Genomic DNA, 112,629 nt, shown 5'->3' on the forward strand with positions numbered 1-112,629 from the left:
CGCAGTCAGAACCGGTGCGGGGCCTCTAGGGGATCTGAAGCCTTCAGCGCAGGGGGCCCGGCCTCGAGGGGCTTAGCATGCTGTCAAGGGCAGGGGCGTGCGCCTGGAAGGCTTAGAGTGCTGTCAGAGCGGGCGCGCGGCCTGGAAGGGTTCAGTGTGCTGGCAGGCAAGGGCAGGGGCGTGCGCCTGGAAGGCTTAGAGTGCTGTCAGAGCGGGCGCGCGGCCTGGAAGGGTTCAGTGTGCTGGCAGGCAAGGGCAGGGGCGTGCGCCTGGAAGGCTTAGAGTGCTGTCAGAGCGGGCGCGCGGCCTGCAAGGGTTCAGTGTGCTGGCAGGCAAGGGCAGGGGCGTGCGGGGGTGGGGGTGGGCGGCGAAGGTGAGGGTTTCCTTGAGGTTTTCTGGAGCAAAGAAAGTTGTGGCATGGCTGAGACAGCTTTTGGATGTGGAGAGATCCAGAGCCTGGACCTCCGAGGGGCGATGAGCTGCATGCACCAAGCCTCAGACCTGGCAGCGCTGCAGATCCTTATTCTAAAGCGTGGTTCACTGTTGTCTTAAAGATGTGTTCAGAGTCCTCTTCCCCATAGATGTACATTGACACTGGTGCCAGCTCGCTGTGAAGTGGCCCAGAGGAGGTTAGTAGCACACTTTTGTGCTGCAGGTCAACTGAAGTAAACAGCAGGACAGAGGCAAGGTTCCTTTAAAAAAAACATATATATATATATATATATATATATATATATATATATATATATATATATGTGTGTGTGTGTGTGTGTGTGTGTGTGTGTGTGTGTGTGTGTGTGTGTGTATTTTTTAAAGTACATTTTTCCATATGCATAGTTGCAGGAACATCATGCACCATCATACGTAAAAAAAAAAAAAAAAAATCCAGACTGGATTGGTATGACCCAGGTGATGGAATTGTTCCCGATGGAAAAGGGATGAAATAGTGATGAACTTTTCTGACAAGCTGGTTTCCTTACCAGTAACCTCTTATTTTCGAAAAATAAAGTTGTTTTTGAAGGCATTCTCTAACTCTGTCTGAATTTAAAATTCAGGACAAACAGCCACAGCTGTGTTAAAGATTCTACAAAGTTGATATTGACTAATTACAACTGTATGATCATGGAGAGTTGTAAATATTGCAGACACAGAGTCAAATGATCTTGGGCTCTCTAGCCCCTTAATAGCTATCCATTGCCCACCTCTGTATCTGCCCTAAAGTCCTTGTAACTATCACATGACATTTTTTTAACATATTAACTACTAGCCTCCACCAACCCAAAAGCTAAGAAGGTCATCAGATCGCATCTGAGACCTGTAGCAGAGACTTCCCTGCTTTGCTGTGTATCTGAAAGGGGCCTTGATTTATTACTTTTATTTTGGAACTACGAAAACTTCACATGCCCATTTCCATGTTAGAACACAGTATTTGGGGCGATCTTCCCAGGCAAAGATCACTCAGATTTGGCTCCAGAATAAACAGTTGTTTATACACTGTGAAATAAAAGCTGTGTTTTGCTTGGACATCCCTATAGCAACAGTAACATTGCCTTGCTATGTGCTCCTCTAACACAAGTTCATTTCACTGGCTCATCTGTCTTCCTATTTAAATGTAAACTTCCAGAGGCAGAGACTTTGTTATTTCCCAGTGCCTAGAAGAAATCACTAAACTACTTTTTCAAAGGATAGAATAGTTTTAGAAATGAAACTTAGAAGCATCTGAAATCACTTATTAATTTAATAATGTCTGAGAGGTTTAAAAACAAAGATTGTAAAGTTCCCTGGTCATTCATATTTAAGATATAGTTTTATTCATGTTAAGTGAGAATAGTATCTCATGAGTTATCTTGAGGACCAAACCTGGTACACCTATACATTCTCTAATATCCATTGCCAGAGTCTGAGTGTGAACTGTCCCCTTCAGGCATTGTGTTTGAACACTTATTTCCTAACGGGTGGCACTGTTTGTGAAGGTTTGTGGAATCTTCAGGAGACAGCGCACTGATGGAGGAAGTGGTTAGGGGTGGGCCTTGAGGTTTTGTAACCCAGTCCCACTTCCTGTTCATCATTTGCTTCTTGATTGTGGGTGCAATGTGACCAGCTGCTTCCCTTCCTGCTGCTAGGCCTCCCCAACCCTGCTGAACTTTCAGCCAGAATAAACCCTCCCTGCCTGAATGCTTGTCAGGCAATTTATCATAGCAGTGAGAAAAATAACACCTCCATCACAGAGAGTTCTTGGAAAGCATCAGTGAAAAGACAGACTGACAGAAAAAGTTGGGAGCTGTTGGAAGGCATTTTACTTATCAATTAATAAAATGGGTTTTTAACTATTTCTTATAGAAACTGTCATCTTTGCCACCTTAAACAGTTACATGTACAACCCATTTATTCCAATGAATACTTTGTCTTTAAAAAAATTATTATTATTATTATTATTATTATTATTATTATTATTATTATTATTATTTTGAAACAGAGTCTCACTATGTAGCTCTGGCTGGCCTGGAACTCACTATGTAGACTAGGCTGGCTTTGAACTCATAAAGATCTGCCTGCCTCTATCTCCTTAGTGCTGTGATTAAAGGTATGTACCACCATACTCAGCCCCATTTTTAACTATGTGTACGTGTGTATGTCTGCATGTGGGTATGTATACATGAGGGTGGGTACCCACAGAGGCCAGAGGTATCTGACCTCCTGGGACTGGAATTACAGATGGTTGTGAGCCACCTGTGGGTTCCAGGAACCAAGCATGGGTCCTCTGAAGAATAGCAAGTACTCTTAACAGCCAAGCCATGGCTCCAGCCTGGGATACTTCATTTTTAAACTGTCTCATCCTGTCAAAACTGATGTGCAGACAATAGTGCAGGGTGACTTGCCATCAGGTAAGAATGTTTTGTAGTGACCTAGAATCCAAGTTATCAATAAAATTTGGCTACTTAAGCTCCAAGCAGAAGTATCTCCACAGAAGCATTGTGTCTTTAATATAAATTATATTTTTCCTCTACATACCTTATTAAACTCTTGTTCTTTAAGACAAAGCCTCATTCTGTATTCCGGGATGGCCTCAAACTTCCTATGTAACCCAGCTGGCCTGCTTAAGTTTCCCTGGAGCTGGGATTACAGGCATGAGTCATTCTGCCCTGTGATAAAACTTCCCTTTGCCTTTTCTTTTGGCAAACTCTTGTGTTCAGATTGAAAGCTAATTCAGCACGTTCAGGTTTACTGTGACTCCTACGCAGATGGAGACAGATTTAATAATCAATTATAGCAACTGTTCTGTGTGTATGTGTGTGTGTGTGTTTGAAATTTCTTCCTTGGCTTCAATATAAGATTCTTTCCCCCATGTTTTAATGATTTCTTTACCCCATTTTAACCAGTACCTACCTTTCTTTATTAAAGCTACTTCAAACATTTCAAAAGCACAATAAAGCCTGTATGGTGGTACATATCTGTAATCACAATACTGGGAAGATAGCAAGAGGAGGTAAGACCTCGTCTGAAGAGGAGAGAAATGAGAGCAAAACTTGAAAATAATTTTAATTACATTATTTATTTTTGAGTTAGTGTGTGCTCATGTATGCACGCACTTGCCATGGCACACATGTGGAAATCAGAGAGAACTCTCCAGAGTCATTCCTCTCCCTCCACTGTGTGGGGCCCAGACTTAAATTCAGGTTGTCAGACATGACAGCAAGTGTCTTTATCTGCTCTCTGGCCAAGAACAAAATTTAAAAGCTCTCACCTCACTCTCTTCTGTGCCATGTTCATTTTGATGACTTCTGAAGATCACTCAGGCTTTTAAATTTTCTCAAATACCCACTATGTGCCAGGTGTCTCACAGAATAAATACTGAGGATTCAAAACTAAAGATCCAGTCCCCCTACTTCTTTTTTAAATCTTTTTTTTTTTTTTTTTTTTTTTTTTTTTTTTTTTGGTTTTTTTGAGACAGGGTTTCTCTGTGTAGCTTTGCGCCTTTCCTGGAACTCGCTTTGGAGACCAGGCTGGCCTCGAACTCACAGAGATCCGCCTGCCTCTGCCTCCCAAGTGCTGGGATTAAAGGCGTGTGCCACCCCCTACTTCTTCAGGAGCTACAAGATTAGGGGCCAACTAACTGGGGAACTAGACCGGTGACAGCCAGTTATCCCCACGAAGAAAAGAGGAGAACGTTTTCCCTCCCGGGCCTGGGTTTGCTGGTAGAGTTGCTGAGGATCAGGGAGGATGGTGCTGAGGACCAGAAATGGTGATGACTGAAAGACAGAAATCTAAGAGAGGGGGGCTGGCGGGGGGTAGAGATACATTTCAAACATGTATTAGTGGCCTGTTGCCGCACCAAATGTCCATTAATGTTCTGGTCAGAGCAGTACAAGCAGACACTCTTACAGATCTCAGGTGTGTAAGTACACCAAGTGTCTTGGAGGATGAGACCAAGGTGTTGGGGGAGGCTGGCTCCTATAGGCAGCTTTGTGGTGGGGATCCCTTTCCAGATCTCAGAAGCTGCTGACATTCCTGGTTCACAGGCCTGTATCACATCACCTTTTCTTGCTTTCTGATATGTCCCTGTGACCCTCTCATAGGAGGGTCATTGGGACTCCATTGGATCCATTGGATCCCCCACGATAGTCTCTCATCTGATGATTCTTACCTTGACCACATCTACAAAGCCTCTTTTGCCATATAAAGTAACTCAGGTTCCAGGGATTAGGACTTAGACATGGATGGTGGCATTCCTTGGCCTTAACACAGAAGTCACTTAAAAAACCATGAAAGAAGATGGAATTACTCTGGAGTCAGAATGCTGTCTGAAGTTAAGAGAAGAGAACATGTCTTGGACAGAGAGATTTAACAGGAAAGTTAGTCAAGACAAGGACTAAAACTTGTCACTACTTTGCCAAGTAAGCTGTTGCAAACACGTTATCCAATGAACTGGTGGGACAGAATCTACACTGGTTAAGGAATAAATGGAAAATAAACCAATGAGGGTGGTAACTATGGGGTTGGCAAGATGGTTAAGTAAGGGCACTTGCCACCAAGCCTGATGACCTGAGTTAGATCCTGGAACCCACATGGCAGGAAAGAACTGATTCCCACAAGTCATCTGATGATCTCCACACACACATACACACAAATAAATAAATGTATGAAAATGAAACAACTTTGAAAAGACTATAGACAAGTCTCATGTGTTGTACTTCTTCCTGGGACAGGCCTTACTTCGGAACTGCCTGGCCTCAAACTTGAGATCCTCTTCCCTCCTACTGTTAGGATTGTACAGATGTCCACCACCACAGTGACTACTGGAAAGTCTTTTTTGAAAGCTTAATTCCAGTAGGAAGACTAGAAAAGGAGTAATGTGAAAGTCACGAGACAATGGCAAGAGAGCCAAGGACACTTAGACGTGGAGGGGCAGGGATGGAGTGGGATGGGTTTGAAGACATGCTCTCTGAGTGCCCTGAGAGCAAGCTAGGGTAGGAAGATGAATCTGGAGGCAGGGGAAGAACCTGGGTAGAAAATGCCTCTGCCACCAAGAGGACAGAATGGGGATGAAGGATGCTATACATCAGAAAGAGAAGGAGCTAAATGCCTCGAGACTGCTGCTACTTCTCCCTGGGAGACCTTAGAGCAAAGAGGTTGACAGAACCATGAAATGACTTTGAGAGGACTGGGAAGGACACACCTGACCCAGGAGCAAGGACAACAGCAGGACAGCGACAGGACAGCGGCAGGCCTGGTGCCATCCAAGTGTTATTACAGTGAGAATGAAACCGGAGAGACCAGGTGTGACAACACTGAGGAAGACAGGGTCAGCAATGCCAGGCTGAAGGCTCTACAACAACAGGAAAACCTTGCTGTAGTCCGAACAAGAACAAGCAGAGGGTCTGGCCATTTTGTCTTTAAACACATCTGGCTATGAAGTTTGCTAAAATTGCACAAATCCACCATGGTTTAAATCATACTGAAAAAATCTGAAGAAACATTTTTAAAATGTGCGACTCCATCAAAGGAAATAATTAATGGAGGAAGATAAAGGCTACAGAAAGGGAAAATTCTTTGCTAGCCATACTTATGGAAGACAATATCTAGAATATACAAAGATAAAATTTAGGATACAAAAAGCTAAATAGGAACTCGTAACAACCCAGTCAATAAATGGGCCAAAGAAATGAAATCTTCTCAAGAGATGAGGTACAAATGGCCCATGAACGTTTCAAAAAGTGTTCAATCTATCAAAGAAATGCAAATGAAAACTACACTGAGAAGACTATACTTTCAGGGATCATTTCCATAGTTCCTTGCCAGGGAAATTTCTCTGACTGTATAGAGGACCCAGGTACAACAAGGAAGTTGTGCTGGCTATTCCAGGTTGTCCCTTTAACATCTGGAATGCACTACAAGGCAGAAATGGAGGGCACACCTGTGAGAGATTCTTTCTGCTTGAGTGAATCCACTTCTAGTCCAGACCTTTTAAGTAGGAAGGCACACACCTTTGATCTGAATCCTGAGGTGGGAAGACACACACCTTTAATCTGGGCCACTCCTTCTGCTGGAAATCTATAGAAAGACATGGAAGAAGGAAGCTTTGGCTCTCTGCCCATTTTCCCTCATCTTGCTAGCACATCCATTCCTTCACTGGCATTGGAGCCTTCTTTGGAATTCCAGCGTGTACTGAAGACCAGCTGAGACATTAGGCTTGTGGACTGAGCAACCACTGGATTCTTGGACTTTTCATTCACAGCCAGCCAATGTTGGATTAGCTGAACTGCAGCCTGTAAGTCATTCTAATAAGTCCCCTTTAATAATATATTACATATTAATATATTGATATCTTAATAATTGTATATATGGAGAGAGAGAAAGAGAGAGGTTCATTCTATAAGTTTTGTTACTCTAGAGAACCCTGACTAGTATAGAGGTGTACTTCATTGAGAGAATGCCCTCACTAGATAAAGACAGGCACAGCCCTGTCTGAAGTGTGAGAAATGTGGGAACCTCAGGTATGTTCAGGCCCAACTGGGCCTGGTGGAGCTGAAAGCCACACTTTCAAGTAGTCTCAGGTTGTGGAAACCCTCCCTATTTGCTTAGGCACATGCTAGGCCTTACCCCTAGACACTAGGGGCTCTCAGTAATCCTTCATGCCCTTAATAAACTTGAATCTTTGGGGGGAAAATAAACTACATTGAGATATCATCTTACCCCAGTCTGAGTAAAATCAGGGTTCACACCTTTAGTTCCAGCACTCCTGAGGTAGAAGGCAAGGGGACTTCCGTAAGTCTGAAGTACTATACAAGGCCAGTCAGCACTACACAGTGAGACCATCTTTTTTGAAAAAAAAAAAAGGAAGAAAAGAAAAAAATGCTGGCAGGGATGAAGGATGAGTACAAAAAGGAACTCTTATACACTGTTGGTGGTAATGCCAACTATGGAAGTTGGTGTGGAGGTTCCTCAAAAAGTTTAAAGTAGCTTCGGAATGACCGAGCTAACTAAAGGCCTCTAAGTCAGTACATCACAGAGACCCTCGCACATCACTGTTTATTGCAGCACTGTTCATAGCAGCTGAGTCATCAAACCAGCCTAGGTGTCTAACTACAGAGGAATGGGTAAAGAGAATGTGGCATATACACAGAATACAATATTTTTTTAGCCATGGAGAACAATGTCATTTGCAAGAAAATGAATATAACTAGAGATATTCATATTAAGAGAATTAAGTCAGTCTAGGTAAATATCAGATATTTCCCCTCATTTATAGGTTCTAGATTTTTATATCAATACATAAAACCGCGTGTGTGTGTGTGTGTGTGTGTGTGTGTCTGTGTGTGTGTGTGTGTGTGTGTGTAAAACATCTGTCTAAGGGAATACAGGAACTAAAGGGAGAGGGAAGGAAGATATGGGAAGGTGATAGGGTACAGGGAGGTAATATACTCAACGAACCTTATATACTTGCATTAAAATATCCTTATGAAACTCAGTACCATATAAAATGAACATAGATCAATTAAAATACAGTTTAAAAGCCATATATATTCTAAAATATACAACCCACTTAAGAGTCATGGACATTTTCATTATGTAGTTTTTATTTTAGATGAACATTATTGTAAAAAAAAAAGTTCACCTGGAATAAAATCCATTTTTTAAAAAAACACAGCATCAGTATCAGTACAGTTAATGAACTGGCTTCAACAGACCAACCACATGACAGGTCCATATTATCCACAGGAGCTTGCCACAGTAAGCCACTGAAGCAAAGTAAAATATGTGTAAGCACACAAGTAGAAGTCTATGAAAACACTCCCTAGTTCCCATGGGGGCATGATTTGAATCAGACAGTTCATGGCATTTTGCATTAAGGGAGCAGCAGCAGCTGCTGCACACAGTCAAGACAAACCCATCTGTAAGGCCATTAGAATGAACAATCATAAGTTCACTTTTAAAAAAAGGTACAAAGATGAAATACGAAGTTTTGTTAGTTCCTGGCATATGGCACACATTTCAAGATACAAAGTTAAAATCTGGAAAATCCTTAAAACAAATGCTTGCTGGTTTTCATTTCTGTACTCAGTCATTTAGTTTCTTTTTAATGAACATGACATTCATAAATTTTATGAATCTATCCTGACCTGCTATGTCCTTCTGATTCAAGGGATTTCAGACAGCCCTCTCTGCCACTGGGTGTGATGAGAAAGATAAAGGAAGGTCTTTTTGTTTTACTTTATTTTTTAAGTCTAAAAAATTGAACTGAAGAAATTTTGAAATCAGTAAACCAACGTAATGAAATGTGGTTTTAAAATTCTAGGCTTAGAATCTCATCTTTAAAGATTAAGATATATTTATAAAAGCATCTAAGTCATAAGCCTGAAAAGAAAGTCTGCTTAGTTTGTTATTTTACTGCTCACAGGAAGACACTTCATAAGCCCTAACAGAGATTCTCAGCATTTGGAGCCTGTAAAATGCAGTAGTAATTTCTTACTCATAAACCTCGGAACAATCCATGTATATTGCACAACTAAGCTCATTAATGAACAGGGCAGTAACATTTTTTTGTATGCTACTGGATATTGACATGCATGCTTTATTTGAAACTAAGGTATCACATTTCTCTTTTCCAAGGATGCCTTCAGTTCAAGTAAGACAAAACAAAACATGCTGTCTAAATTTTGTTGAATGCTTAGAGGCTGGCTCACTGTTTTTCTACCAGGTATTAGAATATTATTAGTTAGCTAAATGAGGTATAATTAAAAAAAAATAGTCCTTCAGAGTAAAGAGTATAGTCCTCAGGAAATTTATAACAAAGACTGCATAAGCTGTCCACATGAACAATAATTCAGGAAATTTATAACAAAGACTGCATAAGATGTCCACATGAACATAAGAAGCCCTGCGGCACCTACTGACCGATGTGCTGGGAGATCGCTTCATTAGCATCTGAAGAAAAAGGCTAGAACAGGTTCCCAATGAAACATTTGACAATCAACTGATTCACATGCTACTTAGTTACAACACACTCCACTGTCTGGTACCCTCAGACTCTATTTGAAAATTCTGAGTTCAACTGTTGTCAAAAAATTAGTTCAATAATAATAAAGTGCAGCCACTGAATCACTAATACTGCTGCAAAAATCTCTATGTACCCTATCTGTAAGACCACAACAATGTTCACACACACACATAAAAAAAAGTCTAGATTTCTTCAGTTTCAGCAGGGAACAGACAATTATCTGTCACTAAATTCATCTACAAATAGAAAAAAAATAATGCACCATATGTACACTATTAAGCAAAGTAGACTATTTGTTGGGTTGTTTTTACCATGCAGAAAGTGAATTTCCTATGGTCTGAGCTCAAATTATATACAATTTAGCAAAGCTAAATGTAAGAAAATAGCAAGAACAATTTATTTCTATATAACAGAGAATATACTCCCAGTTTGCTGCTACTTCAAAGAGCACTTTTAGACTCACCTAACATTTACAGGCTCATTCAAAGAGAAGTTCATGGAGACTAGTTATTAACCACAAAAGACGCAAGAAGAGTGAAGAAATCAAAAGCATTAAACAAAAACAAAAAAAAAAAAAAAAAAAAAGCTGACCACAGAACATGTCAGTTTTGGTTTGCAGACAGCCCCTGAGATAGAAACCAAAGTGTTAAGACCCCAACAGTCAGAGGTAAATACTAAGAGAATTACATTCGTATATGGTGTCACAGCTCCTGCTTTTTGGAAAGTACTTTGTTACCACTGTAACTGCCTGAACTTTTTTTCCCCTAGAAAAGTAGTGATATTTCTAAGAAAATACCGTTTCTTTTCAAAAATGTATTTAATTTGAAGATGTCAGACTTACAATCAATTCTCACTGAAAGAACTACTTACACCTGGACAGTAATGTGTGACTTTAAGCCAATAGGTAAGGAGGGAAAACGAAGGAAAGGCTTTAGTTTGTCAACAGTAAAGTCAGAGAATCCACCAAAAATAACTCTGGTATACTTGCAGCCACTGGAATGCTTTTGAGTTTTCCAATGGACGGGAAGGCCTGACTGGTCCAAGCACTGAAGCAGAATTCTCTGCATAACCAACTATCCATGTCCATTTCCACTTCCGGTTCTTTGTGGACAGCACAAGAACAGGGGGAGTGATCGCTACCAGGTCATTTCCCCGTCACCTGTTTGCGCGCCCTCTGTGTTAGGACACTGAAGACTAGAACAACAGCAGTGACATTATGATCTGGATTTGGCACATAAGTTAACACTCAATACCTCCTACCCCCTCTAGTGTGGTGGTTTATCCACAAAAGAAACATCAGAACCAGCATTTGGTGAGAAAGGCAGCAAAGCTTGTGGCTGCCTCTGGCCTGGATAGCCACCCCACTTCTCTAACCACAAACCTAAACGCAAAGGGCTGGGTCCTACACATTCAGCAATGGCTGTTGAAAAGCCCAAACCTGGATCGTATGTGCTCTAATGAAAAGACAAGATTTCTGGAGGATGTGCTAGGTCTAATTGCTTTTTTATATTTTTTAAACCCCAAATAGAACCAAAAGTCACTATTTTCAACATTACTAACAGCTATCTTACACCAACATGTTTAATTTCTCTCCATACAGGTATGTTTTCTACAAACTGAAATCTAAATCTAACCTGTTAACTCTCACTGACAGGGATTATGGTTCAGTGGTGGCTAATACAAACTAATGGGTAAAACTGAGAAAGAATATATTACATATTCTGGTGTGACAAGACCATAGCCGGATGTGAAAATGAAGCCCTGATGACCATTTCTCTCCCTCTGTGAAATCTCAGCTCATGAAGTTCACAGGCAGACACAGCAGTGCTTGCAGATATTGGTGGTTTAGATAAGTAAATAATGACAAGAAGTAGGCAGGGGGAGGAACAGCAAATATGACCCTCAGAAGCAGCGAGACTGGAGTGCTTTCTACTTGCTGTTTCCAGGGAGGAGGCAGTGGCAGCCAACCTAAAAAGGGATACAGCTACTCAGGGATGAGCAAAGCTGATAACCACCTGAAAAGATGAAGATGATGTGGTCTCTTTTACAAGTTTATCAGTAGAACACTGCAAAGCCCTCTGATAAATGCTACCAATAGAACCTTTGGCCATATGACCCAGGCCAACCATCCTTGAATTTTAGTACATCAACCTCTGTTTAATGTTCTGCTGTCTTTAAACATCCCCAGATATGTAAGTCTAGAACTTCCTGCCACTAAAGTGCTCAGTTAGGAGTCTAAGATTATGCTGGACCAGAGAAAGGCTGACATTCATGTGCAAAGAAAGAAAGCAGCTTCCAGGACAGGCAGTAAAACAAGGAAAAACCAGTTAGGTACTGCATGTGTCTCCACGTCTTTGCTTCCATGTCTGAAGAAAGGAGCCTGCTCTTTTGCTAGGCCACGAGGCTGGAATCCACTTGGCGTTCTGTGTTGAGAGGTCTAGAGTTCCGTGGTGCTCTCCGCAGCAGCCGGGTGAGGTGACTCTGAGGCTGGGTAACCTGTGCTTTCAGAGAAGCAGGGAAGGGCCCTCTAGGTATACTGCAGTCTCTCAGAAGTGAAGAGTTCATCAAAGCAATGAACAGCGGAAGAAACTGGTCTTCTTGGACCTGTTTTCTGTTATTTTCACTGGCCCGCCTGCTCCTGATGAATTGCTGTCATTCTGAAAAACAGGATATGAAATTGCTAAGGAAACCAAGATTTCATGGTTTGACCCCAATTACCTACAGAGTAAAAGCACACCACGTGGGGAACACACTCTAGTACACTCTCTCACCTGTGCTCACTGCCAAAATCTATCAGAGAAGGAATTAGTTAAGTCTTAGCACTGTCTTCTTTGCAAGCGGTGGATTAAAAAGAGACAAAATATTCTTAGACTGGCTAGCATTTTGTTTTAACCATGTGTTAGGTAGGACGCACCTATATCTAGTTTAAGGCAATATCAGCCAAGGCCTGTGGAGTGTCAAGGATAATGATGGGAACAGGGCTAAGGCAGTAGACAATCAAGTTAGAGGTAAGGAGAGTTGGTAATAGAAGGCAGATAGTTTCTGAGGATCCACATTAAACTTTCGGGTGTCCTAAAGATTCATCACTGATGGTTCAAACTGAAGCCATCTTGAGCAACTCCAAGATCATCATTAGATAGATATAAATATGTGTTATATGAAAATTGAACTAGATAATTTTATGAAAAAAGCAATTTCTGCCATTATTATTTTCATTATTCTGATACAAATTCAATTAACTACCACTTAAGAGCCAGAGGAAAGAGCTGAGACAGCTGTGATGCAGAAACAACCCTGAAGCAATAGAAATTATAAGCCTGGTGCAATCATCTGAAAGCATCAGGAACAAATAAGTTTAATGTGAGCATATTATAATGCTGTCTAGCCTGTTGAGTGCCAAACTAAAAGGCTGTATCATAAAAATAAAAACTCTAAGTGATACAAACCATTTTTCTGTTGAGTTTTGTCATTATATCCCGTGCAAGTGTAAAAAATGCCTAAAGATAAAATAAACAAAATTATTGTTAAATGTTGTATTTCAAAACAGAAATACAGAATTTTTATTATTTATTTGTGAATATACCACTTCAGAGTTTCTAACTGAAAAGAGTAATATAATTAAAATCTTAGCATGTACATGTTATTGGCTTTTTCAGTTACATCATATTGTCCAATGTTGTCACATTGTCATTCATTCATCAAATATTTTATGCATGTAATATCTGCCACAAGTCCCTAATATGGCACACACAGTTATGAGTAGCTTCCTCAATACACTAAGAACAGGAGAATTAGGCTCTGTTTAAACCACCCTATTCCTGCAGGGAAAGGCTTCAACCTCTGGCCCAGATGATGCTTATTTTAGGGTTACTATTGCTGTGATGAAACACCATGACCAAAGCAACTTGAGGTTATTCAGGTCATTAAGCTTCCACATTACAGTTCATCATCAAAGGAAGTCAGGACAGGAATTTAAGCACAGCAGGAACTTGGAGACAGGAGCTGATACATAGGCCATGGAAGGTGCTGCTTACTGGCTTGCTCCTCATGGCTTGCTCAGCCTGCTTTCTTATAGAACCCAGAACCACCAACCCAGGGACGACACCACCCACAATGAGCTCAGCCCTTCTCCATCAATCACTAAGAATTAAGAAAATGCCCTACAGGCTTGCCTACAACCTTATGTTACAGAGACATTTTCTTAACTGAGGTCCCTTCCTCTTAGATGACTTTAACTTGACATAAAACTATCCAGTATACACTAAAATCTGTGTAAGAAGTGATTTAAGGACAATTATGGATTAAACTATAGTTCTAAAAGTCTGTCTTCACAAAAACCAATACTTTTCTTTCTGACCTCTTTCTTCTGAGGGCATATAAGTATGCAGAATCTTCCATGCCTTAATACTTCAAAACTGCCGGTTCCTGGAACTCAGTTAAACCACACACACACACACACACACACACACACACACACACACACACACACACACACACACAGAGTGTGGAAATCAATTTAAAAGGAAGCTGAGATAACCCACTTCGCTCACTGACTCTTTAAAAAAAAAAGCCAGGCAGTAGTGGCACATGCCTTTAATCCCAGCACTTGGGAGGCAGAGCCAGGTGGATCTCTGTGAGTTCGAGGCCAGCCTGGTCTACAGAGTGAGATCCAGGACAGGCACCAAAACTACACAGAGAAACCCTGTCTGGAAAATCAACAACAACAACAACAAAAAACCCAAAAAACAAACAACAACAAATCTGTCATCACTTTTACTTTGTTTCCACAGAGGTATGAAATTCATTCTGTGGCCAAGATTAAGGGGTGCCCCACAGGAGCTGGCATAAGAGCCACTACCCCACCTCACTCCCTGTTGGTAGAAGGAATCTTTCATGGAAGACGGGAGCTTGCTTTTCTTTTTTTGTTTCCTTTTTATCTATGCTTATGAAAATGAATCAGTGGCAATTTCCTGTTTTTCAACACTCAGGAGCCAACCTGAAAAATGAGTTCTGATTATTTTGAAGAAAGAAGAAGTTCTGACAAGTATTCATTGACTACTAAGGCCATGTAAGTCTTGATATTTTAGCCACTGTGTAAGGAAGGAGTGACGAATCCCAGCTACCGAAGCTTAGTTGGAACTGTCAGGATCATTAAGCACAGGTACTAACTCTATTACACAGCAGGTAAAGAAACAGATTATAATCTTTCTAGATTATGGATCAGCCTATAGAAAATGTCTGCCGTAAATCAAACAGTGAAGGAGAAGATGAATGGGATTCTCCCTAACACCACTTAAGTAAAACATAGCTTTCTGAACAGATGAAGATAGGGTTCTTCTGTATCCCAGAATCTAATCAATATTTATATGTATAATTCAGCTATTATTTGGTTTAAAAGGGCTTATTGGGAAATGTTATCATTTTTACTATTTTCTAAAGAGAAAATGTTTTCCAGTTTCAAATAACCCTGAACTTTTGAATTATAACCTGTTTTTATGTTAAAAAAAAAAAAAGTTGCTCTGGTCATAGTGTCTCTTCACAACACTAAAACCCTAACTAAGAACCCCACCCCCCAAAAAAAAGTTAATAAAATAAAATAAAATGTTTTGTTAACTTAAGATTTTTCATGACAGTGAGATACATCTGCTCCTGGCAGTACCAATTTACATCAGAGAAGATGATGGGCATTGAAGAAACTCCTTATGGAGCTTGCTTTTTCATTGTGGCAAGGTTAGCCACTGGGCAAAGAAACGTTTCTTGCTTTTGACTGCTGACAATGTGCTGTGTAGACTGGACATTCAGGACACACTGGAAAAAGACTGTTGAACTTTGCCAAAACAAGAAAAGACAGTCCTTCAAATCTGCTTCACTGAAATGTTTGCTAGATATTCTGGACCTATAGGCTGAAGATGGATGCCCCAATGTGGCAGAAGAACTCTGGGTGACTGTCTAGGCAGCCAAATGTCTCTGTTGTTAGATAGTATTACATCCTTCTGGGTCTTTGATGGAGTTGAAGACTAGATAGTTATAAGTACAGTTTTCCTTAGTTATGATAGAAAGTAAATTATGTGTAAAGCTTTGGAGTCACTAAGATAGATGGATGGTGGAATGCTTTCTCTGAATTTGCTAAATGTAAATGGACTGAATATTGTAAATTAATTCTTACTTGATAACTGTTTTTGTTGTGTATAGTTTTACTATGTTAAAGTTAAAACCTTTCTTTTTATTTAGACAAAAAGGGGGAAATGTTGTAGAATATTATTTTAAGGTTTAGGTTGCATTTGTTTAACTCTGTGAAGTTGTGTTACTGTGCCTGTCTAAAACACCTGATAGTCTAATAAAGAACTGAACAGCCAAAAGAAAAAAGAAAGAAACAGATCATCTAGAGTTTTCTAGAGCAGGTTTTCTTCACAAAGGGTACAAATACTGGTTATATGTGTTAATTTTTTAAACCAATCATAAAATTATGATTTCCATCTGCTCTTTAGATGACCTTTTTAAAAAATTTTTTATTACATTTTATTTGCTTATTGTGTTTGTGTGTAGGGGTATGGCAGTCAGAGGACATGGATCCCTGAGCTCAAACTCAGGTTCCCTGGCAAGCTCCTTCACCCTGTGAGCCATCTTGCCAGCCCCCAGATAATCTTGTTGTAACGGCTAACTTAATGGAAATGTATTAAGACTAATCTATGAAAAACACTTTCTTCTATGTACTAAATGCCATAGCATTATGTGTCATGCTTAATCTACTTCAAATGCATACACAAGGGAGCCCGTTCAAGAGACAGCACTTTAACTCAAGTGACTCAGCTTGTCTGCTGCAGGCTAGCAGAGGTTGATGACAAATGAGCAGAGGACACTGAGTCTGCGATTGCTAACATCCCAAACAAACGGCTGCACTGAACTTAGAATGAACTTGTATCTTCCGAGAATCTTAATTGAGCAATCTTAATATAACCCATGTGGAGGCTGCATGCTAGAAATCCAGCGAGCAGAGTCTATGTAAAAGTCCAAGACGTAAAAGCTTTTACCGGGTTGAGCTGCTACCCAGTGAGTCACCATACAGTTCTTACCTCTTCTACATTTGTACTGGATTTTGCACTCGTCTCCAAAAATTTAATCCCATAGTCAATTGCTAACTGAAAGACAAACCGGAAATCAAGTTTAGTAAAGTGGCTGAGACATACAGAGCCCTTAGTAGATTGCACATTTCTCAAAGTCTCCGAGTCTATGCCAGAACTCCTATGGTTCTCTATTTTGTGTTGTTTTCTTGTACTGTGCTTTAAATTTTATAATTTAACTTAGTCTAAAAATGACACAGCTTCTACTTAAAATGTTATGTTAGAAATTTGTTCTGCTGTAATTGTGGGTCTCTAATAAACACACAAGAAAAACTACTAGATGGAGTCTCAGCTTACCACCCGCCTGGGATTCATTTACTCCTTTATCTTGTCTCCAGGAGCACAATTCTCCAGGTGTAACTAGCCTGACTTTCCTTTTGGAATGAACTATTCCACAACAGAATGGCAAATTTGAACTCTTTTCACATTTCCATCTATTTTCAGGGTCCTAACCCATGTAACACTACTCAAATTAAGTGAAGGTTTCCAAGGGCAAGTTGGTACTCAGACTGAAAAACCAAGTGTGTTTGCACCTATCACTGGAGAAAGTCTCTAAGAACCAAGCAAATACCGTAAGTAAATGTGCACAAAAAGTAACCATTTGCTCTACAGATGCAAGACAGACAGGCACCTGTAAATGTCACCTCCGTAGCTGCTCAGTTACAAGGAGCTTACCGCTCATGAGCTGAAGCTAACTTGTGCTAAATGCTTAGGGAAAACAGTGAACTAGAAAGTGATTATGGTTGAAATTTCACTTACCCTAGTATAGTTTTTCAGAAACTGAGTTATTGTAACTTCAAAGCTGAGGTTTTCACACAAATCTGAAAGAGCCTGAACAAGAGCTGCTGGATCTTAAGAAAGGCCAGTCTGTATCTCCCAGCATTCTCTAGGGCTGAGTCATGACCAGATGGTATAAACAGGGTTGGATTTGAATACTAATTCCTACTATCCAAGTACAGACTACATCTTACTGTTGTTTGATAGCAAGTTCTTAAAGGACCAAAACAGACATTTTAACAATGTAAATCAATACCAAGAAAATGAATGCTGGCTGGGAGCAGATTCCACCTCTATTCATCTGGTTCAAGCTTACCTTCTCCCCTCTTTCCTTTGACACTTGTCTTCTGTCATTCATATCACACTTGTTACCCAGGATCATTCTCTCAACATCGGAAGAGGCATGCTGCAGGGGAAACAGTGCACTGTAAAAACGGCCTGAGACAGACACAGAGCTTTGATGGGAAAACCCCAAACTGTCAGAAACATGGCAGCTTGTTCAGCAACAAAAACATCTTTCATGCATCACAAGCCGAAGTCAGAGAACCATTTAAAGGGAGAAGGGAGAATTACTTCAGCTGAGAGCCCTCACAGGGCCTATGCAAACATTTCCCCCAAAAGGCTCACGGACTCATTCTCATAACTCATATACAATAGCCAAACCTTCAATTATTCTAGTCTAAAACAGAAAAAAAAAATTAAGTCCTGAGTCACTGGAGAAAGTAACCTGGGTTCTGAACTATTTAAAAAGATCAACTATGTGGGTTCATTTTAATGAGCTAAATTATTTCCTAGTCAGTTTCTTTCTGAAATACCACAGAGATTTCAAAGAAAACTTAGTACCAACTATCCTGGAACTAACCCAAATTTCAAATATCTACAGAGGAAAAAATGTTAGAAAGGCAAAAAAAGTTACAGAAATATACAAGAGCCGGGCACCAGGCATCTTAGCTGTGGCTCTGTCTTCAAGTCTCTATGGACACTGGCAGGTCACTCCTTCCTCACCTGTTTCCTTAGGTAGATTAGGTTGTGTCTAAGCTCTGGCCTGAGTTTAAATATGAAAATGCTCCTCTGTCTACTATCTATACACAGCTGTTGTCCTGGAACCATTGGGGATCTAGCTTTTTTCCAGTGGGCAGGGTGGGCCTGTCCTGCCTATTCTGCTCCTCAGCAGCAGCCACCTCCAGGAGAAAGCAATAGCCTACCACATGTTCCTAGCGGCTTCTGTCCAGCATTGGCACTCTCCTTCCATACATACCTCTTCAATGTTTCTTATCCAATTTTTAATATTGTCAAAGGACTTTTCATTGGTAATGTCATAGACCAGCATAATTCCCTATGGGAGGAAACAAAAAGCTTTATGTCATACTTCATATACTTACAGCTCACAATGCAGGACATGCCTACCTGCCTCTCTCTTGTCTCTGTTGGTCTTTAAAGAGGGATTCATAATAAATTTGAAAAATACAGAGGCAAGAACTAATGAATTATGCTACTGTCTCACAGTCGAAATGAACTGTTAACATCGTCACTGTTAACTTTAATGAATTAGAGATTGTGGGAAATGTGAGCTGCTCTTTCTACCTGACCTCAGGTGATAATGATCGGCACCAACTAGAGCTTCAGGCCAGGCTAAGTAAGACAGGGCCAGTGAATGCTCAGAGGAAGAGGGCATGTTTCCAGGGCATGCTTGCTTATTACAAACGGAGATGATTGTTCTTCTCACTCCTCTACTGAGACCAAGACCATACTGTTCTAAATTTGTTCTTTCAATACAGACTTACCTGTATTGAATACAGGCTTTCAGTACAGGCTCACAATGTTACCATTTGTCTTAACACTAATAACTCATATGAAAACGTAATGCAATTATTACATGGGTTAGCTAAAGCACTATCATCATATTTTTCAAGATTCCCCTGCTAGGTAAAAATCTAAAAGATTTACCTTCCAAATCATTCAAATAACACCTCTACCCTAAGTGCCTAGACCACTCTTCAGTATTGTGAATACTATGTGAGCTGGTCACATGTGCCCTTACATTCAGTACTGTGAGTACTATGGAAGCTGGTCATGTGTGCCCTGTAGCTGGAGTTTTTCTCCAGTCCTGCCCGGCCCACAGCCGCTCAGACCCAAATATACACACAGACGCTTATATTAATTAAAACTGTTTGGCCTAATGGCTCAGGCTTCTTGCTAGCTAGATCTTACATCTTAAATTAACCCATTTCTATAAATCTATACCTTGCCACGTGGCTTGTGGCTTACCAGTATCTTTACATCTTGCTTCCTCTGTGTCTGCCTGGTGACTCCTGACTCAGCCTTCCTGTTCCCAGCATTCTCCTCTCTCTTTGTCCTGCCTATACTTCCTGCCTGGCTACTGGCCAACCAGCACTTTATTTATTAACCAATCAGAGCAACACATTCACAGCATACAGAGTGATATCCACAGTGGTGCCCTTACAGAAAAGAGACTGGAATAGATTAAGCATGGAAGCAGGAGACAGTAAAAGACCAGGACAACAGCTCCAGGAAAGCTAACTGAGGAGAATCTAATAAGCTAATACATGAGAAGAGGAGGTCAGGCTCTGAAAATATGGAGTCATGGGATCTCCAGGACCATTCTTCAGTACTGTGAGTACTAGGTACCATATGCACTTAAGTATCAATCCATTCAACAATATAGAATGGGCTGGTAGTTCAGTGGTAGAGTGCTTGCCTTGCATGGGTAAGCACTCCAGGCTTGATGTCCAGCACTTAAGAGAGTAGATAGAGAGACAGAGATACTGATTCTATGGCTGACCCTGACATGTTTGAAATCCTAACACTCAGGAGGCAGAGAAAAACTTCAGACCTGCCTAGGCTACATAGTAAAACATCTACAATATTCACACACACACACACACACACACACACACCACCACCACCACCACCACCACCACCACCACCACCACCACCACCACTAAAAAACCCTCCCAATTCCCCAGAATAATAAGTACCTACTATGTGCCAAATACTCTACTTATACTAGGTACTCTGAGCAGTGAACGGGATAACCAAGGTCCCTTCTTCTCATGAATGGCTAGCAAAGGAAACAGACCAATATACAATGAACTAGAATTCTGACACTTGCTACAAGGAAGCATGGGGAGCTTTGAACTAAAACAGCAGGGACGTAATCTTATCTGGAGAAGTGGCTCAAGAGGCGAGGACAGTTTATCTGAGAAAATGAGTAAAGCCAAGGCATGAAGCCCGATTACAGTTCAGTTGTTAACTTGACGAAAGGACTGGGACTGATGAAGAAGGAAGTCCATGGTACCTGCCACATAGCCAAAAAAAAAAAAAAAGCAATAGCATTCTGTCACTGAAGGTCAAAGAAAGCTTAGCAAGATGCATAGATCTATTGGGAAGAGGGACAAGACAGACAAGGCAAGATGTCCTTTAGGGAACACTGCATAGACACCAGCTGTTAGGTATCTCCTATAGTCACCACACATTCTTGTAAGCAAAATAGAAGATTGTGAGTCCCTCCCAAGTCTTCTGCTCTCTCTGTACTATCACATGGTGAAGGGCAATAAAACCTCAGCAGCTGTGGAAACACCTGGTATTTCCCTCATAGCTAGTCCCTAGGTCCTGGAGATCCTATGATTCCATATCTTCAGAGCCTGACCGTCTCTACTCATGTACTGGATTCTTAGATTCTCCTCAGTCAGTCTTTCCTGGAACTGCAACCCAGTCTTCAGCTGTCTCCTGCTCTCACTCTGACCTCTTCTAGTCTTTTCTGAAAGGACATCCGTGATCAACTCAATGCTCAAACATTCACAGCACCCTCCAATTGTTCTCAGAATTAAGTTCCACAGCATGGCAGGCAAAGTCCTGCACAGGCTGGATTCCAACTCTGTCAGTAAATATAAATGTAAGCAGAGACAAATCACATTAGACAAAAAAGACAGAAAACAAAAAATATTAAGAGTTTTCTCTCATGGAGGTAGGATTTGGGATGATTTCTTGAAATTCTTAAAGCTTTTTTATACCACTTAGGTAGATCCACTTTTAACAGCAAGAGAAAAAGTATTGTGTTTGTTTGTTTGAGACAGAGTTTTACTATGTAGCCCTGGCTGACCTAGAACTTGCTATATAAACCAGGCTGGCCTTGAACTCATAGAGATCTGCCTGCCTGAGTGCTGGGAGAAAAGGCGTGTAATTATTTATATGATAAGCAATATTCTCCTCTACCCCACCCCTCCTTACCTCAAATGCACATTTTACTTCATCTATACACTTTGTAAAAGTTTTAAAAAATAAAAGTGAAAAAGTGCACTTTTAAAATTAAAAAGTACTGAAGTTTTATGCTACATATAGCTCACCACAATAAGAAAAAACAAAAAAACAGTAATTACTGATGCAGAATATTTAGCTATCTACAGTTAAAATTAACCAAGTAACTACTATAGTGCTATTATCCTTTGGGCTAAATGATGAAGCAATATCATTTATGTGCCCTGTCTACCTCAAATACCCCTTCCTTTGGTGAGCACAGAAATTGAACAGCGTGGTGTGAGGGGTAGAGGCTTTCAAGCTAGATGCTTCTAGCTTAGGTGCCATCATGTATTTAACAGGGAGACCCTGGAAGACAGTATTTTAGCTTTCTCGGTCGCCAACATGAGATTCTTCTGAGGATCTCCTAAGATATTATTTGTAAACTACTTAACCCAGAATTCAGGACATAACTTGACCTCAACAAACTGCAGATATTTACTAACTTACTTCTTTAATTTCAACAGCAAAAGTCATTACACTATTTCCTATGGTTGTATGGTAACTGATATTAATATGGACCTGCTAGAACTATAAATTAATAAGTATGCCAGGTAAACTTTCTAGACCTAATAGAGTCTACAATGAGCATTGCTGCCTAAGAATTCAGAAGAAGTTGCTGGTCTATGAGAAGTAACAATGATGTAATGATATGGCCCTTCTTCCCCTTACAGCCTAATTGTCCAATCAAGGTTTACTGTAAAGCCTGTCAAGTCGCTGACATGTTTAAAACAAAACTAAGAAATCCCCATAGTGGCAGACTCCAGAAGAATGCTGCATGCCTGGTCCGACCAACCAAAGCTTGCCATGACTACCAACAGCCCTACAGCTCACGGGACCAACCAAAGCTTGCCATGACTACCAACAGCCCTACAGCTCATGGGAACAAGCAAAGCTTGCCATGACTACCAACAGCCCTACAGCTCACGGGGAACAACCAAAGCTTGCCATGACTACCAACAGCCCTACAGCTCACGGGAACAACCAAAGCTTGCCATGACTACCAACAGCCCTACAGCTCACAGGAACAAGCAGCCTGAGAGACCCAAGACTTCAACAGAAGAGCATTTTCTGCAGTCTTCCACTGATTCACATTGTCAGCAAGTATTTACTGAGCAACTACTGTGTCAGGAACCAGCACTGTACACAGCAAAACAAAAGAGAAAAGTAAGGTAAGATACTTACCTTCACAATGGAAAAGCTAGTATTAATCAGAATAGCAATGATCTGTAATTATGTGAAGTAACAGGAAGAAAGATGAGGCAGTAGAAACATGAGAAATCCAGATACTCCTTGAGTCTAAATTAACTAATACATCCCACTGGCCTCTTTCTTCACATCATGTACTAGAGCTAAATATCCAAGTGAGACATCCACTCCACAAGGTAGTGTTCCTGCCTACTCTCAAGGGAAAGGGAACATAGAACTGGTGGGACCACCTAGCCCCAGAATGTAAAACACTGGCCAACACAAACACTAGTGTGTCTAAGATGTTCTAATCAAGTTACCTGTGAACTATACCAAACCTTCCCTGTTAAAATGTTCTTTTTTATCTTCCCCGGAGAAACAAATACCAGCAAATGTATCCCTGGCACACAGAGGAAGTCCCTTCCCTCTGACTCCAATCTAAGCAAAATAAAAGAACAGCAATCACTCTCTTTATGATAATAAAACTCCTTACAATCTTAAAGTATCTGTTTTGGCTAGGTTTTTTTTTTTTTTTTGTCAATTTAACATATGCTAGAGTCATCTGAGATGAGGGAATCTTCACTGAGAAAATGCCTCCATAAGATCAGCCTATAGGGAAAGCATATGGAGCATTTTCTTATTGATGACTGATGTGAGAAGATTCAGCCCACTGAGGAGTCCTGAGCTATATAAGAAAGCAAACTGAGCATGCCATGAGGAACAAGCCAGGAACCAACACTTATTCATGGCCTTAGCATCAGTTCCTGCCTTTAGGTTCCTGCCCCAGCTTTCCTGGATGATAGGACTACAAGTTATAAGATGAAATAAACCCTTTCTTCCCAGTTGACTTTGGTTACAGTGTTTTATCATAACAACAGAAACCCTAACTAAGACAGTAGCACAGAACCAAGTGTGGAGAACACATTAAATGGCTAGTGGGATGCTACAGCGTGAAAAGGACCCTCAAACTTGTGGTAGAGATGAGTTACTAATACTCAAATAATGGTGGACAAGGGGAAGTAGAGGAAGAAGGGGTGACAGTACTGTAGTGGAAGGACCTGTGGATCCAGGTCATATCCTCCTGGATGCAAAGGATAGCTATCACCCCTGCAGCTGTTACTCTCTGTCATTCCCAGGAGTACAGGAGTCTCGGTAGCTGTACCTACAACCTATCAGGTGGGCTCCATGAGGTTTAACTTTCAAAGACTGTCTGTGCATATCATCAAAATTCAAGGCTCAAACTTGGGCTTGGCTTACACCTTCTTAATTTATTTGGTTTTTGGTGCTAGAGAGTTAACATCAGGCATGTTAAACTCATGTTCGACCACTGAGCCACAGCCCCTAACTCAGGCCTAAAGCGAGTGATGAAGCTCTATCCTGGGCCTGACATCCCAGGCCCAGCCCACACACTTCTGATTCCAAGTAGCTTATCCACCATTGAATTTCCAGCACCACACAGGACCGGCCCAGAGACAACGGACACTCTAAATGCATTAAACAGAGATGCATGTGAGGGCAGAAAAACAACCAGATGATGGAACTATGACAATAAGGACATGCCCGGGAGTAGCCAAGAAGGTCCTGGCAGCCAAGGTCCTCTAGAGCTATGAATCATTCAGCCAGGCAAGAAGTCATAAGCAAGGCCAGGTTACAGGGGTGGATGGAGAGAGATACAGGGTGATATGGCCATAGGGCTGAGGGACAAAAGAGTACAAGAAAGGAACACTTAGTCACAGGGTTTGTGGTTTGCCAAGACTGCCATCAAGTACTAACAAAAAGAAAAAAGATAACAAAAATGTAAAACTACTTCAGCAGAATGTAGAGGAGTTCTAGAACATCTAAGCTAATGGCTTGATTGCTTATTATAAAGACTAATAGCAAAATACAGCTATTAAAAATCAAATACAATTTTTAAAACCCTTAAAATCTTGTTTTCGCATTTAAAAATTTGTTTTCCTTCACTTTACTGTGTAGGGAGGCGAGGAAACTCTTAGTGAATTTGTGAGGAGAACAGAGTCCTGACTGATAAGCACTCATGGGAATGAGCAAAGGCCACCGTGGGTCAGGCTCAGGAACTGGCAAAGCCTTCCTCTGCTCTATGTGTACATGCTGACAGTGTACAGTCTCCATGGAGACTGCAGTTTCCTCCTCCTGATGTCTAATGCCCGAACTGCCCCTCACTGAGACCTCCTATGGAGACAGAGTGGCCCCTCTTCCTCTTCTGTACGTAATCAATGCTCTGAGATGTTGTGTGTACGTGCTGCTCCATCAGAGCAAGCGCAGGCCACCCAATCCCAGCTCTTCTGTGTTTGTGTCTATGTGTCTGCTCTTTCCTCATTCCCTCGTTTGCTCCAGTCAGGACCAAGCTGGTGCTGCTGAATGAGGCAGTTCTAGACTCTAGCTTCGTAACTATCTATATAGGCATGAATACCCCTATTTGATTTTCACCTGAAGGGTTAGAAACCCCAAAACTCACTCACCATGGCTCCTCTATAGTATGCTGTTGTAATTGTTCGAAATCTTTCCTGGCCCGCTGTGTCCCTAAAATTGGAAACAAAGAAAGGGAAGAGTGACTTTAAGTTACCAGCAACACAGGCAAGGGCCCCAAGTTATAGATTCTGATCTGCTCTCAGTGCAGTGGAGGCGGGAAAAGGAGAATGAGGCACAGAGACAGCACACTGTGCCTTGAGAGGGGGTGCAGTGGTGTCCACAGGTACTGCTAGAACCCACAGTGACTTGGATGAAAAACTGGGACTTGTTGGTAAAAGCAGCAACAGGGAAATAGACAGACAGGTCCCACCGGAACTGGCATGAGGGAGGCGACAGAACAGTTCTAGATTCTTGGCTCCCGGAGGCAGCGATGGCCCTTTCTCTGAGCACTACATGACTAAGGTACTGTGCTTTCTTGACTGCATGTGTGATTTTGTACAAAGCAAACTACTGAACTGGACTTACTACTGTGTACATTCTGCTCAGCAGAGCAGAACAAAACACGTCTCCTCCAGAATACCTTCAGAGCACAGTCTGCAGTTAATTCCACAGGAACCTGGAGTTCAACATCATGCTCCAAGTTCCCAAAGACTAAACATAAACATCTCAAAATTACATAATCTTTCACCTATTCTTCCTTTTGAGTTGATCACATACCACTAAAATATATATTACAGGATGGGAGTGTAGCCTACCAAGGTCTCAAGTTCCATCTCTAGCAGCAAACCAGGGCTGTGTGAGCAGGAGCATATACCACACCACACCACACCCACACACATACGCACACACGCACATGTGTACACACACACACACACACACACACAAAAAACCCACACACACTCTTTCTCACTCTCCAAGAAATGTTGACATTTCTAATTAAATTTATAGGCTAAATCCTACAAAGGAAGCCAAATTTTCTTAATATTTAGGGGAAAATCACTATTTTAAAATTTGCCATTTATAGTCAGAATTAATTCACTTCCTGTTGTACTAAAACAAACTAAATTATACAATTTAATTGCAAAGAAAAGAGAGAGGTATTTGTAGAAATATATTGAAAACCTAATACATACTAAACCCTACCAAGGAATGAAGGTTCAAAAGAAATACAGTCAATTAAAGCAGTAAATACCTTAATATTTATATCTACTTTACAAAATACTTTACCACACATGATGCCCACTGCAACCCAGCATGAAGTGGGGTGATGTTATCATCTTAATTCTGCAAGATACAATAGGCTCAGGAGAGTTATGGTCCCGTTTCTGCCACTAAACAGCTCACAGCCTTGAATGAGACTCCAGTATTGCAAGTCTCAGTGGCTGAACACCGGGATGGGACACACACCAAACATGTATCTTGGTATTCTCTTCCCCACCAGCACTAGGAAAGTGAGGAACTTATTCTGTGTTTAGCAAACAAGGAGGAACACAGACGCCAAGTGCCTTTGAGTGGATTAATCACATTTCCTTGACACAAATATACTACTAATTTGGACCTAGCGCGCGCACACGCGCGCGCGCACACACACACACACACACACACACACACACACACACACACACAGAAAAAATTTTAAGGGTGAATGTGTTTCTCTGAGTTCTGTGATGGAACAAGGGGTGTATGTGTATGGAAATAATAGCTGACAACTTACTGCTTACGAGTGGCATCGGCAGTATAAGGCAGACTGTGGGATTGTGCCCTCAAACTATGGTATCTGATGCTATCTCTAGGTGGATAGTGACAGAATTAAGTTAAAGAACACTCATGTGGCATCCTTTGGAGAACTGCTTGTGGGTGTGTGTGGAGGGGAACCCCATATACATTTGGTATCAAAAGTGTTTAAAATTTTTAATTTGTTTTTTAAATTCACAGTAACCTGAAATAAGACAAGGAGTTACTTATATTCTTCCTTATTTCTCAGTTAAATAGGCTCTACTTAATAAATTATAAAACATCAGGGCTATAGGGGACCTCTACTCTTATCAATCCAACTTATTTACAGGTGAGAAGAAGCAGGGCCTGAGAAGGCGCAATGGTTTGGAGAAGTTTCTCCCAACGACATTTTAAAGGCTTGGGGTGGTGATACTAGGAGATGGTGACATCTTTAGGGGACTGGGCTTAGGGAGAAGTCCTTAGATCACCAGGAGCACTTTCAAGTGGACTGGAGGGCCCTGGACCCTTCCTTCCTTCCTAGCCCACAAAGCAAGCAGTTGCTTGCTCTGCCACGCATTCCCTGCCACTGCTATTCGACCTCATCAGAGACCCAAACCAATGGTCCTACAGTGGTTCCGCCTAACCGAGGACTAACTGGACCAGAGAACCAGTGGCTCAAGGTTTTTTTTGTTTTGTTTGGTTTTTTGTTTTTTTGAGACTGGGTTTCTATGTGTAGCTCTGGCTGTCCTAGAACTCACTCTGTAGATCAGACTGGCCTCGAACTCAAGACCTCCACCTGCCTCTGCCTCTTGAGTGCTGGGATTAAAGGTGTGCGCCACTACTGCCCTCCAAGTATTCTTAGTGATGGACAGAAAGCAAGAGCTTTCCCTGAAGTCCTCAATTTAGAATACTGTGACTGGAAGTCCATGGTCTGGGACACTCAGCCATTTTACTGCCTCTTGAGTCACAGCTGTAACTGTAATGGAGAAGTAGTTTCTGCTTTTCAGCCTTTGGAAGAATGGGCTCTGGACCTCTTCTGGCTCAGTCTCTGCTCCTCGCCTCCCGACTCTGCCACAGAAGGATGTGCAGCACTTACTCCCCTGGGTGTTTGCGAAGGGAAGGTCTGAGGGATTGCACGATGTCTTTAACACCCCGATTCACATTTTAACCCCACTTTCAATTTCCAATTCAAATAGAAACTCCATGTGCCTTCATTTTTTTACTTACCATATCTGAAGTTTAATTTTCTTTCCATCGAGTTCTATCGTTCTGATTTTAAAATCAATTCCTGCCAGAAAACAAAGAAGGATATGCTAAGTTCCTCAAATTCAATCCAAGTCTTATTAGGGAGGGAACAAAGATTTCTATTGGAAAAAAAAAAGCTCTCCAACGCACTGGAAAATGTGAGCACACAGAGGGTGTGAATGGCATGTTTCCTCTGAATACAGGCTGGAGAAAGGAATGCTAATCACTCTGCAAAGCATTCCCACACATGTGAAATGCAGGATTACAGGCCTCATTATTTGGGCACAAATGGACCACATCCTGCAAAGTTATACAATTCAGAAGGACTGAGAACATAACATATTTTCTCCTTCCTGAAATACATATACACAATGCTTTCAGTCTTCATGCCCCGACCTTTCCCTACAGAAGGCCATGGGGCCTCTTTAAAACAATTGTCTTCCCCTCTCTTCATTTTAGTCAGAACCTGCAAACTTAAGAAAAAAAAAATGAGACTCTGCCCAGCTGCTGGCAAGGGAGGGAAGGCTTATTCTATTTATACAATTAGCAGGGACTTCATATACTTCTTAATAAATGTCCTGATGGTTACTGTCTGCAACTGAATAGCAGCATGGTTTTTAGCCCTGGCCACACTTCAGAATTCCAGAGAGAAACACAAGGACAACAAAGAACTCGCCTGACTAGGCCTGCCTCCTCCAACATCTGACACGCATTTAACCAGTCACAAGCTGTTCTCCAAACTACCAGTGTAATGTGAACCCGAGGCCAAAGCGCACCAGGCCTGAAGGGTGACACAGGAAAGTCCTTTGGGACTCTGTCACTTCAGAAGTTCAACATCTCCTCCCCTATCCGCACCCCATGACAGCTTGAAACTTCACAACTTACTGAGGACTTATTCTACAAAGGAGCACAAAACCCTTGCCTTATCAGCATGCTTTAACATTTGTTAGGAATAAAGCTGCTTTCTAAAAAATAGGCCTCATTAGCTCAGGCTGGCCTCAAATCACTCTGTAGCTGAGGATGACCCTGAATTGATCTTCCTGCTTCTCTACTTTCCAGGTGGTAGAACTGCCCATATGCACACCACTCCACCCCGCCCCACCAGCTTACGAAGTGCTGGATAATCTAGGGCTTTTGACATGCTGGGTAAGCACTCTCCCAACTGAGCTACAGCTCCAACCCCAGGAATAAGGGCTCTGTGGGGATCAGAGACTAATACAGCTGGACAGCAATTTGCTAATCCTCCTCATCTGGCCACTCAGCTGTATTTAGTTTTCCCATTCTTTCACCTTTTAAAACACTGAACTCAGTCTCCCATCCTCTTCAAGAACACATATAAACTGTGTATCCTATAAATAGTCTTCAACAGTATCCGTAGCATTTGGAGCGTGGAGGGGTATCATGCAGCCATGTATAATACCTCTTCATAGGGAGGTGGAAAGCACCCAAAAAGCCTGCTTCCCAGCTCCAGCTTTCAGTAATGCATATGCATAAACCAACTGGATCTCACCCTCTCCTCCGGGTGGTACTTTTCCATGGGAGCCTTTGGAGCTTTCCGAGTGTGGAAACAGACAAAAATGCCACCCAGGCTGATGTATCAAACTAGCCTCTTCATCATTCTCCTCTCTCACTAAGGCCCTGGACTGTGAGCAAATACAATCTGATCCCAGTGTTCCCAGGTTACACGGCTCACATTTCTTCTACAGCGGTTGGCATTGCAGGGGCAGCTGGTAATGTAAGCAAAACTTAGCACCGAAGCATGACTATCAGTGTCTGCCCTCACTTGTTTCAGATGTAGACACTAGTTTTTAATGTGACCTGAGTTTTCAAAATACCTCCAAATCCGGTGTAACAATGACCCTGTAGAAATCCTCTTTTGAACAGGCAAGGTAGCTAATGGGTAAGAGAACTTGTCAATCCAAGCTCAATGCTGGATCACACAGTGGAAGGAGAGAACTAAGTTGTCCTTTAAGTTGTCCTTGGACTTCCATCCATGGGAGTGGCAGGTTGTGGGGCCACCCTCCACAGCAGACACACACAAAACTCAAGTGCAAAACAAATTGACAACATAAACTTTCTTCTACTCTGTATCTCTTTTTGGCCTCCACATCAAGAACAAGCCTAACACCCAGTAGGCATTCAATAAATGTCTCTTGAAATTAACATTCAAAAATTTTAATTATTTCTAATTATGTGCATATATTTGTGTGTGTGTGTGTGTGTGTGTGTGTGTGTGTGTGTGTGTGTGTGTGTAGAGGCCAAGGATGTTGATCCCCTGGAGCTGGACTTACAGGTGGTTGTGAGTCACCTTATATGGATACAGGGACTTGAACCTGGTGGTGCACGCCTTTAGTCCCAGCACTCGGGAAGCAGAGGCAGGTGGAGCTCTGTGAGTTGGAGGCCAGCCTGGTTTACAGAGTGAGTTCCAGGAGAGCTAGGGCCATGTAGAGCCTGTCTCAAAAAACAAAATAAACAAAAGCCCCAACAGCCTGGGTCCTCTGGAAGAGTATGTGAACTAAACTGATGAGCCACCTCTCCAACCCAGAAATTAACATTAGAAAACTCAAGCCTTTCCAGATCAGAGAAATAAAGCCAGGAGAAGGGGTAAAGGGGACTAGAGGGTAAGAAGTGGGGCTTCAGATCTGCAAGTTCTGAAGAGTGCCTCACACAGTCAGAAAGACAGTACCCACCACGGAGCTGTACACTTCAAAACGGGAAGGCATTGGATTTGTGCAGCGTATCACATGAACTCAAGCCAAAGTTGGCTTGAGAAAGCCTCCATTCTCAAGTGCTCTAATAGATGGAAAAAACACAGCCTAACTCGGTACTAAGCTAACTCAGCAGTTTGCTTTATAAGGAATAATGGTCTCAGGTAATCCCATCAGCCCAGCTTTAGTCAAACTAGGTTCAAAATGAGGCAAATGCCAAGTTCTAGTCAACGAGCTGTCTCTGCACCCCACTTCCTTTTCTGTAGCTGTTGCCCAGCCATGTGGCAGGCAGCCCTAGAGTATCACTGGACCTGCCCTGTTCTAGGGGCCAACTGATTTATGAATCCTTCTGGGCTCATGAAATGTAATTTGTTTAAACTTGCTTTTCTTTCTTTCCTCATTGTCATCATATGTGTGAGAAAGAACTCTAGTGTGCACCACAGCAGAGTGTGGAGGTCAGAGAAGTGGAGGTCAGAGAAGGACTTCCTTGTGAATGGTGGTATTTGGCATTGGTTCAGCTGCAGAGTACGGAGGATTAGCCAATCAGGACCTTTCACTAGCCATGGAGGGTATCAGAACTGAACTGGGAAGTGAAAGACCTAGACAGGAGGCCTAACTGCTCTGGACTGCTGTATCCTCAACACCAAAAAACCACGCCAAACAAAGCTGGGGAGCAGGATGCTGGGGAGCTGGCCCACAGCTGGAGAGCTTGTACTGCTCTTGCAGGACTCTTGTTCAGTCTCCAGCACTCACATTGGGTGGTTCAGAGTTGTCTGAAACTCCAGCTCTAGGGAATCTGACACCCGCTTCAAGACTGTGGACACCTGTACTCATGTACACGTACACACACACACACACACACACACACACACACACACACACACACACACATCATTTTTAAAAAGAAATAAAAATATGGTTTGGTTTTGGTTTTTTTGGAAGTGCTGGGAGGGAGGGCACGTGAGTCTGCTCAGTGGGTCAATTGCTTGTCTTGGGAGCATGAGGACTGACTTCCAGCCAGGCTGGGTGGCTTGTGCTTGTGTTTCTAGTGCTGGGGGTGGAGACAGCCAGGCAGGTCCCTAGGCTCACTGCAGCCATCCTAGCCTTACCTGATGAGTCCAGGCCAGTGAGACATCCTGTCTCCAAAAACTATATGGATGACACCTGATGAACAACATCCACAGTTGACCTCTGGCCTCCACATTCAAGTGCACACACATGCGTATGCCCCCCAAACACACACACACATGAATGCATGTACTCATAATAGTTACAATTATGAGAAATCACTCTCCCTTAAAAATAAAGATATTTATAATTAGTTTGACAATAATATCAATAGAAATGTAGTGGATCAACATTCTCTTTAACATTTAAAGAAAAGATACATTTCTGAGACTACTCCAGGGGTTAAAAGAATAATTACCAATAAAATTGGATCAGTTAGGATATTTTCAATGGAAGGTAACAGACTTCAAGTCAAGCTAGTTTAATGTAATCTGTTAACTCACACAGTAAGCCCAGTGGTGGCTGAGGTTCAGGGAAGGCTAGGTCTAGAGGTTCCAGCTCATTTCTCTGTACCTCCCTCCGCTCAGTCCTTCTGAGGATCAGGTTTATCCTCGGACTGTTGTCAGCTCCTGACAACAAAGCAAGAAGAAAACAGACCACTTCCTATCCTCTCTTCCAACACACATGCCTTCACGACTCATTTTCCTCTTCTTCTCCTTCCATCTTCTCTCACTCTTCGCTTTTTTTGAGCATGTGTATTCGTGTGTGTGTGTGTGTGTGTGTGTGTGTGTGTGTGTGTGTGTGTGTGTATGTGAAAAGATCAGATACCCCTGGCACAGTCCATGTATCTATTTCCTGGAGGTAGGGTGTGTCCCAGTGGGGGTCTGAAAACAACTTGTGGGAATCTGGTCTCTCTGTGAGTCCCGGAGGCTGAACTCAGGGTGAGAGGCTTTGCAGTGTTCGACCCATCTCACCCCTCACCATCTTCTCCCCCGCCCCTTTCTCTCTGTCTCTCTCTCTCTCTTTCACCCCCCCCCCCCATCTCTCCCGAGACCAGGTCTCTTACTGGCCTGGAACTTGTGATGAAAGGCAAGGCTGGCTGGCCAGGGAGCCCCAAAGTTTCACTTTTGAGCATCAGGAGCTCAAAACACAGGGTTTGTTTGTTTGTTTTAAACATACGATTGAACTCTGGTCCTTCAGGTCCTTGTGTTGTGCTTGGAAACTTCCCAACTAAGCTCCCTCTCCAGCCCCTCATGTCTCATTTCTCAAGGGCTTGTCATAGGGATGTCATGTTCTGGTGGGCTAAGGCCAGATTTCTGCAGTAATCACTGCCCTGGGACTTACCAAGACTGAACTAATCTAAATTCATCCCAAGATTTAGATCAAGGCCCATCCTTGAGTTTACTGACACTGAGTACTTCCCCAGTACACAGGGCTACTAAAGACAGAAGGCCTGCTTGGCATGAGTCATATCTTTTTATGATATTCAAATATATCTCATTAATGAAATGTCATGTTTGTGTCTGTGTGAAATGGGCAAATCATAGCCTGTGTCACCACCCCCTGTCAAGACCATGCCTCCATTACTATCAGCTGCTGCAGTTCTCTGAGGGTAACCTCACCTAGTGCTCAATCACCGACCAGAAGTCAAAAAGGCAAGATGGTGAGCAATCCTCCAAGAATCCGACACATCCTCTGCTAACTTGAGGGTCACAGCCAGGACCGTCCTCCAGCCCTCCTGGCTTGTTCCAATTCCCCAGTGACTAGAAGCTGAAAGGGGAGGAGTAGCACAAAGCCAGCACCAACAGTCACAGTGCAGGCCTCTGCGGGTGCTTGAACATACAGCCAGGCAAAAGGCCCTTACACACAGATAAAATGAAAATCTTTTAAATAATAAAATTGAAGAGAACAATACATCTCTAAAAACAGCTTTCTGAAGCACTATATTTAGGGTCAAAAGCCTCTTCCTGTTTCAATAGACTTTTAAAGAGCATCAGATTTTGGCAGCAAAAAATACAATAATTTGTGTTCAAAATGACAGCTGTGTATCACCCTGACTCATGAGCACTCCATGACCCACCCACAGGCTATGTGAGTGTGCCTCACTCAGCTGGCATCTACCTCAGGAGACCAGATTCCAGAGTTGAGCCTACGGTGCTCAAATGCACCCAACAGGATTTTTTTTTTTTTGATGGTTTTAAAAGACTTAGCTTCCCCATTAATATTTATCTATTCAAATAACACAGGAAACATATTGTAAGAAAATATTCTCAAGGGATTCAAGGTCATTTTCATTTTGACAATTTTTTTCTGAATGGACTCTTTATGCTAAATGGCTGCTTACAACTGATCATGTTATTCACTATAAGGAGGCAGAAGAGGGGAGAGAGGACCACAGAATCACGGGCCTGGAAAGAATCTTGGAAATTAACAGCATAGGTTTGCTTTTATGGCTAAAAAAATGAACCCAGACAGATGCAGGAATTTAATCAGTCATAAAGACCAATACAAATGGTGGATTACAAATTAAATTTCATGTGCTCGCTTCAGCAGCACACACACTAAAATTGGAACGACACAAAGAAGATCAGCATGGCCCCTGAGCAAGAATGACATCCAAATTTGTGAAGTGGTCCATATTTTATCCATTTGGCACTTCATCTTGAAGTACTACTGCCTTCCAAGGGAATTATTAGAGATGCCAGCTAATGTAACAACGAGATTTATTTTTTTTTTTTTCGAGACAGGGTTTCTCTGTAGTTTTGCGCCTTTCCTGGAACTCACTTTGTAGACCAGGCTGGCCTCGAACTCACAGAGATCCGCCTGCCTCTGCCTCCCGAGTGCTGGGATTAAAGGTGTGCGTCACCACCACCACCCGGCTGAGATTTATTTTTTAAAAAACATTTCTGGGGTGTGTGTGTGTGTGTGTGTGTGTGTGTGTGTGATATGATTATGGGCTTTTAGGCCATGATAGATATGTGGAGACTGGAAGACAACTTTGTGGGCTCCACTTCTGTCCATCTTTATATGGTGATCAAGGTCAGGTTGCCAGCCTTGCACACCACAGACACTTCCACCGAGCCATCTCACTGATGCTCATATAAGATTAGTTGATACATTACACCAATAAACTACTGTTTCCTTCTCAGATTGTAGACATACTGTCATCTAACAGTGGAGGAAAACAAGACAATATGTTAGGAAAGCATTCTGTGTGGGTGGGGGAACTGGATTAGATTAGAGTCCTGATTTTCCATTCAATGAGAGAAGGAAGGAGACCCCCATTCCTTCCCTCATGGAGTAAGACAACAGGACTCGGCTAGCATCCCTAAGAAGAAAGCATTTTCTGGGGATACCCACAGGACACAGGGCTTCAAGGGACTAGGGAGGTGTGACGTGGAGTGCATGCTCATTCACAGTACTGCTTATAATACAATTCTCAGAAACCAGTGAGGCAGCTGAAGCCAGCTGGAAAGATGAGTTTCACCAGAACCGGGGAGGAAACATGGAGCCTAGCCCAACCCACAGCAGACAGACTTGACAAGGAAAGGAATTTGGGTGAACAAGAATGGGCCACCTTTCAACCTGCAAGTTAGAAATCGTTTAACACTGAGAAGGAACAGACTATTCCAAACTATGTTACACTGAAGTCAGACTAGTTGACAGATGAGCATAAACTAACCACCTCCCCCAGAGTAGAGAGGCTGCCCTGGATTAATGGCTGGGGAAAGGATGCCTGCCACTGGCTGAGTGTGGGAAGGACTGCTTTCAGGCTGGCCTTGGGAACTCTCCTGGGGAGTAGCAGGCCAGCCCTCCTGACCTTCAGCATGAGCTATGACTTGATGCATTCTGTCCTGTGGGTGCTACAGTTCAGAACTACACTCAGTCCTCTCCAGTCTGGAGACTCCTGGAACACTTGGGGATAGAGGGGAGGGGACCTGCTGCCTGAATCGTTAAAATGGGGTGTGCAGAAAGGTGAGAGGTCTTCAACTCGATTTTCCCTACCTGTTCCTACTGAAGTTTAGGGTTTTGTTTGGTTTAGGATCTGAGCTTTTGGCTGCAGGCACTAGAATGGTGGGAAAGAACATTATCTGGATCACTCAGCCTTTCCATAAATGATAGCAAAGCACAAATTCAAGGCTAGGTTTACTAAAAGCATTGAACATATTTCTACATGGATTGTCCATTCCCTTTTATGTACTTTAAAAGGCAGAAATTTAACATCATGTTTTTCAAATTAAAAAGGGAAAGATTTACTTTGGTTTAAAAGCACACTTGAAAACAGCTGGAACCCCAGGCTGTCTGCAAACGAGTTATGTGGTTTGTCTATTTACATTTCTGAGCTATTTCAGAAATGAGGAGGGGAGGCTTCCCAAATATTGAAGTCTACTTTAGAGAAATCTACATATACTCTCTTAATTTAAAATGTTGGTTAATTTTTTTATTTTACATAAATGGGTACCCTCAGAGGCAGGTCAGATCCCCTGAAATTGTAGGTACAGATGGCTGTGAGCTACCACATGAGTACTGGGAATCACACCCAGGTCCTCTGGAAGAGCAGCAAGCACTCTTTACTGATGAAACATCTCTCCAATCCCCTTGTTCTTGGTTTATGAGTCAAGAGTCTTGCTATTTGGCCTAGGCTGGCCTCAAACTCAGAATCTTCCAACCCAGCCTCCCAAGTGGTGGTGGTTACAAAGATATTTATTATTAGCAATTTGGACAAAGCACAGGCAGTTCATGCCAGCCACATTTGGCCTGTGCTTATGTGTACTTCCAAACATGGAGAATAATGGAATTTTAGAACTGGCTTCTAGGTGATTATTTAAAATCTAATTAGTGAGCTAGGAAAAAGTGAGCCACAGACTGCAGTTTTAAAATACTTTTTACAAGGAAAAGGGAAAAACCTGGAGAAAATGTATAAAAGTATATAAATGTATAAAAGAATTACAATTAAGAATGCTACTTGGATTTTAAACATTCTGTGAGTTTTTAATCTATTGTCACCGTATAGTCAGAGCTACTTACTTTTCTATCCTTATATTAAAATTTACTATTTGTCTTCCAGCTTGAAAATTTTAAAGTCTAATATTTAAGAGGCAAACATTTAGATAAGACTTTAGATGACCACTGAAAGCCATGCATATTTATATTAGCTCAGTTAAATCCACCCAAAGAGTAGATTTTTTAAGGTGAACTAACAAGTAGTCAGAAAACACAACTTATCATTTACAAAGACACCTGACATCATAAAAAATGCAGTAGAACTTTTCATATTTCTTCAGTTCTTCTACTCTATGAATAGGAAGTGGCAAACTAAGTCTCATTTGTGGTAGAAACTAACCATGACACAAATCACCACTTCCTGCTTGAAAAAGCTGCACAGTGTTATACTGTTTTAGAATTTTCTACTTATATCTAAATTAAATTAATTCAACGTGGCCTTCTTCATACGACAGTTGTACCCATTAGATCTGATCAGACTAACATGAGATGACAAATCAGGAAGATTTGTCTTTTACAAATTGGGGAAGAATCCTCAATTTTTCTTTAGGCCACAAATGTATATGACAGAATAAAAACACGACGGTTAAGCACAGATGAATTTGTTTGGCAGTGCTGGGGAGAGAACCCCAAGCTTTGGAAATACTAAGCAAGTTCTGGCCCACTGAACTAGGTCCTGAACCCGCATGTGTACTTTTATCTAAGAATTCGTGTGTATGTGCTTGTGTCTTAATTTCTGTGACCGCCCTGACTGTCGTGGGTTTTTGGAGGACTATGGAAGACTAGAAAGGCAAGTGAACGCTGTGTGTGCGGTTAAGAGGCCGTCCCAGTCGGAACTTTCTGACAGCAGAGCTGAACCACGTAGAACACTGGCTCAAGGTTTCCGAGGAGAACGATGGTAGCAACCAGGCCAGAGACACCTCTTGTGATACTCTGGCTGCTTTCTGCCCCTGTCCTAAGATCCTGCCTGAGGCTAAAGTGAAGAGTTTTGTACTAACTTTGTTAGCAGAGGTGATTTCAAGACAGCCTAATACTGACTCCATCATGTGGTTATGAGTGGTCACTTATACAGGTCTCCAATGAAAAAGAACAGGCAAGGCAAAAAGAAATAAAAATGTACACTTTGAGGAGAAAAAGTACATCAGGAAATTTCATGTTGGAGCCAAGTCTTATGCTTAAAGGCACAAGAAGTTTAAAGAAAGGCCTGGTGTTAAATGAAATAGAGAGAGTGGTGCATTCAGGGCAAGATCCCACTCCTAGTACCAACTTCCGTCTTAGTTACTTTTCTATTGCTGTGAAGAGACACCATGACCAAGGCAACTGAAGAGAAGAAAGAGTTTATTTGGGGCTCACAGTTCAGAATGTATATCATCATCATGGAAGCGAGCATGGCGGCAGGCAGGCATGACCCTAGAGCAGTAGCTCAGAGCTTAATCCTGATCCACAAGCACAAGGCAGAGAGAGCTAACTGGAAATGGCATGGGTTTTTGAAACCTTGTACCTGCACACACACATGCACCTCACACACATGCATACGCTCCAGTACTTATACATACACAGGACATGTGTCTCGAGTTTTAGTCTGGAAGTGACAGTGAGTCTGACATTTATCAAGAGGAAAGTTCAAGATTCTCTGTGAGCAAATGTTTTGTCTTCAATCAAATCTCTGTTCACAAAGAGATTTGTGAACTACTCTTTCTAGCTCCGAGATTTCCATTTTCTTCCCATCATTAATTCATGATCACTTCAAGAACCAAACTGCTGGAAAACGAAAGCAGCTGTATCTCCTCTGCTCCAACCACGGTTGCCAAGAAAGCCATCTCTGCAGCAGGAAAAGCCCTGTAGTGTGAGTCACCAGGCTCTCTAAGCCTAGAACTGCCTTGTCTGCACTTCAACAATCCAGTCAGGCCTTTTCACTTAGAGGGAAGGGAAAACTGCAGTCACTGAAGAAAAATGATCTCAAAACAAACAGCAAATCCCTCACTTTACACATTACTGCAATGGGGGAAAAACAGATGCCAATCATTGGAGTTAATTCTGGGAAAAATGACAACTGCATTCCAATGATGCTGGGAAAAAACATGCATCAAGACATGGGGTGGATCCCTTGGATCTGCCCAAGGACTGAACATTATCATACTATCCATTCATTTACAAGTGAGAAGCTGAAAAGAAAGACTAGAGGCCAGGGGTGGTGGCACACACCTTCAATCCCAACACTCAGGAGGCAGAGGTGGATCTCTGTGAGTTCAAGGCCAGTCTGGTCTACAGAGGAAGTTCCAGGACAGCCAGAACTACATAGTCAGACCCTGTCTTGAAAAAACGAGAGAGAGAGAGAGAGAGAGAGAGAGAGAGAGAGAGAGAGAGAGAGAGAGAGAAAGAGAAATAAGACTAGAAATAACAGAATTAAATCACAATATCACAATATGACAGTGCAAAAACTGAAAACACAGGATAGCCTGGTTCCCTCCCAGACTTAGTTCTTTAAATAGGAACTATAAAGAAAGAATGTTATTCATGACATAGGGCTGAAATAACCTTAGCAATAATTTGATTATTTTCTAGGAAAATTCCGAGTTACTTTATTTAGAAGAATTTTAGGTTATATAGTGCAAAATGAAAAACTTAGAAATTCACCTCATCCAGTTAATACCAATCAACAAATCTGGAGTGGGGAGCAGGGGAGGAAGGCCTGTGCTAAATTACTAGAGGTAGGAGAGGAATCTAAAGGCATACTCCTCCTGCAAGCCCATGGGGCTTCTTCCCAGCTACCTTCTCTGCAGAAACACGCAGTGCCTAGAGGCTATGAAATCAACCCAAGAGAAAACTCAGCGCTCTGAATCTAGTGGACAAAGCCTTTTCTTCATCAAACCAATGCCAAAGCTGCAGAAGTATAATAAAATCAAGCAGCCCTGTCAATCACTGCAGCTCGGACAACAGGTGGATAATTAGAACAAGCCACTGATAACAAGTAATGTTAAAACAAAAAGGTGGGGTATGTGACAGTAAATAAGACAAAATCACCAGAAATAACACAGCAGAACACTATTTTTCTAGTAAAAATGGAAAACTACTAATAATTACATCACTCTGATTTGTAAGCACATTTCCCTGTGATACAATCATTTAAAGCTCAGAGCAGGGAATGTCATGTCTGGAATCTGAACTGTCCCTCCCAAGTTCATGTTCTGAACACTCAGTCTCGGGCCTGTGGGTGGAATGCTCAAGGCTGTGGCTCCTTTAGAAGGTGGCCCAGCTAGTGGAAGTAGTCCACTAGGAAGGTCATACTCACCTGGAATCCAGGGTTGGCCACAGCATGAGGCACAGGAGGCTCAGGAAAGCAGCCATGACAGACTGAAATCCTCTGAAACTGTGAGCCCAAGTCAATCTTTTAAGCTTTCAAGGATCTGCTCACAACCACGCAAAAGTAATCAATACATTTTATAACCTCCACATACCCAATGATGCCTGTCTATGTATGGAGTCAGTTCCCACCTTAAGATGATTAACAGGGGGGCTGGAGAGATGGCTCAGAGGTTAAAAGCACTGACTGCTCTTCCAGAGATCCTGAGTTCAATTCCCAGCAACCACATGGTGGCTCACGACCATCTGTAATGAGATCTGGCACCCTCCTCTGTATATATAATAAAAATAAAAAAATCTTAAAAAGAAAAAAAAGATGATTAACAGTTTTTATAACTTTATAGGTGCTAAAGGAGTCTGTAAAAATTTCTTCCCTGGTTTAGCCTATAAAGCAAAAAAAAAAAAAAAAAAAAAGGAGAAAGAAGAAAGAAGAAGAAGAAAGGAAAAAAGAGTTTTTAATCAAGCAATTGACTTGATAAATCTAAGATCTTTCATCTACGTTCCAGACCCAGAGATCCAATCTAGTCTGGCCAGTGATGGAGATGAACACACACGTTTTCTTTTGTTCACCCAGCTAACTGCCTCCTTAAGCTTAAGAACACAAAGAATGAGGAACAACTATATTTAAGGTATAAAATGTGGGAGGTGTCACCACATGCTACAGCAGATTTAGAGTTTAATCCGTATTTCCTTATTTCTTTGCTGCAAGATTCCAGTATTCAAACGAGAGAGAGCGGGAAAGGAGGAGAAATCTTGCAACAGGCTCATGAGAGACATTTTACAAACTTGGTCTGACACCACGATGTTCAGAGAATCAATCATTCAGTACCACACTTCACAAATGGTCCGAAGGGACCAAAGATACATTTCAAATTCTTTTTCTGCTTTTAAAAAAAAAAACCGAATTTAAAGTAGGAGATTGAGATCAAGGCCCTTCTACCCCTCCGGTAGCTAAGAAGGGGCCACCCACACGGCTGCCCAGGCATCAATGCTTACTGTGATAGTATTCACAACAGCTAACTAACCTACGTATCTATCTGTCAATGGGGCAAAGGGCAAAGGAAGTGTGTAACACTGACACAATGGAATTTTTCTTGCAGAAAGAAGGAAGTTATGCTGTTGGCAGGAAGATGGGTGCAACTGGCAATAATCACAGTAGGTCAATGAAGGCAGTCTCAGAAAGATAGTCAGCCTACGCTCTCTCTCTTTTGTGGCTCCTAGACTTCAGAGATCATAAAATCATATGTGTATATATGACATGAAAGCAGAAGTAAAGCTATTGAGGGGGACAGTGGGGGCTGATAGGAGAGAGGGGAAGAAATAAGGACAACAGAGGAAGCTCAACATATATTTTGTACGACAACTTTAAAATATATATATATATATATATATATATATATAATATAAAATTATTTAAATGCACAGGTATTTCCACTGACTCATCCCCAGTCTTGGGTAGGAAAATTATTCAACTTATGTTGCCTTTTCTCATTCTTTCAAAACTGACAGTTCTTTCTAGATCTTGGAGATGTATGTTAACCCAGTGTCCATTAACACCCGCTTTCCTCAGGCTCATATTTCAATTTACAAAATATACTCTTTTTAGACATGTGTCATCCCCAGGCAATTAGCTGCCCCAACTGACAGGCATGTGAAATACAAAAGACTCATTTGGAGATCTCTAACCTGAGATTCTGGGCACAGAAAGAAATGGCCTTAATTATTACAATAGCTGGAGGTGAACAACTTTCTTGAAAATGGCTTTGTATGTCTGTCCCACCCTGCCCCTTACTTCTCCTTGTCACAGCAACCACTGAAGACTTTGTGCTTTATCTACCATGGAGCAAGGCTTTGAAGCTGTTAAAAGTGATCTTTGGCAGGGGAGGTGGGGGCGCACACCTTTAATCCCAGCACTTAGGAGGCAGAGCCAGGTGGATCTCTGTGAGTTTGAGGCCTGCCTGGTCTACAGAGCGAGATCCAGGACCAGCACCAAAACCACACAGAGAAACTCTGTCTTGAAAAACCAAGAAAAAAAAAAAGTGATCTTTGAACATCATCAAAATTACATAGAAACTTCTCTAAGTATTTGTTATAACATTACAAAAGCAACAAAATTTAAAATGTATTATGTAGAAAATGTATGTTTTCTACAGCCATGTAGAAAATAGGAGTCATGCAAAGTAACATGCACTGCAGTCGAGTAGTTGACCTTAGGAGAGTGTATCTACATGGGAGGATTTTTCAAAATCAGGAAGTTGAAATGGTAGTTACTCTTACATTATTCTTGCATTAAGTAATCTTGAGGAAAATACACTGTAACTAAAACAGCACTCAGTATGACTAGTCTTCAAATTCTGGATGAGAGCAGCTCTCGGTGGCTGCCCCCGCAAAGATTTCAGCATCAAGGATGTTGTTCCCATGGGGGAATAAAGAGGCACACCAAACAACGAGCTCGCTTGCTCCGTGTGGTGAGAAGACTGCAATGTGAGGAGTCGTCAGTTCTTTATTTGTTAGTATTTTTGTTGTTAGCTAGATTCCTTGGGGAAGTGAGCTGGCCAGAAGCATAGCTAATAAAAGAGAACTGGGAAAGAAACAGTTTCACTGTCAGCAGTCACTCAGAAAAGTAAGAAGGTAGTAGCTATTTCCCGGGAAGTATGCCAGCTGGGGGAGCGACAATCTCTAGCTACCAAATTGCCCAAATTTGTCCCCTGCTCCTAATCCTGTACTTCAGTTATCTGCTGCCACCTGCAAGAGAGTGTGTAGACACAAAAGAAAAGATAAACACCAACTCCGTTTACATTCTGTGTTTTGTGACACCCGTGCAAACAGGTATCCTCTGTAGATGTCATTTGTCCATTGTGTCCCTATCTCTAGTTAGCTCGGATAATTCCAAGTTTGCCATACTATAATTTATCCAATTAATCTAATCAGCTATGAAACAGAAGAGGGCAACAGTGCAATCTTTGATAAAGTGACTTCACTGGATTTTAAAAGCTGTTCAGTTGAGGATTATAGGTAACTTCCACACAAAGGGCAAAAGTAACTTTGGTGAATACTCTGCCTTATTTTGAAATGGGGACAAGGAGTTGAGGTTGGACGGTCTTAAACTCAAATTCATGATCCTCATACCTCAGCCTCCTGAGTGTCGGAATTACAGTCATTTGCAACCACGCCTGGCTTACTTTGTATATTTTTAGCTCATCTTTCTATTCATAAGATCCCATATAACAATAGGATGTTAAACCTAAAAACAAAACAAAACCAAAAACAGGCACATATATTATTTTAAAATAAATTCGCAGGTACAGAGGATGGAGAGTTCTAAGTTTTTACATGTCTGGGAAGAAACCCAGAATGATTTCATATATACAACAGTTAGGGCTCTTGTTTGTTTCAAAGCAAAAAAGAAAACATCATTTGAAAATGTTTCCACTGTAATCTAAAAGTTGATTTCCAATGTTAAGCTCATTTTCCTAGTTTGTGACAGATCCAAACTGTTTGGGCGGTATTGTAACCCTAAGTTACTAACACAGAAAACAAAAACGGAACTATGCACTCATGACCATTTCACAGACACATGGTCATTTCAAGATGTCCTCAGGCAAGCCTGGGGCAGAATCTCCATCTCTAGTGTGGGTTTGACCCAGGGAAGTCACTAGGTCGGGCACTGTGCACAAGAGCGATGCAAAGAATTGAGAAACACAGCACAATGACTGCGGTTTTAGCCCCAAATGGTCGGCAAGGACAATGACAACATGAAGGAAAATGCTGCCGGCCACGTGGGAAATGGGAGCGATCACTACCATAGGACAGCAGTGCCTTGTAGGAATTTCTGATGTGACAGAAGAAGGGGTGGGGGGCGACAGCATGACACAGGACTACATTCTGAAAAGATAATATTTAATCTACTTTGGATAAGTAATACACATTTCCTGGCCTCCAGGCTGAAGGCTGAAATGGGTGTTCGGAAGCTGAGTAGTGGCAGGCTTGGCCCTTTTCAGAGTTTGCAGCCTCGGTGGGAAATAGTCGCAGTCCAGTTTCAGCACACAGAACAGGAAATGCACTGAGGCTGCTTCATAGGATGGTTTTGCTGATGCAAATATAAAAGCCACACTTTTGTGACTAATGAAAAGACAAATGTCAGTATTTCATTTTACACAGCCTGAGGCACCTCCAGAGCCCGATGCTGAGCCAGGCATACTCAAAGAAGAAGAGTCGTGGGTTCTGAGGACCTCCAGGGAGAGCACCAGAATGTCAGCATGTGCAGAGCCTGCTCCACACTTGAGTCTCTTCAGAAGCAGGAACTAACACAGATGAACCCAAGACGTCTAACTGCCCACTTTAATGGTGTTTCTACCAGTTAGTGCATGATTATTTCCCCAGAGGTGGGAAAAACAAGTGTCACCTGCCTATCACAAATGGAAAATATAACAAGGGAAAGCTTTTCTTCTTGTTTATAAGCAAATTTGACTTAAAATTTAAGACAACATAGTATTCATTATACTACCCCCTTCATGTCACATCTCAGCAGCCCAGCAAATCAACTACATTCTGGGTCAAGTTTGAGATTCTCACTAAATCCTAAGGTTTTGATGACTAGCTGAAATTGAACATTATCAGACATAATTATATACAGTGATAATATTAGCCAAGCATGATAGGACATGTTTGTAATCCTTAGCATCCAGAAGGCTGAAGCCAGAGAACAGTGAGTTCAAGGCCAGCCTGGTCTACAGAGCGAGATCCAGGACAGGCACCAAAACTACACAGAGAAAACCTGTCTCGGAAAAAAAAAAATCAAAAGAAGAAAAAGAAAGATGTAGTATTAAAAACCAAACAACAATAACAACAAAACCTATTGGTTTGATTTACAGTAGGTTGGCCTACAGAGAATATTGAACTCCTGACTCCAAACTCCCTCATCTGATAAGCACAGTGACATAAAAGATATTTCTACATTTATTGTGTGCTCTCAAGGGCCATCCTTTCCCCGTTTCAGCAATAAAGAACCTGAGGCTCCAAGAGGTTAAGTAGCCTGACTAAGATGCCATAGTAGTATAGCCTTTACCCATGATGGATACATTCTAAGTCCAGTAGATGCCTAAAAACTCTGACAATACCAAACCCTATCTAGAGACGGTCCCTGACCATCAACAGTGTTAGAGAAATGTGTACCAGTAGAAGTGGTCTTTTGAATTTGATCTTTTCCTGTCTTGTATTCAGAATGATATGATGCCCACCTCCTTTTGATTCCTGGCAGCAGCAGCACTGGGTAACAAGATGCAGCCCCCTGTCAGTTAGGCTGCTGGAGAATGAACAGCTAACACTCCCAGTACACTATGTTGCTGATGGCTTTAGATAGAGACACGCAATAAACTCCAGAAGACAGTCAACTCTTACTATGATGTAGGTGTTCAGCTGGAACCTTCAGCTCACTCCTGCTTGATCCAGAAAGCCCCATTCCTGTCTCTCCAAGCCCCACCCTCTCTGAGAGTCTCCAACAAAGAAAAGGCAGCAAAAAGCCCAGTTCCGCATTCCTGGCAGCTACAGCAGCTCCTCCCCTGAAGCTGCCAGTAGCCCAAGACCCGCCTAAAGCGGTCAGCCTTTGACCATACTTGGGCACAAACCCAGCTTGTGAAGGACACGCTATCACCCCTCACCTACAGGTGTGTGTATAAGCTCCCTGCTTTAGTTTGGCCACGTGACTTCTCCGGCCTCGATCTCTGGGGCTGGAGGACTCACCCGGGAGTTGCTTTGCTCAAATATACCTGTTCTTTTACTTTTTCAATTTGGCTTCATCTGGCTTACAATATTGGGGGAAAATCTATTATCGAGATACAGAAAACTTATAAATAGGCATGTGTGTCATCTGACTATGTCCACATTTTAAACAGGCTAGGCCATGTGACTCTTGAGAAGCTTGTACTTACTCTGGGGCATACACTGTCCTTTTCCTAAGCACCTCTTTCTCACCTGTCTGTTGCTTAAATCTCTACTAAAATGGTTTCTTAATAAACTTCAATTCTGCTTCATTAAACAAAATTATAGGCTGAGCTAAACCATGATGTTTGCTGGGTCAGCTGATATTAAAAACCACTTTTAACTTGTAACAAGCTTATCAGGATGGAATGCTACAAGTCCAGAAATATCTTTTTTTCCAATACATAAACATGAAAAGTTTCACTTATGAACTGGGCATAGTAAAATATTAATTAATAAAAGAAAATAATTATAAAAGTAATATTAGCCAGGCGATGGTGGTGCATGCCTTTAATTACAGTACTCAGGAAGCAGAGGCAGGAGGATCTCTATGAGTTCAAGGCCAGCCTAGTCTGCAGAGCAAGTTCCAGGACAGCCAAGACTACATAAAGAAATCCTGTCTCAACTGTTTATTTCTGTAATTTTTCACATACCATTTTTGAGCAATGGTTAATTGCCGTGTTAAAACTGTAGGTAGGTGACATTGGGGTAAATAAAGGCATGGTAATGGGGACTGGTGACTTTAAAAAGTGGAGCTGGGGTTTCAACTCATACCTGCTAAGCTCCACACCTTAGCTCCCTTCCTTGCACAAAGGATGAGAATTCTGCCTCAAGTCATACTGCCGAAATTCCCTCTCAGACTCCATCCTGGACGTACTAATTCAAATCATAAAGAATTTGGAAAGAAACAGTTGATCCTAGCTCTAGGTCACTTCTAGGTCACAAAAGCAAAATGGGTCAACTCTTGGTTGGCCTGAATACTCTGTATTACTAGAGTAGCTTAGTATGGTCAATTTAATTTTTAAAAATCTTATAACCAATTCCATTTCATAAATTCTTTCTGCTGTGGGCTGAGGAGCTCAGTGGGGAGGACTTGTCTAGCATTTGCAAAGATCTGGGTTCCATTGCTAGCATGGTGATGAGATGGCTCCATGGGTAAAGACACCTGCTGCCAAGCCTAACAACCTAAGTTCAATTCTAGGACCTAATAGTGGAAAGAGAACCGATTTCCCCCAGTTGTCCTCTGATCTCTATCTACCTGCTGTGCATGTATGTACACGTATATCCGCACATACACACAGACATACACAATTGATCGGCAGATGTATTTTGAAACATAGTTCTAGAAGAACCAAAAATGACCTGATCATCTTTTTTTTTTTCCCCCAGTGGCGATATTGGGGCTCTAACTGAGCTACATCCCTAGCCTGACCATGGCATCCTTTAAACTAGAAAGGTTTCTATCAATAAAGATCTACTTGCAGTTAAGAGTGAATCTCTCCCTTATAGCAAGATTCAAATGAAAAGTTGGGAGGTGGGCAGAGGCAATTTTCTGCTCATATGACTGAAGTACTTCATACAAGCCTACTGGGATTGTGGCATACTGTCTGCAGGGAAGGAGCCTGCTTCTACAGTGAGGCTGAAAGAACCAGAAACTGGGCATTAGCTGTGGTCACATTGTTTTTGGCATTTAGAGCTATCTCTTAAATATATATAAATATCTTCTAAAATGAGATGGATGCTTAGTATAATTTTGTATAACTGTTGTATCTTCCAATTCTGAGTTTATAATAAGAAAGTAACTACATTACAAATAACAAATGTCCATAAGAATTAAAAATAACAGCAACCTGCAACCTGGTTCTGTGATATCACTTTTGTGCCACCTGAATAAACTGATAGTTTACAATGCATTTCTTTGTTTTGATTATCACAGACTACCTGCAGATGGAGGAAGAGATAATGGAAATTTATTTCCACACAGAGACACTGAGGCCAAAGCCACTGTGTAGAAAGTGACAGAGCTAGGATTCTAACCTGGGTCCAGGGACTCCAAACCAAGTACTGTCCCCATTCTATCATGCTGCTTCATTAGGAGACATCTGAGTGGGAGAAGAAGAACAGCTGTTTTTATACCTGTTTCTGAGGCTGTGTACCTTAGGGGAAAAAAGATGGCAGGCAAAAGAAAATTTTCTTCTTTAAATAAATGTCTCTCGGTCAGGGTCTAACAAATCATTTCAAGAATTCATAATAGAAGGAATTTATTGTATACTAAAAAGGCACAGCATGTAGACTTTATTTTAAAATAGGCCTGTTTATTTTATGGTGCTAGCAATGGAACCCAGATCTTTGCAAATGCTAGACAAGTCCTCCCCACTGAGCTCCTCAGCCCACAGCAGAAAGAATTTATGAAATGGAATTGGTTATACAAGGCATGATGTGGATGAGAGCCAAACTGGTAGAAGGTTTAGCATTAACAGGGAGCATACAACCCCTAAGCCAGAGACAGAGGAAGAGATGGTGTTATTGGAGCTGAAGGCCTGGTCTCTTAAAGGAACATGGAAGCAAGGTGGATCTGTCCAGTGGGAAGCAGGACCACAGAAACCATCTCTGCAGAAGAAGGCACCCCAGGGAAAAAGGAAGAAAAACTCTCTGGCTTCTCTTTCTTTTTACATAGTCTCTCGCCCAGTCTCTATGCAACTGAGCCCCGTCTGAGGCCAGCCGCCCAGGAGCCTGGACAACAGAGGAGGGACTGAGAGATCTAAGGAGAAACTATGGACTACAGTGAAGTGTCCGCTATCACAATCAGATGCGTGGTCCTGTGTAAGCTACTGAGGTTTTGGGTTATTAAGCCCCAGCAGAAGTTGACAGAAACAGATCTCCACAATAATGAATAGGTAAAATAAATAAACAGGGAGAAAAATGAAATAGAGACTCGAAAGTAAAATAGTGGCAACAATTACCTCCCATAATTTCTTTGAGGAAAACATTTCCACTATTCACGTGTGAGTCAAAGATGAAGAACGAGTACACAGACTGCCCCTCACCCATGGCCTGGTGCAAAGGACAGGCACAGGCGGCAACTGACTAGGAAGCAGTGGGATCCCAGCTGGAAGTGAAAGGCAGGCCAGGTCATCACTGTCGAAGCTTTACAAGCTACTGGGCAGTTCGGGACAGGCTGACCCAATGATCTGAGAGTGTCATATGCTGTCAAGTCAGGAACCAGGCCTTCTAAAAAGGAAGTCTGTCCCTGAGTCAGCACTGTGGGCAAGCAGTACTAATATAGCTCACGGGCAGCCAATGACATGGCTGGTGACTCCAAGCTCTTTGGTTATACCACTCCTATTCAAATACAGTACAGTCTTGTTAGTAATTTACACTCCCTTCTCCCAAAGGAGAAAGAAGCACGGCTGAATATGAGCAGCCTTTTTAGCTCATGTAATTACCCACCTTAAAATATAAAGCCCCACCCAATGTACCCAGTCCTATTTTTCACAGTTCCTTAGGACAACCACCTCCGAAGTGCCTCCTTTATCCTCTTGTGTGGTATTCCCTGTCTCTAAGGGGTAGGACTCCATTGTGTGAGGTAATATTCATCCTGCCTGAATCCTGACAGTGCCTCAATCCTCAGCAACTCCACCCTCTGGTCTGCAGGTATCCCATATGCCACTCTCTAATCTAGATCCCCACGGGATCTAGAATGGGTATGGTTAGATTGCATCCGGTCCCTCTGTTGTTCTGCATGGTAAAGTTTTACCTTCCCAACTGGACTTGAGCAGAAGGCTCAGCACTGTAAGTAACTGGGTGAGATGGTTCCTGATAGCTGTTTGAATGAATGAGTGAAAGGAGAGCCTTTAAAAGTGAGAGCCTAATCTTTTACTTTCAGCTCTTCATTTGCAATCTCAGTTCTGTTTGTCAAGTGAGTACCAGGCACTCAGTAAATACTTCCTGACATTGATTAATTACTTTGGAATACAGTCAGGCCCACACGGCTCTAAACTGATCCTACTGGGATGCATCTTAATGATGCTCTGAACTCAAGTTATGTATTTGGACAGCTTTAGTGTATAAACATACAAAAGTGAACAGGCACAAAAGTCATCTGAGACATTTAAATTATTAGAAAAAGTACAAATGAGAGAGTACAATAATTAGCAGACAAAAAATAGACATCTTTATTCAAGAATGGAGAAGAGACAGCAGTGTGGTCCTAAACAAAATGGAAGGGAATGAAGAGTCCCTACCATTCCCCATTCTAACCTCTGAAATCGTCGTTTAAGTAGGCTTGGGGGCTTTTGGTTTTTTAATTCCACATACAACAAAACAAATACCCACAGTGAGATAAACCCCAACTGTGCAATTATATTAGGTAGATTAATACACAAGCACTACCAACAGCAAAGTAACAAGAACTGACGATTTCCTGTTGGCTGGGAAAGTATCACTTTTCTCAGAAGTCACCTCTTCTGACAACTTGGAAAACAGTCACGGAACTGTAGGCTGCAGAAGTCTGTGTGCTGTGTGGGAATGCCTGCCACTGCTCCAGCCACCAGAAGGGCTTCCAGGGTCCACGGAGAAAGACCAGAAAGCAGGAAGTCCCAAACCAAGAGAGACAATAGGCTTATTACCCAAGAGACCTTAACAAAAACATAGCCAGTCAAGTCAGCAGCCAAAGCTCCGTCAATAGAGCCTTGACAGTGAAAAGGGCCAGTTTCTTTCATAGAAAAAGGGGATCTGTCCAGTCAAATGCAGCCTCTGTAGAAAGGACTTGTTTTAAAGATGACCTGAATCTTTAGTGGTAAATGAAAGAACAGTAATGGCTTTCGAGCTTTTCTGACCTACAGGGTAGAAATACTTATGTCATTCTCTCTCTCTCTCTCTCTCTCTCTCTCTCTCTCTCTCTCTCTCTCTCTCTCTCTCTCACACGCACACGCACACAGAGAGAGAGAGAGAGAGAAAGAGAGAGAGCGCACACGCAAAGTTTGATAAGATTGTGCCTGACTTATACTTTTTTTTCCACACTGTCTTACTATGTAGCCTTGGTTGACTTAAAACTCCTTATGTAGACCAAGCTGGCTTCAGACCTGAAGCACCTTCCTATCTCTGTATCCCGAGTGCTGGACTCAAAGGGTGAGCCATCATGCCTGGCTGTCCTTGTACATGAAGTGGACTCTCTGCATTCTATTCTTACATTCTGGACTATTTTTTCCCTTCTATTAAAAACAAAAAGTTGTTATGGACACACTAAATTGACTTCATGACCCAATAATTGCAATTCACACCGAAAAAAAATTGGCTTATAGAACATTCTGGAAGTTAGCCAAAGGTCACATACTCTTTCTTTTGTTGTTTAAAATCTATTGCTGGTAAGGAAAGGCCACTCTGGGATGGAGGGAGGGAGAGTGAAATAGTAACTTCAAGACCTTAAATGTGGTTGAAACTACAGTATATTACACTAAGAGGACAATAATTTAGCGCTTTATCTGTGTTTTGTAGGGAAAGGAGCACAAATAGGACTGGGAGATCACACATAAGGAGAATTCCGACAGGAGAAGTACTGCTCCGGCAGGTGCCTGCCCAAGTTCTCCACCTCCACCTGAGATGCTCTCAACTGCCCGCTTCACTAGCGGAGTAAGAACTATCACAAGCCGGGCAGTAGTGGCACACGCCTTTAATCCCAGTACTCAGGAGGCAGAGCCAGGTGGATCTCTGTGAGTTCGAGGCCAGCCTGGGCTACCAAGTGAGTTCCAGGAAAAGGCGCAAAGCTACACAGAGAAACCCTGTCTCGAAAAACCAAAAAAAAAAAAAAAAACTATCACAAAATGTGGAAGAGTTTGCCAGAACTTGGTAACTGACCTTGCTGTAAATGAACAGAATGGAAACGCATTCTTTACATGAAGGAGCAATTGCCTGCAAAACCACAGGCTCCTGTTAAATCAGTTTAGAATGGTTAGAGCACATATTGTACAAAGAATAGAATGAGTCTCAGGTTAGATGACCCTGCATAATGGAATCAAATGACATCCCTTGACTGTCTCCTGAGACTTCCCCAGCTCATCAGATAAAGATGTTGACAGCTATAGCATAGGCTATAGTTATTAAAAATCACTCGGGCTTGCTGGGGGAAAAGTGTAAACAGTCTTATCCAGCTGTGAACACTGAGCTACAATAATAACTGTCCTGGCAAGATATGCCCATTGGTACAGTAGTGGTATGGATGTTATGAGGTAACCAGCCTGTTTCTGATTGAATTTAAGGCCTACTCCACAGGTGAGAACTTATGCCTGGTACTGTAAATCTGACCAAGAACCCATGGGTATCTATAGGTCCTAAAAGAGAAACTTCTACTATTATTTTGCTAATAATATAGTTTAGTATCCAACTAACTTCTAAGTGCTTATCTTTATATCCATATGTCTCAGTTAGAGTTTCTATTGTTGTGATGAACACCATGCCCAAAAAGTAGTTGGGGAGGAAAGAGTTTATTTGGCTTATACTCCCACATTGTAGTCCATCACTGAAAGAAGCCAAGACAGGAACTCAGAAAGGGCAGGAACCTGGAGGCAGGACCTGATGCAGAGGCAATGGAGGGGAGCTGTTTATTGGTTTGCTCATCATGGCTTGCTCAACCTGCTTTCTTATAGAACCCAGGACCACCAGCCCAAGGACGGCACTACCCACAATGGGCAGGGCCCCTCCCGCACTGATCACTAATTAAGAAAATGCCCTACAGCTGGATCTTATGAGACATTTTCCCAATTGAGGCTCCCTCTTTGCCAGCGACTCTAGCTTGTGTCAACTGAAATAAAACTACACCATGTAACTCTCAGCCTTCATCAGAGAAGCTTCTTTTTGAGGTGGACAGTGGTTAATACAAAGACGCCTGATCAAGTTCAGTGGCTCTGGAGTACTCAGCCCTAAATGAAATGTCTGTACCATACCCTCTTCCCCAAGGCGCAGCCAGAGTAGGCATACAGATTTTAGAGTCAGAGGTTGGGAACAACTGCTAAGAAAGTGTCCTGTGATGTGACAGGGTCATTGCACTCAAACTCACAGTAGTTATGGCTGCCTGCACAAACCAAGGCACTCAACAATTCAGCTTGGATAGGAAAGGGGCTCATGAGGCCCACCCCTTAGCTGAGCAGCTCCTGGAAATTGATGGCTGCTGGGGAGAGGGAGAGAGAGTTTTCCTCAGGGATATACCCTCTGGCAGGTTGCCCATGCTCTAGTGAACCCATGTGCAAATGAGTAGCACTAATTTGACTCTGTGGTTTATGGAAAACAAATTAAATAAAAGGTCATGAAGTTGGGAAAAGAAGAAGATGGGAAGGGAAGATGAGATGAGATGGAGGAGAGGAGGGGCAGAGAGAGATATGATCAAAATACACTATATTTGTATATGAAATTCTCAAAGAAAAAATTGTAAATGTATAAAAATCACTAGTAGTACTTCGTAGCTCTAAGTGCCAGGCAGTCAATGTATTAAACACTTAATCACCTTACCGCTTCTCAAAACAACCAACCAACCAACCAACCAACCTACACCAGGGATGTTATCTACATTTTAGACAGAGAAAAGGAGGATTCACACAAGTACCTTTCTTAAAATCATATACTAAAAGTGAGAGAGCTGGCCAGCACAGCGAACTCAACTATGTCCATGTGAACTCTCATGTCTATTTTGGCAGCAGTCATTACTACGTGAGCTCTCAACTGTCTATCTAGAGCACTGGTTCTCAACCTCGGGGTCATGGCCCCTTTGGGGGTCAAAAAACCCTTTCACATGGGATCAAATATCAAATCTCCTGCATATCAGATATTTACATTATGATTCATAACAGCAGCAAAATTACAGTTATGAAGTAGCAACAAAAACAATTTTATGGTTGGGGGTCACCACAACATGAGGAAATGTACTAAAGTGTTGAAGCATTAGGAAGGTTGAGAACCACTGATCTAGAGAAAAGAACGTTGACATTAAGATGAATTTCAAAATGAGTATGCTTTTGACATGAATGTTGGCTATTGATACAAAGATGCACAAATATAATAATATAACCCTCCCTCTTCCGAAGGAGAAAAAAACTTGTCTACCAGATTTTACTTTACATTACTTTTCAATTAAAAAAAGCTGAAGTAAAGGAAATTACATTAGTGTAATCAATAACAATCATCCACTGGAGAAAACAGTTACTCACACAAGGAGCACCTTCATGATGAAAGTCTTCTCCAGCTTTTGGGGTTCACACAGACGTATCCAAAACCACTAGTCCTTTCTCTCCCCCTTGCTTTTGAACAGCCACACATGACTCTCCAAACCTGGCTAAGGATCTAGACTTGTCAGGCTCAGTGCTACCATACAATGCACTCAGATGCAGTCTCCTGGGTGATCTAAAAGCACCATACAACCCACAGGAAACTAAATGTTATCTTAAAACCCCCAAACAGCTTTAGAATAAATAGCAGGGAAGATTAGAAAGTTCCAGAGGAAACTGGATGTAGTGATGAGTACCCATAATCCCAGCACTAGCAAGTCACAAGAGGACTGGGAGTTTGGGGGTAGCCTGGGCTATGTACCAAAACTGTGGGAAGGAAGGGAGAAAGGAAGGAAAGGAGAAGAGGAGAGGGAAAGAAACAGAAATTTCTGATGGAAAACCCCTAGACTCTATTCAGTTGTTTTGAACATAAAGAACCTGTTTTGTTACAACTTTGGCCTAGCAGGAAAAGAATCATAGAGAACCACCTCACTCTCATCATGCTGAGCCCTCCGATCAGTGGCCCACTCCTACCATCTCTTCCCCAGTCTCCTGGCAGCACATCTGTGTTCCTTCTACCCGACTAATTATATGTACCCTCCTTGATAAGGTGTTTGATTATTCCTTCTTTAAATGAAAGAAGCTACTGTGAGCATAGATAATAGAAAATCAGGCCCAGTGACACCAAGAGAAACACAGATGTAATCAACCCGCATAGAACCAGTGAGAGCCCTACTTCCTGGGAAAACATGCTCCACCGAGGCAGCAGTCAGGCCAACTGCTCTGATGCCATCTTTTGGCTAAAGAAGGATGCATAACTGAGAAGTCAAAACTTTCAGTCAGGAATCAGTATTTAGGAACCACATTGAAACATTTATATGTACATTCAAGAAGGGAAAAGCCAGAACAGATAGCATACATGAGAAATCACAGAGAAGAAAAACACATGGTGTTGCCTTTTGTATGGACTCTTGGGTAATACAAATCTCTAAGAGTAAGTATAATATGGTTCCTTTTTCCTCTGCATCTTCTGTCAATTCTCACCAGTTTTCAGTAAAAATGCAGGGTTATGAAAACAAGACCACTGTTAACTAGAGACAGTTTTTAATATTTCTGAAACTCAAACAGTTCGGTGAGGAATTCCAAGACCACTTCTAGAACACCTTAATCAACAGAAACAAAGTGCGAAAATCTATTTTAAAATAAAATCTGTACATCAGTGAATTAGATTTCCCATTAAGCATATCTCACAATGAGGCTACATGTGAGCTTAACTCTGAGAGTGGAAGAGGGTGGGCATGAGCTCTAGGAGTCACCACAAGTGATGTCTTCAACAGCTAGATTCCCAGGGTCATAGCTGGTGAGCTGGGGTAAATAGGTAACTGGTCTCATAGCAACAGCAGGTATCTCTTTGTCTGGCATGGGGAAGGTCATCGGAATGATTATGTCCTCCTGGGCCTAATGATAATGTGACAGGAGGCATGAGGACAGAAGAGCTCTATGTATGCTGTTCAACTTTGAAGATCTACTTAACAAACAAGAGAAATAAAAAGAAATACCATACTCATAATCCATAGAAAATACCTTCCCTTGTTTCTTTGGGATCAGAGGAGGATGACATGCAATTTTTTTTTTTTTTTTTTTTTTGGTTTTTCGAGACAGGGTTTCTCTGTATAGCTTTGCGCCTTTCCTGGAACTCACTTGGTAGCCCAGGCTGGCCTCGAACTCACAGAGATCCACCTGGCTCTGCCTCCCGAGTGCTGGGATTAAAGGCGTGCGCCACCACCGCCCGGCGACATGCAATTTTTAAGTTAGAAGGGAAAAGTAAGAAACACGAACTCTCAAAAGCAGAAACTCACATCTCAAAGTTACATAAGAGAAATAGAACACCTAAGACTGGAGGCAGGAGAACCGCCCTGGCCACACCCCTGGCCACACCTCTGGCCATGCCCACCACCAGAAGCAGAGACTTTGCAGGACCTGGCACTTCACACACCCACCTTCAAGGAAGCTCTGCTGCCAGATTCTTTTCCAACTGAAATCAAGCTCTCGTAACTGCATGATACTCTGCCTTCAGGAACTGCTACAATTTACAAGTTGATCTCAAGAACAAGGCCATTTCTGTTTTGTTCTTGAGAACAGACAGGAGAAACAGAACAAAACAAAAATGTAGACAATTACTTGAGAAACAGAATTTACTCACTTTAAGTTCCAACACAACATAAATAAACAGCTGGAGAGACTTATGGACAAATTCTCCATGGCTAGTTCTGTGTGCATGTGCATATGTATATCTATCTATCTGCCTGTGTTCTCCATACTATAAGTTAAATTTATAACTTCCCTTTTATTATTATTTTTACAAACACACGCTAACTCATCTATAGCTAAAAACAGTCTACCAGATTTATAAAAGGCACACATTCCAGTTTAGAGATACGGACTCGACTTGAACAAGAAATTCTTCAAGCAGCACAGTGGACTGTCTGAGCATTCAGCCCTATACAGAGAACTGTGATGTATCGAGCAGCAACCAACTGACCTAAAGCATATTATGGCAGGATCTTCCCGAGTCCTCACCCAGTGTCCCACGTGTTTGGGGGTAATGAAAAGCGGCCTAGAAGACATACACACTTCCAAGAACTTATTTGAAGGAAGAAGTAAGAATCATGTAGTACAATCTCAGGTACTACCTGAGAAGTACATAAATGAAAATGAATCTATGTACAGGCTAGAAATAGCCAGTTTGGAAGAAGAATAGGGATTGGGAGGTTGCTCAGTACACAAAGTGTGCGAGTGTGAAGACTGGAGTTGAGGACCCCGAATCCACAGAAAAGCCAGGTGTACTTGGTAGTCTGCATCCCAGCTGCCTCCACAAGATGGACAGGGAAGGCAGCCAGCTAGCCTGACATACAGCATGAACAAGAGACCATGCCTCAACAACTAACCCCCATGTGCCTATGTTCACATACGCAAACACTCATGTACACATGAACATGCATACACACACATCATATACACACATTTTTAAGAAAAGGGAAACTGTCAGGACCTAGAGAATCCCTTTTCACTCCAAAGAGGAGGGAGGAAAGAAAAAAGGAGTAAAGGAAAAGATAAAAGAAAGGAGGGAATAAGGGCCAGAGAAAGGAAGGGAGGGGTGGCCTAAGACACTAGCACATGCTTTAGGTTTCTGCCAAAGTCTTATACAAACCTCAGTGTTCACTGATAATCGCATGTGCTTTTACTTATATTCTGGAACTGTGCGAGCAAGCCAGGCAAAACCACATCATGGCTCTCACTTGGACGTTATCATCCCCTCCCCAGGGATGTATAAGCACAGGCATCAGTGGAGGATTGTATGTGGACTGCCTTCCACAACCAGGTTTAGATGTCCCAGTGTCTTTCTACTCAGACATCAACCATGAGTCAGTCCTCTGGGGCTGTTTAGTGAAAAGGGAAACATTTGGGGAAGTCCAGAAGCTACCCTCCCCCAACCATATATGGAAATTCTAGAATTCCCTTGCCCCCCCACTTATGTTTTTCTACAGTAAATCTCAGAGATGGTGTTTCCTTTCCTTTGTCTCATTATAAAAAAACACTGTGTATCCTACAATACTCTATGAGGATTCTGTTTTTTTTTTCCTTGAGTCAAAAGTGGCATTAGTTCATCACCACTATCTTTTCTGATTCTCAATCAGAATTCCCCCTACTCTAGCTGAAAGGTGACATTTTTCTAATACAAAAATAAAATAATTTATTTTAAATCCACTCAAAATTGGGTTGAACTAGCTGGGCCTGATGGTAAATGCCTTTAATCCCAGCACTCAGGAGAGAGGCAGGTGGATCTCTGTGAGTTGGAGGCCAGCCAGGTCTACAAGGAGAGTTCCAGGACAGCCAGGGCTACACAGAGAAACCCTGTCTTCAAAAAAAAAAAAAAGCAGGGGAAGGGGGAGTCAAACTAGAAAAAAATACAAGTTACAGCTAAACATGAACTGAAACAGAAATGTACTGGTAAAGCCCTCCCTTGACCACTCAATCTTACAACCCAATTTTCAAACCTTAAACACCTAACCAAGGGCAGCCGGGGTGCCCACTGTTACTATTTGTTTTCTGCTGTGGATGGTTTAGCATGCATTGCTAGCTACACACCAAGGACACTGCTACACTAACCCATCGAAGTGACTGTCAACACACTGGGCAGGAAGGTCACTTCTGAAGGAGGCAGAATGATCAACCAGGAGCTTTTAGATGGCCAGTCAGTATGGCACTATCAAGGAAAATGTGATGCAAGAAAAAAAAGACCCACTAAAACTATCTATGGACTTCACAGGAGGTTCATTTTGAACTCTAGACATATACTCTTACTTTCAACAGTTTTACATTTAGAAGGAGGTGTTTGGTAAATATAGTACCAAGAAGCTTTGTGAGGACAATTTCAAACAATTTCAAACTACGGCTCTCGCTAAAGTCCTGCTTCAGCATTCTTTCCTGTCCAAATGTCCAGGTCAAAGACACAGCAGGTTAAATAAGCCTGTCATTCAGAGGTCTGCTGAGTGTGCATCCTGGGGTGGGACACAACTCTAACCTCGCTACCTCCCAGACACATCAAGAGAAGAATATACCCAATCCGCTGTGGCCACAGAGCATCTCTGTGATGTCTCCCTTTGTGATCTGCAGAGGACAGTCTACCATTTGTTCTCTTGTCACACGAAGAAACATTAGGTAGGCCAGAGAAGCCAAAGGAGAGCTTCCCACAAAGCACTCGCTTAAGCTAACAGAAAGCAGGCTAAGCCTTCTGTTTGATTCAGGCTTTTGCAGCAAAGACACATATCTCAAACTAACCATGGAATCCTCTCCTTGCCTCTTTTTCTGCTCTTATCTTTCAATATGAAAAAGGCTGTGGTGGGTCACATGTATGGTGGTACCTGGTGGCAGAAGAGGTCGGTCACCTGTGGTCGAGTTGAGCACTGGCTCTTCAAAGCTATCAGGAGGTAGCTTTGAACTCCCACACAGGAGGGTGAGCATGCTGCTTGAAAACACTGGGGATGGGTGGGTAAGTCTTCATTCTCTTCAATCTCTCATCTTGTATTTGCCTGTCACTCAACACAAACCAGCCCACAGCTTAGTAAAGGCAGGCCAAACACTGGTCCACTGGTCCACTGGTCACTGTCCACAGGTGCAGCCACCACCTGAGCCATCCACGCTTCCTGCCCACACCCGACCCTCTCAGGAGACTAGACAGAGGAGGCGGTGACATGATGATCTCCCAACTCCCTTCAGGGTCTCCTGTGACAGAAATCCTGATGTTGTTCCCCCAAATCTAAAGTAATCTCTCAGGGCTAGAGTCTTAGCTCAATGCTGTTTAGCATATACCCCCACCTACTCACCCCCAAAATCCACAGGCCTACAATCCCAGCATTTGGGAGGTAGAGGCAGGAAAACCAGGAGTTCAAAGACAGCCTGGGCCACATGAGATCTTGTCTTAAAACACAAGGGCTGGGGATGTGTGAGGCCCTGGATTTGATCCCCAGTACTGAGAAAAAATATAATCTCGGTCTCAGTAAAAAAAAAAAAAAAAGTCTCTGCAGAAGGCACTTGGACATCAAATGTTGCCTTGAGAATAGGCCTAACTGTATCCCTGCCTATCTCATATCCAGGTGGATTTTTACACAATTCAAATCAATAACAAAGGATTTCTGCATGCCAAGCATGATGGTGCACACATATCACTTCAGCACTGGAGGCTGAGGCAGGAGGATCAAAAGTTCCAAGTCAGCTTATACACTTGGCAGACCATGTTTTTTAAAAATGTCAAGGTCCAGGGATGGAGCTCAATAACAGAACGTTTGTCTAGCATGTGTGAGACCTGGGGTTCCCCAGTAGTGCACACAAACATCTTGAGGAGGGAGGATTAAGCAGGAAGAAAAAAATGAATTCAAGAATACAAGCAACAGGCCTGTGAATACTGCACACATGCGCACATGCATGGCAACAGGTCTGTGAACAGCACATACAAAGTCTTTTTTACAAACATAGAAAAAGCCCCATCTAGATCAGGCCAAAGCTAAGAGTACTGACAGCTCTAGAAAAGGCTGGAGGCCAAGAAAGTGTAGCCTTTCACTTGAGAAAGATTTTTCAGGGCCTCTTCTGTAAACTAAACTCAAAAACAGCTTCAGCAAAAGTTTCACAGAAGTCTGCCAGATGAAATAAGTAATTTCTCAGTTAAACCACCCAAACCACAGTAACCCTGAACCTAGGACTATTCATCTTCGAAAGGCAAGTGGAAACTCACTCCTAACATGTTTCAGTAAGCAACTGTAATTCAGAATCATTAGAAAAATATTCTAAAGTAGCTAGAGATAGGCCTTAGTGGTAGAGTGCTCAGCTAGCATACATGAAACCCTGGGTTTCATTCCCAGCACTACAAACTTCCCCTTATCCACAAAGATGAGAACTTCACTTCATCTAGTTATTTCATCAGAGTTTCTCTGAAATCTCAGTTGAATGGCATTTTTTGAGCACCGAAGACATAATCAAGTACCGTAGTTAGTAATACCAGGAACCTAAAGATAAACCAAATTTCTGTCCCAAAGACATTTCCCACAAGAATGGGGAGCTGGGGAGGAGAAAAAGAAGGCAGGTCTCCTTGTAACACAGAAAGAATATGGTGTGCACTAAGTGCTACAGGCGCTAAATACCACTGAGGAAGGAGAAAACATCCTCAGGATGGCAAGGGGTGGGGAGGGTGGAGAGGGGAAAGGAGACTCTGAAACTGTCATGATGAGTATGACATATAAGGAGTGTCAAGAAAGACAAGACCTTAACTGGCCGAAATAAAGTGTATTCAGCATAGCCATCATGGAAAACTGCATGAGATTATGCAACATTAAAAATAGGGAGTCCTTATCTAGAATGTTTGGCCTTGGATTCAATACCCAATACCACATAAATATATATATATCTATATCATATATATATGTCATATGAGCTACCAACCTCAGTATGTCAACACTGCCATATTACTGCAGTATTTTAAAGTGAGATAAAAATATATTTATTTATCTTGTACAACATATTTAGAAGTATATACACTGTACAATGACTAAATCTAGCTAAGTAACACATTTGTTGCCTGGTGTAGTTGCCATTTTGGGGGTAAGATATGAAATTAACCTACATGTCCATGAAAGAATGAACGGATAAAGGAAATTTGATAACTATATGCCTGTGCGTGTGCATGTGTGTGAAAGACTTCTACCTTTGGCCCAACACAGGTGTACAGAGCATGGATGGGTGGGAACTAAACAAGGATGGGGGGATACTGTCGGAAGGATACAAACTTTCAGTTAGACAGCAGGAGTAAGTCCAAGGGATCTTACCTGCAACATGGTAACTACAGTTAATAATATCCTGTCGTCTGACAAATCCCCTAAGTTACAAAGTCTTCTTATCACAAACATTGTAACTGTGTGAGGAAACACCCTACGAATTAGCTGGATTTAGTTACTGCGCAACTTCAAAAGAGCATGTTGTACACAGTAAAGACATACTTTTTCTCTCTCATTCTATCAGTTAAAAAATAAAAATGAGGCCGGGCGGTGGTGGCACACGCCTTTAATCCCAGCACTCGGGAGGCAGAGCCAGGCGGATCTCTGTGAGTTCGAGGCCAGCCTGGGCTACCAAGTGAGTCCCAGGAAAGGCGCAAAGCTACACAGAGAAACCCTGTCTCGAAAAACAAAAAATAAATAAATAAATAAATAAATAAATAAATAAAAAATAAATAAATAAAAATGAGAAAATTTTCATGGAGCTACCTCCTTATGAATATAACTTTTAAATTATTTAATTAACAAGACCCTCCTCCCCCAAAAAAGTGGTTATTGAAAGAATGAAGAAGTTGAAAGGAGGTCAGCCTAGTCTACCTAGTGAGTTCAGAACAAAGGCTATGTACAGAGACCCTGTCTCAAAAACAAAAACAAAAATGAGAGGGGCAGAAGAGAGAGAGACAGAGACAGAGAGACAGAGAGAGAAAGCTAGCAACTTTTACTTGGAAAAAAATAAGTGATCTGTCTCTGTGAGTTCGAGGCCAACTTAGTCTACAGAGCGAGATCCAGGACAGGCACCAAACCTACACAGAGAAATCCTGTCTTGAAAGAAAAAAAAGAAAAGAAAAAAAATTAAGTGTTCTGGAACTGGTCTCCTCTCTCAAATAAAACAGCAAGAATTCCACTGGAATATTTTTCTTGCTTGTTTAGTTTTCAAATGACAAGCAGATAAATAATGACCATGTATTATCATCATCATTTTGAGGGAAAGAAACATTTTTAATTCTAAAAACTTGAAAATGGCATTCCTGTCTTAGTTAATTTTCTATTGCTATGACAAAATATCATGACCACGGCAAATTATAAAATAAATCATTTGATTGGGCTTATGGTTTCAGAGCATTCATGATGGGGTATCAAAGGCATGGCGGCAGGAACAGTTGAGAGCTCACATCTTGATCAGCATGTAGAAGGCATGAGAATGGAGTGGGCTTTTAAAATCTAGCCCTCAAAGCCCACTCCCAGTGACATACCTCCTCTAACAAGGCCACACCTCTTAATCCTTCCCAAACATTTCCACCAGTTGAGGACCAAACATTCAAACATATGAGCCTATGAGGGCCAGTCTCATCCAAACCACTACAGAGCCATTAATAATCTTACACCTGCCAGGTGAAAGGGGGCTACAGTCCCACCCATCAAGGACCCTAGGATATAGGACTCCTCTTAAAAACAGGAGGTACAGCTAACACCACACTATGGAGAGTTCAGAATGACAAACCAAGGATGATGTGTCTGATCAAGCAAAGTAAAAAAAAAAAGGAATTGTCAGGCAATGGTGGTGCATGCCTTTAGTAACAGCACTTGGGAGGCAGAGGCAGGCATCTCTGTGAGTTCGAGGCCAGCCTGGGCTACAGAGTGAGTTTCAGGAAAGGTGCCAAAGCTACACAGAGAAACCCTGTCTCGAAGGGGAAAAAAGGAAAAAATGGCCAATGAGAGCTATGTTCTAAAGTTAACAAGCTTAGTGTTGCACAGAACTAGGGACAGGCAGATGTTACCCAAGTGAAACTGAAAGTGCTCAGGCCACTTAAAAGGACACTAGTGTCTAGATGAGTGCTGCTGAAGGCCTAAGCCAGGACAGGTAGCAGACTGGAGAGAGACAAAGGTGATGTCCAGGTTCTGAGCCTGTTACAGAAAAGAACAAACGGCGGTACTGTTAGATGGGTAACAGCCACTAAAGGGCAGCGAGTTCCTTACGTCAGAGGCTGAACAAGGAGGAACTTGGAAGAGGCTAGGAATACAAGGTGGAAAGCTGGGGAATCACAAGTAATGAGGAAAAGGTGCCTCAACCACAAGGGACTTTTTAATTTTGCTATATTTTATTTATTCATTCATTTGCATGTGTATGCACACATGCACATAGGCCACAGCACATGAGAGTTGGTTCTTTCCTTCCACCATGGGTGTCCTAGAGATCAAACTCAGGTCATGAGGCTTGGCAGTAAGTGCTTTTACCTGCCAAACTATCTTGCCACCCCAATAAAGGGTTTCGGAACATTTACAACCTGCCAAGCCCTGGACCGACTGCTAGAGATCCAACAAATAGCAATCCATCTGCTTCCTATACTCATTCAGTTGGCAAGCTCGCAGGAGGGACAGGCATTAACGCAAGAATCATACACATGAGCATGATTACAAATTGTATTAAAGTGTGTCTAATTTCCAAAAGAGAAAAATCACTTGGAAAACAGCTTTAATTACACAGCAAAATGAAACCACCAATGGCAACAGAAGGCACAGTTAGGAGAGGGGAAGCCTGCTGGAGCTGACAATTCTGGAAGCTGATGGGGTGGGCAATAAAGGGTGCCAAGCACTGATGAGATGCCTCAGGGCACAAGTACTGAGCAAGCCACTGGTTGTAACAGGCCATGATGGCCTGAGTTCTGAAGAAAATGGCACGGGACTTAATGAATGGAGTGAGGTGACAAGAAGTCTTTCAGGAAGATAAACAATGAAGGAATGGAGATGATTTCAGTGGGGCTGAAAGCAGAGCCAGAAGAACCAGATGAGACAGAAGAAGGAGAGTAGGGAGGTCTTGTACCAAGAACAAGAGTCAGCAAAGGCTCCTGAGAGAGAGAGGTGAAGGAGCCAGGGAAGGGGAAAGCAGTGGTAAGGATGCCGAAGCTGTGCTTGATGTCACTGGACAGTCCCTCAACAAACATCTCCTGGAGACTTTCTATACCCTGGGAATGGCATGTGTGCAGGGGCACCAGTGCAGTCAACAGACAGTTTCTACTCCACCACACATCAACACTCTGAGTAAAAAAACAAAAACAGGGGCTGGAGAGATGGCTCAGAGGTTAAGAGCACTGACTGCTCTTCCAGAGGTCCTGAGTTCAATTCCCAGCACCCACATGGTGGCTCACAACCATCTGTAATGAGATCTGGCACCCCATTCTGTATACATAATAAATAAATAAATCTTTAAAAAAAAAAAAAAAAAAAAAAACAGGCTGACTGCATCTAGAGAATGGCTCTAAGCAATAATGTGATAATTACACAGCCTTTGAAGTGTATGTATTGCCCACAGAGGAGAAGCACTACTACTAAACCCAAGAGCCATTCCTGGGAAGGCAATTATACACAGTGCTGACGCATTTAGTCCAGTGCTGTGGGATGATCTTTCTGTACACTGTGAATATGTGTGGCCACCATTGGTTAATAAAGAGGCTGCTATGGCCTATGGCAAGGCAGAATAGAACCAGGTGGGGAATCCAAGCAGAGAGACAGGAGAAGAAGGCAGAGTCAGAGGAGACACTGAGCGCTGCCAGGGGAGCAAGACGTAATGGAACACAGGTAACACCACGAAGCCATGTGGCAATGCATAGATTAATAGAAATGGGTTGAATTAAGTTGTTAAGAGCTAGGTAATGGTAAGTCTGAGCCATAGGCCAAACAGTTTGTAATTAATATAAGCTCTGTGTTGTTTACTTGGACCGAGTGGCTGCGGGACACAGGAAAACTTCCGGTTACAGTCCAGAAAGAGATCTGGTGCCTGAGCACCAGATAAAAGGTTCTGAAGATGCAGGTCATGGTTCCTGTCCTCCTGAGAGCTGCCATTCTCACCCTTTGAGGCACATTTATTTCACTGTTCAGTACTGAGCAATACTCAAACCCACCATCACAAACCTTCACACTTCGTTCAAAAGCAAAACTCTGACCTGACCATCTGAACATTTTCCTGCACATGAATCTGAGTGGTGTGTGCCTGTGCAGAGAACAGAGGTGGACATCTGGTGTCCTTCTCAATTGCTCTCCATTTTACTTACAAAGGCAGAGTCTCTCATTGAACCCAGCCTATCCAGCTTGCTCTGAAGATCCCTGGCTCCGCCTCCAGAGCAGGGGTTACAGGCAGGTATCCACATCCCTTTAGCTTTTAAGTGGGTGCTGGGAATCTGAAATCTGGTCCCACAGCAAGCACTGAGTCATCTCTCCAGCCCAAACACCTTAAAATTTTTAACAAAACACTTTTCTAGATGCATCACAATTTTGGGAAATGAATGGAAACAAAGAGGTCCATGGTGTGTTTTTGCCTTTTTTAGTGCTTTTGAACCCCAAAAATGAACTCTTAAAACCAACACAGTCTTTAAAATTGTAAGTCAAATGTAATACAAATTTGAGTATAACCCTTTCAACTATAGTCAAAACTAAATCTATCCTCTTAAATTGTCCCTAAGCTCCTCATGACCCCATCCCTACCACCTATTATCTATCTGTCTGTCTGCCCGTCCGTCTGTCCATCCACCCACCCACCCATCCATCCTCCCATCATCATCCAGCCCAGCTGGCCTGAAACTCACTATGTAATTTAGGCTGGCCTACAACTTAAGATCCTCCTGCCTCAGCCTCCTGAGTACCAAGATTATAGGTCACTGGGATTAAAGTCGAGTATACCATTTCAAGCTATCTATCTTTTTTTTAATGTTTTTATTAACGCTTTGAGAATTTCACAATGTATTTTTAACATATCTGTGCTCTTCCCCAACTCCTCCCAGATCCTGCCCTACCAGCTATCTTTAATGCTTAAAAACATTTTTAAGTTCTCATCTCAGCTTCCTGGTCCAAAACAAGTTCTATATAAAAATGAAACCAATTATGGCTTTATGCCTGCCCTGTACATATAATCATCATCTACTAAATACCCTAAGAGAGAAAACATTCAGGGGGAATCATACTTTATGCTTATGCTGACACATTTATTTCCCTAATTTTCCTAATAAGACAGCTTAATGATTACAAAGAAATTAATAGCATGTATTGATGCTGTAAAAGCATGATTAATGACTTTTCTAAAATTAAAGTATTATCATCTTGATTATTAGATAAAGAAAAACCTATTAACTAGCTTTCAAGTTGGGTAATTTACTCCATTAAAATCAGCTACACTGTTTCCAGATTTAATGTATTGTTCAAATTCATGTATGCAAACAAATTCATTACAATTCAGGAGATTTCACTCTGAAACTCACTGCACTTAAAATCCAGAGCCCTAACAGAGGCCATGGAGCTCGAATATTTAAACTGAAATATTTGTCCCTTCTGGACAGAGTATTCCACACTGTTTTTTGTTTGTGTTTTCAGCCCAATTCACACTCCACTGGGAGTACACAGTAGCTGGAAGGCTGAGAAATTGTACCTTACACTGACATGTTGTACAGAGGCTGGGGCTACTCTTGGGTCTCCTTATGCCAGGTGAGGTGGGGACCAATCACCTTCACTCTACAGATGAGTCTAGACAATATTTCTAATAATAGCTGTAAAAAATACACATAGTCCTACACTTTCTAGACTAATTTTCTAGAACACTGATGTACACCCCATTAAAATAATCTTCCTGTCCATATTTTTACAGAATCCATCTTAATAGTTCCTCTTAAGTTCCTTGATAAGTCAAAAAGACATCAGCATTTACTGAGCCTACAACTGTGTGTCAGGCCATGAAACACACTTTCCTGGAGTAGGTCATGAGAGGGCCTCTGCTGAGAAGAGGAGATGGAGACCGAGCAGGCTGAAGAACTTGGAGAAGACACACAGTAGGGGAAAAAGCAGAGTTATACAGTTTATCTTATGCCGTACTGCCTCCTTTAAAGATAGCAACTTTAAAAACAACCTGCTGGGGCAGCTTTAAAGACATATCAAATATAAAAACTCCAGGGCCAGATGGCCTGAATTTAAATCCGCTGGGTTCTACCAGTTCTCAGCCCACATGACCTGAGAAGTTACTCAACTAATGTGCTTCAATTATGTCACTTGGAAAGTGGGGACAATAACAGAACACAAAGAAGATGCTGTAATAATTCAATAGGTCAACCCATAAAAAAAAAAAATGTTCATGTCCAAAATAGCACTTGATATATAGTAAACACTCTATAAATGCTACTTCCTGTGAAAATCAAATGCTATTCAATTAAGTCCCCAGGGATTTCCAAGGTTCTTTTGGCTGGCTGTCTAGACTTACACATGGTCAACTGGAACTGACTTGATTTACACAGTTCCCACATAAATCTGTGTGTGTGTGTGTGTGTGTGTGTGTGTGTGTGTGTGTGTGTGTGAGGGGGGGGGCTAGCTTCAAAGCTATGCTATACACAATAATCATCTTTTTCTCAAAACAAAAGTCCTAACAAGAAGTTAACTGCTTCCTTTATCAATTAAGAAAATGTTAAAATAATTTACCATAGGCTCTCAAACAGGAAGTGTTAAAATCAGAAGCTAAACTTGGGGGTTTCCAGGTCAAAAGCCCAAGTTCTTTTACATGAACTTTGGGTTTTTCTGTCTACTCTCCCACTTTGTCATTGGTTATAACTTGGATCAGAGCTCTGAAAAAGACTTTAGACTCTTCTAGCACAAGATCCCCTTCTGCACATGAAGAAACAAATACCCAGAAGGTTCACTGGCTTGCCTGAAGCTTTGTAATGAATGTCTTTCCCACAGTACAATAATGCCACTGTACACTCTCAGACATCGGTAGCCTGCCTCTAGGAGGCCTTCAGCTGTGCTTCTAGCTTCACAGGAGCCAACCTGTACCAACATGCACCATATAAACTGAGACTGTGGTGGCTGAGCATGCCCAGGTGCAAGTTCATGCGACAGAGTAAATGGGCTTGTCACATCAGGTATAGCTGCTCAGACTTTTCTTTGTCCCGGCTAACAGTGGTGTGCTGGAGGCTCCAAGTTAGCAAACAAGCCAGATGGAGGTCTACTTTACAATACCACTAAGGAAAACTTTGCCAAACAGGGTTTTCTAAACAAAGCCAGAGTTAGACAGAATTTCACCTTCAAAAAAGGACAGGCTAACAGGAAGATTAAACCTGACTTGAGGAAGGAAGGAAGCTCACAATTAAGGTAGCTGTTCCTAGCAAATTACAGCCTATATGAGGCCAAGCCCACATAAATAAAACAAGCCAACGGCACCATGTGGAGAGACAATGCAGAGATTTCTGATAGAATTAGTTCCCTTTTCACGAGAGTAGGGTTCATAATTAAACCCTGGCCCCTCCTGCCCCATTCTGCTATGCACGTATTTGACTGCTTCCTAAAGGATTGGGTTAGTGGCTAAGGGACATCTTGAAACCACAAGTCCACTGATTTCCCAAGCCAACAGGCAACATACGCACATGAGCATTAGCTGCTGCTGGGGCCTGTTAAAAGGGGATTGTTCATGTTCCTGCTCAGCACACTTAAGGGTTTGTGGGTTCATTTACACAGTTCTTCCAGATCACTGAAAGGAGTTGTTCCTAGGCCTAAATGCTCATACATGGAAACTCATAGAAAATTCCAGCAGCCACTTTAAGAGATTCAGCTTGCCATGGACAAAGGGCCCAGAACTGGTGTGAGCCTCAGCTTTGGGCTCCATTATCTACTTACAGGACTGACAGAGTCCATTCTCCTCCAAGAGCTTTGCATTCCTCACCTAGGACATGGCAATCATCATCTCTTGGCATCTTCCGGGGTAACGCCGAGGGTTATATACAGGAACACTCTGCCAATAGTAAAAGTCCACGTGGGGGAAGAGGCACCTGGGATTGCTAAGCCTAACTGGCTTCTCTGGGTGACATCCTTCTATGGCTCCCTGCTGCCCTCAGGCTAAGGCCCAAACTCTTGACCAACGAGGCTAAAAAGTTTCTCCCATTCTGCCCTCTAGTACCCTGTACCTTTACCTCTGGTCACATCCTCTCCCACTGGCTCAGGTGCCAGAGTTCCTCCAGGAAGCTATGCTGGCCATGCAGGCAGTAGCCCCTTGCCCAGAGAGTCATCCCCCCTTCCTCTCTCCCATTCCACTAACTCACCCCTCCTTCGGATTCTGATGAGTCTGCATGTAATTTTCTCCTGTAAGCTCTTCTCAACCTCTCTCTGGTGCTTCCATAACACCATTTATACACCCTGCTGCAGCCTTTCCTATTGGTGTTTCCTATTAAAATGACCTGGATACTCTTCATATTTTCCATTCTCAAAGTTTTTCAGACCCAAACCAAAAGTGATTGTGGCTGGCAAGATGGCTCACAGTAAAGTGTTTGCCATGCAAGTAACTGAGTTTGACCCCCAGAGTCCACATAAAAACCTGGGCATCGTGGCATGTGCTTATAATCCCAGAACTGGGCAGGCAGGGGCAGAGGCAGAGACAGGAAGATCCCTGGTCCTTGCTGGCTAGCCAGCTTAGCTGAATCAGCAAGTTTCAGGTTTAGCGAGAAACTCTGTCTCAAAATCAAGGTTGAGGGGTTGGGGATTTAGCTCAGTGGTAGAGGCAAGTGCAAGGCCCTGAGTTTGGTCCTCAACTCCCGGGGTGGGGGTGGGGGGATCAAGGTTGACAGCAACTGATGAACAACTGAGGCTGACCCCTGGCCTCTACATATGAACACACTCACATGCATACTCACAGACGTGGATGATGGAACAAATAGAGAGAAAATGCTGCACTTGACCCAAGTAGCTGACTAGCTACTAAATTCGCCATGCAACTTCATAAGCAATGAGACCTAGTTCAACTCTAACCCCAGCTGTTCCTTTTTAAAACCCAAAAGTAAACAGAAAATCATATGTCCTGGAGTCCAGACCTCTGACTTTAACCCCTTCTTTTTTCTTCCACAAAATGGTAACCACATCCAGACTGCATGCTAAACCATTAGTTTCTGTTTAAAGTAAGAGCACTGAAGGCAGATGAGGTGCGAGAGAAAGGAGCCATGAAATCAGAAAATCCAGGCTCATGACAGGATTAAAACCGCCACACAATCTCTTCAGAGCTAAAAACCTTTAGCCAACCTACAAGAACAACACAAGGCTACTGTTTCTTCATTCTGCCTTCTGACATGTCAAACACTAGTGCCCACTGGTGAGAAGAAAGCATAATCATTAGCTGGAGAATGCAAAGGGAAGTTTGTTTTTCTCTGATTTAATATACTGGCAAAATGCTGCTGCCAGGGGGACTCTGAAGACAGGGAAGCTAGCAATCTTCACTGCTGAGGAAGCGGCCAGCCTAAGGTCCTTGCGAGGAGCTTGTGCAATAACGGATGGAGGACTGAATTTATAAGCACTCAACAAATAACAGTACAGCCAGTCATCACTCCTTCCTCTGCGTGCGAGCGTGCGTGCGTGCGTGCGCGCGTGTGTGTGTGTGTGTGTGTGTGTGTGTGTGTGTGTGTTTAAGGAGATGAGTATTTTATAATATCCCTTCCAGATAAACATAAGAAATAAACTAACAAGTCGATGTTGAAGCAGTTGAGGGGATGAGAGAGCTGGCTTAGTGGTTAAGAGCATGCTCTGCTCTTGCAGAGGACCTAGTTTCAATTCCCAGCAAGTTCCCAGCTTCCAATTCCAGTTCCAGGGGATCTGACACTCTCTGACCTCCTCAGGCATCTGAACACATGTGTGCACATAAAACTCACACAGGCACACATAAACAAAAAATAAATTCATCTTTAAGAAGCTCACCCTGTACTTGATCATCATTTTGGGGGATTGCCCTTCCATTTTACACTTGGGAAAATGCCTGTAACTGGAAGGAAGCATGTAGCCACTGTATTGCACAATATTACAGGCTGTATTTACAGTAACTAAGACCATTTAAACAAACAAACAAAAAAGTGCTAAATTAAAGGATAGCAAAACCTAAATTTACAATGTAATGGTATTTATCAAGGCTGAAGACTGAGAGACCAAGATGGTATATTGATGGTAATATACATACAGGTTTTATATTTTAATTTACAGTGGAATTTTATATATAGGAAATTAACTATTTGAAATTTTCCATAACATTTTCATACTGTGGGACCAGAATATTTTAAAACTCTGGGTGGTGGTGGCACACGCCTTTAATCCCAGCACTCGGGAGGCAGATCTCTGTGAGTTCGAGGCCAGCTTGGTCTACAGAGCAAGACCCAGGACAGGAACCAAAACTACACAGAGAAACCCTGTCTCAAAACAAACAAACAAACAAACAAACAGTGTAAGTAAACAAAATAGGAAATGCACCAACTTAAATATTCTGGGTCACAGCCTCATTCCCATGTCATTTTTTCTACCATCCAGCTCTAAACAATATGAAAGGGTAATAGCAAGCAAAGGGCACTCCTGATTCTCAAACTGCTCGGCCGGAGTTTCCAAGTCCTCACCCAGTGGTTAACTTCAGCTGCCCACAGGAAGAAGACACTGAAGAAGGGACCACGGAAACTAGTAGAAGGGCACAGAGCATGGTTTTCAGTCTTGTCCTCTTCCAAGCCAGGCCCTTCTCCCCAAATACAGTGGGAGTGAGGTGCTAACAATGGTCAGTGAAATGAGAAAGTAACCCACGCCACTTCAAAAATGGAATGGAGAACTCTCAACAAAGAGATGTTTTCTAGCTGTATCAAAGATTTTATCAGAGTACTTTAGAAGAGAAAAAGGTAGACTTCCTTGTTGAAAACCATACAAAGCAACCCACCCCCATCCAGATTCATAAACAACAAACAGGGTCCAGCTGGCCACTGGTATCTCACAATGCAAATTTTTCACCTTTCTAATGGTTTTTATGTAGCTACATGTGTTTAGGGAGATAATGAATATTTCATAACACCTAGTCCAGATAAGCACTGCATCATGTCATAGAAAATAAACGTATAATTCAGCTTTGAATTAGTTTACCCTATATTTCAAAATAGAACTTGATCAATCTCTAAGATTGTCCTTCGACTTTATACATCAGGAAAAATATCTGTGATTTATTAAAATAAGTACTGCCTAGTTCTTCAACGAAACAGCAAAATTAAATATGATGTGAGAAGCCCTGCCAGTCCAAACTCCAGCAGCCAGAAGCTTTGGAACTTTACATATTGCCTAATCTCTCTGTGGTTGGTTTTTATCAGGATGAGGTGGGATTCCAAACCTAACTCTGCTTCTGCAAAGTACCTGGAAATTGTGCCATGCTGCCACAAGCTGCCAAATGCCACTGTGGTCTATGTCAGTAACCACACACCTGAATTTGATGAACATGATACCATGAAGAGCGTTAGCATTTACTCTGGGAGCCAAGAAATAAAATTCTGGACTGAGGAGGAAAAGAGCTCCCTGGGAAACATCCAAAGGTTCAGCAACAGGTAAATACCAAAGTGCCTAATTAGCCGGGCTAGCCCTACAGGAAAGGCAGCAAGAAAGCAGCTTGCAGAGCCACTGGGAGAGCAGCTTTGACCACCTCACGTGGCTTCCCAGAGGAAACGCTGAGCAACTAAGCATCATTCTTTCTCAAAGAAGCCATTCCTTTCAGGTTCTTATTCATTCAACTGAAAACAGAAAAATCCCCTAACTTCAAAATTGAGCATAGAAACCATGTGTAAGCCGGGCGGTGGTGGCGCATGCCTTTAATCCCAGCACTCTGGAGGCAGAGGCAGGTAGATCTCTGTGAGTTCGAGGCCAGCCTGGGCTACAGAGCGAGATCCAGGAAAGGCACAAAGCTACACAGAGAAACTCTGTCTCGAAAAACCAAAAAAAAAAGAAAAGAAAAGAAACCATGTGTAACTCCAATTCCAAAGATGTGACACCCTCTGCAGGCACCTGGAATCACACATGAATATATACTCAAACAAACACACAAATAAGAAAAAAATAAATCTTTTAAAAGAAAAAGGGAACATTCCATACAATAAATCTAATAATTACTGTCTAATGTTTGTTAGTACCGAAATTTAGTCATAACATGTTGCTCGGCCCACTTGGTCATGTTAGAAGATAGCATATGTGTAGGAAGGTGCCACCCTTACTTCCCCATGACAGATGTCAGGACTCCATCATCATCCTCCGTCTTGCTGGGCTCAGACAGGACCTCAGCTCTCCACAGAACACAGCATTCCAGCAAGCCACAGCAATCCACCAACAGTGGCATTTTCCCTCACAGCGCTGTGTGCTCCTCACTCTGTTCTGCTGAAGTCTCCCAGCCCAGCTGAGTACCCCTCAACACACTACGCCAAAGGACTGCACTGAGTCTTTAAAGAAAGTTACCTCATGAAAATTTCACCTCAAGAAATGCCACAAAATGGCAATTTCACTGAAACCATAAAATAGTAATTTCTTTCCTTTAATAATGACAGAAAATATAACTGCACACATTAGTTTTCCTCTAGATATAGGCTATCCCAGTGGTATATAATAGGTTCTTTATGAGCATATACAAAAATAAATGTTTTAAAATAGAATTTGGTTGTACTTGGCCCAAAAGCCCAGCCCATTCCTAATCCACTCACTACCCTGCGACTCAAACAAGTGCTGTGCAGAACACAGACACAAACACAGCTCCATCTGCTAATTAAAAATGGGCACGAAACTGTTAACAGGCATCTGTTGCATTGTTTGAAGCTAATGGGCAGAGACAAAGCTGAAATGGCTCTTCTAATGCAAACCCAGTGATTTCACTCATTTTCTGTTTGGTATTTATGAGAGCGGGGGGTTGGAAGCAGAGTGTTAAAATGGCTTATTATGTACACCAAGAGATAAGTGAAATTGCTTTCATATTCTAAAACTGATTACAGGAAAGTAAACAGCATTTTACACTAGAGAAGATAGCATTTCTATATTAACAAGTCAAATTAAACATTTTTATCTTAATTCGGATATAATCTAGTCATGTCTAACACTATGAAAGAACAACAAATTCAGGCAATGCTGTCTTTACAGTCTGTAACCGCTTTCACAATTCATCCTTCTACCCATTCATTCACTGCATAGTCCCATAGAACAGGCCTTCAAGATTTACTAAGTGATTCTGACTTGATTCTTGCCTTGGAAAACTTAAAGACCCTGAAAAACACACACAGATGAACACACTCCATCACTGATGATTCAACTAAGGCCTAGAACAACCTACTCACCCTAGGCCACGAATCTAGGAAGAGGATGCAAACCTAACTGACTTGGGACCTGCTGCACCTTTGAATTCATCATACCATCTCCCTGCCACTACAGATGAACCATTCTGCTTCAGCGACCTAGGAACTGAAAATTTTACTCACGAAAACACAGTCCTGATGAAGGATCCATTTTCAAATACTGTGACCACCAAACATCCCTGACCACCATGCCTGCTTTGAAGGAGGTGGGTCACAAGCCTTATCTACCCAGATATGTCTATTTTACCTGAACATAACACTGGAACCTTTGAACTACCCATAGGTTTGTGTTTTTCTAAGAAAAAGTTCAGCCTATCTTGAGGGCAAGATTTTCCACCATGGCAATGATAACAATGCAGCTGAGCCACACACATTGCCTTGGCCCAGAGGCCAAGGTCCACACCACCCTCTACCACCTCCCCTTCAGGCCCTTATTCGAGGCTCCTACCCAGCCTGTTTGAGCTTGCACCCTGACCCAGGCAGGAGCAGTGGATAATCTCACTATGTACTTCTCGAGTCATCTTTCCACAGCTACATACACCTCACACTCCACAATCTGACTCACTACCTAGCATCTACTCCTCCATCTGGAACTCTCTTCTCATCCTGCTATGAGAACCCTTGCCTGAAAATGTTCCAGGTGCCGGTTATGACACACAGGAGTGCTGATCTGCAGCACGGAGCCGCAGGCAGGTGGGCAGATCGTGACCCTGAGGCAGCCCCAGGCCAGGCCTGCCTGCAACTCCGACTATCCTCATCCCAGCTCCATCCTTCCTTTCAGATTCACTTCAGCAATGAACTACTAAGTTTCTCCGGGTCTTCAAAGACTAAACTACTTTCCTCTAAACAATATCCAAGCTGGTCCCCTCTGGCTTTTTTCAGTAGATACAGACAATGTTGCTGTGGTTGCCAAGTGAACCCGACCCCTACTCGCTGCCTGCAGAAGGATGGCTGATGCTCTTTAGTAAAGAACACTTAGGACAGATCCACATTCATACCCAACACTCAGTTTCCCCGTGCCTGCATTTCTAGAAAGGTTTTCTCATCACAGAGAGAAGTGTAACCCTTTATCATCCACTACTAAGTTCTACTTCTGCCTAACATTGCTATCAACACTAGCACTGAGATGGGAAGCCTACCCAAGAGCTCTGGAAGAGCATAATGACATTAAAATAAGGCTTTATGTACAAAATGTTCAATCTGAACTTGCATGTTCTTTGGTATTTTGGCTTGAGAAGTTGAAACCAAGGAAAACAACTCTGAAAATTAAAATCAACTTCCTCTATGTATCTGGCTTATGCTCAGTCAGATGTTGATATCATCTTGGATAAGAATGTAAATATGACTGTTTTTCAGGCAGTAAGTCTTGATAAAAGTTCTGAAATGAGAACAACCAAAAGCAGGGGTCAACACACTTGCTCTACAAAGGACCAGTCAGTAAATAACTTTGTGGGTCACGTATCGTCTTTGTTGTATATTCTTCGCTGTTTTCATCTTTAACAGCTTCTTTTAAAAGGTAAACAACAAAACAAGAACCCCATTTGGCCCATGGGCTACTCTGCCTTAACTGACTCAAAGGCAAATGATCCCCAGACAAGAATACAATGTTACAGAACACAAGGCCTAAAAGGGTTCTGCTGGCATTTATCCCAACTATCACCAGTGTGCGGCTACAAAAATGATTTCTTGAGTTCTTTCACACATGGAAAGAATGTTGATGGCGGGGTGCACTATGATCTCTTGACCTGAAACTCCAGGCCTAGAAGAAAGGGCAAAGGCTGTGTGCCAAGTTATTATCCCCATATAGAGTCTCCCAGGACTGTTTCCCTTAACAGAATGCTAATGGAAGTGGAAACACCTTACCTTCCCACACACACACACACACACACACACACACACACACACACACAATCTAATTACTCTCTGGAAAATGTGGCTTTACAGACAGGATCACACTCCTCTGCAATAATCAGAAGGATAAAGACTTGGATTTGAAGCTTCACCAATGGTTCTGCTGAGGAGAGTTTAGCATTTGTAAAGCTGGGACAGGGCATAAAGTAGATAATTTCTACAACTCCCTGATGTCAAACAATGACTCTACTAAATAATGAAACCACTCAGGAAATACCTAACAGGAAGAAGGGGGCAGGGAGGAGGAGAGACCTAGAAGGGAATTGGCTTAGAAGGCCCCATTACAGGGCAGAGTTGGGTTCGCTGTCTGTTCTACCAGCACCGTGTTCAATACAAGGCCATTTCAAGATGTCAGGGTACCTTCCTATCAATATTAAAATCACCCACATCCCACAGGAAACATAATATATAGTGAACAGTATCACCATTTCTAACTGTCTTAATATTCTATTTAAAGGTATTTATCTGAATGTTAATTATGATTATGTAAGGGATGGGGCTGAAGCCAATAAAAACCTTTTCAATTTTCCAACATATAAGCTAAAAAGCTAGTTAGTTGGTCTGGGGCATTACACCGTAATTTCAAGTGACTTAAAGCATCCTTACTCCACCATTAGCAGGTATTATCTGACTGATAGACTAAAAGAGTCCCAGTAAGTCACGTGAAAGAAAATCTACCTTTTATCATGCCAAAGAACAGAAAGCATTCAAAGTGCCAAACCTTAGAGAAAGAAAAGGAAAGTATAGGAGACAATTCTACCTAGACTCAAAATGACTGTCTCCTCTTTCATGCTGACCAAACCCCCACCCAAACAGTCTAAAGATGGAAGATTCCCGTTTTAACAAACACTTAAACACCGGCGAGACACAACTAAAATGAAAGCATTATCTTCATAGTAAAAAGCAGACACGGGACGTATCTGCCAAATACACACACACCCCAGGCCTTCAGAAGGGATCCTTCCTGGGGCGTGGTGCTTATCAAGTCTGTCAGCAATGTTACAACAAGACCTTGGCAAGCCCAGGAGTTTTCACAAATGGACACTTAAAGTATGATGGGGAAAGACGGGTTACCAACTGTCACCTCAACAACTTCAGATCACCTGGAGATGCATTTGGGGCTTGGCGGGGAGTGGCAAGGTTGTTAGAGATGTGACTACTTCAGGTCTGTGTTTGTGTCAGTGAGGAGTCTGTGGAACTTCTCACAAGAGTGGGCCAACTTCACCTTACTGCTCAGCATAATTGCAACTGCCAAGCATCTCAGTTGCAGGTATGTAGGTTCTCTGGCTGTCTACTACCACATCCTGTTGGAGCTCTGGGGCTAAGCAAGAGCCTGGGATTTTCCCCTCCTCCCTAGCAACTGAAGAACAGCTCGAAGCTTCTTTTTCACCACATTCACCACACAGAAAGTACAAAGATCAAGAGTTCCCATGAGATTCACCATGCAATATCTATCTCCTAATCTAAGCAGTTATTAATGTCTTCATAATTCCAACCCTCCAAATATGCTCATTTTAATCATTAAAAACAATCCACTAAAAAAAAAAAGATTCTAATCCTTCACTGTGAAATGTAATACACTACACACACACACACACACACACACACACACACACACACACATATCAGGAGGAGGGCTAGGGATTAAGTCCTGGGCCTCATCCATGTTAAACATATACTACACCACTGAGTTAAACCCTCCCAGAAAAGTGATTTTTAAAAAATACTATGGGGGTTGGGGAGTTAGCTCAGTAGTAGAGCACTTGCCTAGCAAGCGCAAGGCCCTGGGTTCGGTCCTCAGCTCCGTGGGGAATGGGGGGTGGGGAGAAAAAAGAAAAAAATACTATGTTCAAAGGTAGTAAATAGCCTTATAGAAAATGTGGCACAGAGTGTATGGGGGGCGGGGAGTGGACTGACTAGTAAATCTATTTGGGGGAATGCAAGGAATTTAACGAACTGTATCAGTGAGATTTATTCACTTTCTTTTTATTTTTTCCTTGAAAAAGGTTTATGTGTATGTGTGTGCACCTGTGTTTGAGATGTATACATGTGAGTGCAGCTGTCCAGAGAGGTCAGAAAAGGCATCAGTTCCCCTGTAGTTGGAGTTACAGGCCCACAGGTATTTGTGACTCACCTGATATGGGTGCTGGGAACTGAACTTGGGTCCTCCAGGGAAGCAGCTAGCACTTTGCCCTGCTGAGCCACCTCTCCTGCCCCAGTGTCACTCACTTTCAAGGCAGGAGGAAAGTTCTGAGAGTCACACACGGAGTAGAACAAGACCTCCCCACTCAACTCGTTAGACACCATCCTTTCCCATCTGCACTGTGGTACGACGCATTCAGCACTCAACAAGAGTTATTTGGAGTTTTGAAATTGATACCAAAAATGAATGTCCTTTAGTAGCTGTACCAGCTTCCACCAAGCCTCTTACAAATACACTTGCGAGATGCGAGATGACATTTAAAATCTGCTTCCTCAGAAAAGAAAAGTCCCACTCAAGACTAACTGCCAAGAACTTGCAACTCAAACTTCCCTAAGCCCAGACATCACAACACCCAGATTTCCATTCAGTCTGTATGAAAGAAACCAGAAGAAACCAAGAATATACCTACTTAAAAGAATATACAAATATTTAAACACAGATTTTGTTTTGTTTTTTTAATTCAAGTATATGAGTGTTTTTTTCCTGCACACATACATGTATGTGCACCATGTAAATGTCTGGTCCCCACAGAGGCCAGAAGACGGTGTTGGATCCCATGGAACTGGAGTTACTGGCAGTTGTGAGGTGCCAGGTGGGTGCTGTGGACAAAACCTGGGTTCTTTGTAAGAGCAGCAAATCACTGAGGCAACTTTCCAGCCACTTAAACATACTTATTACCAACACACTAATTCTCCATTGCTTGTGGATCACTTTGAAAACCATTTGAAAAACACCTAAATAAACTAGTATTAGAGGCTGGAAAGATCACCCACACAATCAAAAAGCTGATTCTTAGGGTACTTAATTGACTGCAGCAATTTAACAAGGAAAATGTTAAGGTTATTCTACAGAAAGTTTAAAACCAGTTTTGATTTGCTCTTCAGTTTATAAGTTAAAGACTCTGCTACCTGCACACAATGTCTTTTACTAAAAATATAAGGAAGATAGCTCCCAGAGAGAGTGGAAATTTTGTTTTCTTGAATCAATTAGAATTGGGAAATACATAGTATGTTGTGATTCACCTAAAAAGTAATTAGAATCAAAGGAAACGATACAGGGAGGCAGGTGGAATTTGTACTTAATCACGTGTCTTAGACATTACTAAATACTCAAGCTCAAGAATTTAAAAAGTTGAGACACACTGCTTCCCAAGACACGGAGTAAAGGGGTGAACTTATATTTCTGAGCCCATCATCCCCAAAAGTCGCCAGCCCCCTTAATACCTATTAATACAGAGAAGAATTTAACACTCCATAGACATTACTCCATCATTAGTCACTTTTAAAATCTTGATTCAGGGAAGTCAAGAGAAAATGGAAACCAGCGTTCCTAGGAACTGGGGAAAGTCCTGCGCCCCATGTTTTCCATTTCCTCCCTTTTCTCTGCTCAACCCCTTGCACTACATCCTCCGTTTCCGCTTCTCCTTTCTAGCTCACACCCAGCTCTCCTTTACTTTCTCCACCAAGCAGCCTCATGCTGCCCTCTGGTCCCCCTGAGCCCTTCTCCCACCTACAATTTTCTTCTGCATTTCCTCTTGGCATCTCTGTGCGCACCTTTATAGCCCATGTCGCTTCATCCCTCGCCTCCTGAACATTCATTCATTCCCCCTCAATTCCCTTCTGACCGCCTAGTCTCACTTCTCTTGTCCCTGGTGTCCACTGTCCCTTTACTTCATTTGAAGCCCCTCTTAAGTCCTCAACCCTTCATTTCCCCCTTCACATTTCCTTCCTCTTTCCTGTCTTTCTAATCCATGTTCGTATCCACTCTCCCCTCTTTCTTTCTGTACAATTTCCTGTGTTCCCCTGGCTCTGTCCCTCTGGGACCCCTCCGCCGACGCCCCGGAGCCCCCTCGTGTCTCCAACACCCCTGGTTCCCGATTGCTCCGGTTCCCCTTCCTCCGCCCGCAGCCCCGCGTCCCCGCCCGCCCCTCTCGCCCTCGCCCTACCGGCTCGCACTGCCCTCTCGGCGGACCCCGGGGTCTCCCTCCCGGGGCGTCAAGCCCTCGCGTGCCCTCTCCCAGGCCCCCGGGCACCCGCCCCCCGCGTCTCAGCTCCCGTCCCGGGCCGCAGCCGCTCCCTCACCGATGGTGGAGATGAAGGTGGTGTTGAAGGCGTCCTCTGAGAAGCGGAACAGGAGGCAGGTTTTGCCGACGCCGGAGTCGCCGATGAGCAGCAGCTTGAACAGATAATCGTACGTCTTCGCCATCTTCTCGCTCCGGCCCTCTCTGACCGCGGAGAGCAAGGAGGCGGTGGAAAGAGGCGCCGAGGGGGCCTCGGGCGAGGGGGCGTGTCCGCCGAGCCGCCCGCGCCCCGCCCCGCCCCTAGCCCCTCCCCTTGGGAGAGACCGGCGCGCCCTGCCCAGCCTTGACCAATCCGCCGGCGCTTTGTCATCATCTTCCGCGCCGCGAGGTTTTATGGGATTTGTAGTGCTCTGGGAAAGCCTCGGGCGTGCCTGGCCGGGGCTGTCCAAGCAACCCGGGAGGATAACAAATCTGAGTGATGTGGGACGGTGCGCTAGGAGTTTCCACCCATACTGGGAAAAGACGCTTCGTTTCGAACTCCTCTTCTCTCGCCATGGGAACTTGACTCTATTGTTTCTTTGTTTGTGGGCATCTTTCAAATCCAAGACTTCGGAATCTGAGTCCCGCATCTACTTGCCTGGACCCGGAGCAGGGAAGCTTTCTTAGAAATGCGGTGGTCCTCGAAGTCTGCGGATTATCTGTAGAGTATTATCCAGCTTCTCCAGTTCCTGTCCGGTTCCTAGGTCCCCTTCCACAACCCGTCAATCATAGAGCTCAAAGAGTGATATTACCCGGCTAACTTCTCCACTCGTGTCCTCTGAACTACAGGCCAGACCCAAATATGATGATCATTTTAGAGGATCTGCTTCACAGACAGCGCCCCGCTATCCTCTGGAGGATGGATTTTTTTTTTTCTTTTTTAAGAAGGAGAAAGAGAATGTGGGAGGGCTTGTGCTACAGCTCTGCATCTCGTAAAATAGCATCACCCGAGAAGGGAACTTTGGCCATGGAGATGGAGAGAATAAAATTTGGATTAAGTCTTGACTAAGCCATTTCACCCCTGTGTGAAGTCTCACAGGTTTGGCACATTTCAGTTTTCTCCTCTGTAAAACTGATGTAAAACAAATTACTTCATAGGGTTGTAGTGAAAATTAAATACTGGATGTGAAAGCACTTTGAAACTCGTTAAGGTGCTGTGAAGTGTAGGTGTTAGCTGTGTTTAAATTTATCACTCCTCAGGAGGCTTTCAATTAATGGGTGGCAAAAGGAAGGGAGGAAACAGCACTTTGATGTATTCAATTCAGTCCTTCATTATTTATTACCCTAGACTAATTCTTTATTGTTCAGTACTCTTTTATCTGCAGGTGGCAGAAACCTAGCCAGATCAAGCTCCAGTGAGAGTAGGGTTTACTGTCCGGGTCATGTGGAAGGAGTAAGTAAGGTAACCAGGAGCTTTATCTTGTCAGAAGTCTCTGTCTCATCTCTGCTTCATTTTCCGTTTTAATTTAAAACGTCAAATACCAACAGCTAACACAGTCCCAACACACACACACACACACACACACACACACACACACACACACACACACACACACACTTACATCAGCAAAAGTTCTTTGGATTCCTCAAAAATTTTTAAGAGAATTAAGGGGGCCCTGCCGGACACCAAACTATCTGGGAATAACTAGGACAAATACTTACCTTAGAGGCAAGGAAATACCTTCTAACAGAGGTTGTTACAGGAAGCAGTGGACTTAATCATTAGTGCAGGAAAAAGGAAAAAATAACTTGGATAGTTACTTGAACAAGTCAGCAAACTCCTCTAAGATGTATGTTGGATGCCTGTGACTCCATGTACAATATCAATGATGCTGCATGTCTGGTCCTATTGTAGCAGAAAATTTAGTTGGTCCTAATATTGACCTTCCCTTTCTATGTGGAGAGCAGATGAAAGGCATCATTCACACATACTTATTGACCACACAGTACCCAGAGGGCAGCAGCTGCTTCTGCTAACTTAGTAGTATCTAATGTCTAGAGCATGCCTTAGGAAGAACTGAACTCCCTTTGGAGAAGGAACCCCTTCCCTCTGGCAAAGACAGAGCTCCTTTGCCCAAGCCAAGTTCTGAAGCATGCCTCTGAACTTGGCTTCACCCAGGATCTGAGCAATTGTGGGTGGCTCAGTTCCATTCCTTGGTCCTCATTCATGGAATGGAATGGAAGGATGTCTTCAAAGACCACTGGAATCTTATTAATTTATCTCTTTTAATTTAAATTTTTATGTTTATTATCATTGTATGTGTATGTGGGGGTGGGGCTTGTGTCATGGCCTGTGTGTCGAAATCAGAGGGGGTAAATGTGTAGTTAGAATCTCTCCTTCCATGTTTACTTAGGTTTGGGGGATCAAACTCAGGTCATCAGACTTGCATGCTGAGCCACCTCACTGGCCCTCTTCTTTCCTTTTAGGAATTTGTGTCTATTGAAATACTTTGGAGGGAGGGGAGCTGAAAAGAAGGCTCAGTGGTGAAGAACACTGGCCGCTCCCAACAGAGAGGACCCTGGCTGGGTTCCCAACACCCATGTGACACAACCATCCATAACTCCAGTCCCAGGGAATCCAATACTCTCTTCTGGCCTCTGTGGGCACTGCACACATGTGGCACTGTGCACACACATATATGTAGCCAAAACACCCATACATATAAAAACATTTTAAGGAAATAACTTTTGGTTCCAGTAACGTTTGACACAGTGGGATATGTCAGCTATTCTTTCTGTGGAAAGGCACATACTTACACTTACATAGTAAAGAGCTAAGTTCAGAAGAGAAGTGAGAATTAAGAAATTTAAAGTCCCTAAATTTCCTTAGGGGAATTTTGTTAATTCTTGGGAATTTTTAAAAAAATAATAATTCTGTCATATTTTCAGTTATTTGGCTTTTTTTCTACTACCAACTATGTATAATATTGGGACTTTCTAGTCCTATATTTGTACACAAATGGTGAAGTATTCAGGCATTTTGATATATTGACATTATTTTAAAAATCAGATTTTCCTTTCATTATGCATTATTAATCCTCAGATTTTGTACACTGGCATATTAGAGACCAGATTCACGGTAATAGTAACTGGGTACCATTGATTCTAACGAGCTTGCTCAAAGGTCTCATCCTAAGTATTTATAGAGTTAGGGAGTAGCAAGCAACAGATTCTGTGTTGACATTATTTTTCAATTTGATGATATTCTGTTCAAAAATGTCCCATTATAGTGATCCAAGGAAGACGGATATATCCACACTTTTTGCCTTTTGCTCATTCCTATCATCGCTGTAGAGAGCATGGACCAGCATGTTCAACTTAAGAAAATATTGGCTAAAGCCTTTTGTGCTATAAGTATTGTAGATGAAAACTGAATACGGACATCTCAAGAATTTGCTTTGTGTGTATTTCATGACCTGAACAGTCTCTCTTCCTGACTCTAGAAATCTCTTCTTCCCCCACTGGTGACTGAATCATGGTACTGACTCTTAGCCATAGAGAAGGCACTTGATCCAGACCGGGTCAGTCTGAGTTCCTCCATATGGACATTTTTTTTTTTTTTTTTTTTTGGTTTTTGGAGACAGGATTTCTCTGTGTAGCTTTGCACCTTTCCTGGATCTTGCTCCTAGCCTCGAGCTCAAATATCCCCCTGGCTCTGCCTCCCGAGTTCTGGGATTAAAGGCGTGCGCCACCACCTCCCGGCTGCCTGTGGACTTTCTAATGAAGCAGATAACAATATCGAAGGGGTCTGGTGTGAGTTTGCAGCTGATTTTGATGAGAGCTTGAGTTCATTTTTTGCATGCTTTTTCCTGGCCAGCTAGCTTTGCTCATGATGGTAAACACAATTGCCATGTTGTACACATTCAAGTATTACTATCTCCTTAGATGGCAAGGCCTCCCTACCAAAAACAACAATAACATTCTTGAGAGACACTGTATTCTCTATGCAAAATTTCAGTATACGTTAAAAATTTGTTTTGAGCCTGGCAGTGGTGGTGCACACCTTTAATCCTAACACTTGGGAGGCAGAGGCAGGTGGATCTCTGAGTTCAAGGCCAGCCTGGTGTACAGAGTGAGTTCCAGGACAGCCAGGGTTACATAGAGAAAACTTGTCTTGAAAAACTAAAAAGCAAAAAGAATTTGTTTCAAAATGTGTTTATGTACATTGTGTGTATGTTGGGGGGCAGTGCATGCTACAGTGTGCATGTGGAGGTCAGAGGACAACCTCGAGTGTCAGTCCTTGCCTTCCATCTTGTTGAGGCAGGGTCTCTAATTGTTCACTTCTGCATAAACCAGGGACATGAGCTTCTAAGGATTCTCATGTCTCCACTTGTCATAGGTACACACTGAGATTACAGATGCCCACTACTGATGCTGCATCCAGCTTTATCTGGGGATCCAAACTCTAGTCTTCACACTTGCATGGCATGTGCTTTATCCACTCAGCCGTCTTCCCAGCCCAAGAATGTTGGTTTGTTGATCCATGACACTTGAGTAAGAGAAATGTTATCTTAAGGGAAACTAAATGTGGGTGAGACCTCTACTTGGCAAAGTAGAAATTGGCCACTATGGGGATTTTCTTCTCCTTGGTTGTATTCTAGAAGAACCCAGGTGCTTATGTGAGCCTAGTATATTAAGGGTGAGTAGCCTCTGGGCCATGAGAGTGCACCCTCCCTGTTGATGCTTCTACCCAGCTACTCTTGGGTGCTGGTCCTCTGCCACTGGTTGCACACAGCTGTCCCGGTGGGCTACAAAAATGTCCTTCATGGTCACTATCCTCACTGACTGATGACTCAGCTGTGGCATAAGTCCTCTCAGTGTAGTGGAAGAATTTGTATACTTCTTTGTCTTCTTGCTTCACTCTTGGAACTCTTCTAGGAAAGAGATCTCACTAACTTCTTGTATCCCCAAGATACCCCGCTGGACACTTTATACACAATAGGTACTTGGGTAAGTTATTGAATGAATGAATGAACGAATGAATGAACAAACAGTCAGTCGTGCCAACCAGTATGGCTAACTTTAAAAAAACAAAAACAAAGCCTTGGGAGAATTTGGGTTTTTATTGGCTAAAAGGCCTACATCCTTTGAGTCTCATCGGTATCTTTCTATTTATACTCTACTTTGTATTTGTTATTTGTTCTGTAATTACACTATTCATTGTTGTTTAAGAAATCAGTTTGATTATATGTTCTTCTTCTAGTTTGTCAAGATCTCACTGAAAGATAAGCCCTGAAAAATACCAATTCTCTTATCACCTGTGTGTCATCTAAAAACATTCCATTTGTTTAGTGATAGTCTGCTTGTATAATTCTATAATTATCCTCATCAGAGAGGGACAAGCTGTATTCTTCCACCCACTGATATTTCCTGAGCAATCACCAGGTTAATAACGTCTACTCAAACAAATATTCATTACGCTCACATTATAAAGCCAGCTCAGCAAGGCCACCTGGAGGTCACAGAAAAACCTGTCCTGTGGTCCCTGGCCTCAGTTTGTTCTCAGCTAGTGGAGGAGTGAGCGAACAAGTGAAAAGATGAGTGACAAATGTGAGCAGACATTTTGCTGGTACACGTGGGTGGGTCAAGGGACCATTCTGGTTGATTGCTTGGTTTTTAATTTCCATCAAATGCACCCGTTCTCATTGGCTGGTGTCTGGTTTTAATATCTGAGCATCCATCCTGATTATTCAATCTTCTACCCTGATTAGCCAAATAGTAATGCCAAACCATGGCATATTTTCAATACTGCCACTTGATGCAAATGTTAAGCAAAATCAGATACTATTTTAAGAACTGATACATGAAACTATTGTATCTGCTTGCCTAACGAGTCTCTACAAAGCTAGTCTCCTGTAACAAAGCCAGTATCCAAGGGATGGGAGGATATTCTGCATCCCTTAGTGCTGGGCTGATGACCATACTGAGGGAGGCTCTCTATGGAAAAGGCCCCTAGAATATTGGCAAGGGTCAAGGCCAATATCCAGTTAAAGGCAAAACTTTCCTGAGGGCTAATGGCAGAACCTTAGTCATCTACAATAAAGAAGGCATCCAAGTTGCAATATTCTGGGTGACTCTTTCTGAGCAGAATATAGGTCTCAGAAAGGGGAGGTATGGGTTAGCATGCCTAAAGCATAGGGCTCAATTCGCTACTCCAAGAGCAACGTGGAAGAAATCCATTCTAATTCCTGATAAATTATTTCTTTCTGTAATAACAAAGTTTCTAACAAAATGTTAGGGCGTTTCATTCCTTTAATTAACCTAAGTATTGATTGCTACATTACAGGATTTTTGTGTCAAAGGAGGTGGCGGTCAGCAGACAAGTCTCTGGAGTCTGTTCTCCATTTCTCCTGTATGTGTCGCAGGAATCCAACTCAGTCCCTCATGTGTACAGGACAACCACTTTTACCTGCTGAACCATCCCACTGGCCCCTTGTCATTTTCTTTTTTTTTCTTGCACGGGTAGGTCTTAAATCCAGGGCTTCATGCGTGCCGTGCAAGTATTCTACCACTGAGCCTGTCCTACCCCAGCCTAAGAAAGTCATTTGGGTCAACTTTAAATAGACTTTGATCCAATAGCAAAGCACAGCTGTGCACCCTAACAGGTACTGAGATGCTACAGTAGGTAACTAAAACATTTTTAGGTCTTGAATCAGATATAGATGTAGTGACAAGAGAGGCTTAATCCAGCAGCTCAGACGACATGCCTGGGTCCTAGCTCCTCCCTCTTAGTTTCAAAATGCATATAATATGGTTACAACATGTTTTCCTGAAACCTCTGGTCTCCTAACTTCTATATTGAAACAGAGAAGAATATAAGCATGCTCTTCTCCAAGAGTTTGAATTCATGCTCTAAAACTGAGTTCTTCAGGTACTGATTGCCCTGCTCTAACATAATCAAAGAGAATAGACTAAGTTGACTGGCTGAAGCTACTAGAATTGAGAGTGGGGTCAATCTCACCCTACACACAGAATTCTATTAGATATAAAGAAGACCAGAGAAGCCACAAGTGAACATTAACAATTGGGTTTCAGTTGGGCATAAAGGGACATTTGTGTCTGGTTCTGCCAAGTAGAGGAAGCACAGGGCTGAACTCAAGACCATTCCCACTCGTCATTCTCTTAAGCAGAATGACTGATGTTTAACTTTGAAGAAGGAAGCATGACCTCCCTGAGGAGAGGGTGGATGGTCCAAAGCTGGGATTAACCAAACAGTTGGACAGTTGGGCCCGTTCCTACTCTACTTCAGCAGGCAGCTAAGGTTAAGATTAGGTTAAATAAATACTTGACAGTCTCGAATCTATCTGCCAGGCTCTGACAAGGCTGTCCTGCGACTTTGTCATCAGGTGACCTGGTTTCGGATCACAGCTCTGTCACTACCCCTGTGACCTTCACAAGGACAACAGCCTATACTTCCATCTCCTCGTCTGTGAGAGAAGGTGGAGGGAGGAACTGCATTATCCCTTTCCATCTGCTCAATCCTTTCTGCTCTTAGATTAATGTTCTTATAACAGGTGACCTTAGGGCTAAAGACCTGGACCTACAGACACTGGTCTCCTGGGCCACCCAAACACCCTGATTGAATCGAGTGGCCTCAGAGGTCTTCTGGGTCTGTACAGTCTGTGGTGCCAGGAAAGTAGTTCATCACACCTAGTTCCTTGTTCTAAGTAATGTTCTAGTTACTCTATGACTCAGTTATAAGTACTTCTCTCTTTACAAAGAGTGCAGCTTCCAGTATTTTCTGAGATGGCAGTGGCTTATTAGGTTACCAATGACTGATTGGATTGTGAACTATGGGGTTAAAGAGAACAATTAAATTTGGTGCTGGAGATATGGCTCAGCCATTTAGAGCACTTGCTACTCTTTCAGAGGACCCAGATTCAATACCTGACCCATGATGGGCGGCTCACAGCTGCCTAAAACTTCAGCTTTAGGAGATCCACCATCCTCTTCTGGCCTCTGTGAGTACCTACACACATGTGGCAGACACAAAGCACCCCACCCCCGTTCTATTTTATATTTTGAGTCAAATCTAATCAAAGTCCTTCCTCCAGTTTGACTTAATATGGATAATGGTTTCCTGAAAAGAAAAAAAATAAGCTTTTATCCCCCTAATTAAATAACAGCAAGGACTTGTAATTGGAGAACATGGTGGATTATTCCAGAACCTGTGATAAAATATCCTCTCTTTTTCTGAAATTCCTTTCCTCCCTGTTCAGACAGAACTGAAGGGTTAATGTAAAAATCAAGCCAAATTCATTTATAATCAGAAAAATGATAGTGGCAATGGAGTAGACTGCAAAAGAAATAAAGAGGACTAGGTAATTCTTGGGAGCCATCAGGAACACTCGGATGGAGAAAAACTGCTAATGAAATCCCAATCACACCACGATTCCCACCGATTGTGTTCTGTGACCCGAGTAGCTGTACGGCCTAATGAGGCTTGTTGAGGGGATTATCACGTCTTATTTCTGCAGTGACTAGCTTAATATTCATTGAGGCTTTTATGAAACAGAGAGGTTTCCATATGTCTCTAGAGCAAAACATTTGTGTGTGCCATCTGCTACTCAAGAACGGTTTTGGAGAAAAAGAATGCAAATTGCTTAGTTCTTTAATTACTTTGGGGGTGAGCGACACTACAGTTGGGACTCTGGAGAGAACACTGTTACTTCCTTAGTCACCAACCCCAAGAATTTTTGTTACGAGAAAACAACATGGAAAGATATAGAAGCCTAAAATTATTTGTATTGGTGTGTGTGTGTGCACATGTTCATGTGTGGACTATGTATGTATGTATGTGGAGGCCAGAGGGGGATGCCAGCCAGGTGTTTTCCTCAGTTACTTTCCATTTTATTTTTTGAGACAAGGTCTCCCATGTGGCTTGGAACTCACCTATTCGGGTAAGCTGGCAGGGCAGTAAGTCCCAGGGATCTGCCTTCTGTTGTGCCTGGTGTTTTCACATGGGTGCCGGGAATCGAACTCTTATCCTCATACTTGGGCAGCCAGCACTTTATTGACTGAGCTATCTCCCCAGGCCCTGTGTCCTTTTAAATTCTGGCAAAGATCACGTGAAAAGACGTGCAGAGCATCTTCAAGCTGGTGTAAAGATGTCTGGGGGTCGGAGAGATGCCACAGAGGCTTCAGGCATAAGCATGAGGAAAAAGACCTTAGTTTGGAACTCCAGCATGCATGTAAAAGCGGGCAGCACGTGTCTGCCATGCAGCATCGGGAAGGAAGGACTGTTTGGAGTGGAGGCCTGGAGACAAGGGATCTGAATTTAAGCCTCGGGCTTAGTGGCCAGCACCCTTACCCACTGAGGCATCTCTCTGGACCATCTTTCCTTCCTCTCATTAGCTTCTTGGGTTGTGGATAATTGTTTAGTAATACAGCCATTAGTTGAAAGCTAGATACCATTAGAAAATACATTTCTGGGGCTAGGGATGTAGCTCAGCGGTAGAGTGCTTGCCTAGCTCATGAAGTCCTGGGTTCAATTCCTAGTACTGAGAAAAATTACATATTTACCATAAGTTTTCTATTCATCAATCACTTCAACCACCAGAGTTTAGGGATGATGGTTAATTTTGATAGTCAACTTGACAGGATCTAGAGTCACTTAGGGGGCAAACGTCTGAGCGTGTCTGTAAGAGAGTTTCCAGACTGGATAAACTGTGGAGAAGTGCATCCTTACTTTGGGCAACACCACTTCATGGACCAGGGTTCCAGATTTAAAAGAGGGGCAAAGTGGCAGAGTGAGCTGAGCAACAGCATTCCTCTGTCTCTGTCTCTGTCTCTCTGTCTGTCTCTCTCTGTTTGTCTCTCTCTCTCTCTGCTTCCTCACAATGGATACAATGTGACCAGCTGCCTCCCACCCCACTACCACACCTTCCCGGCTGTGGTACACTGTACCCTCAGCCTGTGAACCAAAGTAAACTCTTCTTCAGGTTGTAATTGTCAAGTTTCTTGTAGCTGCAACAAGAAAAATAACGAATACTTTAACCAAAAGCAGAAATTCCTGAGCTTAGAGCTCGTCTTCAGGTTTCAATTCCTGCTGCCTTTCCTGTTTCCTGACGAGTGTTTTCCCTCATCAGTTGTCATAATACAGAATGTAAGAAATTGACAAGTAGAAGTAGTCAGGTGTGGCCGTTGACTGAGACTCCTGGCGGGCGCCACCTGTCCTCAGGGGACCACAGAGCTCTCAGCCAGTCTTCTGCTTCAGACATGATCATAGCAGTTTATTGCAGTGTTGCTCAAAGTGTGCACCTAAGCCACTGAGTGAATCAGTAGATGTTAGCCTGTGATAAGAAAAAAAGAAGGGGGGTGGTGGTTCGGGGCTGGAGAGATGGCTCAGAGGTTAAGAACACTGGCTGTTCTTTCAGAGGTCCTGAGTTCAATTCCCAGCACCCATATGGTGGCTCACAACCATCTGTAATAAGATCTGGCTCCCTCTTCTGGCCTGCAGGGATACATGCAAACAGAACACTGTACATAATAAATAAATAAATCTTTAAAAAAAAAAGAAAGAAAAGAAAAGAAAAAGGCTTTCATGGTCAAAGCCTTTTGAGAAATGGTGCTATGGCAGTGTACTGTTGGACCAGACCCTCGGAGCCTTTGCTACACTGAGGTTCACGGAAACTGTCCACAGCAGGGTGTGGCACACTGCACCTTTTTGATCATCTGGGATCTGTGTTCTACAGAATATAGGTTGTGAAACTGGTTTCATCTAAACCCTTCATTTGAGATACCAAGATACCAGACTGTGAAATCCTAATGTCAAAGATAAGGATCATGATGTTTACAGGAAACGGTCAGGAAGATGGGCAGAAGTCCTGACCAAAGACTCAGAATGCTCGCCCCTGCCTCCTGGGTTCTGCTGAGTCCCAGGGTGGCGCTGTCTGCTGTAACCTCTACCACCAGCACACCCACACAGAGGTCAGCTGAGGGGCCGAGGTCCCCAGCTACTAAAATAAAATTAAAATCACCATATATAGAAGCATATGTACCCAAAATTCCAACAGTGTAAAAAAACTCGACTCTTTTTTACATATGTTTGTGTGTTATGAATGTACATGTGTTTGCACACATGTCAAAGCTAGAGGCTGACGTCATCTATCTTCCTGAATCACTCTCGGCCTTACATACTGAGGCAGGGTCTCCCACTTGACTGAAAAACTCACCTATGGGCTAGACTAGCTATCAACTAGCCATGAAGATCCCATTTCCACTTTCTGTTCCTGTGTTAGAGGCAGGCCACTAGACCCACTTGAGATTTACATGGGTGTTGAGGAGCCAAATTCCAGTCCTCACGATTACAGGGAGACATCCCTAACCCCAGCTGTTCAATGAGCATTTGATTTGCTATGCTTTTGAGAAAAAAGCTCATGCCAAGTAATTAAGATATTTCTGCTTTTTTTCCCCCCTCTCTCTGTCTTTTGGATGAGTTATAAGGTATGTCAGAGGGTCCTATCATACCCAGGTTAATTTCCTATACTGGCATTTAAAATGCTGTAAAATGATATGCCTGATGAAATATTGTTAGAGATGAATTATTTAAATCTCTTGAGAAGGTGAATTAGATTCACATAGTATCTTTAATGATTAAGATGGGGTGTGGCGTATATTAGGCATTCAAAGCTAAAAACTTATATTAATTAGAAATTATAATCTTTTGATTGGGTTTTATTAACAAATTTAAATTATGGTACTGATACACAGCAATACTAATAGTATATGTACTACCTTATCAAAATATCTCAAAGACAGAGTCCTTGATCTATTTGAGGTGGAGGAACATGAATTCTAGTTAATGCCTAAAAACTCCGGCATTTGGACACTCTTTATTTCAGACACTTGTCCCATAATGTAGAGTTTCTATATGTAATGATACATAAGTTCATTTCTAGATCTGACATTTAAATACACAGGTTTAGAACAGAAGTGAGTTTGTAGATGTCAGGTCCTATCTTTCAGTTACTTCCGGATTCCTCTTTCAACCATTCAGCCTGCACTTAACCATCCCCCAAAGTCAGCATGCATAATAATCCTGGAGAAATGTGTGATCCTGGAGGGACTTCTGGGTCATCAAAGGAAGATTAAGGCATGAAGTTAAACTAGTGCTGTGGAATATTAGTTTAAAATGTGTTACATTCATTTATGCTGTGGAACATTTATTTAATGATGCAAAGATGTGTTGCATTCTTTTATGTTGCATTTGTTGAACTCTGTGAAGCTGTGTTAACTTTGCCTGTCTAAAACACCTGGTTGGTCTAATAAAGAGCTGAACGGCCAATAGCAAGGCAGGAGAGGGATAGGCAGGGCTTGAGGCAGAAAGAATAAGTAGAAGGAGAAAAAGTAGAAAGGGAGGAATGAAAAAAGGAGGAGAGAGGACTCCAGGGGCCAGCCACCCAGCCAGTCATGGAATAAGAAGGAAAGAAAAGATATACAGAAATAGAGAAAGGGAAAAGCCCAGAGGCAAAAGGTAGATGGGATAATTTAAGTTAAGAAAAACTGGCTAGAAATAAGCCAAGCCAAGGCTGGGCATTTATAAGTAATAATAAGTCTTTGTGTGTTTATTTGGGAGCTGGGTAGTGGACCCCCAAAGAACAAAAAGTAAAGAATAAAAAAACAAACAAACAAATAAAATCCTGCAAACTATAGTGTTTTTAGATTTTCTTTTTTGACATATGAAAAGTTATGTTTGCTGTATACATGTATGTGGGTGTACCTGTGTGCGCGTGTGCATATGGAGGTCCTCAGGGGCTCTCCACATTTTGTTTTGAGACAGGAGTTCTCTTTGGCCTGGAACTTTGCCAAGTAGGTTAGACTGGCTGGCCAGTGGTCTCCAGGGATCTGCCTGTCTCTGACTCCCACCTCTCCATCCCTAGGATCCCAAGCATGCACGACTGTGTCCACAGATCAAACCCGGGTCCTCACACTTGCAAGGCAAGTGCTTTGCCCGCTGAGCCGTCTCCCCAGCCTGCAGTTCTCTGTGTTCACATGTTTATTGAAACTTGTTTTCAGATATTTGATTTTGAGAATATAGTCATTTCCCTACGTATGAGACAAGGTCCCACTTAGTCCAGGCTGGCCTTGAACTCTCTATGTAACTGAGCCTCGAGCTCCTACCTGTCCTGTCTCCACCTTCCAAGTGCTAGGATTACAAACATAATCCTGTCTTATGTGGTGCCGGGGATTGAATGAAGCCATGGCTTTGTGCATATTAGCCAAGCACTCTATTAACTGAGCTGCGTTCCCAGCCCCTAAGTCTGAGCATCTTAGTATAGAGCCATCCCTCAGGGTCTGTGGGGAAATCAGTTCCTGGATCCCTTTCAGATGCCAAAAACTGCGGATGCTCAAGTCTCTCACATACAATGGCACAGAATTCCCATGTCACTGTCTCTTGTATACATTCAGTCATCTCTGTACTACTTATGAGGCCTACAATCATGTAAGGGACAGGTCAATTTTGTTATATTCTATTGTTAAAGAGCAATGACAAGAAAGAAGTCTGTACATGTTCAGTATAGGCACAGTTTTCCCCAAGTATTTTATAGTTGAATCTGCAGCTGTGAACCCCACAGACACAGCAAGGCAACTAACTATAAAGGATCTAGTAACGGTATTAAGGTGTGGGTAGTTGGCAGACCACTTTGTCATCGGGTCCTCACATCCTGCTCCTGTTCCAACAGGAGAAACTTGGGGGATTATGCATTTATAATTCACTGAGAACCACAGTAATAGCACACGGCTGTTTTCAAGCAATTCAGCGTTCACACTGAACTGGGCTGCGCCGCTGCTGCAGCTACCCTGCCAAGCTCCTCTTCCCAGCTGACTTCCTTAAGCGGCTTGGAGTTAAGCACTGAGCGCTCTGAAGGCCTCTTCCAGGCAAATAAGAATGAATGAGAGAAGGAATGGTGCCAGGCTTCCTGGATTGAACCCCACTTCATTTCAGCAAATCCCTAAGCCTTTCTATCTGCTTTGTCAGCTGTGAAATGAGCAGACCAATTCATCCCTGCTTCAGAGGGCAATGAGTGGCAGGTTTAATTAATGATGATTGGGATGGGCTTTGTAATGTAAAGTTGTCCATAAATGAAAAGGGGCATTAGCACTATTTCACCCCAAGTCGGCTACATTTGGAGTGCATCCTGCTTATGGCTGCCACAGCTAAGCCTTCAAAAATCCTGTTGGTAGGGGTGCATTTCCCAGAGAGCAAGCAGGGCTTGGTAACAGAGAGGCACAGACATGAAACCAGTGCACGTCTCGGATGTCTGGTTGGCAAGCAGCACCGAGATCCACTGGGTCCAGCCAGTGACAAGTGATAGGCTGGGTTTTTTTCTGTTTTTTTTGAAACCCAAAAGAACAGTGTGCATCCATCTATACCCCAGACTATTCTAGAAAGATCCTGAAGATCTAAAGCATCACATTGGTGGAGAAAGTGATCTCCAAAGATCTCCCTTGCAGTAGTTCCTACCTTTCTGGCTTGTTTTTCTGGCTGACAGCTCACATTGACAGTATTTTTTTTTTTTTTTGGGTCAGGGACAGTTGTGTACTGAGAACACGCAACAAGGATCAGGTCCATCTGGGATCCACTCCTTTAAAGCCTGTGTCTTACTTTTAAGGATCTCATTCAGTGGAACGCATAAGGACAGAGCTATCTGGTTTACCAGAAGTCATGCTGTTCCAGTTGAATCACACTGGGAATTGCTCATCCCTTGCAACACAATGGGAATGTCACCTCTCTCACATAAATTCATCTAACAAAATGCATTTGCAGTAAACTGTGATTTCCATATATTTATTGGATTTTCCGGTTGGGATATTAAATATCTTCAGAGGCTCATGTGCTGTGGGTTGGGCCCCAGTTGGAGACGCAACTGCGAGGTGAATGGATCATGTGAGCACTAACTTCATCAATGGATCCATCCATTGATAAGTTCATAGATAAATGGGCTGGTATGTGGTGGGGCCTTGTTGGAGTAAGTGGGTCACTGAGTGTGGTTGCCCGCTCTATAGTTCCTTTAATGCTGTCTTATAAACCTGGAGCAGGAATCCATTTGGATCAGGACTGCTTCCCATCCCCAATTTCAGACTTTATTATTTGGCTCCTGGAAGTATGATTGAACCAATTCTCATTTATACATAATAGCCCTGTGTTAAAATGCTCTTTGCAAATGAATTACTTGTATATTGTATATAATCATTTTCTTGGTTGTAAAACATACTGTTGGGCACATGTAGATCTTGCCAACTGAGCTCTTGGTGTATCTTTCATTTAAACAGTTTCTTCCCTCCATGCTTGATCTCCAGATTTGGTTATTCTACATGAATACAACTTTTTTTTTTTTGTAGACATTTATCACCAGTTAACTGAAGTTATGGAGAAAATGTTTTCTATAAGAAACTATAACCACTGGGCATGATGGTGCAGGCCTTTGACCCCAGGCAGAAGCAGATGGATCTCTTATGAGTTTGAGGCCAGTCTAGTCTACATAGTGAGTTCCGAGCCAGCCAAAGCTGCACAGTGAGACACTGTCTCTAAATAAATAAATAAATAAATAAATGCACAAAATAGACTATAGTCAATTAACATTCTGTATTTCATGGAGAAGGCAGAGCATCATTGAGATAGCTGAAGAGGACTTAGGCCACCAGCTTCTGACCCCAGGCAGCAGTGAGAATGGTTAGGAAGGAGAGTGCCTTGTAGAGCTCTGTTTGGTCAATGCCTCCTTTCCCGAAGCCTCTCCACCGGGACTACCACCACCTCCAATGCCCTGCTGCCCTGGCTACAGATGGTTGGAGCAGACACTCTAGACCCACACTGAGACAATGATCCTCTCTCCAGCACATTTGGAATTGGGACAGAGAACTCTGGTCAGTCACCGTTGGCCTCAGAACTAGGACAGCATATAAAAGGGAGCAGGTGAGGCCTTATTCAGCATGTATACAGGGAAGCAGAGGAAAGTGGGCTATGGAGAGAAGAGACCAAAGAAGTATCGGGGAGAAGAAGTGAGAAACTAGGTTGCCCTGAGAGGGAAGCGGAGGTGGTAAGAGTACAGCCGTCTCCATTCCCAGTGGCCCCTCAGGACTTTGTCCCTGCTCCCATGGGGCTTGGCCCTGGCACATGACCAATCAGCTCATTTCAGCTCAGACCAGTGTGAGAGGGCTCTTTGACTTGAAACTCAACAACCAAGGTTAAGCCAGTAGTCAGGCAAGGAGAGAGGCCAAGCCAGGGATCTGCTGTCTGATGCCTACCCTGGTATTTTCATCACGCAGGCCTCTTAGTGACAGTCATATGAATAATTTCTACTGGTAAAATTAGAGGTGACAAATTCATGGTTATTCTGGAACAATGCTCTCTCTCTCTCTCTCTCTCTCTCTCTCTCTCTCTCTCTCTCTCTCTCTCTCTCCATCTAGCCATTTCCTATTACATCTGCTTGTGAAGTAAGGAAGTGAGTGGCCTTATGAAGCTACAGCCAGGGTTTTGTCTTGTCTGGAATTTTCCTACAGGGTGATCTGCACCTCCAGATGACTAGTCATGTTATGTTCCAGAAACAAAAAAAATCAACCAACATGATAATTCAAATCCTCTCCAGCTTCCCCAACAATGGATCAGGCCCAAGGTCAGGGGCTCTGACTTTGATTTGTAGGTATGGCCCTGCCCCAGATTCAAAGGCAAATCCTGTGTCTAGCTACAGGCTCTGAAGAACCCTATTACAGGAGTTCAGGGGACATAGGCTACCACATATATTGTCCTGTTATAATAAAAAATGTAGGTTTTGACTTCTGGGTTTCTGCTTTCACGATGAGAGTGGGTCTCAATTCCAATTCCCTGTCACAGAGCCTGAGTCTTTGATGACTAGACCTTCATCCCCTGCCTGTGTGCCACCCAACCAGGGTCCTGTACCCTTCCTAATCAGTACTCTAGGGCAGGAGGGATGGCCTTACCAATTAAGAGCACTTGCTGCTCTTCACATTTAGGCCCCATTCTTCATGTAGAGACATTTTGTGCAAGAGGAATTTGGAATTTAAGTACTTTTAATTTAGTTAACTAGTTACAGATGAATGGAATATTCAGGAAAAAATATTGGGGGCAAATTAGACTCATGATCAATTGTCTTCTACACCATATAACTTTCTTTAGGAAACCCCATGGTAGTCATTGACTGTGTCTTAAGAAAATCATTTTAGGGCTGGAGAGATGGCTCAGAGGTTAAGAGCACTGACTGCTCTTCCAGAGGTCCTGAGTTCAATTCCCAGCACCCACATGGTGGCTCACAACCATCTGTAATGAGACCTGGCAGCCTCTTCTGTGTGCATAATAAATAAATAAATCTTAAAAAAAAAGAAAATTATTTTATAACTATGTGTAGAATCATCATCACAGACCAGGAAGAACACCTGTGCCAGCAAGGCTCCTGGAACAATCACCGACTTCTCTCTCCTGGCCTGCATATGTAGACTAAGTAGCTCCTTGCGCCACCTACTGGAGTTTGAAAGAACAATCGGTTTTCTTTTGATTAAAGGTAATGGACTGCTGTGAGTTCTTTGTACAAAAGGAAAATATTCACAACATTCATTAAGGTGGGGCTAATGTAAAGACATTGCATTTTTTCAGTCCTTATGAGGTAGCTCATCAACAGTATAAGATGTAGAGACCTAAATCATTTCTTTTTTTTTCTTTTTTGTGTGCTGGGATTGAACCTAGGGCTTCATGCACACTAGACAGGGATTATATCACAAAGTATATACACAGTCGCGAAAAAGAAAAAAAATGTTATATGATAGAATCTCTGGTCACTCAGGCTGGCCTTGAATTCACTCTGTAGCCCAGGTTCTTCCAAGTAGCTGAGAGTATAGGCCTATACCACCGGGAGGTTCAGTTGAAATTGATTTTTTAAACTTATTTTTATTTATTATTATTAACATTATTATTATTAACACACACACAGGCACACATGCATACCATAGATGGCATGCAGGCAGAGGCCAGAGGACAACTTTGTGGAGTTGCTTCTCTCCTCCCACTTTTATGTAGGTTCCAGACATTAAACTCAGGCTTTTGGCACAAGTACTTTTACCTATTGGGCCGTCTTTCCAGTTCCCCAAATGATTTTTAAAAAATCGTCAACAAGCATGCTGTGTGTGGTGGCCCATGCCTTTAACCCCAGTACTCAGTAGGCAGAGACAACAGGATCTCTGTGAGTTTGAGGCTAGCTTAGTCTATATAGTGAGTTCTAGGACAACCAGGGATATGCAGAGAGACCCTGCCCTTACCCGCCCCCCAACAAAAGGTCAACAAGTACAGTAGACTGTAGTTGGCATTTATTGAGTGTCTTAGTTAGGCTTCTGTTGCTGTGAAGAAACGCCATAACCACCGCAACTCTTATGAAGGAAAACATTTAATTGAGGTGGCAGCTTACAGTTTCAGAGGTTCAGTCCATGGCATGCAGGCAGACATGGTGCTGGAGGAGTAGCTGACAGTCCTACATCTTGCAGGCCACAGGAAGTCAACTGAGACACTGGGCAGTATCCTGAACATATATGAGACCTCAAAGCTTGCCCCTGCAATGACACACTTCCTCCAACAAGGCCATACCCACTGGAACAAAACCACACCTCCTAATAGGGTCACTTCCTATGAGATTGGGGGGGGGGGCAATTATATTCAAACTACCACATTGAGTACTTACACTATGTACTGTTTCATTTTATGAAACACTTCATGAAATTATTTTCATTTTAGGGAACTGAGGTGATAGTGGGTAAAGTTCTTGTCATTTAAGCACAAGGGACCTGGATGTGATCTCTAGCACCCACATAAAAAGCCAGGCATGGTGTGCAGGCTTGTAACCCCAGCACTGGAGAGACAGGAGGATCCCTGGAGCTCTGTAGCCAGGCAGCCCAGACCAATCCAATAAAAAGACACTGTTTCAAAACACTAGATGGACAGCTCCTGAAGAATTTATACAGAGTTGACCTCTGGTTTGTACACACATGCACACATATGTGCTTCCACACACATATGTATACCTGTATACACCCACACACATGCAAAGCTATTTTTATTTTAGAGTCAAGAAAACAGCTTGAGAGGCAAGTGGCTTTCAGTTAGGTTTCTGTGCTCCTGGGAGAGAGGGTTATATCGTCTGCTGCTCTGTATATTGCAGACATTCCATTAATAGTTGAGTAAGACAGGAGGAGAGGGAGGGGGAAGTGCAATCAGGATGTAAAATAAACAAATTAATTTAATTAATAAAAATAGTTGAGTAAATTTTTCATCGTAAATAACGAAAGCACCATTCTTCTTACTACTGTGAGCCTTTCAACTACAGTCTTTAATCAGCTTTCAGCTAAGGGGGAAAAAATGAAAGAATTCCATTTATTTTGCTTGTGCACTCTTCTCAAGAAAAGAAGCCACATTTATTGTAATGTCTCATTAATCCCAAAATGAGTACAGAGTAGTGCTGCATGAATCCTAATTGGTCTTATAATAAAAACCCGGAGCCAGATATTGAGGTAAATGCTAAAAGATCCGAGAGACAAAGGAATAAGCCACTAGAGAAACGTCTCACCACTACTCTCTACTAAATCCTCAGGCCAAAAGGGAGGCCAGATCCTGTCTCCACGAATCCTCAGACCAAATGCTCCTGAGTCTTCGGCCAAAAGGGCTGAGTTCCTGTCTCCACCTGCCTTATATGACTTTCTCCGTCCAGACATATCACGTCCTGTCTCAACCTTCCTAGTACTGGGATTAAAGGCCTGTGACTCCCAAGTACTGGGATTAAAGGTGTGTGCCATCACTACCCGGCTCTGTTTCTCTTTTAGACTAGATTAATCTAGTGTAATCCAGGGTGACCTTGAACTCACAGAGATCCAGATCTCTGCGTAGTCCTGGCTGTCCTGGACCTCACTCTGTAGACCAGGCTGGCCTCGAACTCAAAGATCCTCCCACCTCTGCCTCCCGAGTGCTGAAATTAAAGGTTTGCGACACCACCACCCCGGCTGCAAGTGGACTTTTAAGAGAGAAAATACAGACATGGGGAACACTTAGCTTAAGAGGGCAGATGCACAGAGAAGAAAGCTCACATGGGACATCAGTGGTTATTAAGAAGTGATTAATGTAGCCAATAAGAGCTTGCAAAAGGAAGAGGTTCTATTTGCGTTCGTTTATGCTGACCTCAAGATCTACAGAAAACACATTTTCTTGGGTTGCAGGATCACTCAGAAGCTTTGAAAGAGTACCTTGGTACGGTTCAAAATAAGTACCTCTTCCAGGGGACAAGGGTTCAATTCCCAGCAACCACATGGCAGCTGACAACTGTAACTCCAAGATCTGACACCTTCACATAGACATACATGAAGGCAAAAGCACCAATGCAAATAAAGTAAAAATAAATTTAAAAAAAAAAACAAAAACAAAATAAGTACCTCGATTTCTTCTCTGGTGGCTTGGGCAGACAGTGAGAAGGTTTGCAGGCAGCAAGAGCAGGGGAGATGAGGAAAGGACCAGAGACCTGACCCCTGAAGGCTGGCAGGATGGATTCTAGGAGATCTCACCTGGCTACTAAGGTTACATTCGTTTGTTTATTGAGACTGGGTCTCACTTTGTAGCCTAGGCTGGCCTGGAACACTCTCAGTAATTTGGCTACTGCTTCCAAAGTGATGGAATTACAGCCATACCCCACCACACATGGCTGGATTTGTTTTTATATAAATTTACAAAAAAGGGCCACTCACTCTTCTTGAGGTTGGCAGGTCCAACATCAAGATACTAGTCTCCTATGAGGGCCTGCTTGCTGTGCCTGCCCGCCCCCAGCCCCGTGTGTGTGTGTGTGTGTGTGTGTGTGTGTGTGTGTGTGTGTGTGTGTGTGTACAGTGGTAGTCTGTAGTTCTTTCTGGATTTTGCTTCATGGAAATCCTAAACTGACCTGAAAACTCACAGCAGTGGCTTTTAACCCTAGCTGTACACATAAAGCCTCAGAGAGGTGGGTTTTTTTGTTTCATTTTGGTTTTGTTTTTTAAGACAGGGTTTCTCTGTGTAGCTTTGGAGCCTGTCCTGGAACTCACTCTGTAGCCCAAGCGGGCCTCAAACTCACAGAGATCCGCCTGCCTCTGCCTCCCGAATGCTGGAATCAAAGGTGTGTACCACCATCGCCTGGCCAGAGAGGTGTGTAAAAACAGTCACGTGGGCCGGGCGGTGGTGGCGCACGCCTTTAGTCCTAGCACTCGGGAGGGAGAGCCAGGCCGATCTCTGTGAGTTTGAGGCCAGCCTGGTCTACAGAGCAAGATCCAGGACAGGCACCAAAACTACACAGAGAAACCCTGTCTCGAAAAACCAAAACAGCAACAACAACAACAGTCACGTGGGTCTCTCTCTAAAGCCCTCTAACTTAATTTGACCTGTGCTGCTGCTTTGACACTTTTAATGTTCAGTTACTGCGAGTATCCTATGCTAGAGGTGGGCTTGACTCACTGGCATGAGAAGCAGATGCCCCTTGCAGGGGAAGATGGATGATTCCTTGCTCCAGTCAAGAGAAATATTCTTGACCCTGGAGTAGCAAGACTCTGACATTTGCACAGAAAGGTAAAAAGACTCCAGAAAGTGTTGGTGTGGGGCCGGCAGTGTAGTTCATAGAGCATGTGCTTAGAGCATGTGCAGCATCCTGAGTTACACTCCCAGCACCACATACACAGCAAAGAACGCAGTTAGTCTAGGCCAGGGCTTCTTAGAAGGGGATGTTTACACACATCACTGGAAAATGATAAAATTCAGATTCTGGCTCCGAAGGTCTCGGAAATTGCTGTAGACTATTTCCAAAAGGTTACTGAGTGATGGGATGCTGCTGGTCTACAGAGTGGCAAAGACCTACATGGCTAGGCTCTACCACTGTGTAACATCCTCATGGACATTTCGAGCACAGAACAGGAGGAGCCTCAAGCCTGTCAAACTCTGGAGTTCCAGGGGGCAGGCACGACATTGTTAGCTGACCAGATGAAGATGGGCAAGGACTGAGGAAACGCATCTTTGTGTCTGTGGGGGCATTTCCACAGAGGACTGCCGTGTGGATACTGACTGGATGTGGGGTGCTTGTTCTGCCCTTAATGGTACCTTCCAACAGGGCCCAGCTTGTATAAAAAGAGAAGCCAGAGGCAGGCTGTGGCTCTAAGCCACTTTCCTTCTGAGTGAGCATGTCCATGCTGCCGTCATTGTCTTCAGCCTTGAAAGTGAGACTTAATACCTGGGACTCTGCAGGGAACTTCCAGACTTTTGGTTTCCAGATTGGGGGTGTTGAGGCATCCAGCTTCCTGAAGTGGGAACTCACTGGGTTCTCTGCTTCTCTAGCATGCAGTCAGACATTGCTGGACTACCCAGCCACTAATCGTCTCCCTCCTCTCCTTCCTCTCCCTTCTCTGTTCCTCTTCATTCTCTTTTCTCCTCTTCCTCTTCTTCTCCTTCTTCCCCCACCTCTCTCTCAGCTCTATCCTCTTAGAGAACTCTAATTATTTTTTTTGGGGGGGGGGTAGTGTGGGATGGGTTCAAGACAGAGTTTTTCTGTGTAGCTCTGGCTGTCCTAGAGCTCTTTCTGTAGACCAAGCTGGCCTTGAACTCACAGAGATCCTCCTGCCTCTGCCTCCTGAGTGCTGGGATTAAAGGTGTGTGCCGCCACCACCCAGCAGAGAACCCTAATTCTTTCTCTCACCTCACAATCTGAAATTAAAAAACATTTTTACTTTGTTTATTTAATTATTTATCATGTGTGCCAACACTGCATGCATTTTTATTGAGGTTAGAGGACAGCTTGTGGAATGCAGGTCTCTCAGTCCACCACATGATCAAACTCAGCTTGATGACAAGCACCTCACTGAGCCATTCACACATCCCATGGTTTAAGTCCAGATATAACCAAAACATTTCTTTCTTGCCTGCCAGTTTCCAAATAACCAACATGGAGACTTAATATGAATTACAAATGCTCGATTGATCAATAGCTCAGGCTTGTTACTAGTTAACTCTTACATTTAAATTAATCCATATTTCTTATCTACCCTCTGCCATGTAGCTCATGGCTTGTTACCTCATTTTCTACACATCCTGCTTCCTCTGTGTCTGCTGGCATCTCCTCTGACTCCACCCTTCTTCATCCCAGCATCCTTAGTTTGGTTGTCCCATTTATCCTCCCTGCCTGGCTACCGGCCTGTCAGCTGTTTATTAAACCAATTTGAGTGACAAATCTTTACAGTGTACAAAAGGATTATTTCACAGCAAACTATCTATGAGATGCTGTTTAGTTGTGAAAATTATGGGTGGGGAAGGGAAATAGTGAAAGTTAAGTTGGTTCCTAGGTCTTCATTACTGTATTATTTCTGTAAGACATCACCATAAATATAGTGGTTTAAAACAATACAAATGGTGGCAGTGGCACATGCCTTTAATCCCAGCACTCAGGAGGCAGAGCCAGGTGGATTGTTTTACAACAGTTTGCCATATTCCTTGACTCACAGTGCCCTTCCTCCATCTTCAAAGTCAGTAGCAATATCTGGTGTGGTGTTGGCACACACCTATCATCCCAGCATTCTGGAGGCTAAGGCAATAGGATCAGGAGTTTGAGGCTATCTGGGGCTATGGAGCAATACCTTATCTCCAAAAATCAAAATCAAAACAAACACTGCCAATCACCACCACCACTAAGCCACTGTACTAATTACTTTTCTATTGTTGTGATGAAACATCATGACAAAGGCGACTTATAGATGTGTGGTGGTTTGAATGCAATTGGCCCCCATAAGCTCATAGGGAGTGGCATTATTAAGAGGTGTGGCTTTGTTGAAATAGGTATAGCCTTGTTGGAGAAAGGATGTCACCGTGAGGGTGGGCTTTGAGGTCTCATATTGCTCAAGCCACACCCAGTGTTTCAGACCACTTCCTGTTGCCTGCTGGTCAAGATTTAGGACTCTTAGCTCCTTTTCTAACAGCATGTCTACCTGCACACCATCATGTCAAACCATGATGGTAATGGACAAACCTCTGAAAATGTAAGCCACCCCCAATTAAGTGTTTTTCCTTTATAAGAGTTGTTGTGGGGGGCTGAAGAGATGGCTCAGAGGTTAAGAGCACTGGCTGTTCTTCCAGAGGTCCTGAGTTCAATTCCCAGCAACCACATGGTGGCTCACAACCATCAATAATGAGATCTGGTGCCCTCTTCTGGCCTGCAGGCATACTGTATACATAATAAATAAATCTTAAAAAAAAAAAAAGAGTTGTTGTGGTCATGGTGTCTCTTCACAGCAATAGAAACCCTAATTAAGACAGAGAGGAAAGGTTTATTTGGGTTTGTGGTTCCAGAACAATAAGAACCCAACACCATCATGGTATGGATGTGTGGCACCAGGCAGGCATGTGACTGGAGCAGCAAGCTGAGAGAGCAAGCAGGAGACAGAGACCAAACTGGGAATGGTGCAAGTCTTTTAACACCTCAAAGCTGGCTTCCAATGACATAATTCCTGTCATGAGGCCACACCTCCTAAACCTACCCAAATAGCAGCACCAGCTGGGGATCAAGGGCCCAAATGCCAGAGACTATGGAGAGGACATCTCATTCAAACCACAGTCACCAACCTTAACTACACTCATCTGGTAATCACAGGCCATGGGGATTAGGACATTGAAACCTTTAGGGCCATTATTTTGCCTACACACCTATAATAATGTACATAATTATCTGTATGACAATCTTTAGTGTTGATTCATATTTTATTTGTTCTAATAGGGTCTCATGTAGCCGAGGATGATCTCGAACTTCTGATCCTCCTGCCTCCACCCCACTAAATGCTGGATTAGAAGTGTGCCCCATCACTCCTAGTTTGATCCAGTGCTGGAAATTGAACCCAGGGATTCTTGTACACTACAAAAGCTCTCTACTAAGATAGCCAGCCTCTCATGTGCTTATTTTAATTTTCTTCTGTTTTATGCAAATTGAATATTATACATGTATCTTCTTTTTCAAAAGAAATAAAAGGCGATATGAGATGTTAATAGGACATTCTTAGAGTGAAGCTTATAATCGGCTTGTGTGTGTGTGTGTGTGTGTGTGTGTGTGTGTGTGTGTGTGTGTGTAAGCCAGAGGTCACCTCAGGTTTCTTCCTCAGGTGCCATCTATCGTGTTTTTTGAGACAGGGACTCTTACTGGGTTGGAACTCCTAAGGCTAGACTAGCTGGTCATTGAGCCCCAGGGACCTGCCTCTTCTGTGCAGGGAGTACCTCCTCTTCTTCTGAGGCAAGCCTTTTACAGACCAAACCATCTCCTCAGCTCTCTGGCAGGTTTCCCAGCTTTGGATCACACAGGTTCACAGTATCAGTCAAACTTGTCTTCCTCACCATAGGCCCTGGGAAATAAGCATAACCTTCAGAGGGCAGGGGTCTCTTGGTGCACTAAACACGGCAGCAAATGGGTTTTGTTTAAAAACTATTTCAGAGCAAAGCAAACCTGAGGTAAAACCTATCCTGTGCAGAACCTCAAGGCCCACTCCTTAGAAGGAGCATACACAACACTATGAGCCTGTTCCACAATCTTTAAGTGGGATCTTAACAGTTAATAACAATTTATTTATTTAGTGGTGTTGGGGATCGTGCATGCAAGACAAGCACTCTATTAACTGAGCTATATCCCCGACACCCATATCATATTTTAAAATTTAATTATGTGTGAATCAGTCTCTCTCTCTCTCTCTTTCTCTCTCTCTCTGTGTGTGTGTGTGTGTGTGTGTGTGTGTGTGTGTGTGTGTGTGTGTGTGTGTGTGTGGCGCGCACATATGCATGCAGCGCCATCAAAGACCAGAAAAGACCTGCATATTCCCCTGGAGCTGGTGTCTGAGGCAGTTGTGAGTTGCCTGGCGTGGATATGAAAAACCAAACTCAGGTCCTCTGCTGGAGCGGTAACACTCTTAAGCCCCGCCCCGCCGCCCCCCCCCCATCATATTTCTAACACAGTGAAGAACAGGGATTATTGTTGTTCCGTGTGTCCCCTCACCCCCACCCCCTGCCCGCATAAAGAACAGGGAGAGGCCAGGCTGGCAGCAGTCTCAGGTCTGGCTTCCCTCTAATGTCCAAGGCCCAATAGCCCAGTGGCCGCGAGGCTTCCCAGGCCTGCCTGCGCCCAGGGCGGATTAACGCAGGAGCCTTTTGGATCTTCAGTAGACTCGGACCGGCTGGCAGGGCCGGAGCCGCACTACCGAGACGGGAGCCTAGAGCGGCCGCCCCGCCCGCATCCCCCTCCACTCCGCCCCGCCGCCTCTATCCCGGAAGTTGTAGCTGAGCGCTCGCTAGCGAGCACCTCACCTCTGAGATCTGGAGCGCCGGTGCTGGCGGAGCCGTCACCATGCCTGTGAGTGTTTGCCTTTGGGCTCAGGCTCGCTTTCTTTCGGACTTTGTGTCCATCCGGCGCCTCGGCAGGCGGTTGAGCCCGCGGCGCCCCCTGCCCATCACCGCGGCTCGTGGTGGCGGGCTGGAGCGCGGCGGGCTTGTCCGGACTTGCCCGGGCGGCGTGGCGTGGCGTGGCGTGGCCCTGTCTGGGCCGGAGCGCGAGCGAGTGGGCGGCGGGTGGGGAGCAGCTCCCAGCCTGCGGTGGGCTTCGGCTTTCATAACAGCCCTCGGAGCTGCTGACACGTTCATTCCACCCCGGGCGGGCGGGGTGCTGGCCATCCGATGTGGAGCCCCGGGGCTGAGATCATCCCGGCCTTGCTCTAATCGACTGCGGTGCTTCCTCCGCGAGGCCTGGGCCAGAGACTCGTTCTTACTTAGCTTTGCTGGCTTTCCAGCCGATCGAAGAAGAAGGGGGTTGTCTACCATATGCACCTCGACCGCCGTCAAGTCCCAGGACAAGGACTCGGCGAACGCAAAGTATGGGTGAAAGTGGTCCCATTTTTAAAAGTCACATCCAAGTGCTCCCTCTGCCGAGTGTGCCTGTTGCTCCTGCTTTGCGTTCGTCGTGCGGTTAAATCCGCCAGCAATGTGCTTTGACTCCAGCAGTAACAATATGCTTCCTTACTCAGCTGGCTAGAGATCTATTACACCCTTCCTTGGAAGAGGAAAAGAAAAAACATAAGAAGAAACGGCTGGTTCAGAGCCCAAATTCTTACTTCATGGATGTGAAATGTCCAGGTAAATTTTCAAAATTTCTGGTCCTAAAGGAAATTTCTGAAAAGATTGGAGCTTGAGTAAGACAGGATCCACAGTTGAATAGAAATGAGATCACAGAATGGTCACAAGGGACATTTAAAATAAACGTACTCAAACCTTAGTAGAAACATATGGGAGATAGGTTTGACTTAAGTCTTTAAGCTGTTCATTAAGATGATGAATTTTCCATTTTTAACGGTGCCGTGAAAGTATGTTGAGTCTTAAGCCTCAAATTGTGCTGTCTGCTAGGTTGGCCATTATCCATATGTGGCTATTTAGTGCTTAAAATGGGACCGGTGAAACTAGGGACAGTCTTTAAGTATAACACACTAAACTCTGAAGACATAACATGAAAAAGATGACAGACATGTCTATTACATGCTGAAATGTTAATGTTTCATAAATACTAAGTTTAATAAAATGTCACCTTTAAAAAAAAACTTCAGTGGCTTCTAGAATGCTTTGTTACAGGTGTGGCTTGCTGTTGTAGCAGGGACCAAAGTTTACAGCAAGTGTGTAAAAAACATCACTTATTAATTATATAAGCAACATGTATTTACATAGTGACGGAAATAGGGTGACCCGGTGCTGTTTTCGTCTACTTTGCAAACTTTGTGTTGTTCCCCTCCCCCTTTTAGGTTGCTACAAGATTACTACAGTTTTCAGCCACGCTCAGACAGTGGTTCTCTGCGTAGGTTGTTCAACAGTGTTGTGCCAGCCCACAGGAGGAAAAGCCAGGCTCACAGAAGGTATAGAAAGCATTTGGCGTTTTCTAACCCAGTAATAAGATTTCAAATGTTTTCTTGTGGGCTCTTTAAAGAGTCCGCTGCTCAAGTAGCTGAGTTTATGCTTGTGACACTGCAGCTGTTTTTCTAACTTTAGAATACTTGTGCTCAACTTGGAGTAAGTTAAAAACGCGTCAGAATGGAAGCAGGTGTAACTGCCTACACTGTTGTGTACAGGGGTGGTTTTTTTTTTTTTTTTATCATGAGATTTTAAAATAGTTTGTTATGTATTTGGTACATAAAAGGGATTTTTAAGTCATTGCTTGGTAAGGAACAAATACCTCAAATGGACAACTATTTAATGCCTAATTTAAAAATCTAATCTTTTTTCACTTTAATGCAGTAAGTAAAAATAATTGTGTGCATAGTTTTTTATAATAATATATTCAAATTTACAATTCCACAATACTTGAAATTTGCTTGTGATATTCTGGGGAGCTGTGAATCCCACATTTTCGCTGGAAGAGTTACAAATGAATTAGCAATAAATCCAAGATCTATTTGGTGTGACTGGATGAGATCAGAGTCCAAAGTCAACATAAGGTGTGTAAGAGTAGGGCGGATGGATGGTGGTGGCACACGCCTTTAATCCTAGTGTGCAGAGGTGGAAGCAGGCAGATCTCTGAGTTCAAGGCCAGCCTAGGCTACAGAGTGAGTTCCAGGAAAGGCACCAAAGCTACACAGAGAAACCCTGTCTCAAAAAACAAAAAACAAAACAAAAAAAGGGTGGGGTGTGGTGATACACACCTTTAATCCCAGTATGGGGAATGGGGGCAGAGGTAGGTGGATCTCTATGAGTTCAGCCTGGTCTACAGAGTGAGTTCCAAGACAGCCAGAGCTATAATAACCTGTCTCAAAAAATCAAAACAAAACAAAAAACACATAAGAGTAATAGTGTTGTTAATATGCATTTGCAGGGTTGCTGAAACTTATCTCATGCCTTGATCTTGGAAGTTGTGTAGATATGCTAACAGATGATGTCAAAGGTGCATCTGTGGCAGAGTTCTAGCATGTGAGAGGAACTCTAGTCAAAGTTAACTTTGTAGGAGGGAGACTGTTTGAATAGGGGAATAAGAGGATCTTCAAAACAGTGTGAACTGGTAGAATCAGGTTTATGGTCTTAAATAGATGTCATGGTATAATTTGAAAACAAGGGACCATTGTGATCATGACAGAATAAACTCATATACAACATTTATTATAGCAAATTTCTATTAATCATAATACTCAGAAACTTAAGTTTTCTACCTGAAATCTAACATTCCTATGTCTAATCTGATTTCTAAAACTTTTTTTTTTTACTTAAAAAGTACTTTTTGCCACTAAAATCACACCAGAGATAGAGTAAGGTGTTTAATGTACTCTCTTGATTCCTTTACAGGCTGTTCATTCAGAAGAAAGCAACACTAATCATCTATACAAGTTCCTGAGTTTGTGTTTTTCACAGAAAGCCTTATCAAGTTCAGTGACTCTACCAAGACAATGTAACTGTGTTTGATTTTATAAAGTATACAACAGTGATCTCCTATTTTGGTGTCAGTTTTTCAATAAAGTTTTAATTATGGACAAATTCTCCCCTCTCCTTTTTTCTTTTGTAAAGTACATGTGGGTATGCTATACAGTTAGTTGTACTGGGTATGTTGATCTTGGTTTAACATTTTTAAAGTATATTTTGACTAGTTTGTGTCCCATTTCGAGTGTACACACCCTAAATATTTGACTTTTAGACCATTCTAAATTGCATTGAGGGTAATTAAATATCTCTTTAGGATATTGCAGCTCCATTTTCACACGTGTAAGCAGAGTTCTGTCAAGCCATGGTGTTGCTGTTGTTCCGTGCTTAAATGTTCTTTGACATTTGTTTCAAAGGTATTGTCAGAATAGCTATACTTCTTGTGTACCAAAACCTCACCTTAGAAAAGAATTAGGGCTGGGGTTATAGCTCAGTGCTAGAGCACTTGGGCCCAGCATACACGAGGCCCAGTTCAATCCCCAGTACTTCAGAAAGGGAAAAAGAAGCCCTGTAGATTTAGTTTAAAAGCCTAGTCTGGCAGTGGTGGCGCACGCCTTTAATCCCTGCACTCGGGAGGCAGAGGCAGGTGGATCTCTGTGAGTTCGAGGCCAGCCTGGTCTACAAAGTGAGTTCCAGGAAAGGCTCCAAAGCTACAAAGAGAAACCCTGTCTCGAAAAGAAAAAAGCCTAACCATTTCTTAGGGAGATAGTTCTTGTGCACTGATGAGTCTGTAGCAACAAACAGCTGCTGCTGTTGTCCAGACCAGGGCTCAGAAGACCCTCAGCCTCAGCCCTGCCGAGGGCTGAGGCTGTTTTGTTTTCACGAATGTCTTTCTCATGTCATGGTCTATGTTTAGGACAATGAATATATAGAGGGTGGCTTTATAGTGCCATCTTCGGTTTTCATTTTGTGTTTTGAGTAGTACATTATTCTTGGTTTGCAGTCAAACTTTCTAATGAAAATCTGTAATTATTTTTGTAGCTGTATTAGCCCAGGCCCTTGCACATGTTAGGCATGTTAACTCTATCCCTGAGCTGTATTTTCAGGCCTAATTTATTTTGATGTGACATGATTTACTAAGTTGAACTGTTAAAGTTGTATCCTGCAAAATATGACTTGACTGGCCAATTTTTAGAATTTCTTTTAATGTGAGAAGACAGGATAAAGGACTAAAATATCCTCCAGAGTCAGAAAGGTTTGAATCAAGGTCTGGTGGTCATTGGTTTGTGACATAAGAAAGGTAAGGACAATTGTACTTTAGAGTTTTGGAGACTGAATGACATGACATACACCAAGTGCTTAGTTAGCATAATGCCTTTCACAAGAGATGTGCTCTGCTTATAGTTGTGGATTTTTTAACTAAAAGATTGTGTCTATTCAAAATAAAAGTATTATAAAGTATTTTCTTCCAAATGTCCCTATTTCTTGGCAGACAAAAGCACAGTTGTGTTGACTGCTTGTTGTAAAAGAAGCCACCCCAAGTTTAATGGCTTAAGTGATGATTTATGTAAGTTGGCTGGTTACTTTGCTGGTCTCATCTAGTTTCATTTACACAGCGTTAGCTGGGAGTGAAGCTGAGCTGGATTCAGCATGGTTTCAGTCATGCCTCATGACTGGTGTGAGCTGGTGTGTAGGACAGACATCTTGGTTCTTCAGTAAGCCTGAGTGTCCTCAGTGAGTAAAGTGGGGCAGTGGGTCTCAGGCAGTAAGGTAAGCTTGACTGTCCCTTAAAGCTTAAGAGCAGGACTTCATACAGTGTTTTCAGCACATTTGACAGGTCAAGAGCAGGTCAGAGTCAACCTAGCTTGAGGGTAGAGAAACAACTACTTAGATGATGGAGACTGGCAACATCACACCAGAAGAGAATGGGAGGAAATGGTGACTATTAATTCGCTACCTTAGAAGAATTTTAGATTCCATCAGTTACTTATTCCCTATCCTGTGAACATGTCCATAATCTGCTTTTTGTTTGTTTGTTTGAGACAGGGTCTCTCTATGTAATCCTGGCCATCCTGGAACTAAGTAGAGCAGGTAGATGTCAGGTTCAAAAAGATCTGCCTACCTCTGCCTCCCCAACCAAGTGCTAGGAATTAAGGCATGTGCTCTCACGCCTGTTCAATTCTTACTTTTATTTTTCCTG

At 42.8% G+C, this 112,629-nt stretch overlaps 2 protein-coding genes, 1 long non-coding RNA gene, 1 other non-coding gene and 1 pseudogene across 4 annotated transcripts; 4 read left to right on the forward strand and 1 right to left on the reverse strand.

Moving 5' to 3' along the window:
* Positions 1-6,258: 6,258 nt before the first annotated feature.
* LOC128106026 (uncharacterized) lies at positions 6,259-6,368 on the forward strand (annotated as a pseudogene).
* A 1,690-nt stretch (positions 6,369-8,058) lies between these two features.
* Rab8b (RAB8B, member RAS oncogene family) lies at positions 8,059-81,274 on the reverse strand. Its single transcript, XM_052712963.1, has 8 exons — positions 81,042-81,274; positions 28,276-28,336; positions 25,383-25,443; positions 18,656-18,733; positions 17,714-17,803; positions 16,573-16,638; positions 12,946-12,996; positions 8,059-12,156 (listed from the first exon to the last, which is right to left on the reverse strand). Exons 1-8 carry the CDS (start codon positions 81,163-81,165, stop codon positions 12,064-12,066), a joined length of 624 nt encoding a protein of 207 aa, XP_052568923.1. The 5' UTR covers positions 81,166-81,274; the 3' UTR covers positions 8,059-12,063.
* On the forward strand, positions 16,646-23,407 carry LOC128094576 (uncharacterized). Its single transcript, XR_008213011.1, has 2 exons — positions 16,646-17,192; positions 22,389-23,407. It is a non-coding gene; the product is annotated as an uncharacterized LOC128094576 (long non-coding RNA).
* Positions 34,547-34,653, forward strand: LOC128105590 (U6 spliceosomal RNA). Its single transcript, XR_008216385.1, has one exon. It is a non-coding gene; the product is annotated as a U6 spliceosomal RNA (small nuclear RNA).
* A 25,992-nt stretch (positions 81,275-107,266) lies between the features above and the next one.
* Positions 107,267-110,549, forward strand: Rps27l (ribosomal protein S27 like). Its single transcript, XM_052713004.1, has 4 exons — positions 107,267-107,397; positions 108,065-108,173; positions 108,830-108,940; positions 110,358-110,549. Exons 1-4 carry the CDS (start codon positions 107,392-107,394, stop codon positions 110,384-110,386), a joined length of 255 nt encoding a protein of 84 aa, XP_052568964.1. The 5' UTR covers positions 107,267-107,391; the 3' UTR covers positions 110,387-110,549.
* Positions 110,550-112,629: the final 2,080 nt, after the last annotated feature.

Source organism: Peromyscus californicus, unplaced genomic scaffold (genome assembly GCF_007827085.1).
Source record: "Peromyscus californicus insignis strain IS unplaced genomic scaffold, ASM782708v3 Scaffold_11__1_contigs__length_118956290, whole genome shotgun sequence".
NCBI lineage: Eukaryota > Metazoa > Chordata > Mammalia > Rodentia > Cricetidae > Peromyscus > Peromyscus californicus.

What these genes read in the sequence shown, in the direction of transcription:
- Rab8b (XM_052712963.1), bottom strand. Translation starts at nt 81,165, where the DNA reads ATGGCGAAGACGTACGATTATCTGTTCAAGCTGCTGCTCATCGGCGAC. An exon ending in CACCTTCATCTCCACCATCG is followed by an intron (nt 28,337 to 81,041) that starts GTGAGGGAGCGG and finishes GTTTTCTGGCAG; the next exon opens with GAATTGATTTTAAAATCAGA. An exon ending in CCAGTACAAATGTAGAAGAG is followed by an intron (nt 12,997 to 16,572) that starts GTAAGAACTGTA and finishes TTTTATCTTTAG; the next exon opens with GCATTTTTTACACTTGCACG.
- Rps27l (XM_052713004.1), top strand. An exon ending in CATGGATGTGAAATGTCCAG is followed by an intron (nt 108,174 to 108,829) that starts GTAAATTTTCAA and finishes TCCCCCTTTTAG; the next exon opens with GTTGCTACAAGATTACTACA. An exon ending in AAAAGCCAGGCTCACAGAAG is followed by an intron (nt 108,941 to 110,357) that starts GTATAGAAAGCA and finishes ATTCCTTTACAG; the next exon opens with GCTGTTCATTCAGAAGAAAG.